This window comes from Archocentrus centrarchus, chromosome 12 (assembly GCF_007364275.1).
Source record: "Archocentrus centrarchus isolate MPI-CPG fArcCen1 chromosome 12, fArcCen1, whole genome shotgun sequence".
Lineage (NCBI taxonomy): Eukaryota > Metazoa > Chordata > Actinopteri > Cichliformes > Cichlidae > Archocentrus > Archocentrus centrarchus.
The window spans coordinates 2,879,294-3,023,472 of NC_044357.1; the positions used below are offsets into that span (position 1 = coordinate 2,879,294).

Sequence of the window (144,179 nt, forward strand, 5' to 3'; positions counted from 1 at the left end):
GGACTGGGATATAATGATCCCGTATGCTGTCATGGCTTATCGGGCAACCAAACACAGTTCCACAGGGCTGACCCCTAACATGATGCTATTCGGACGAGAGGTAACTGAGCCCCTTGACTTGGTTGCTGGTCTGCCACCCGACGATATGCACAACAACACTCTCCCACATTATGTGGTGCAGCTCAGGGAAAGGTTGGAACTTTCTCATCAGCTGGCACGGGAGGCCCTTGGGAAATCTAGTGAGCGTGCTAAGAGACAGTATGACAAGAACATCTGCCAGGTGCAGTACCCAGTTGGTGCTGCAGTGTGGTATCTGGTTAAAGGGACCAAGAGAGTGAGACACAAAGTCCGCAAGTTCCTAGCTTCCTACGAGGGACCTTACTTTGTAATAGGCCGGTTGGATGATCTGGTCTACCGCATTAAAAAGGGACCAAGAACAAAGGCTAAAGTGGTTCATCATGATAGGCTTAAGCCTTATCACTCCAGGACTCTGCTGGACAATGGCTGGGTCTTCCAAGAACCCGATCTGACAGCAGCGGCTGAGGTACCTCCTCCAACGCCCGACGAGGATGACCCCGACACCGACCTCGGCCCCCTCAACCTGTGGGACACTCAGCCAACAGCCGATGGTCCTGATGCAGGAGTTTCCTCGGGAGCTGTTTCCCCACTACCTGCCCTGCAGTCTCCGCATGGATCCCTCCAGCCCGAAGTGGATGTGGCTGGTGGGCTGTGCCCAACTGCGAGACCAGACCGTCACCCCCCTCCAAGCATCACACCCCGTTGCAGGCCGCAGCGGAGACGGAGGGCACCTGACCGGTTTGGTGACTGGTTAATGGACCAAGGCTAATGTAGCCTAAAACTGAGTCAGGGTGTAGGCGGATCGCTGCCCTGCTCAGTCAAAAAAAAAAAAAAAAAAAAAAAAAAAATTTGTAAACTGGTAAGCTTGACTGTTTTGTAAGGACTGTAAGGGTACAATTTCATGATTGCATTGTCCTGCTTAATTTGTTGTTTTGGTCGTGATTCACAGATACTATGTAATGCCTTAGCGGACCAAGGAAAAAAAAGGAGAGAATAATAACAGTAATATTGGTTTAACAATATGTTCATACCCTCAAGGGAGGGACAAGAGTTCAGGTTATGCAGCCCTAGGGCGGTTCCATGCCCAGTGTGAGTCCCATTGTCGTTAGGCTGCCCGGTTGGGTGAATGGGATTGTCTATGTTTAGTTTGTTTTGTGTGTAAAACATGATATGTTATGGACATTTAATTGCATCCCTTTCCAGAGTGGAGGATGTTTACACTCGTGTGGGAAGTTCAGTGCCTTCATCTTCAACCTGGACTATCCTCCACCAAAGAATTACTTGTTTATGGACTGTGGGGAGGAGAGTGTTTTTCTTTTCAGGATCTCTTTTGTTTTACTTATTAATGTTATAACATGCTGGAGTGATGTTAAGGGTTTAATCATCATCCAGAGTGGGGGTAGTGTTACAGGCAGAGCCTTCCCCTTTAGGATTGCAGCCTTGTGGGGGATGTATTCAAAGTGGGAGGTGCCATGTTGTAGGCTTGGAGGGACCGCCCATGTGTTAGTTGTCCTCTGCGCCGCCCTGTGTTGTATGTTGCAGGCTAGCGCAGGAGAGGGAAAGAAAAAGTGTGTTCGGGACAGATGAAAAGAAATAAAGTTTTGTTGCTGAAATCGTGGCAGTTGCTGTCTTTCTACGCCTGGCGGAAGCTGACCCGCTGTGAAGAAGCAGGCTTGTTACCCACTACGAGCCGAGTGAAGAATACGCCAGGGGTCTCCTTACCACGGTTGGGAGCCGCGATCTGGTCAGGTAACACATAGTCAAACATTAGTTTTCGGCACCAGTGGAGCTGTGAAAGGCCTTTAAGGAAAATGACATGCACCTCGAGAAATGTAACTACAGGCCTAAAAATGTGTCCGCATACACCTCAGAAAGTATATAGCTGCGCCCCTGACCACAGCGAGTATAATGTGTTTTTTTTCTGCTCAAAATTCCTGCTGGTCACATCCAGATGTGAACCCCCCGCCCACCAATCAGAGCAGTCTGCTCTCAGAGACACATTCCTGTGGTCTGGTGTGTGGTGGTATGTCAGACTGCAAATTTTGGTATCTATCTGATGGCAAGTGAATACAGGGGCAGTATTGCCAATACCGATACACATACCTTTTACTTATCAAGGTAGCTCACATAGAGGAGAGCTGTGTGTCCTGTTTTATGAGGTGAATGATCAATTTGCCAAATCTGAACACATTTTATTGAACATTAAATCACTTTTCTGATGTTGGGATGTAAACATCCAGCTTCCTGTGTTTGTGGCAGTGAGAAAATGGAAAGGTCTTCAGGATCATTGGTTTTGGAACAGATTCCATTTTCAGATAAAAGCCAGACTGTTTTTGAACCTTTGGGATGAGATCAGATATTATTTCTTGTTTCAGACATATTCAAAAGGTTGCAGGTAAAATAATGAAAGTGTCCTCATGTTCTCAGCTTCTGACAGAAGCTGACTTTATTTTTTTGTCTCCATGTGTTTAAAGTGTTTGTTTAATTGCTTGTGTGAGCTCGTTGTTTAGATTGTAATCATCTGCCTATCCAGGAGATCACATGACCCTGACATTTCCCACTGCTTCTGCTGACAATGATGATAATACAAGTTAAAGTCGTGGGAGATTAATATCCATGTATGTGCTTCTGTATTAGTAAGGTGCTGGAATGAGGACAGAGGACGGCACTTCAAAACAGCAAAGTGAAAGGCAGGTTTGTCCTGTATGAGGAAGGAAGATTTTAGTATGCAGAGAGAAGTAGCTGTATTAATATAACTGAAGTAAAAACAATAATGCTTTCTCTCCAAACTATCCCCACAGGGTCAAACAAAGCATGCTTTTCATTATCTGAAACTAATTTATTCCAAAAGTGATAATCTTGTAGACTTTAAGTCATCATCCAATTATCTGAGTGCCCAAAACAGAGGAAGCATTTATGCAGCTCCAGGGATGAGTTCCTGCACATCGTCACTCCTACACCCTCTGCAATTTGCTGCTGGATGTTTTACAGTTCTTTTCCTCAAACAGTTAATGCCATCCTCACATCAGGAACATTTTAACCACTCTTAATGCAGACCTCAGAACAGTTTCTCATGGCACAGACTCACCTGTGCAAATGACACCAAAACAAACGAAATGTTTTTGTGTCAAAACATGCAAACAAGTAGATTTCAAGTCTGTGACCAGTGAATTAAAAACGTTCACTACTGTTTTTGGAATTTGACACCTGTGTGTGTGTGTGTGTGTGTGTGTGTGTGTGTGAGCCACCACTTCTAGAACAGTTTAAGCATCAGTCACACAGACCTAGAGACCAATCGGTGACCCCCTGGAAGCGTCTGGTTGCTAGGGAAAAATGTGTATTAGCTGACTGGTTGGCAAGTAGTTACTGGAGGCAGCTGGTTGTCACTGGGTGAAATTGCCATAAAGAGGGTGTTGCACCAAAAGTGTTCTGTAATTGCTTTGGTTGGATGCAGATTTCCTTGGTCACCTGTAGTTTGCATGGCAGGTGCTGACTGTCTGAAAACATTCATCAACTATTCATCAACAAGCAGTAGTAAAACCTGAAAAAGAATGGAAACCAGAAACAGAGAGCGTTCAAAGTAAAAGTCACTCCTTACCACTGAAACCAACACGTGTCAAGAGGCTCAACTTTTACTGTGAAACCAAATGGTCCACATTTCTGGTTTGCATTGCTCTTTTTACACTTTCACTACTGCTTAGCAAATAAAGCGAGTGAGTCAGTGGCAAAGTTGACTCCAGCAGCCTGCTAGCAACCTGAGCAATCGCAGGGAGATTTTTCTTCCCTCTTTGCGCCCAATTTCACATGGTGACAGCAAAGAACCACTTGAGTTCATGAGTCATTCACATGGGTCGAGAATTAGTAACAAAGGCCATCAAACGATTTAGTGACTCCGGTGTGTCCTCCTGAAACAGACAACTCACATCAGGATAGAAATGTTTCCTTACAGGAATACTGCATGCTCACTGAGAAGAACTGTTTGCACTGACTTGTCCTTCTAATTGAATAAGTGGACATGAACTGTGCTATGCTGGCAAATGTACAGTATACAGTATAACAGGGCCACCCTCAGTATAGTAGTAAAACATTTAAATTTCCTTTCATTTTTCACCCATCTGTACCACATCCACAGTCCACAGCTACCACCCAGATAGCATACGGAAGTGGCCCACTTCAGGCAATAATCTGGCACTGTAGGCATTCTTCCGGCCCGCACAAAATAGATGTGAGCCTGAAGTGGCCCACATATGAAAAAACGCACATGGCCCACCTTTGCCAAACACATTTGGGCCACTTTTGGCCCAAATGTGTTTACAACAGCCAAAGGTCAACTTGATACAATGGATATGAAATTAGTTGGGAAATTGAAACTTTTTTGGGGGCGATTTACAAAGTCCCAAACGCACTTTTTGGTGACATTGACCCAAGTAACGTGTTGCAGGTAATTTCAAATATCAGCAAACACAAAAACTGTTTGTGTGCAGTTTGTCACACAGTGTGTCTGCTAGCTTAAAGAACAGCTGCTGTGTTTCCAGGAAGAGAAAAGAGAGAGAGAAGTTCACTCAGAGATGGAGAAAGATGGAAGAAGGAGGAGGAGAGAGGCAGAAGAGAGGTTAAAGGTTAAAACATTTGTTAACTGTACTCTCATTCCCTGAAAGGGGTCATTTTAGACTTAATAAAACTGATTGATTGATTGATCTGGATGGCATTACTTTGGCCTCCAGGGACACTGTGAGAAATCTTGGAGTCATTTTTGTCCTTCAATGCACATATTAAACAAATATGTAGGACCGCTTTTTTTGCATTTGTGCAATATTTTCAAAATTAGAAACATCCAAACAGAAGCTTACTCGGTGAGTCAAACACAGTTCTCAGTGGTTCCCGCACATTTGCACTCTTTTTGTGTTTGGAGTTATGAGGATGTTTCATAACTCCAAACTTGAATTTAAGACAGTCTGACTGGTTTCCTTAGTTTGGTTCATGTAAATAATGAGTTTGAGCTTAATTGCCTAAAACTGATGTCTGAATGTCTTCAACTGTTGCTGAAGTTCAAATGCTTAAGGTGAAGCTTTTGCCACAGTTTATGACCATTTCCTTTATGAAGTCATTGTTCAGTGAACATCACACTGATGGGCTGCAACAAGCTCCTTTAAATGTTGTGTGTAGTCAGTGCTGCTGTCAGTAACTCAGCTGTCAGTGAGCCGGTGAGAAGCTTCCAGATGTTACTCTGGAGGAGGCTGGAAAACTTTGGAAAAGGAGTTCAATACAAGTGAGTGAAGCTCTGCTGAGCAGTGCCAGTGATACTGAGGTGAGCTGCTGAGGACATCCTGACCTCTCTGTCAGTGAGCCCTGGTGTTTCTGCTGCTGTTAGCGGTGAAGAAGATCCATCATCACTGACCTGCGACACTTGGAGAATAAACTCATACGAACGTGGCAGTTGGTACTGAAGGAAAAAGGGGGGGTTGTGCCTTTAATTAGTGCTTCCAGGGGTAAATATACAATCAACTGCACGTAGAAACAGTTTTACGAGTGGGATCAGGCCAGTGGCGTGAGGCGGGTGCACACCTCACTCCATGTGAGCGGCATAATCCTGGGCATGAATATTTGAAGGTTTCAAGTTTTATGTCTTACAGATGTTTTTGTGAAATTGTGTATTTATAGATGACCTAATTTCAGATCTGTGTAGAGGCAGTAGTAGAGGAAGCTGGTAGTCAATAGAGGGGCAGATCGAGGTACCAGGTATTTTAGTGTGTATCAGTAAAACTGTTTACAATTGTTTTTAAATGTCTCTTTAATAAAACCTTTAATTTTGTAAATTTGTCCCCCTGCAGCACACCTGTGAGCCTCTAGCTGCTCTTGCCGTGGAGAATTGTTTTTGGAGATTTAGTGTGATGCTAATTAGAGTTAAAGATCATTGAAGGGGTTTATTCACCTCGTATGCTTTGATTGGCTGCAGTGAAATTGTCCCCAGACCTACTCTGTGGAGTGGGGAGTTTTATTCTTACTCCTGAATGAAATGATGTGAAATAAAGATTTCTTTATAAAACAAAAACTTTGAGTGAACACAAATCTGTTGTTTTCCCAACTGACCTGTCGTGTAACACAAAGTGATGATTTAATCAAACTGTATCGGAGACAAAGCGGGTTTTTAGGACACTCGAGCCTAACGTTAGCTGCCATAACGGTAGCTTATAACCAGCTGTGCAGCAAACTACAAGGAGCGATCCTGATCCATAAATCTGGTCCATTCTGGATTCATCCCGCTGTGCGAATGGACTCCGATCCGGACCCAGTTTGCAGATCCATTACAGAGTCTGTGATACATCAGGATGGATCCGGTCCCGAGTCTCTTTACTATCTGAGGTGGTTTATGATGAATGTGTTTGAAAATGAAGCAGAAGAATTAAATGATGTTTGTGTGAAAAAATGCAATTTCAAAAGTTTTTGTGGGGCACTCTACATGTAACTTCTGTGATACACAACTGTGAATAAAATGAGTTGTACACCATTAATGAAGCCATGAGGACATACACACAAAAACATGAGTTAGTGCTTCCTCTCGTCCTGTTGTACATACTGACAGAAACCTCTTTTGTTTACTTTGTATTCATTTATTATATGAAGACATCAAAACACAACACAGTTCAATCACACTTAACAACTAAGAAAGGAAACTTAACCACTAAAAAAGGAAACTTAATAACTAAAAAGGAAACTTAACAACTAAAAAGGAAACTTAACCACTAAAAAAGGAAACTTAACAACTAAAAAAGGAAACTTAACAACTAAAGTTTAGGAAACTCAATCACTAAAAAAGGAAACTAAACAATTAAAATTTAGGAAACTCAATCACTAAAAAAGGAAACTTAATAACTAAAATATGGGAGGAAATATAACTTGAAACAAGTCAAAAAGGAGATGGGAAAGATAGAGGGAATGGGAGGGAGGAAAAATGGAAGGTTAGGGGTGTTAAAGAGAAAGGTGTGGTGGGAGGAGAGGGGGGAGGATGAGGAGACAGAGGGAAGGATGGGGGGGTGAGGGGACAGAGGGAAGGATGAAGAGAGGGGGGAGGATGAGGAGACAGAGGGAAGGATGGGGGGGGGTGAGGAGACAGAGGGAAGGATGAGGAGAGGGGGGAGGATGAGGAGACAGAGGGAAGGATGAGGGGGGGTGAGGAGACAGAGGGAAGGATGAAGGGGGGTTGAGGAGACAGAGGAAAGGATGAGGAGAGGGGGGAGGATGAGGAGACAGAGGGAAGGATGAGGAGAGGGGGTGAGGATGAGGAGACAGAGGGAAGGATGAGGGGGGGGTGAGGAGACAGAGGGAAGGATGAGGAGGGGGGGGGATGAGGAGACAGAGGGAAGGATGAGGGGGGGAGGATGAGGAGACAGAGGGAAGGAGGGGGGGTGAGGATGAGGAGACAGAGGGAAGGATGAGGGGGGGAGGATGAGGAGACAGAGGGAAGGATGAGGAGAGGGGGGGGAGGATGAGGAGACAGAGGGAAGGATGGGGGGGGGAGGATGAGGAGACAGAGGGAAGGATGAGGAGAGGGGGGGAGGATGAGGAGACAGAGGGAAGGATGAGGGGGGGGGGGGGTGAGGAGACAGAGGGAAGGAGGAGAAGGAGGAAGTGGACTTCATGTCTTAGTGGATTTCTTCTGCTTCTTCAGCTCTTTTATTGTGTCAGCAGCTGCTGCTCGGCCTCTTTCACTTTTCCTTTCAGTTTCTTTTTGGCCTCTTTTGCTTTCACTTTCACATTCTTCTTGGCTGCTTTGTGTTCTAGTTTGAGCTGTCTGAGAGCTGTTTTACAGTCTTTTGCTGTCATTTCAGTCTTGGGCATGTTTGTATTTATAGAAACTTCTATTTTTTCCTCCTCTAGTTTTTGTTTTGTGGCCAATAATTCCTTTTTTAGATCTTCTGAGTCTTTTTTGGCCATCAGCTTTTCTTTAATTTCTTCTTGGAGCACACACTGCACTTCCCGCAGTTTCCGCTTCGCAGTTGTGGTTTCGTCCTCTGCCTGCTCCCTTTCCTCCTCTTCAAATGTTTTGAATAATTCGGACAAGTAATCCTTTATGTTCCCATTTTCATTTTCAGCCTCCAGTCTTCCTTTGACTTCCTCTTCTAGGGCTTTTTTGTGCTCTGCCCACTCTCTTTCTCTTCTCTCTTTTTCTAATGTGTTCTTCACCTTTAACTCTTCGTTCTTTGCATTTTCACAGTCATGTTTTGTTTTTTGCACCTCCCTTTCCTCCTCTTCAACTGCTTTGAATAATTCTAACAAGTCCTCCTTTATTTTCCCATTTTCATTTTCAGCCTCCAGTCTTCCTTTGACTTCCTCTTCTAGGGCTTCTTCCACTTCCTGTAGCTTCTTTTTGAGATCATCTGCATCCTTCTCCACATGCTCTTTTCCTTTTCTTTCTTCTTCTAATTCTTTCTTTACTGCTCTCAGTTCCTTCTTCATGTTCTCTACTTCCATCTTTGCCTCCATCTTCCCTTTTTCTTCCTCTTTAAGTTGATGTTGAACTCGTTGCACATCTTCTTTGAGCTTGTAGTTTTCCACCTGCAGGGAATAAAAGGCTTCGCGCAGCACGATAAGCTCTGAGACGGTTGTGAAGGGCGAGGTGCTCACCAGTCCTGCTCTGGAGTTTGGCCTGTTCATTGCGTCTTTTCCACCAAGAAATAAAGCAACAGATCAGGACAGAATTATTAGCCTCCCATGAAAATCTCTTTTTTTTTAAAGTGCTGTTACAGTTTCTTCTCAATCGATTTGGAGCAATTCTCACACTTTTGTCACTCACAACTCTAAAGCTCTCATTTTCCTAAATACTGTCCAGCATTGTGTTAGTGTTTCAATCAAATGACCTCAAACATTTTTTGAGGTCGAGCAACCAACAAGTGTACCTAATAAAGTGGCTGCTGAATGTATGTAGCATGTCTTTATGGACTATATAGTAGTTGACGCCATGTTGCCTTTTGCACAGGTGAGTATAAGTTATGAAAAATGCTTTAACTGTTTGGAGAACTGCATTAAGAGTGGTGAAAATCACTTTTGTGCTGTGAGAATTGGGCCAAATCAACTGAGAAAAGTTTTAATCAAAGGAAGAAATTTGTAAAAGAGGAAATGAAGCTACCTTTCAGGGGTTCACAGTCGAAGCTGTGTTCTTCCAGTATTTTGTTGTTGTGCTTTCACTGTGATAATTTCTGTTTTATTTGAGATGCTGAGATGTCTTTTCTGCTGTGTTGTCTGTTGTCTGCTGTGTTGTCTGTTGGCTGCTGTGTTGTCTTTTGTCTGCTGTGTTGTCTGTTGGCTGCTGGCTGCTGTGTTGTCTGTTGTCTGCTGTGTTGTCTGTTGTCTGTTGTCTGCTGTATTGTCTGTTGGCTGCTGTGTTGTCTGCTGGCTGCTGTGTTGTCTGCTGGCTGCTGTGTTGTCTGTTGGCTGCTGGCTGCTGTGTTGTCTGCTGGCTGCTGTGTTGTCTGCTGGCTGCTGTGTTGTGTTGTCTGTCTTGTTTAAAAATGCTGAAACTAAGCGATGTGATGACATCAGAGTTCTACTGAACATTGTGTTTTGAAATTTGTAACAAGCCCCGCCTACATAGAACAGTATTGTCAGATGCTCATGTTGCCTAGCAACAACAGCTCTTACTGACCAATGGACACTGCCATGCAGGTACTGTTTCTGCAGGTACTGTTTGTGCAGGTACTGTTTGTGCAGGTACTGTTCCTGCAGGTACTGACAGGTAAACTCTTAATGGATGACCATCGACTTCAGTGACCGAGTCAGTCTGAAGGACTGAGTCAGTGAAACACAGCACGTGATGAAAACCAGCACCTGAATATGAAACAGGCCACCTCATTAAATAAATGTGTGTTATCACAGCACTAATGCCTGTTGTAAAGTTAGGAACCAGTGGTTTTTGCTCTTGGCTTATTTTGCTAATGAAACATGTGACTGTGATACATATGATTAAAAAAAAAGAAATCAGGAAGGGGGCAAATACTTTTTCACATCACTGTACATGTTGGATTTGTTGAGAACAATAAAACATGAACAGGCTGCCAAGCACTTCCTGCTTTTAGTGATTTAATGAGTTGCGGTCATACAATTCAATTCAATTCAATTTTATTTATATAGCGCCAAATCACAACAAACAGTTGCCTCAAGGTGCTTTGTATTGTGGGTAAAGACCCTACAATAATACAGAGAAAACCCAACAGTCAAAACGACCCCCTATGAGCAGCACTTGGCGACAGTGGAAAGGAAAAACTCCCTTTTAACAGGAAGAAACCTCCAGCAGAACCAGGCTCAGGGAGGGGGGGTCATCTGCCGCGACTGGTTGGGCTGAGGGGAGAGAAAGACATGCTGTGGAAGAGAGCCAGAGATTAATATCAATTAATGATTAAATGCAGAGTGGAGTATAAACAAAGCAACTAAGGTGAATGAGAAGAAACAGTGCATTATGTGAACCCCCCAGCAGACTAGGCCTATAGCAGCATAACTAAGGGATGGTTCAGGGTCACCTGATCCAGCCCTAACCATAAGCTTGATCATAAAGGAAAGTTTTAAGCCTAATCTTAAAAATAGAGAGGGTGTCTGTCTCCCGAATCCAAGCTGGAAGCTGGTTCCACAGAAGAGGGGCCTGAAAGCTGAAGGCTCTGCCTCCCATTCTACTCTTAAGTATCCGAGGAACCACAAGTAAGCCAGCAGTCTGAGAGCGAAGTGCTCTGTTGGGGTGATATGGTACTATGAGGTCTTTCAGATAAGATGGGGCCTGATTATTCAGGACCTTGTATGTGAGGAGAAGGATTTTAAATTCTATTCTAGATTTAACAGGGAGCCAATGAAGAGAAGCCAGTATGGGAGAAATCTGCTCTCTCTTTCTAGTCCCTGTCAGTACTCTAGCTGCAGCATTTTGGATCAGCTGAAGGCTTTTCAGGGAGCTTTTAGGACAGCCTGATAATAACGAATTACAATAGTCCACCCTAGAAGTAATAAATGCATGAATTAGCTTTTCAGCATCACTCTGAGAAAGGATGTTTCTAATTTTAGAAATATTGCGCAAATGCAAAAAAGCGGTCCTACATATTTGTTTAATATGTGCATTGAAGGACATATCCTAGTCAAAAATGACTCCAAGATTTCTCACAGTGTTACTGCAGGCCAAAGTAATGCCATCCAGAGTAAGTATCTGGTTAGAAACCATGTTTCTAAGATTTGTGGGGCCGAGAACAAGAATTTCAGTTTTATCTGAATTTAGAAGCAGGAAGTTAGAGGTCATCCAGGCCTTAATGTCTTTAAGACATTCCTGCAGTTTAATTAATTGATGTGTGTCATCTGGCTTCACACACCTGTCAGGTCTGATGTGTTTGTGGGGGACCCCGGTAACTGAATCATATGCACATATTTAATGGCATTTATTGCATCTGTTCAGCCCGTGAACCTATGAAACACCATGTGTGACACGTGTCACTGAACATCAGCTCAGCTGTCTTCCTGCAGTCATTTCAGCTCTGGGTCACAGGTCAGTTTCCTCCTGCCAAACTAAACCTTTATTGTTCTCAGCCTGTGGCCTAAAGCTGAAATGATTGGTAAGAAGGGGACTGAGCTCGTGTTCAGGGACATGTTATATATGCTTTTTATATATAAATAAATGTAATTAAATTAAAGTGATATAATTTAGTTACCATGGATCCCACAAACACTATGACCTGATAGGTGTGTGACTGGGCCTCACTAAATCCCTAAAACCAGAATGTCCTTGGCAGCCTATTTATGACATCAGGGTTACACTTATCTAAACAATAACCAAATATTTGCTGTATCTGAGTCATTGTAACAATTACAACTGAGAACAAGTAAAGGTCCAATTTAGCAGGAGGGAATGGACTTGATTACAGCCATGCTACAGCAGACCTCACGTTTATCAGAGATGTTATGTTTAACATGGTAGCATTGCGGTATAACGATTGTCATGCTTTCCATCTTAGGTTAGGGCAGTGTTTCTCAAACTGTGGGGCGCAGGGTCATGTTGAACATGGGATTAGCGAAACAAGGAAACATTAGCAGGCACATTAGCACAGCGACTACAGTAGCAAAACTCTCCACGGTCACCGTCTGCTGTGTACATAGAGCCGTCGTGCATCTACAAAGCCAGGACAGCTGGTGCAAAATATGTATGTGACTATAGAACTACAGAATAATGCTGCACAATTTCTTTTTACTTTGGGGGGCATTTTAGGCATTTACAGCTGGGACACTATGTATAGACAGTGCAGTTCATGTTTGTCATTTAACCTTTGATAGACCCACTGAGGTAACCTCTAGGAAATGACACTAGTGTCATGCTGCTTGGTTCTTAAACTGTTGTTCGAACATCTGTGTGGTCTTTCCACTGGGGTTCTGCTTCTGACAGCAGCCTGTGTGGACTTACCGCAGTCCAGATGCAAAATCTCTTTCACTTACTAGAATCCAACCTACCACAGTCAGCTTCACTCTGCTGAATCTGTTGACCTCGACCTACCACACAGTCCGAGGACACGTCAGGCACATGCGCAAAAATTCAGTCATTCTGAGATCAATAGTTATGTTTCCGCCAAACAATCAGCCATCATACATTGACCATACTGCAGCAAACTGCTGATCCAATGGTAAATGTCTCTATTAAGACAGCTTATATCAGTGTTTGTCTGTTGCAATATGAGGGCTTTACCAAGAAGGATTCGATGCATTGCTGAATTATTATTTGCTTTTTATATGTGTGTGATTATTTGAGAGAAACAGTATGCTCTTTTTGTATCTAAAGTTTGCATAAAGCTAGTAATGTCTCTCATGCAGTATATGTTGGGATTTAAATATCTCCTATAGCGTGCATCTCTCATTTGGGAATACTTTCGCAGGCCCAGGATGTATGTTACGACAAATCTACATAAAGAAAAAGAACAAGGAAAAAAAAAAAGTCCTGAGGCCTAAGTGGTCGAGTCGGGCTTCCAAGCATCATTACCTGCGTGATCAATGGTCTGGTCTCTTCTCCGGGTACTCTGTTCCTGAGAACTTGACGATGAACTGAAAATATACCTTAATAAGGAACTGACGATACCTTAACCCTGATGAGCACATATTTGTACCACTTCAGGTGCCTCTAAGAACTCTTGATTTAATTCAGATGTGGTGCAGAACCAGCAAAACAAGTAGTGACACTGTAGTTTTTTCTACTGAAGACTACATACTCAGACTGAGCTCTGAAGCTAGGTGGGTTTTATTGCCGATTTGAGGTCAATTCAGTTTCAAGTCAAAGTATTATAGCTAAAATAATAACAGCTAGTTTTTTTCCCCAGTTATTTACCTTGCTTTGGGGAAACAAGGATGCGTAATGTCCAGTGACTTATGTTATGATAATAGTTCTGTTAACTCCTGAAATGCACATGTTGCCAAAATACCATCAACGATCATGTGTTACCATGAAAAAAAAATTAAAAAAGAGAAACAATCGGTTTTGGTTTGTATAACAAAAGAATGATATACTGATATTTGTTGAGTATTTCTGAAGAGATCTTTGTTTTATGTGTTAACTACAGACTCTTTCCTTTCTGTTATGCTTTACTTTCAATGTATTTCGGTATGATGTACGACGGTTGTTGTTTGGTCACATCAGGCTTAACATCTCAGACTCAGTTTCGTATCACTAATGGATGACTGCTTGTTGAAATTTCAACACCCAAATATGTACAAAAATCTGTCTCTAAGGTTGCTTGATCGTGGCCAAGCGGACAGACTGTGAAAGAGGCTTGTTGCTTTCTCGGATTATGATGACATGCTGATTTTGATTTTGAAAATTATAATGTTGAATGAATTCCTATTTGTGAATAGTATTCCAACTCACCATGATGACAATTTCTGTTATTGAAACACATTTTGAGAAGGTCAAATAAAAATATTTTACATTCAAAAAAATGCTGTCCTGACTGGATTGGTGGATTATTTTTAGCGTGCAGATGCAGATGCAAAGCAAAGCGGTAAACACTCTTCTTGTGCACACAGCTTCATGCACCTCCCAGACAGAGTCCTGAGGCCCAGATCCATCACTGTGCATAAAGTTGTGGCTGAAACAGGACTATTTATGTAATTAACAGCCACACGCTAGTGCACCCAGTGCTGCTGTTGTGTTCAGGGTGAGTCACACAACCAATAATATCACAAAGAGCCACTGCGCACAGATGCACACTAAGAGGGTGGCATAGCCTGAGACGGCCTGTGACTGGAGAACCCGCAACCTGTCACAGTAAGTACCTGTAATTCATCAGTGGCTTCCTCCTCTGTGTGGTCTGCTGTTAGCAGCTACCACACTGGTCACCCACAGTGTTATGTATTGAATCCTGTGTTGTATGTGTATATACACTTGGATACCACATGGCTGCTTCCAGTATAATACAGAGTTATACTTTTAGAAACCTTAAATGTTTCACTGGCATTTAGGATTGCTTGGCTGATTTTTTTTTTCAGCAAGCTGATTCGTGTGTGTGTGTGTGTGTGTGTGTGTGTGTGTGTATCAATTTTTTTTGTTTTCTGAAAACATATTTGCTTTCAGTTGAAAAGCAATCCTACACCACTGCAGTGACTGGCCTTGGTCTTCCATACATTTTTAAAATAAGTTCAAAGGGATTTGACTGAAAACAATCATGCAACATAAGACATTCTAGTTCTGACAAAGGTAAAAATGTCAGAGTTGTTAGAGTCAGATGAGTGGGACGTGCATCAGATAATGAATGGCTTGAATAAGTGGAAGAAATAGATGCATGGATAATGGTTCAGTGCTGTAACAACAAAGTGCTGTTTCTAAAAGAAAGACCACACTGCTGCAGCGCGGGCCGCCTTTCCTGCACTGACAGGAGAAGTTAGACTCTTTTGAATAACGCTGCAAGTGCTTTAATCTTTAGTTACTTTCCACTTGTAAGGACAATAGAGCAGGTACAGTAGAGCAGGAGCATAAATTGCATTAATGACTACTTAAAATTTTAAAAGGTTAAGTTACATTTCGTGACACAAACATTCGCACTCACACAAACAAACACAAACAGGATTGGCTCCAGCCCCCCGTGACCCTCAACAGGATAAGAATGGATGGATGGGTGGCTGGATGGATGGATGGATGATTTCATTTTTTGTATTTATAGCTTTGTATATTTGAAATGATGACACATTTTCCTTAACTAGTGCTTTGTGGATCTGGGAGCAGCCAATTAAGGTCCTTTGTGACTGAGACTGGCTTTAGGGACATGGTGGGGAAAGTGGCAGCAAAGTGCATATAAGTTAGGGTTTTCCCCAGTGGACGAGAGGGATGCATCTCTGTGATTGTGACAGGGAACATACCCTGACTGTAGTTAGGGAGTAGTGGTCCCGCTCTTTTAAAGAAGATGCACCATAGTGTGTTAAAACTTGAGGTGGATCACACTCCTCAGCCTACCTAGGAAGGTCTTTCTGGAGAGTCTGTCTGTTAATTGAAGGTTGGATTCAGGAGGAACAGTGTGGTTTTCCTTCCTGGTCACGGCACACTGGACCAGCTCTTGATCCTCTCAGGGATATTTGCGGGCACCTAGGAGTTTTTTCACCAGCCTACATGTGTTTTGTGGACTTAGAGAAGACATCCAGCAGTTCCTTAGGCTGTCTGATGAGGGTGCTTTGGGAGTAAAGTATTTCAGCCTTGTCTATATTAGTGCAGATGCTGTTCCAGTCTGCTGTGGTAAAGACCGAGCTGAGCGCCTCGTGGATAAGATTTTACAGATTTTTCTAAAATATGATGGAAACCATGAAGGAAAAAAATACTGCGAAATCCCTTAAAGTTTTTGAAATCATTTTTATGATTTCCTGCTTATTGTTCAATTTCACACAAAAGGAAAACATAGTGTTCAGTGATTCTCCAAACGGGCTCAGAATTGTTCATATTTTCAGATGTGGTTGAAAAGAGATGTACCAGTTCATGGTTGCATACTGCTGAAAAATGACAATCAGGCAGAACAGCATGTCAAAATAACAGTTTTCAACCATTTTAATCATTACTGAGACAGAAAAAAGAAATACAAGTGTAAATAAGCATAAAAACACAAGAGCAGCTTCAGTTTCCTTTTATCTGTATTGTGTTTACTAGTTGGGAATGTTGCAGACAAATAAAATAGATTTGCCCTGCACAGGCTAAATGCCAAATATACAACCTGCATAGTTTATTGTTTATATTTATGTAGATATGGATTTAATATATCAACATGTCCAAAAAAAAAAAAAAACAGTCTTAATTAAGCATAACAGCTGTTATTATTCTGACTCATCTTCCTGTGGATCTGGCCCTTGCTGTGATGAGAAGGGTGAAATGAGCCCATAAGAATGTGCCTCCAAGTGCAAACTGCTCTTGAATGATGTGGGGGTAGGGGGTGGGGTCTTTGACAGGCTGGGAGGAAACAAAAATGCATGATTACATGCGCTGCTGGCTGGACAGTGAGCAGCAGCGGAAACAGGCACTTACTGTAACAGTAGGAATATGCATGGAGATTAACAGCATTTAACACCAGCTTTCTTTTGACCATATTTTTCTGAGAGCTTGTCTGTGTGCTCTGTTATGTGCGTTTCCTTCTTTGGCATCAGTAATGGTAAGAAAACATGACTAAGTTGCTTTTGAAACTGTATCATGCACAGTGAAGCATTAAAAACCCTAAAGCAGCTTTTTGGTTTTTTTTTTTAGACAGAGATGAAAACAGGACGTTTGTTTATTTTATTATTTCTGTGATTTCTATGAAAATTGTTCAGTTCTTGAAGCAAATTCATTCCAGACCATTTTTACATGAGAAATAATGAAACTTTCTCTTTTATGCTGAAAGAGGAGAAATAATAATAAGTGTGGGTTTTGTTTTGTTTTCTTCTTCACAAGCAGCAGTAAGCATGTTGTGTTTGGGCCACTCAGTATACGTTAAGCAGGGTGTTCAGGTAAATTAGATTCAGTTTTAGGTTCCCTGGGGAGCTGCTTACAGTACTTCATGCATTTGCTCCCCATGTGAAATCTTTAAATGGAGTCACCATGATTTAATGCAGTGATCTTAAACAGATTGCACCTTGATGCTTAGTGTGTGTATTTTTTAAATCTTGTTAAATGTATACCTTGTCACTCATTGGCATGATGAGTATCATGTTTAGGGGTTTGTGAGAGCACAGTGTAATAAAGTGATGTTTTGGTGGGGCAGGGTTACGTGAGTATTATCCTTTGTTGTCTTGGTGCTCACCTTGTTGAAATGACCATAATCACCTGCAATGATGTCCAGTCCTCAGAAAAGATCATCTTTCTAAAGAGCTACTTCCTCACCTTCTACTGTGTCCTCTTCCAACACGGTTCTGGAAGCTCACACAAAAGGACAAAACCAACGGTGATGGTTTTGACAGTGCCGGTGATAACTGTGCTGTGTTTCATGCCCGCTACCTGCAATTTAGGAACTCAAAGAGGACCAGGAAGCACCGGATCTGGTGTTACTGTATTTGGAAAGTCTGAGCTGCCTCCTGGATCCTCCTCTCCTCTAGTAATCCTGATCCTCCCAATGCCAGAGACAGCTATACTACTACATGCTAAGGATGTAGTAGATAAGATGACAAAGAGCACTCTTCATCTGATTGACAGCGATCCCGCACCAGACCAGTGCTGAAATCCAGCCACTCAGAAATGTTGGAAATAAACAATTCACTTACCAAAGAGGACTCTGCACCAGTGTCTATGCAACTTTCTTTCCAGCAGGTAGCGCTACAGTACTATTAATAATTGGAGTGTACAATGTGTGACCCAAACCACCTCCATTATCAAGATGCAATTAAGGCACCTGTGTCTGTACTGGGCCACAAGCGACAACCATTTTAATACAGATTTATGAAATATGGGGGAAAAAAAGAGAACTGTTAGTACTTGGAATTTCTCAGTCAGTTCCTGATTAAACTTCAGAGTATGGTGAGGTGTACCAATTTATGGGCTGTATCCATACTCAAAGACGACTCTACTGCTAAGTTAATTTGGAATTGGTACATGCTGTCATATTTGGGTGATATCTCACTGAAATTAGATGAAAATGTTTCAATACCTCAAAACAGTCCCCTCAAGTTCTCATTTTCTCTGTGTTAGTGTCTGCAGTATATCAGAGGAACACAAACAGACATTTTGGTTTAGGCTTAGCTTAGGCACAGGTAGAAAATGGTTACACTTATTACTTACAAAAACAAATAATGTCATGGCTTAGGAATAGAGAGGACCCAAGATGCAGACTCATCTGGATCGCTTACAGTGAGTTTATTTACAGTGCAGAAAGACAACAAAGCATGAAAGCAGGGACTAGCTGGGGACTCTCTGTGGCTGCTCCAAAAAGGGCTCCTGGGACCGATATCCAAAGCGGTATGACGGGCCTTCCTTCTTAGTTGCTCCTTTCTCTCACTTCCTCTCAGGTGCTCACTCAGATGTCTTGGGTTCCTGTGCAGAGAGGAGACAAAGGATTACTAGGGGTCCACACAAAAACAGAAAGAAATGTCCTGAAGAGCAGGTGGCTACTAACTGGGGGGTAAGTAACACTCCAGCGTCGAGTGCACGTTGTCTTCCAACTTAAGTAAGCCGAGGATCACCCAAACCACCACCAGCTGCAAAAATCGGCCCAGGTGCTAAGTGTCTGGAAAGCTGGAGGAAGACCACCTTGAACAAGATTGAACAAGAACAACAGAGTGAGAGAGAGGCCAGCCCAGGCCATGACAAATAATACAAATAAAAATGTTTAAAAGCATATTTTTTTCACTCTCAGTGTAATCCTGTTTACTTTCAATTTGGTCTGCATGTGGTTATTAAACGACATTTAGCCAATGCTGTTACGCTGAGGAGATGAACATTTATAATTTTCTGGAATCTTTGGTCACTTAGCTTACTTGCCCAAAGTCAGTAATTCTTATGATGGGAAAAATGCTGGGAAATGATATTTATTTCTCAGCTAATGGCTCAGATGCTCAGGAGACTTGTCCTCAAGGGGCTAATATCAAAGCTTCCATTAGCGCCGAACCATTTCAGAAATTCAACATTTTGAGTTTTATTACAATATTCAGTATGTTGCCATTAAAGGCAAGAATCTTATCCTGTTCAGGGTTGCAGGGGGGCTGGAGCCTGTCCCAGCTGTCATAGGGCAAAAAGCAGGCTACACCCTATACAGGTCGCCAGCCATTCGCAGAGCTAACACAGAGACACAGACAACCACCTGTGGGCAATTTAGAATCACAGGATAACCTAACCCCACTCAGTGCATGTCTTTGTACTGGGGAGAACATGCAAACCCCACACATCGAACCCAGGACTTTCTTGCTGTCAGGCAACAGAGGCTAATCACCACGCCTCAGTGCTGCCCCCCAGTGGGACAGCCTTGGTGAGAGGACTGTTTGCTACAATGGCGTGAGAGGATTTGTGTGGGACTGAAATACATGCATAATGTGTAGCTGGACTGCAAGGATGCCTCTGTTCTTAGTTTGTGTTGTATTTGCCTTGTATATTATATACTTTTTTTTTTTAAGGTGCTCTTCACCTGATGTAATTGAACCCCCGCTCTTCCACATAACATCTGTGTTTGGTGAAGTCTGAACTGCCTCCTGGACCCCCTGCTCTACTATTTTGGATACTAGAGACACTGTCCAACATGCTGAAGTGTCATTAGGTTACAAAGTCCAGTAAGTCATTCATCACTGAATTCACACAAATCGAACACTTAAAATATTCTGAAATTCAGACCCTCAGAAATAAACACATCTGTTACCAAAGTGGACTCTTTCCATGCAAATTTCAGCAGCCAAAATATGAACCTACTGGTTCAGAAACACTAAACTCACATTTTAATCAACTCTTCAATGTGATTTTACATTTATGAATAAAATGCAGTGTTTTATGTTAGACCATTTGATGGACATAAAAATTTGCAACCTACAGAGGGAGGAATTCAAAGACACCTTGAAAACCAAAGTGAAAAAATTGCAGCAGGCTAATCCATCTTGCAGAAATTTCATTGCAGCAATTCAAAATGGTGTTCAGAAATTTGTATGTCCCCCACATGCTTAATGTATGCCTGACAAAAATGGGGCAAGCTGCTAATGAGATGACACATGGTGTCCTGGGGGATCTCCTCCCAGATCTGGATCAGGGTAGTCAGGGTGCTGTTACCTAGCCTGTAAAGGTCTGTGCGTCCCTCCATGGCAGTGACGTGCGGTGAGGGTCGTGACTGGTGAGGCACTGACGTCATCACATCAGATTTACAAACATATAGCTTATTCACCATTTGATTGGCAACAGTTGTTTTGTTTAACTTTAACATAGTCTGAAGCAAACCTTTTAGCTCCGGTGTTGGTCTTCCTTTAATTATTATCTTCTGCTTCGATTGAAAGTCCAGTTTAGAAAATTCTTTCAGTTGAGTTATGTAATCTTCCATGTTGAACATAAGGCCAAGCAACAGGAAAAACTAACTGGCCTTGCTAACTGTTTATGGTAGCTTGCCGCCGAGGAGTCGTAGAGTCCCTGGGATCACCAGCGCCCCCTACCATGAGGCACGGGAACTGCGTGCCTCACCTAGTGTCTCTTCGCAGCAGTTTCATGATCGCTCAACACAAGAATGCATTACACACACATACAGTTGTTAATGAAAAAAACAACAAAAAAAACTGTGCATTATATACACCAGCTAAAATATGGAAATTTAGTTCATATAGTAAAAGTGTTAGAACATTTTAATAGCCACATGCAAAGGGAAAGTAATCCGGTCTCACTGCATAGCATGCCAGCACAGTTAGTAGTCATTGGCAATGACTATACTGAGCCGCACCACGGATTGCGCAATCCGTGGTGCGGCTCGCCGGGCTGGTGCCTCACCGTTCGTCTCTTAGTATTTGACCGGCAAATGCGAAAATTCAGCGATTTTGAAAAAACTAATCTAAAAATGGTGTAGTTAAATGGAAAAGAACTTTAAAATACAAATCACTGAATGAATATAACCATTTAATTTATTTTTTAATTTTATATTTCCACGATGACAGGTGAGGCCGTGCCTCACCTGCCTCCCCTGACTGCACGTCACTGCTCCATGGATATGCCTCCCCAGACCATCACTGACCCACCACCAAACCGGTCATGCAGAATGATGTTACAGGCAGCATTAACATTCTCCACAGCTTCTTCAGACCCTTTCACATCTGTCACGTGCGCTCACGGTGAACCTGCTCTCATCTGGGGAAAAGCAGAGGGAGCCAGTGGTGGACCTGCCAATTGTGGTATTCTCAGGCAAATGCCAGTTGGGCTCCACGGTCCCAGGCACTGAACACAAGGCCCACTAGACGATGTTGGGCCCTCAGGCCACCCTCCAGGCCTCCTGGAGGTCAGTCTGCATCTCTGGCAGTGCTCATCCTGTTCCTGCTGATAGGTTAAGGACCTTCTACAACACTGTCCAGCTCTCCTAGAGTAACTGTCTGTCTCCTGGAATCTCCTCCATGCTCTCGAGACCATGTGGGGAGACCCAGCACACCTTCTGGCACTGGCATATACATGTATTGATGTGCCATCCTGGAGGTTTGGACTACCAGTGCAACCTCTGGTAAGAAGTGTTCTTTTTTCTTAGCAGAGTACAGTATATGGTTTTAATAAGTTGCGACTGGTAAGAGTAGATGTTGCGATTAGATAGAGAAAATGTGAAGCAAGTATATTAAAAGCACCACCAAACACATAACTATTTATTCAGAAAAATTAGTCTGAAGATAACATGCATGTTTTTGCAGTATTTCAAAAAGCAGCATTAAAATAACTTTATACGAAGTGGGGATGCTATGTTTTTTGTAATTTAGTTACTTCATTAGTTGTGTTTCAGTCCATTTTTTTTTTTTTTGCATGTTCAGTCAGAGAAATCTAGTATCTAAAATGAAATTTTTTGTATAATACTTTTCCAATTTGTGTTAAGACATCGTTGTTTCAAGAGTACTTACTAATCAGTTTGTGCTAATCGTGTCTGCTTTCTTGTGATTTGTGACTTGTGATTTGGTGCCATACAAATAAAGACTGATTGATCTTCCAGACTGTCTGCTTGCCTGCTGTATGCTCATCAGTCTGTTTTTGCATTTGCCCCCTTGTTTTTGTGTAATAATACATTTAATTTATAAAGCATCTTTCAAAAGTTGAAAATAGTTCTTTTCACTTTACCCTTTTAACCATAAAATTTTGTTGTATGTGATAAAAACAGATGTAAAAGAAAATGAAATGGATCAGTGTCTGTCTTATTTTGATTAAAAAAAAAAGAAAGCTTTTTTTTATTCAGAAACCTGCAGATGTTATATCTACATGTCAGGACATTATTATTGTAGATATGTTGTTTTATCACAGTAACAGTCTTACAAACACTGGCAGCTGTAAACACTCAAAAACATTAGAAATTCATACACTAGTTTGATACCTATACCCTAACATCTATGGTGTATTTAACATTTATAATTATCAGAGAAAGTTACATTATTTTTGGTGCCCATCAGTCTCCCAGTACATACGAGTGAATGTGTGAATGAGGCATTAACTCAAAGAACTTTGGAGAAAGGTGTTTTATGAAGTTCAGTCCATTTACTTGTGTTAGTTTGCAGGGCAGCTCTGCCGCATCCAATATAGTGGACGTATCACAGCAACGGGGCAACCCGCTCAATGTGGCGTCTACATATGTGTGTCTGTGTCTGTCGCTGCAGTGCTGAGGGACAACTTTTACTATCAGGGTGAACCTTCTCTATCTTTACGTCCTACTTTTTAAAGTTGTACTACTGCTTGGCCAGTAGTTTGCAAGAGAATACATACTTTTCCTTAGCAGCTGGTGGTTATATCATGTCCAATATGGTGGACAACTCGAGCAATGGTGTCATGTGAGAAACCTCAATATGTGCTTGTTCATAAGCTTATTTTTAAGCACTGTCAAGTTGTACTAAAATTGAGTGAGTGTGTCTAAACTTCTGACTGGTACTGTACACCGTTCATAATAAATTGTTTCAACTTAATTTTTCTATTTATTTAACGACTGTATTGAAGCACACGTAAAGCTTTGTCGGGGAAACATTCATGAAACAACGGAAATTCAATTAACGCTGTAGGTTTGCGCCACTATCCGTGTGTATTTCCCTCTGGTGCTACAGTGCTGATAAGTAACTGAGACTGTGGCCCAAACAGCCTTTATTATCAAGTTGCAGTTAAGGCTCCACGTATATCCTCCTGTGCTGGGCTGTGAATAAAGATAATGTCTACCATTTTTTGCGGAAAGACACGATTCAGTCAGAGGTACAGCTGTACGTCCCTGACCAAAAAACAAAAACAAAAAAATAGTCTGATGGATTCGTTCCTCAATTTGTATTGTCACCATGACATAGTTGCACATGACTTATTAATTTTGTTTGAATTTTGAAGTGATGGCAATGTTCATGCATTGCTCACAAAGCATATGAAACAACGCGTATTTTTCTCTAATTGTTTTCTAGATAAATTATCTTTACACATTTTCACATTTTTGGGATCTGTGGGACCCCAAACAGTGAAGTGCATGGAATTCTATTTTCTTAAAGAAAAAGAAAAACAGAAAGGAAGCTGGCATGAAATGAGAAAACAGAGATCCTACGGAACAACACTTGAATTTCTACTTTGGCGAGATCAAGCCTTTTACACAAATGGTAAATGGTAAATGGACTAGTTCTTATATAGCGCTTTTCTACTCAATCAGAGCACTCAAAGCGCTTATACAACCTGTTTGCATTCACCCATGCACTCCCATTCATACAAGCACTTCCATCATTAATTAAGCTAAGTGCTTTTTTAATTAACTAGCATTCACACGCATTCATACTCCGACAGAACGGTCGGAGAGCAACTTAGGGTTAAGTATCTTGCCCAAGGATACATTGGCATGTAGCCTGGAGTAGCCAGGATTCGAACCGCTGACCTTCCGATCAGTAGGTGACCTGCTCTACCTACTGAGCTATAGCCACAAAGGAATCTGCCATCTCTCAGCATTACAGTGGTTACAACTGTCACCTCACAGGAAGGGTTCTGGGTTCAAATCTCCTGGTCAAACTGGGTCCTCTCCCTATTTTGCTTGGATTTCCTCCAGGTACCCTGGTTTCCTCCCATAGTTTAAGGAAGGCAGAAAGATGGAAATTTCAAAAGATGGAACTGTGATTGTGTTTATGAATACTGGGGTGATGGAGACTTTATTCATTTTCATTAAGATATCATATTTTTTCCACTGTGCTTGGACTGTCTGACTGAGTCTAAGCACAGTGAAAAAATCTTTTTAGAAATAACCTCTCTGGCTTTGATAAAAACCCTTTCACATGGTACTGAGGAGGCCGGGCTGCACAAGTAAAAAAACTAACTTGTAAATATTATAATAGTGACACATCGGGGTGGCTGTGGCTCAGGAGGTAGAGCAGGTCACCCACTAATTGGAAGGTTGATTGTTCGATTCCTGGCTGCATATCAAAGTATCTCTGGTGTTCTAGTATGAATGTGTGTGAATGTTAAACAGTAAAAGTACTTAGCTTAACTATATATGGAAGTGCATGGGTGAATGTAAAGGTGTTGTATAAGTGCTTTGAGTGCTTGGTTAGAGTAGAAAAGTGCTATATAAGAACTATTCCATTCACATTTCATTATTTACAGGAATATTATGTGTAATATCTTACTGGGCAAGATGAGCTCAAAGTGTTGCCATACAGGGAAAACACTCTGTCTCCATATTTGGGCGTTTCTGTCCTTGAGTAAACATGGCAAGAGGTTACTATAAGCACAGTTTGTTATAACACACTGACTCACAAGTGAAAAATACCAGCCACGCTGTTGTAGCTGCCAATAAACTGTGTCCCTGTTTTTTAAATAGCCTCTCGACTGCAAACAGAGGACCAAAGAACAGATATTTTGGCTAATGCCTTCGGGAGACATCAGGACAATGAAGGCCAGAACAAACAGACTGAGGAACAGCTTTTATGCCAGGGCTATCATTGAACTGAACTCTGTGTGGTTTGGACAGTGATGTGGGGTGGTAGTGCTGACTGTGTGCGTGCGTTGGTGTGTGTATTGGGGCTAGATTCATCTTAATTTACTATTGTGCACTGTATTTTAGTAATCATTTTTATCACTCATATTTTTATTATTTTATTATTTATTGTCTGAGGCACCTACAAAGGAATGCATTTTAAATTTCGTTGTGCAACTTCTGTGTACAATGACAATAAAGATTCTGATCTGATCTGAGACATAGGAAGAAAATATTTATATGTATTATTTTTCTGTATTATAAAACACAAACGCTCTGAGTAATCCCATTTACTCCATATTAATATAAACAAAGAATGATGTCACATAATACGATTGATTAGAAATTAGATTGCTTTCCTGTTTCCTGGCATCATATTCTGAGTGCTGTTGTTGGTTTATGAGGTTTCAGTTTGGTACCAAGCTGGTCTGGGTTGAGCTCACTGTGGTAATTAAATTATTCACCATTACAGAGAGGAGATGGCTCTTCACAGTCTTCCATAATGTAGTCAATAATGTAAAACTTTATCAATTAGCTTACTCACCCAGAAATGTCAGCAAGTATGGGTACAAAGTAATTCTCAGCAAATTACCTTAATTTCCCAGTTAATGGTTCAGATGCTCAGGAGATTCCAATCTGTGTAATCATTATGTAATAGAATTTAGACAAATTATGCATCCTCCACAATCAAGAAGAAACACAACATGACTGAAAAATGATCACAACACTACTATATTAAACATCTAAAGTGGACCATTAACAATTCTTTAAGTCATGGTGCTCACGTGGGACATGTATTAGTACTTAAAAAATTATATACGATTTTTAAAAGAAACAAGTCTTTTTTCACCTGCTCGCTTTAGGGGTCACCACAACGGGTCATCTGCCTCCATCTCATCCTATCACTAGGATCCGCCTCATTCACACCGACCCTCTGCAGGACCTCCTTATCTACATCCATGAACCTCTTTTTCACCTGCCCAGCAGCTCCATCTTCAACATCCTTTGTCATCCAAACCACCCTGTCTGCACTCTCTTCTTCACTTCGCTTGTGCACTGTTCATTGTTCTGGATGGTTGACCCCAAGCTCGATTGGCATTTGCCATAGAATTCCCAAATTGGCAAGCCCACCATGGGCACTGCTCCAGTCTGCATGCCAGAATATCCTTGGGCAAGTTACTGATCCCCAAGTTGCTCTCCGATGCAACTGTCAGAGTATGAAGATGTGTGAATATTAGATGGAAAGCACTTAGCTGTAGAAGGAAGTGCTTGTGTGGATGGGTAAATGCAAATGTGTTATATAAAGCCCTCTGAGTGCTCAGTTACAGTTGTACTTTCCCAGTCATCTGACATCCAACTTGTAGGGCATACACACTGAAACACTCAACATCACCAGCCTCAAACTCATGATCCTGCCTGACACTCTGTTCACCTCCACAACAGTATTCACATACTCTTTCTTCAAGATTACACCTGCTCCATTTCACTTCTACACCATGGCAGAGCAATTTTGATTCCACCTCTAATGTTCCTGCATCACTTCCCTTCAGTCCTGGGGACCTGTGGCTAACGGTTCTGTCTCATTTGTTTCATATTGGAGGTGTTACTGTTGTCTTTACTTTAGCAAGGCTAAATTTGTTTTATGCCTCTGTTTACAAGGTGGGACTTTACACTACAGCATAAACATCTGCATTTCACTGACTTCAAACTGCAGATGTTGTCCATGGTACTGATCAAAGGCTGGAATTTTGCTATTGATATTATTGATTATTGCGATGTAAAATGAGATTGTGTTTACAGTGTGTGTTTGTGTTTGTGTTGAGAGAGAAAGAGAGAGAATTTGAGATGTGTGATTTCTTAGTGAGACATGGTGGTGAAGGTCCCCTAAAAATGTCATTTTACTATTGTTCTATACTTCAAAAGCTTGCATATCAAAGTGTTAAAAAAAAGAGAGAAGAAGAAGAAGAAAATAAGAAGCAGAATGTTTTGATTAATATTTTTGTGAGGAAATTGGTTTTAGCCTGGTTCTCTGCTGGTTCAGATACTGTCCAAGTGGATATGAGCTTTGGATGTTTTACACACAGAGAAAACAATCATATTTTTCTTTCCTTCTAAGACAAGCAAGTCTCATGTTGGTTGATGTCTGTTCCCTCGACTTCTGCCTCCTCCTGTCTCTCTGGTAGGAGGGACACAAAGAGAGGAGTCTTAGTGAGGAAGTGAGGATGCACAAATTGCTGCTCTGATTAGTGGAGGAGCACATTTGGAGAAGAACTTTGGGCAAGACAAGTTTGCATCCAGAGGCTGGGTGGTAAGCAGCAGCAGAAGGAAGCTGGAAAACGCACTCTCAGCAGTAGGAACGAGCTCAGAGACTGAAGGCATTTAACAGCTTTATCTTCACGACGATGTTTTCAGTGTATCCGAAACCTTTTCTGTGGGTTCTGTTATGTGTGTGCACCTTTCCTGCAGGCAATAATGGTGAGAAAAAAGTCCTTTTATCTTAAATTAAAACTACATTTAAAAACCTGTTTCTGGACATGTTAGAGATGAAAATTGAGAATGATTTTATGATTGTGTCTTCGTTGAGTCTCAGGAAATGATCCGGATATGATTTTATAACAAATTCATTTCTGATGTTTCTCGAGCAGAAATAATTAAAATGAGACAAATATTCCTGCTTACAAGTCTTGTATCGCTAGTTGGACAAGATGCTTAAAGATTTGGTTTTACTCTCTGGGAATCTGTGATGGACTTTTTTTATCATTTATTTCTATTTATTTTAAATTCTATATAAACTAATGATTATCATTTATTTGTAATTATTGCATGTATACATTGTTAAAAATAACCTGAAAAATTACTTTGCATCTTTCAGGGACTTCTTTTGTTCTCTCAATCTTCAGGTGTCACTAATTTTTAAATAATTATACATTTGCAGCATTAAACTCTTGTTCAGGACGTCTGAAATGGAAAATTTGCCTTGTTATTTATACTTTTAGTTGAAAATGAGCTACAACTAATTTAATTGATGTATAATCTGAAAATTGCAAAGATTAAACATCACAAATATTTATTAAGATAACTGGGTAGTATAGAACATACAAATCAAAAAGGAAAGAACAACAAAAATTTGACCATTAATTTCAGATGTAAAACTTCCATTGTTATGTCTTGGATCACACTGACAAGTTTTTTTTTTTTCTCTCTCTTTTAAGGCACTCCAGACAATAAAACTGAACCAGAAGGAGCGACTGGAGCAGGTTTTATGTATAGGCCAAATGATAATCGAATTGGAACACACAGACCAACGGTCGATACTGATAAAGATCCCAGATTAAATCATTCTTCATTTGCTCAGGCGCCTAACAGAACAATTCCCAGAGGAGGACTTTCAGACCACGCACTGATGTTTCTAACCGGCCCCGTGTCCACCATCCTTTTACCTTCCTTCTACACACTGGTCTGCTCCATCAGCGTGCCCATTAACGTTTATGCTCTGCTGGCCTTTGCTCGGGGGATCCGTCCTAAGAAGCCAGCAGCAATCTATATGGTGAACCTGGCCTTTGCCGATCTGCTCTTTGCACTGATGCTCCCCTTCAAGATCTCCTACCACTTTGAAGGCAACAACTGGAAATTTGGCTGGTTCATGTGCCGTGTGGTCACTGCTGCCTTTTTCTGTAACATGTATTGTTCTGTTCTTCTCATAGCTTGCATCAGTGTGGACCGGCTGCTTGCTATAGTTTATCCCATTGACTCTCTGACTTGGAGGAGTCCAAGGAACACAATCATAGCCTGTGTAACCATGTGGGTATTATCCTTTGCTGGCTCAGTGCCCCTCATCACCTCCAACCATACTTTTCACCTCAGTGAATTGAACATCACCACCTGCCATGATGTCCACTCCTTAGAAAAGATCACCTTTCTAAAGGTCTACTCCCTCACCATCTGCTGCATCCTCTTCTTCCTCCCTCTGCTCATCACAGTGGTGTCCTACACTCGGGTAATCTGGACACTGAGCAGAGTCCAACATGATAGTCCAGGAACATCACGCAGGAGAACAAGAGCAGTGTTGATGGCTTTGATTGTGCTGGTGATATTTGTGCTGTGTTTCATGCCCACAAACTGTCTACTGTTTGCACACTACCTGCAATTAAATGAAGGACTCGAAAAGAACGGCGATGCATCCGATAGCTACTACGCACTCTATCTGGTGTTCCTGTGTTTGGGAAGTCTGAACTGCCTCCTGGACCCCCTGCTCTACTACTTTGGATCCTCTCAGTGCCGGAAACAACTATCCAACGTGCTGAGGTGTAAGGAGGCTACCAAGCTCAGTGACAAAAACGACATCACTCATTCATCTGATTCATGGAGATTCAGCTTAAAACCAATCCTAAAGTCCAGAAAGCTACAAACTACTGAAAGCTCTGAAATGAACTCCTAAGTTACCAAAGTGGTCTCTTTCTAATTTCAATCCCAAAACAAGAAACTACTGGTCTGACTGACTCTCACAATGGGCTGATATTTTAGTTAATTCTTAACTCTAATTTTTTATTTCTCAATGATTTATCATGAAATTGGAGTAGCTGTGAGCACTGATCAGACAGATAACAGGTAGATATTTGAATTCTTTGAAAATCTTTCTTTATGATTAGAATGAATTAAATGCTTCCCATTCTCTTCTTAATGTATCAAGTCAACAGAATGAGCTCAAAGCACTGGCATCATAACACAAATGCACAGAGAGATGCCTTCTGAGTGCTACATGCAGTTTAAAGAAAAGAAAAAAATATATTTAAAGACATTATTAGTAGATGGTCTAGAATATGTCACTCACTCAAGTGTTACACTCAACCAAAGGAAACTGTTTGAAGTTTTCTGTGATTTTGTGTATACATGTTTGAAGATAAATCCATTTCTAAGCAGTTTGTATCTTGACTGAAAAAAAATATATTTTTTTTAACATTTGCCTGTTAAAAACCATGCTTTTACATTTTTATTCTTTAGAGATTTTTTTCTGATTTTTAATTGTGTTTTATACCTGGCAGCATGGTGGCATGGTGGTTAGCACTGTTGCCCCACAGCTAGACAGTCTGGGTTTGAATCCACCTTACTCTGGCCTTTCTGTGTGGAGTTTGCATGTTCTGCCCGTGTTTGTGTGGGTTTTCTCCAGTGTCCTCCCACAGTCCAAAGATATGCAGTCAGTGGGGTTAGGTTAATTGGTGATTCTTCATTGCCCATAGCTGTGAATGGTTGTCTGTCTCTCTGGTGACCTGTACAGGCCTCTTCCCCACTACAGCTGGAATAGACTCCAGCCTCCCCATGACCCTGAGCAGGATAAGTGGAAGTACTGAGATGCACTGAGCTTATTTTCCCTCATAAGTAGATACTGCCCTCTGCTGGCTGAAATTCTGCATTTATTAATATTGTTTAATTGAAGCTTTTGTTCCCTTTTAACGATTTGATGAATTGACACCATGATATTTAGAATAGAATAGAATAGAGGTTTATTGATCCCTTGCAGGAAATTGCTTTGTTACAGCAGCAGCAATTACACTAATGTAAATACACAATATAAATACTAAAAATACTACATACTTTATACAAAATATAAATACTGTGTCACCAAGAATATTATACACACAATATAAGAGCTATATGCACAACATAAATATAAATACTATATACAACTGTGCATTCTGGTTAGTGGTTCACGTTAAAGTGTCTGATTGCTGCCGGCAGGAAGGACTTCCTACTGAGTTCTGTTCTGCACCGAGGTGGTATCAGTCTGTATCGAGGTGGTATCAGTCTGTATCGAGGCGGTATCAGTCTGTATCGAGGCGGTATCAGTCTGTATCGAGGTGGTATCAGTCTGTATCAAGGTGGTATCAGTCTGTATCGAGGTGGTATCAGTCTGTATCGAGGCGGTATCAGTCTGTATCGAGGTGGTATCAGTCTGTATCGAGGTGGTATCAGTCTGTAGTGAGGTGGTATCAGTCTGTATCAAGGTGGTATCAGTCTGTATCGAGGTGGTATCAGTCTGTATCGAGGCGGTATCAGTCTGTATCGAGGTGGTATCAGTCAGGGGCTTTCCTGAAGTGCCTCCAGGTCATGCAGTGGGTGTGAGCTTTCTCCTGCCATGAATGAACAAAGCCTTCAAAGCTGTATCAAGTTGCTTAGCCATCATATTTATTCAAGCACAACATCTATTGGAGATATGTGGGGCAAACCCCAACCCCCAAAACAGCAAATCTTTCATTTTTGTCTTTCACACATTTTATTAAAAATCATTGATGTGACAAGTCAAAGATTTAAAAAGTCAAAAATCTTTTGTACTTTTGCAATTTCTAGTGTGAAAATAGATTCATATAAAAAAGTAATAAATACAAATTACTAATTTTGCAGTCTTTCTAAACCTGTATTGCCACATTTAGCTCCAGGACCTCTCATTTGATATGTGATATGTAATTTACATTTGAGGCTAGAATCAAACAAAGTCTGGCATCTCTCAAAAAAGAAACACTGATAATCAGTTAAGATGTCCTGCTGCATGTACCTCATAAACATTACTGTTTTGTATATTTGTCTTCTGGTGTTTCTTTAACTTTTTGATGTTTCCTACTTCATATTTTACTGTTTCTCTCTTTTGGCATTTCTCACACTGTCCTGTGCTGTGCTTTTCTATTAACTACACAGTTGTAATGCCTCATTTTTATCCTAGACAAACATAAAAATATTCCCTATTGCTTTGTCCTGACTCCATTTTTTCTTTAGTATACAGGCATCTTTCCTTTGTCTCTATATGCCACCTGTGTTGCCACTTCTGTTTTATTTTTATTTTTATTTTGATACAATTAGTGATTTTGCTTCCAAATTACAGAGTGCCTGGGGCCCCACCCAGGCCTTACAGTGCAGGGCCCCCACATGCACCACATTTCATGCCAGTACCGGGGCCCACAGTGGGTTGCTCACCCAGAGCACACATGTGCCCAATGGTTCATTACCACGAATAATTGGTATGAAATGTGGATGAGGAAGTTGCTCAAAAAAAAAAAAAAAAGAGAAAAAATAACAATAAAAGAAAACTGCTTTCAGCTACTCCGTTATTCATAAGGGTTTCAAGAAGTTAGTGAATTTGGCTGATTTTTATACCAGATGCCCTTACTGTCTCTTCCCCAACTCAAACCAACCAAACACTTGAACCACTACACTATGGAGCCACTTGTAATTTCCACTTATACCTATGTGGCTCGACTCGAGGGTTAGGGTTTTCCATTCGGTGGTAGTACCAGGTACAGAACCAGGTACTTTTTTAGTACCTACTCAGTCATGTGGTTTAAGTGAGCTGAGTTGAGCCAAAAATTTAACGGATCGCATGCCACTGATTGGCCAGGGAGTGGCTCATTGGATGAGTCAAAAGAGCAACTCCTTCAAAAGAATCAAACCTGCCATTTTTGAAACCTGGCAATGAGAGAAACTGCCACGCTTTAACCAACACAAACATTTTTGTGCTTGGTGGCTAACAGCAGAATCCAGAAGGAGCTAGATGGAGCGATTGTTTGTGTTTGTGTCTGTGACACAAACACAACTGAGGGTTTTACTCAGTTATAATAGAAAATTATAAACACTCCTCCAATTCAGAGATCATACATCTCTACCCCAAAACCCCCTAATAAGGAGGTTAAGTTAAATTTAGTTACAATAAATTTTATTTATGTAGCACCAAATCACAACAGTTGCCTCAACCCATATAGGGGGTAGTACACCTTAGCTGGTAGGAGTACAACGAAGACCTTCTGGCAAGAGGATGGATTGTGAAGTGTAGATTCCCCTACTACTACTGCACCCATAGTTTGCGTGTGGAAGTAGGAGGAAGTAGATGCTGTATAGACACCTGTCTTCTAAACCAATGCACGTTACCAGTGTTAATTTAATAGTTTTTGTCAACAAACCTTTTTTTTCATGACAATAACGAGACAATAACTAAATAAAAATTACCTAAAATTATAAAAATGATAACGAAACTAACTGACACTTAATTGACAAGTCAAAGAATGAAAACGAGACGAAAATGCTTGGCGGGGACGATATCCAATCAGAACTGATTTAATTTTGTGACAGGGCAGGACAAGTTAGGAAAACAATAATCAAACGCACAGTTGCACAAATTTGCTGTAAACCCGGGAAGACCAAACTAGCCTGTGATTTGTCGTTCCTTCCGATAGAACTAAGTTATGTAAACAATGTCAGCAGGGAGAAAGAGAAGAGCCGATGTATGGACACATTTGTACTTTGACGTTGTGACAAACAAAACGATGTGTAAACCATGTGGGGAGACTATCTCGGGTAAAAACACGTCAAATCTTAAACAACATCTGCAAACCAGTCACCCAGATCTCCATGCAAAGGTAAGCATTTTAATGTCATGCAGGGTAAAGTGTTTTTCCCAGTTTAGCGCTTGCATTTGGAGAAAATCTCCACACCGCGGTGGATTAGACTTGTACCTTTCAGAGCGTGTCCTGCTGTAAAACGCTTGTATTTTCTCAGTAAGGTGGTGTTAATGATCAAGTGTGTGGGAAGCAGGTGAAACGCTAATGTTAATATTATTTATATTGCATAACTTTTAAAAAATTTTTAATTTTGTGTAAGTGTGTATAATGACTAATTCAAGGGAACTGAAGAAAAAGCATTTACATTTTTACACCCTTTATATTTTAGTCAACTAAATCGACTGTAGATTTAGTCGACTATATTCTTATGATAATTTCATCAACTAAAACTAGACTAAAACTAAAACTATTCAGATGACTAAATTATGACTAAAACTAAATTACATTTTCATCAAAAGACTATGACTAAAACTAAATCAAAATTTGCTGTCGAATTAACACTGCGCGTTACCCAACTGTCACCCCTGTCTGGAATCCAGGACCTCACTGATAGTCTAGGGGGGGTTACAACTGGTTTGCTATTTTAGACCAGGGGACAGCGTACCCCCACGGTTTTACAGCAGAGTGGTCACGCCACCTGATTGTGTTTATCACCTCATGGTGACCTCTGGGGTCGTGAAGAATGGGTGTGAATCCCCTTCAGCCTGACCAGCACAACTGCATTTCAGCAAAGTATGGAAGACATGCTTGCTCCCCTTTGAGATCAATGTTGCATCCCATATTTTGATGACATATTTTGCTATGCCGAGACATTTGAGGTCCATGTGGAAGGACTGATAAAAATCCTAAAGAGCCAGGGAGATAAGCGCTCGTGTGACCTGTTTAAGAGAGAAGTGAGATATGCTGGATGCTTGGTTTCAGCTGAAGCAGTATGCACTGATTCAAAAACGGTTAAGGCAGATATAAGGAGGATTGCTGTTTTCCTGAGTTACGACTGCCCATAAAGTACCATTCAACAGTTTGGACACACTGTGTTCAAACTTCCACATGCTGTAGAAGACAGCCAGAGATTAACAATAATTAAGGATTAAATGCAGAGTGGTGCATACATATAGTAAAAAGAGGTGAATGAAAAGAAATACTCAAAGCATGCTTTGTGGATAGCTGCTCTGACTCTAGCACAGGGTGACCGACTTGAACCAAGCAGTGGAGAAGTGAACAGATTGAGCTACAAAGCGCTCAAAGGAGAGACACTGTAATAGATGATATTTTGAAACTAAAGGGTCAAATCAAATACAGATTACCTGAAACAGAAAGTGAGAGGCCCTGCCAAAAATGGGATGCATGAATGGCCAGAGCCGAGCAATGAAGATGGAGTTCTATATCATAAGACTGCAGAAGCAGCAGCAAGTTTTACCAACCAGCTTCAAGTCATTATTTCTTAAGGAGTTGCATGACAACATGGGGCATGTCGGGGTCAAAAAAGTTTTTAGTTTGGTTAAAGATGGGCTGCAGGTCTGTTCTCTCCTCTGAGGTGCAGTTGGAGAACCACACCGTGCATCCATCGTTCAGGACACTTTCTGTGGTGCATTGGTAGAAGTTGGTGAGGAGTTTTGGTGGGAGCCCAGTTTTTTCTGAGGGACTGCAGGAAGAAGAGTCTCTGCTGGGCGTTCTTCACCTCTTCTTTGGTGTTTACTACCCACATCAAGTCCCTTGAGAGGTGAACACCAAGGTACTTGAAGCTCCCCGCCTCTTCCACCTTTTCCCCAGCTATCACCAGACTGGCATGTACTGTACTGTGTCCTTGTGTTTCCTGAAGTCAGTGACAAGCTCCTTTGTCTTGTTGATGCTGAGGAGTAGGTCATTATTCTGGCAGCAGGATGTGAGGGCCTGGACCTCCTGTCTGTAAGCTGCCTCATCTACCTTTTTGTTATCAATCCCACCACAGCTGTGTCATGTGCAAACTTGAATGTATAGGTACTGTCATAAATGGGGGTGCAGTCATGTGTAAAAAGTGCAAATGGGAGTGGATTGAGAACACAGCCTTGGGGGTGCCAGTGTTGATGAGTATGTTAGATGAGCGCTATATAAGAACTAGTCCATTTACCACGGTCCCTCTCTTGATGCTTGAATAAGACTGAGCAAAATCTCAACTGTGTCCATGTAAGACATCTAAGAGGCTGAGAGGGGACCATTGTCTTCTTTGAGGTAGTTGAGGAACTCAAAATGAGCTGGCATCTTGCCTGAGAGTTTCCTCAAATCTGGGCTGTGATACTTTATCACACAGCTTGCAGACTGCTTGCAGAATTTCCTTCAAAGTAAATGAGGTCCTAAAGGTGATTTCTTTCTAACCAGGGATCAAAGTCTTTCCAGGCTAGTGTCAGGAGAGCCTCATAGAGCAGTTTGTGGAACCTTATTGCTCAGTTATACCTGTGACCATCATAAACCCTTGTGATTGAGCCGTCAGCTAACACTCCTGCTTCTATGTAAAGGTCTCAGACCAGCATCTGCAAAGCATTTTCCATGAAAATGCAGGTGGTCTGAAACTCTCCCATTCTTAAAATGATGTCCTCAGAGGTCTCTGGTTGTTTCCAGGTGAATTCTGCAGCTTCGGGCCTACAATACCTGGTCAAAAACAAAAACATTGTTGTTGAGCTGCAGAGACAGAGCAAAGAAACTTCACCGTTGATCGTTGTGTGGCCAGAGTGTTATTTCTTGGAAAACAGCCATTTGCCGCATCCTGTAGAACAACAGCGTGATCAGCATCAACTGCCTGTACAACTGGGGGAATGGCATGCTTTCCTGCACTGTAAAAAGGAAGCACCACATCCACTGCTCCAATGCTTCTCTTCTTGTGTTTGGGATGCAAGGCAAAGGTCTGGTTTCAGCAGGATGATCAGCAATACTCTAGATTTTGCTTGAACTGCATTGTCAGTTCTACATTTGTAGTGAGTGTTTTAACAGCAAAAGGAACACAGTGGCCCTTTTTCCACCGACGAGGTTCGGTCCGGTGCCGGAGCCAGCATTTGAACTTTTCGGCATTTTTTTTTCCCACCGCGAACGCACTCGGTGCTCGGCCGAAAAATGTGTTAAACTCAGGCCCGGCAAGCTGGTCTTGAACCAAAGACATGTGACACAAGCGGCAGAAGGGCGTGACTCTGCCATCTCGACATAAAGTTTTCTACTGCTATTTCACTGCATGGTGTGTATTACATGAGAAAAGACTTTCATGGCTATGAATTAGGTTAGGCCCTAAGGCTGAACTTGCTGCTTTGTATCAGTTCTTATGACAAATAATGCAAATTCATACATGCTGAAAAGCTAATTCATGCATTTATTACTATTGTAATTCATTATTATCACCAGCAGTGTTGAATGTAATGTGTTCCAAAGGAATTCAGTTCAGTTCAGTTCATTTTTATTTATATAGCACCAAATCACAAAAACCAGTTGCCTCAAGGCGCTTTGTATTGTGGGTAAAGACCCTACAATAATACAGAGAAAACCCAACAGTCAAAACGATCCCCTATGAACAAGCACTTGGTGACTGTGGGAAGGAAAAAACTCCCTTTAAACAAGAAGAAACCTCCAGCAGAACCAGGCTCAGGGAGGGGCAGTCATCTGCCGCGACCGGTTGGGCTGAGGGGAGAGAGACAGGACAAAAGACATACTGTGGAAGACAGCCAGAGATTAATAATAATTAATGATTAAATACAGAGCGTAGTATAAACAAAGTAAATAAGGTGAATGAAAAGAAACAGTGCATTGTTGGAACTTCCCAGCAGCCTAGGCCTGTAGCAGGGTTCAGGGTCACCTGATCCAGCCCTAACCATAAGCTTGATCATAAAGGAAAGTTTTAAGCCTAATCTTAAAAACAGAGAGGGTGTCTGTCTCCCTAATCCAAGCTGGGAGCTGGTTCCACAGAAGAGGGGCCTGAAAGCTGAAGGCTCTGCCTCCCATTCTACTCTTAAGTGTCCGAGGAACCACAAGTAAGCCAGCAGTCTGAGAGCAAAGTGCTCTATTTGGGTGATATGGGACTATAAGGTATTTCAGATAAGATGGGGCCTGATTATTCAAGACCTTGTAGGTGAGAAGAAGGATTTTAAATTCTATTGTAGATTTAACAGGGAGCCAGTGAAGAGAAGCCAATATGGGAGAAATCTGCTCTCTCTTTCTAGTCCCTGTCAGTACTCTAGCTGCAGCATTTTGGATCAGCTGAACACTTTTCAGGGAGCTTTTAGGACAGCCTGATAATAATGAATTAAAATAATCCAGCATGAAGTAATAAATGCATGAATTAGCTTGTCAGCATCAGTCTGAGAGAGGATGTTTCTAATTTTAGAAATATTGTGCAAATCAAAAAAGCGGTCCTGTTACTGGAGGCCAGAGTAATGCCATCCAGAGTAAGTATCTGGTTTGACATCATGTTTCTAAGATTTGTGGGGCCGAGGACAAGAATTTCAGTTTTATCTGAATTTAGAAGCAGGAAATTAGAGGTCATCCAGGCCTTAATGTCTTTAAGACATTCCTGCAGTTTAACTGATTGATGTGTGTCATTAATTAATGTCGTGTTTTTATACATATCCTGAAAGTCTGGCAAAAAGAAAGGCTAACACAGAGAGAGAGAGAGAGAGAAAGAGAGAGAGAACCATTTACACTCACATTCACACCTATGGGCAATTTAGAATCACCAATACCTAAATACTGCTTGAATATATTTATTCTTTTGCTGAATTTATTTGTATTGTGGCAACATTTTTTGTAGTAGGAAAAAGCCCTGGAATTGTCCCTTTCAGTCTTGGTGCTACAAGTTTAATACAATACTCGAGTATGTTGCTAAACAAAAGAAATCAAAAGAAAAAAAATATGTGTTTCATTTTGACCTCATAAATCTGCATGCTGAGAGTTCCATAGAATGATAATTATGAAAGGAAAGAACATTCTAAAGATCACAGGACTTTTCTCACTATAAAGCTGACACTTCCAAAGCAGAAGTCATTTCACTGTCTTCTGTTCATGAGCGCACAACAAAAGTCAGAGCTTGGAGTTTGAGTTTCAAAACGTCTTTTATTGCCATAAACCTATGAGAAACATCCCTGAAAATATGAACAAGATGAGTTTCTCAGAGGAAATGGAGACCCTGGTGGTAAAGCTGCAGGCTTTAGATCTCAACGAAGATCCCACCCAGGAGTCAGTCTCCACTAACCAAGAATCCACTCGTCTCCAGAGAAGAAAAGTTCGATTCGGGGTTAGTGTTGAGAATAGTGGCAATAGAAAGGCGATAAAAATGAATACACGTGACTCAGCAGGGACACTGAGGCCCCCTAAAGCCGGCTCCTCCACTGCGATGCGGCTGCAGATGTGGAAAAATGCCAGAAGCTCCAAAACCAGCCAAAAGAAGAAGCAGAGGAAGCCAAAGCAGGGAGTAGCTAACGTTTGGATCATTGGATCCAGCTACATCAAACGAGGAGAGGAGGCAGCACGCCAGCAGTTTGGGCAGAATTTTGGACTCGGTGCCAAAGTTAAGTGGTGTGGAAAAGGTGGGATGCGCTGGGACGGCGTCCTTCCGCGTTTCTATGCCGAGCTCTCCTCACAGAGGCCCCCTGACGTTTTGGTGATCCATGCCGGAGGCAACGATTTGGGACTCACATCCGCCCAGAAACTTGCGTCTGTAATGACAAACCAACTGAGGCAGCTGCATGCAGACTTCCCGGCCATGAAAATCGCCTTTTCCTGCATCAATGAGCGCCAAGCATGGCGTTACGGAAGTCCACGGTGGATTGACAGCAACAGGAAGCTCGTCAATTCAAGTGTGAGAAAGGCTGTCGACTCCTTTGGAGGTGTCGTCATTGAACATCCTCAGCTGAAATATTACAACAATCAGATATTTCAGGGGGATGGAGTCCACTTCACCCAGAGAGGCAATGAACTGTTCCTGAAGAGCATTCACTCTGCCATCAAGAAGCTTCTTCAGGACCCATTGCAGAGAACATAAACCAACAACCCCAACCGGTCACGGCAGATGACCGCCCCTCCCTGAGCCTGGATCTGCCGGAGGTTTCTTCCCACTAAAAGGGAGTTTTTCCTCCCCGCTGTCGCCACGAGCTTGCTCATAGGGGGTCGTTTTGACTGTTGGGTCTATTGTAGGGGCTTCCCTTACAATATAAAGTGCACTGTTTACTGTATATACTGTTTGTCTTGTAAATAAATCAAACTGAATGTAATTGCACTGGACTCTAATTAAAAATGTACATATAAAATAAATTGTCAAAAACAAAAACAAAGTGTCCAAAGACTTTCCCTTTATTTACAGATTCTACAGCATGTTTTAAACTCAGAGTTTGTTGAGCATGCTTCCTGGAATTGGCCCCAGCTCACAAATACATTTGAAGTGAATGTGAAATAAATGTGAAGTGAATCTGAAGTTCATTTTAAGTAAATAGGAATGTGAGGTAAACTGTTAATGAATATCAAGTCAGCGCTGCCTGATTATGGAAAAAAATCATAATCATGATTATTTAACACGATTACTCATCGACTTTGTAAACAACTGCATTTATTGCACTAGATGAACAGTCAACACCATGAAATCTCATGCACTTCTACAATCTCTTGAAAATAAATGCTAAATTGAAAATAAAATACAGAATATATAAATAAAATAAAAAATATATAATTACATTGCAATCTGAACAAATACATTATAAATGAAATACAAATAATAAATAATTAAATAGAAAGGTAATGTCAAATATCATGACTAATAATATCATACATTCTGTACTTAATTAGAAGTACAAATACTTTAAAAAAGTACTCTGGTAAAAGTTGAAGTACTGGTTCAACTTCTTTACTCAAGTAAAAGTGAAAAAGTACAGGCTCTGAATTGTACTCAAAGTAAGAAAGTAAAAGGAGCTATTTGTACCAGCTTTTTTCTGTGTAAAGCTATCTGAACCTGCTATATTGATATAATAAGATTAAATAATATTACATGAGAATTGAATGTGTCATGTAGGACACAAGCTGTGAAAGGGAATTTAAAAACTCTATTTTCTGTTGCCTACATAGCAGAGGGTCACTGCGCCTCCACAGCGAAACACAAAAATGAGGATGCTCAGGGGTTACAGTGGGATTCAGAAGGTGGGGGAACCCTAAGATCAGTTGTTGTGGCTCCACTTGGGGAGAAAAATCACAACTTTGTCTTGTGAGCGCCAGTAAATTTTCTTGGTGTGCAGGCTGTGATCAGCTGAGCTGTGTTGCTGCCTGAAGTTTACACTCCTCTGTGCACAGCATACACTATGTTGCTTAGCCTGTGTTTGGGGGTTTTGTCCTTGGGGCCAGTTAGTGGGTGTCTGACTTTCTTTCGTGTGCATCTCCTCTGATTTGATGAAGGCCCAATTGGAATAACCACATGTGTTTTGAGGACGCCACTGTTCACATTTTGTACTGAGAACAAAGATGTTTTGAAAGAGGAGTGAAGGAGGCCATCTATGTCCACTGTGAACGGCCAGCAATGAACAGAGGTGGTGGCTCATGATAGCAGCTGTCAGCTTCCTAAAATACAGCCTAGAGATCCCTTCCAGGTGCCTCAAACCCCACTCACACTTATTGAGGTCACCTGAAGTGACAAGGTCTCACAAATCTCACAGTGGTTTCACAGGAAACCCTTTGGCCCACAAAGCTCCAGAAAGTACTATGACCTGGATGACTGAGTAGCTACACAGACAATGGGTCAACAACCCCCCACTAGGGTTTAAATAAAGTCCAGTCACCTTTTATGAAGTTCTTGAGAATAGCAGGAACGACACTTTGCCCATCAACAGTGGGCAGCAGGTGGTAGCTATCAGGGATCAAAAAGCATCCAATTTCACCAAATTATGCTGTATATGCACGTGGTCAATACGAGCCGTATTGCACAGGTCGCCAGCCTGTCGTAGGGCAAACACAGAGAGACAGACAACACTCACATTCATACCTATGGGCAATTTAGAGTGACCAATTAACCTAACCCCAGTAACTGCATGTCTTTGGGCTGTGGCAGGAAACCAGAGTACCCGGAGGAAACTCACTCAGACACGGGGAGAACATGCAAACTCCACACAGAGAGAGGCCTGGGCAAAGGTGGTGGCAGCGGCAGCAGTGGCTGGGCATGCGTCTGGAAAGGGGCATCAAGCCGGCCAGCACCAATGACTTATTTCCTGAAATAAGACAAAATATCTACTCATTCTAAAGACTAGATATTTTGTCTTATTTCAGTGATCTTACCAAGTGGAATTATCTTACTGCACTGGCAGATTATTTCACTCACTTTGTGAAGATTCAGACTATAATCAAGTGTAAATATCTAGTTTTTAGACAAAACACGTTTAAGCAACAGTTTCACCGTACAGGACCTCTCCTACAGCTGACACTTTTAAAACCCATTTTAAAACCCTTTTTTTTTCTTTGGCTTTTAAATCAGAATGAGTCTTGAGACCTGGATACATTAGTGATGCTGTTGTCTTTTACTTATGATTCATTATTTTTTGTTTCCTGTTTTAACTGTCTTCTTATCTTGTGTTTTATGTTATTTTATTTATTCTAATTTTACAGCACTTTGCTCAACTGCTGTTGTTTTTAATTGTGCTTTAGAAATAAACTTGACTTGACCACACAAGGTAAGAAAGACAACGAAGTATGTCACCCAACAGTGCCTCAGCAGTGACACACATCTGAGCCCGTACATCCAGCATAACCACACACTCACCAGTGGAGTTGGTTTCAATCAATTACCTACACTTAGAGCTAAGTAGAGGTGATACCATTACACCCTTCCTGTGGTAAACTACTTTATATGCATAGGCCTAACCAACTTGTAATAAGAATGGCAAGACTGCAGAAAATAGGCTTTTTATTGATTATATGTCCCAAAGCCTGGGATAAGATGAGGTATAATGGGAGTGTAATTGCGTGACTTTGCAACAAGGCGGAAGTGTGGTAGACTGTGTGTGGTAGACTGCTGCGAGGCTCCCAGATGAGAAAGAGCCTACAGGACAAACACTGCTCATTAGTTGGGTGTGGTACTGCAAATTTGGGTATTGATCCAACACCAAGTAAATACAGGGCCTGTACTATTGCTGATATCAAGTACTGATACTTTTAACTTATAAAGGCAGCAAAATCATGTGATTTTTACTTTACACAATAATTAGTTAACACAATAAAACACACCTTTTAGCATTTGTTGTATTTTAAATCTGGGTATTTTGGAGACCTGGAATGTGAATGTGCCTGGGTCAGCTTCTGTTGTTTAAATGTATTATATAAATGTGTTTTTCAGTTCCAATAAAAAATTAAAAGAGCCCACACACATTTCTCATTGGAGAAAATCTTTAAACTACAAACTTATTTAAGGAAATTTCCTTGACATGCAAAAGATTTCAATGGGCTGAACATATAGTCTATATAATATAGACTATATGTTCAGCCCATTGAAATGTGTTAACCCATAAGAACCCATCCATCCATCCATCCATCCATCCATCCATCCATCTTCTTCCGCTTTTCTGGGTCTGGTCGCAGGAGCAGCAGCCCAAGCAGAGAATTCCCTCACCCCAGCACCTCCACAGGCCCAGTGTATCCTGCAATTTTACAGGGACTGAATGGACTAAATGGCCCGCAACAACAGGCCAGACACCCCATACTCCTACAGGACCTCCCATATATGCAGTCGAATGCCTTCTCCAAGTCCATGAAGCACATATAGACTGGGTGGGCAAAGGCCCACGCACAGTCAAACAACCTTGAGAGGGTAAAGAGCTGGTCCAGTGGTCTACGACCAGTAAGACCCCATCTATAGCCAGTATCTTTCAACCTCACACACTAGCTCAGGTTCCTTCCCCACCAGAGAGATGACATTCCATGTACCAATAGCCAGTCTCAATAGCTGGGAATCGGTTCGCCAGGGCCACCGCCCTTGGCCACCGCCCAACACACACTGCACCAGATCCCTACGATGCCTCCTGCAGGTGGTGGGCCTATCAGTCTGTTAAATTAACAGATATGATGACCAATAATACTTTACTATTGATTAATGCTGAAGATCTGACATCAGTCATGAATGAAACATCACTTTAATAAAAATAACTGATGATCAGTTGATCAATGTCTGGTACATGTCACCTTAGAGGTCTGTTATTATTTCACTACTAAAACACAATGCAACACATAACATTCCCAATGTTGGGAGTAAGTCCAGAAATTGCTAAAAAAAAAAAAAAAAGAAACACCTGTTAAGTTCTTTTAAGCCAGATCAAGAAGATCCCACTTAATTTCTATTTTACTGAGATTTCGAATCAGTCATGTTCTCTCAGCCTCATATTTCTGAAAAAGAATAAAACATGTTTCATAACTGCATTTTTCCACAACAGTCAGATTTCCCTGTATGGTGTTTCCCTATTATAAATAGCATACCAACAAACATGCCTGTGCAGGACAGCAGTGGGTAGGTGTGGGTGAACTGTGGGGCTTTGTGGCATGGCAAACCTGCACCTACACAAGGCTGACAGCAGATTTGCCCTTTGGGTCCCAGTATCAGTTTTCTATGGACAAGACCACCGTGGACAGAAAACTGTGATGGAGGGCCCCTTGGGGTAAAACTACTGTGGGGCCTGAATACAAGGGGGGCAATGAGTGTTTATTTTGTGGAATTGTTATTTGTGAAAATGAGATTAAACAATCAGAGAGGTTCGTGTCTCCTTGCTTTCATGACTTCAGTGTGCCAAAAAGCTTTAGTGTTTACTTGGGGTCTCGTGGTTTTTCCTAAATACACTCTTAAATATGCAGTTTAAGCTTTTGCCTCTAATAAGAGTCAGTTTTGATGATGTAGCATAAAATCTGCCTAACAAAATGAAACACAAGTTCATAGTAAAATCATTTGTTTCCTGCTACAACTGTCAGTTTGTACAGATTACATCACAAATACACAGAAGCTGCAGTTATACTTGTTTTTTTCTAAGGTTTACCTGATCATTTTCCACGACACGGGCAGATACCAAGAAGAAGAGCGATCACACGATATCAAATATAAGCAGTGTGAATTCACTGGAACATAATTTCCAGAATCATAAAAACAATCTTAAGGGAAAATTCAGAGCTTGTTTTTTACATAGCCCTATCATGTTGTTTGGGTTCTTTGACAGTAGAGCTAAATGAGCTAATGCTTCAATCAAGAGAATATTGTGGTGGGCATTTTCTCTTTTTCTAGTATTTCAATATAGCTAACATATTTCTAATATATTAAAGGATAACAGTGAAGAAAGCGATGCCAAATTAATTTAGATTGAAAATAAGAGTTTCACTTTACTATTAATAAAATTCAGCCGCTCTTTGTCTCCCACTGATAACAGAATAAGACAAATATCAGGGTGACCTGTTTATCTACTGAAAGTTTTGTTTTACTAAAATTCACAGAGTTCCAAAGAAACCTGGGACAAGACCAGGCAGGCAGATATGCCAAACACAACAAGTAAAAACAGTTTTAGGGTGTGTTCTTCAAGACTGAAGATTTTAACATTTAAGACCCTGCAGGCTTTAAGGAAGCTAAAAACAAAAAGAGAGAGAGCTGCAGACGAGGCTTCAACGCTGTTATTGTCACTTCTTGTTATTCTCTGCTGTGTTTCTGCTTCAATAAACACCTCAGGTAAGCACTCTGTTATCTGCGTATGAAATATTCTTATACAGAAAATTAATAAGCTTATATTCCCTGTTGTTTGTTTGGTGTCTGCTGCTTTGTATTTTAAAGTCAGTGGTTTCCTTTTTTACAACCCCATTTCCAAAAATTTAATGCTGTGTAAAATGTGAAAAACACCTTAATTTTATTTAATTTCGTACTTATTTGGGTCCATAATAGCCACAATCAATTGTTTTTATTAACCAACTCCATAGTTTTTAAAATATAGCCCTCTACCAAATGGTCGAGGTGTCCTTTCATAGTTAAAGTACTGAAATTCATAAAAATGGCAAAAACAGGAAAAACACTTTTTGGAGCATTGGGTTGTCTTTATTTATGGCAGTATGCTAGAAAATATCACCTTTTTTCACTTCAGCCAAAACTGCAAAAACAAGAAACATTTCATTTTTTTTTAAATCTTGACCTCATCCATGCTGAGGTGCAACAGCATAATATATCTTCTTCTATTTCTACATGCTGCACTCTAGAACATTATCAGAAACTGAAAAATTGTGCAGTGTACAGGGAAGAAAATGCACTTCTGACTTTTTTTTTATCTCAATATACCTCATCTATGTGATCTATGTGGTGGTGGTACATCAGTACAAATGCTTTTGGAACATTAAGTCCACTGCATTTTTGGTGGTATGCAACAAAGCATTCCTGGTTTCCATTCAGGGGATGTACACTTGGGAATGCTTGGGATATAGTGTTTCTTTTGAGGCAGAGGAAAGGATAATGATGGTCAGCCAACTTTGCCTGCTGGTGTGTTGATTTGGTTCAAACTGAGGGCCACTGCTAAGCGGAACCTTTTGAGAGATACTTGTTTCTGTCACGGATGATGCCAGATGAGCTGGCTCAGCAGGATTTAAAGCCCCTTGTCTTGTTCACTTGTCTGGCTTGTTGGCAATATACTGATGAAGAGTTCCAGCCCTTGTGCCTTTATATTCCATTATGATCCCATCCACACTGTGCTTATAAGTGGATGGTATTAGGAGACACTGCTGATGAAGCATCTGAAAGAGGGGAGGGATTTTATAAAATTTGTCTGTACTCTCACTGAAATCAATAAACTGATGTAACTGCTGGAATTTCTTCTTTGGCAAGATTAAAAAAAAAATGCAATGAAAAAAAACTGATATGTGTTTATTAAGTATTTTAGGATATTTTACATTTTTACTCTCAGGTCCCCTCAAATACTGACTGTAAGATCACTGTTTACCTCATGAAGCGTCCACACCTATTTACTCTGGAGGAAGCTGTAAAACTTTGTGAGGAGTCCAAAACATGTTTAGGAGGTTCAGCACAGGGAGAGGTCATTGTGGATCACGGGGCATGGAGCAGTGTGGATTTTTCAATTTAAGGAAGAGAAGATTAAGACTTTTCTCAAAGTGCCAGCAGCAAGGGAAAATCTGGGGGGACGAAGACCTTTTATAGAAGTAGTGATGGTGAGATGTCGCTTCATGAAATATTGAAGCTTTCCATGCACTCATGGACTGAAGCTTTACAGTGTTTCATTTGCTCTACTCTGCCATCAAGTGGACAATAAAAGTAAAACAGGCAGTGATTACAATGACAGCATGGCTTTGGCATGTAAAGCACTGAACAGAATAAATACATGAATGTTTGTATTTCCAGTACATCAATTCTGAACTTATTACTTATTACTGTTCCAACATGTATTCACATCTTAGATCAGCTTCAATGATGGCTGGCCTGTTTGTGTCAGCCTCTCCTATAAAATTAGTGTCACTGGATGAGCAACTTAAGCAAAACGACAGAGGTGCTAGCATCCATAAAATGACATGTCACAGCTAGATATGCATCAGTGCTGAAACAGGTCCACATATCTAATGTTAAACTAACTGCAGACACAATGACTTTGGCCTTTCCCCTTGGATTCTTTATATCTGTCCTTCACCACAGCTGTCAAAGCTTAAGGAAAGAAGAGAACACTCTTGGAATGGCAAATATGGGGAAATGGGGGAAAATGATTCATGTGGTCACATGTGCACCTGCCTTGTGGGTAGAACATCAGTAGGGTTCAAAGCTTTAAGAAGCTTTCTGAACCTTGCACAATAGTGAAGGGTTGGGTCTCCTCAGTCACCACATTGACCACGGCCGCATCCTTCTCCCCGATGACCAAAAAAGGCAGTATTCAACTGCAGATGTCATGAGTCCCATTTAAAATATAAATGGATGTGCCATGTAATTCTATGTTAGTGCTGTATTGTTGTGCCGTAACGTAGATTACCTGAGCTTGGTCCACCTTGGTTGGTGTCCTTTTTTTTCATCCAGGGCTCCATAATGCCTCAGCATAGATGAGGTGTTATTGTTGAATCCAAGATCTTATGAACACAACAGACACTTCACCGTGTAGAAAAACTGAAATTTGAAGAAAGAAATTAGAATCTCAACTGGCACCAGGGAAACTTACCATGCTCAGTGTGACTCTAAATTGAGGGCACCCTTAGTTTAACTGGTAGATGTTTTTCATTTTAATTCTGTTTTGTTTGTTTGGCTCAATAAAAGCCATTTAGAACCGTTAGAAGGTTTCTGTTGTGATCTATTTGTTAACAATTAAATGTTGACAGGTAGTACTGTAAGTGTGTCCTAATTATTTAAGAGTTGTTATTGTAAAATAAAATGCCATTCTCTGATGCATGTCATCAGAGAATGTATAATAAAGGCCAACTAACAGTACTTTTCTGCAATTGTAAAGCCTGATTCATTGTATTAGAATAGTGTTTGACTATATTATTAGATAATATCACTGTTATTGCACATGTAAATACCATTTAAGATTTAAAAAAAAAATCTATGAAGATAAACAATATTTTGTGAAAATTTAAAAATAAAACAGCTTTTAAAAATACAGAAATTTTCCATAATTTTATGGTGAATGATACATTTCTGGTATGTTTTGTTGTATATTTCTCTCCAAAATTTTTTTTTACATTTTTTACAGGGGATAAGAGAAAAGAGAAATGTCAGAAAATGTAGGCTGATTTTTTAAAAAATATATAAATAGTTATGCACTCTATACTAAGATTAGCACCAAACCCAGTGATACTAATGTTTCAGGGAAACGCAGCAAACTCTCATATTTGAGAAGCTCAGAGAACGTTTAAATTTTTTCTCTGAAAAAGTTTAAACGATTGTTGAGTTGATGTTCTGTCTGATGGCTAATCAGAAATTCAAACCGAAATATGCATTTTCTTTTAAAATATATTTGAGATGAAGTTCCAGGGTCCATCACATTTGTGGACCCTGAAAAGTCGGACGGAGTTGTGGATAGCGCAGCATCAGAAACACTGGAGACGAACCAAACTCAATAACAATCTCAGTTATTGAGTTTTGTGTGATTGATTAGACAAAAGAAGAAGATGAAACTTCAGTTTACACCTTTCCGTGTCTTGTTTTGCTCTCCTGAAATCCAGATTTTCACCAGTTTTTCCATTTCCACAAAGATGGAAACTGGGAATATTTGATATGTTTTTAGGACTTTTTGAGTCAAACTGATTTAGAGCTTTCACTGTTTTTGATCTGTAAACTTTCAGAAAATGATACAAAATTACCATAGTAGTTTTATATCCTCATTGATATTAAGATAACTGAATAATAATCAAGGCACAAAAACCAATATTCACACTGGAAACCTGACAGCCATAAATTGCCTGCATTTATTTTCATTTATTAGATCTGTTGATTCATAACTGATGCTTTCCTTTCTGTTAATTGCGAATTTGACCATTAATTTCAGCTGTAAAGCTTCTGTTGCTGTATCTTGGTTCAAACTGACAATTTTTTTTTCTCTTTTCAGGCACTCCAGATAACTATGGCAGATGGAGCATCTGGGGCAGCTTTGTCTTATAATGAAGGACTTTCGGAGCAGGCACTGATGTTTCTAAACGGCCCCGTGTCCACCATCCTTTTACCTTCCTTCTACACACTGGTCTGCTCCATCAGCGTGCCCATTAACATTTATGCTCTGCTGGTCTTTGCTCGGAGGATCCGTCCTAAGAAGCCAGCAGCAATCTATATGGTGAACCTGGCCTTTGCCGATCTGCTCTTTGCACTGATGCTCCCCTTCAAGATCTCCTACCACTTTGAAGGCAACAACTGGAAATTTGGCTGGTTCATGTGCCGTGTGGTCACTGCTGCCTTTTACTGGAACATGTATTGTTCTGTTCTTCTCATAGCTTGCATCAGTGTGGACCGGCTCCTTGCTATAGTTTATCCCATTAACTCTCTGGCTTGGAGGAGTCCAAGGAACACAATCATAGCCTGTGTAACCATGTGGGTATTATCCTTTGCTGGCTCAGTGCCCCTCATCACCTTTGACCAGACTTTTCACCTCAGTGAGCTGAACATCACCACCTGTCATGATGTTCACTTCTTAGAAAAGATGACTTTTCTAAAGGTCTACTTCCTCACCCTCTGCTGCGTCCTCTTCTTCCTGCCTCTGCTCATCACAGTCGTGTCCTACATTCAAATCATCTGGACACTGAGCAGAGTCCAACATGACACTCCAGCAACATCACGCAGGAGAACAAGAGCAGTGTTGATGGCTTTGATTGTGCTGGTGATATTTGTGCTGTGCTTCATGCCCACAAACTGTCTACTGTTTGCACACTACCTGCAATTTAACGAGGGACTCAAAAAGAGCCGGGAGGCACCTGATGGCTCCTACACACTCTATCTGGTGTTCCTGTGTTTGGGAAGTCTGAACTGCCTCCTGGATCCCCTGCTCTACTACTTTGGATCATCTCAATGCCAGAAATGACTGTCCAATATGCTGAAGTGTCATAAGGCTACAAAGAGCAATAAAATCAGTCGTTTACTATCTGATTCATGGAGATTTAGCAAAAATTCAACGTTGAAATCCAGTCGTACACAAACATCCAGAGTGGATTCTTTCCAAGCAAAGCTCAGCAGCCAAAGTAAGTAACTACTGTTCTTACTGAGTGTCACACTGAGCATTTTAACATTTTAACCGATTCTTAACTGTTATTTTAAAGTTCTCCCTGAGCCTGGTTCTGCTGAAGGTTTCTTCCTGTTAAAAGGGAGTTTTTCCTTCCTTGTCAACCAGAAAAGGGTTCAAACAGACATGAAAACATCTAATTCATTATTTATTTTCAAAAAGCAAATCCTAAATTTTACATAGTTATGTGATTGAATGAATGTATTTTTTGTGTGTGTGTGTGTGTGTATTTTCTTTTATATATAAAAAGTAACTTGTAAATGGATGTAAAATTTGATTTAGGCAAATAAACTTTTGCTTCTGTCTGTTTTGATCTCACTTACTAATTGTTAGATGTGCATTTATGGTGGAACATTTGTTTTTGTGTGACCGAAACCAAAATAAAGTGAACTGAACTGAGCCAAGTACTTGCTCATAGAGGGTTGTCTAATTGTACTGTCTTTACCTCACAGTATAAAGCACCTTGAGGCAATTATTGTTGTGATTTGGTGAAATATAAATAAAACTGAATTAAAAACTGCCTAATCAGATTCACAAGAGGTCGTCACACATGTGTAGTGAAGGGAGAAGTGTAAATAAGCTGCACACTAGACATACCATAAATATAACAATTTAAATAGATATATAGCATCAAGTTGCATATTGCAGCAATAGTCTTCATAACAAGGTGAAAGTGTTGAAATAACTCTGTACAGGAGACAGAAATAAGACTGCATAGTAGAGAGACAATAAAATCACATGCTGATGATTTACTGGAAAAGAATGTGTGTTTTGGTCTGATGTTTTGTGTCTACAGGACCCGGATGAGGCCGTTAACAGGCGACAGTGAAGGGCACAGAAGAAGGAACTGATAAGCTGCTACATGCTTGCATATTTCAATAACTGTGTAACTGTGTCAAGTCTGTGTATAAAAGTTGAACTAAGATAGAGAGCGGTGTCAGACTTGTGTGAAGCTGCACTGACTGCATCAGACAGCTCCGACAATTCTGAACCAGATTAATCTGTAAACTGTTTGAAATGGCTTTATTGGACTCCTTATTCTGATTGTCTTATGTCATTCCTGTTCGATGAAACGAACACGCAGAAACCTAAAGGCTTAAGCAGCAGCACACACACACACTTGTTTAAATTCCTTCAGTAGCTATCTGCTGCGGTGAACCCTTGTAACAAGGGAGCAGCTGAAAGTCCCTTTGTGTGTGAAACAGAGCAAAAAAAAATAGAGAATTATTGCCCTTGCAATTGCTCATTTGTCTTATTTGTACAATTAGCAATCCGAAACCTGAAGACATTAGAGACTACGATAATATAAAGCATAGATGCCAAACTGAAAGCACCACACTGTGAAGAACCAGACATGTATAGTTTATTGACATGCCAAAAGTTCAGAACATAAAGGATAACTCTGGATTACAAAACAGCAACAATGTAATAATTTGTCTAGACATCATACTTAGTAAAGTGCAACAGATTTTGGTGGTGGCAGGGGGCGGGGGGATGGTAATAATTTTAATTGTTCTTATCCTTGAAAAATATACATATATTCCTTTTGTTGCTTTGTTCTGACTCTATTTTTTTTTCTTTTTTTTTTTTTGCCTTTTTATTTGTAATTAATGTAGGGTCTTTACCTTACAATATAAAGTACCTTGAGGCGACTGCTTGTTGAGATTTGGCTCGATATAAATAAAACTGAATTTGTCTTTATGGACACCCGTGTTGCTGCCTATATATGTCAGGTGGAATAGCTGACTTTGATTGCCATGTCCACAGGGAGTGCACATAGAATTTAGTAAATTTGAAATTTTATATATATATATAAAAAATGTGAAATGTTTATATTTACCATGGTAAAACAAATGGTAAAACCATGGTTACTGCAGAAAAACCATAGTTAACCATAGTGGATTTTCGTAAGGGAGTGTGTATCTGTATTGTCTATATTGCATTTGTGTTCTACATATTCCATGAAAATGTTTTTTCACCAAATACTGAATGACTCTGGAAAGCAACATGAAAACACCCCTTTAAAAGTTGAGACATCCTTCTGCAGTGTGTGTACTGAGATTCATTTTCGGATCAATCAAGAGGACGGAAGAGACAATGAAAAAGAAAAGCGTGAAATGCGACCCCGTTTATATGAGAACGTTTTCAGGTGAAAACGATAAACCTCTGTTGCGTTTGGGCTGCGACAAAATGGCTCAATTTTTTTGAAATGCTCCGATCTCCGGCTAATCAGGCAAAACAAAGTTTCTATAGCGGGAGCTACTGGCACATGTGCACCATGGTTGGGACTCCCGGGTTTTTTCAGCAAATGCGCAAGCAGGTTGACGACAATAACTACGGCGCATGCGCATGTTGTTGGATTACAAAACACTCACCTGAACTTGCAGCCTGGCATGGAAACGACTGCACTTTCAGCGTCTCCTCCGGTTCTGAAAACATAAAACACTTTAGGCAGCTGCAATGTCTGCGTTGTGTTGTGTGAGTAACAGCTGCGCTACACAACAAATCTCAGTAAGCTTCTAAAACGCTTAGAAATACATATAAACATAAATAATAAAGAGCACAGTATTGTGATCATATAGTAACAATTTCCTTATTAACAAAATTCTGCTAAAGGAGAGCCTCTCTCCCACCCACCAGTGGCAATTTTAGATTTTCTTCCCCTTATAACAGCAATGATTAAACAGTGTACATGAACATAAACAACTACATTACTGTAAGTGCGAAAAGAATTATTGATTAGCAGAATAAATACACATGACAAAGCAGGGCGCCCACCTGTTTAAACAAAAATCAGTTCAGTACAGCAGCTTCATTCCACGGAGCTCCTACATGCGCACTTTTGAGAGGAGAAGAGAGGGAACAGCAGACCTCATGAGAAACTACCCGCAGCCCACCTTAAGATCAGGAAATCATCATGTTATAATAAAGGGCCGTGCTCGAGAGAAAAACAACAGTTCACGCTAAATGAACGACATTATAAGACCATCTCTGTGAGTGTAACAAGTAAAGCTTGAAATATTTATTATCACTTTTACTGCGTGTTTGTGTAGCATTACCTCTACCTCCTCAGCCGACTGAGGCGAGTAGAGCCAAACCGCAGGAAGTCACACACAGAAAATAAATCTATCCATTTCCTTCAGCTTTTCTTATGCATGAAAAATGATGACAAAAACAAATAACATCAGAGGATGGATTTTTGGTGAAATTTAAATAAATATATATTTTTAATTCACCTGTCGCACAAACACAAGACTACCACGGGCTGCGGGTGAGTCTCCGCAGATTACGCACGGTCACCTGACTGCGTGACATCAGGCAGGTATGAGAACCTGTGGGAGGGAACAGCGCTCGCAGTTAAAACACCAAGCACAAGGCGGAAGGATCGCGCCCACTCTTCTCTTCTTTTCTAAACTTTGTTTTGGCAGTCATGACTCGGACTATGGGATGGATTCGTCTGTGTCTGATTTTGTGTTTTGCACATACTTGCCTGACAATGCACCCAGGTAAGCCTGTTGATTCAGCTGTTTTTGTTTGAACTGTCACAATTGGCAACATATTCACTTTGGACAATATAAGATATTTATTTTATTTTATTTTTTTAAGTACTTGAGGCTTAAGCCAGTAGGCGGGGTGTTTGATATTCTAGTCTGTGATATATATATATATGAAAAGGAACGGCTAATGTTTAAGGGCTGTTGTAATGAAGGCAGATGACTCATAAACCTGTCCGGTACAAACAGGTCAAAGTGCCCACACCTGATTGAATTGAGAGTGACATTTGTTCCTGTGTGGGCTGTGAACCTGTTGTACTTCTGCTTTTCATATATTTTCATACTGTGACTTCACAGAAACCAGAGGCTTCACTGGTAATGAGACCAGCGAAGGGGTTTATATCAACCCCAGAGATCAAGAAATCCTGAGCAGCCGTCTCACAACCGTCTTTCTCCCAGTCATCTACATCATTGTGTTTTTGGTGGGTCTCCCCACCAATGCCTTGGCAATCTGGGTCTTCCTCTTCAGGACCAAGAAAAAACACCCGTCTTCTATCTACATGGCCAACCTGGCTCTGGCTGACCTGCTGTTTGTCATCTGGCTCCCCTTAAAAATAGCCTACCACTTCAACGGCAACAACTGGATCTATGGAGATGGATTATGCAAAGTGCTTGTAGCATTTTTCTATGGCAACATGTATTGCTCAGTTGCCTTTATTGCTTGTATAAGTGTTCAGCGTTATTGGGCAGTGGTTCATCCACTGTCTCAGCAGCAGAGGAGCAACTGTGTAGCTGTTTCTGTCTCAATCACTGTCTGGGTGGTGGTCTGGCTCACCAGCATCCCTCTGTATCTGTATGATCAAGAAGTTCGTGTAGCAGGCCTCAAAATCCTGACCTGCCATGACGTCACCAGGCCCTCTCAGAAGCAGATTGCAGCAGGCTACTTCCTTACAATGGGAACGCTGGGATTTATCGTCCCCACAGTTGTGTGCATCATATCATATGTTCTCATGCTGAAGGCTCTCAAGAACAGCATGACGGATCCTACCATTGCCAAGAGGCGCAAAAAGGCTGTGGTCCTGATCGTCACAGTGCTGATCATGTTTTTACTGTGCTTCGCCCCCAGTAATATCATGCTGCTGGTGCACTACAGCCTCCTGCTGAAAGGGGCTAACAACAACTTGTACGGGTTTTACATCACAACCCTGTGCTTGTCCAGTCTCAACAGCTGTTTTGACCCTTTTGTTTACTACTTCATCTCTGAAGACTTCAGGGGGCACGTGAAGAACACGTTCCTCTGCAGGAGCGAGAGGACAGTGGAGAGGATGAGGGTCTCCTTCAGCGCTTTGAAGTTCTCCAAAAAGAGCAACACGTATACGTCTGAGTCGGGGAACACGCGGAGCACTGACTGTTAGCGGAGCGAGAACTTCCTGGTTTGTTACATCTGAAGAAGTCAGCCTGACCTCCTGAAAGTTTTGTGTTGCTCAAGTTACTGATTTTGGACATTTTTAAGTACATTTTGTTTTAATATATATAAAATATATTTAATGCTGTCTTTATTTGATTTATCTGGGATGTGAACAGTTTTTTTGAAATGTGTTTAAATGTGTGCTGTAATTTTATTGACAGGAACTCTCTGAGACTTTGCTTATAAATGAGCCATATTAAGCATATATTGCACAATATGATGTCATGTTTTTTTTAAAACCCACAAAAAAACTTTTTTTACTTAATTTTCAAGGTTTTCAATAAAAGCAACATCTCAGTTAACTGTGCTGTCCTGCATTAACTTCCTAGGTTTTACCCATCAGCTCACTATTGCAAACCAAAGTGACTTTGTAGATTTGGGCAAAATTGTAATCATTTCAATTGGTTGATGTATTCAGATTTAAGTCACACTAATTCAAATAATAATTTGATAATTATGAATTATATTACTACCACTGGTTTCCCAGTAATGTTTGTGACTGCTTGTGAAACAAGTACCTGGGTGCATAAATGCCACTGCATGTCTTTAAGTGTTAGTCACTGAGCTCTGATGAAACCCTTTTGTTTGGTATTTCCTCTGACTGTATCATGTGGTACACCGATGGAAATGTCAAGCTTCGTGTTCCTTATTTTCAAACTCGATTGGTTTGGTGTCTTCCGCTGTTCTGTGCATCCTCATTTATTTTGAACATGAAACGTTGGGTCTCCTTGTTTTAATGACCTAGAGCTTATCAAATTATGATTATGTTTTGCCTTTAATAAGAGTCAGTTTTCCTGAAGTAGCCCAAAAGCTGCCTTACAAAAGGAACCACAAGATTATACTAAAATTTTTTTTTTCCCCTTCCGATTCCTGTCACAAATGTCTACGACCTCAGACTGTACAGAATGTCACAAAGCATTCCTGCCACGCCCTGAATCTTCTCACTTAAATGTGAAACTGTTACTGAACTCTGACTATCAACAGAAACTCTGTAAAAACATTTCCGCTGTGGCTGTAAGAGAGTCATCATCCATCAGTGAAGCTGAGGCTGGATCAGATAAGAAATGGTTGAAGTCCAGTTGAGTCTCATGAAGCATTTTTACCCAGTAATGACAGAAATAATGAATAATAATGAAATTCTCTCCCTGTGTGTCTGTGTATGTGTGTGACTGCTGACTTGAGGGTGGATCCAGTCAGTGAGCTGTGTCAGATCTGTTCCTCCAGTTTCTCTCTCCTACATTTTGTTCCTGTCAAGTTCCAGCTGAATGACTGGATTTAAAAATCATCTTATGAAAATTCAGTCTAAATGAGCGGTCTAAATAATGACAGCGGACATTATAAAATAAAATTTGATATTCAAACTTTTCTTCTGATTATGATGCTAGAGTGGCCCAAACTGACTGAAATGACTCTTCCCTCCTGATTGTTAAGATAAACATCACGCTCAGCATTTGCTCGTGGTCGTGGGTTCGGTTCCTTGTTTATCCGTTGTTGTCACGGTGCTCTCGGTGACGGCTTTCCTACTCCGGGTAAAACACGAAGTGCAGATTGAGGCTTGATAACATTGTGGGCGTGTCCTCTCGTTACTGACGCTGAAATAAGAGTTTCTACTTCACTATAAATAAAATCCAGCAGCCGCGTGTTTACCACTGACAACAGAATAAGATGGATATCAAGGTGCTTCAGAAATAATTCATAATGTGTCTTAATTTATGAGACACATTAATTTATGAGGCCCGTTTATTTATTGCGAGTTTTGTTCTCACGGAGTTCCGTAGAAACCTGAAACTGGAAATGTACCTGAGAGTCATGACGCAGCGTACGAACAGGTAATCTCGGGGTGTGGCTTTCAAGGTTGGAGAAGTTACTGGGCTGTTAGAACGCTGAGAAAGAGACATTATATCGAGAGAAGTCGGACGCTGAGAAGGAGAGAAGCAACACAGACATGGCTTTAACACGGACATTGTTGTTTCTGGCTATTTTCTGCTGCGCTTCTGCCTCAACAGGCATTAAAGGTAAGCTCAAAAACACTGTTTTCTCAACCTGCTGGATCGTTTTTATACCGAGCTCGGCTCCCGAAACATTATTTAGAGAGTTTATCGTATAGTTAAACGGTTGTTTGTGTTTTTCGTATCTTAAACTCGCTGTTTTACACATGCCAGCGTTATAGAGCAGATTATTTTAAGGGCGGTGTTTTTAACCTTGGATTGAGATCAGTTCACAAAAGAGTGGAATGTCAGGAAACACACGAAGAAACTGGGACCGGCTCATTTTCACGGTATTATTAAGAGGTTGTTGTAAGTTTTCCCTGTAGATAAGTTTTTATATTTATCATGTATACTTTAGGCTATAAAGTGTCAGAGTAATCGCTCATGTACATAACAGTACCAAACCCAAAGCGAGATCGTTTTTAGGGAAAAGCAGCAAACTCTCATATTTGAGAATATTTTTTCTGATAAAAAGATTAAACCATTGTTGAGTTGATGTTCTGCCTGTTGCCTAATCAGTCATTCAAACTGTAACCTGCATTTCCTTTTTAAATATCTTTTACGTACAGGACGGGGGTTCTTCGGATCTCTAGATGTTGAAAATCCAGACCAATTTGTTGTGGACAAAGCAGCATCAGATACACTTAAGAGCAGCCTCACCACCGTCTTCTTTCCGATCGTCTACATCATTGTACTTGTGGTTGGACTTCCCGCCAATGCCATGGCAATCTGGGTCTTTCTCTTCAGGACCAAGAAGAAGCACCCTTCATCGATATACATGGGCAACCTGGCTCTGGCTGACCTGCTCTTTGTCATTTGGATGCCATTAAAAATACACTACCACATCAACGGCAACGACTGGATCTACGGAGAGCCTCTCTGCAAAGTCCTTGTGAGCTTCTTCTACGGGAACATGTATTGCTCTGTCCTGTTTATCGCCTGCCTGAGCATGCAGAGGTACTGGGCCGTGGCTCACCCTCTCTCTCAGCAGAGGAAGAACAACAAAATTGCCATTGGTGTCTGTGTAGCCATCTGGGCTTTCATCTGGCTCAGCAGCACTCCTCTGTACCTGTATGACCACACAGCCAAGCTAAAAGACCCCAACATAACCACCTGTCATGATGTGAACTTCAAAAACAAAGACAGTCCATTCCAATCTCTCAACGTCCCGTTCTTCTACTTCATCTACATGGCGACGGTTGCGTTCCTTGTCCCGTGCATAGTGATCGTTGTGGCCTATGCTATGTTGCTCAGAGCTCTGGGGAAAAGCATGGAGGACAGTACAGCAGCGAAGAACCGCCAGAAAGCTGTGGTGCTGATCGTGATCGTCCTGGTGACATTCCTCGTGTGCTTCATTCCCAGCAACATCATGCTGGTGGTGCATTACTCTTTACTGAAGGACGAAAAGGAAAATAATGGTTACAGCTTCTACATCTCTACTTTGTGTCTGGCAAGTCTCAACAGCTGCTTGGACCCATTCATCTACTACTTTGTGTCTGAGGATTTCAGGAACCACGTAAAGAACACTCTGCTGTGTAGGAGCAGCAGGACTGTGGAGCAAATGAGAGTTTCCTTCAGTTCCATGAAGTATTCCAAGAAGAGCAAGGCGTACGTGTCGGAAGCTGGAACCACACAGAGCAGTACCTGTTAGCCAGAAAAGGAGAGGAGAAAGTCTGATTCCTGGTCTGGGTGCATTTTGGCACTGCAGGTCTTTAATAAAAGCCTGAATGCACATAACAGGTAAACTGATAAGCAAAGATGAACTTTTTATTTGAAGATTCCTGTGCTGGAAAAGAAAAGCACACAATTGGTGCCGCGTACATATGTAAATTTGAGCTGCTTGGCATTAAAATGTGAAACCTGAATGCATGTTTTTATTTTACATATACGGTACATATATGTATATAAAAGAGGAGAAAGCCTGCTCAAGATTGACCTGCAGAGCTTTCTGTGGACTACTGTGCTTCTTCCCATGGTTCTGACTGAATGGAGCACCTTTGTGAATATCATGACAGAAATGTATTTTTGATCTAATTATTATTATATTATTATATAATTATTACATTAATCTGTTCAGATAGCTTGTAACTACAGTGGGATTTATGAAAGAAACTGTGCTTTTTTTCTTCTTGTCCTTATTTGCTGAATTCTTGCAGCCCTTGTGATTTTAAACCGCTTGTGTTCACACATTTGCTTTTCTTTTAAACCAAAGCGGGAGCATGTGATATTGTTACAAACTTTCTTAAATAAATGGTCAAACAACAGGTTGTTGTATCTGTGAAACTCCTTGTACACTATTGTGCAACTCATTAACATTCCTGTGAGGTAACTAGTCTTATTTTTCTTCCTACAACTGACGCAGTGTCACTGATGAGTTGTGGAAATGTTAGGAATGTAATTGTGTTGAAATTCGGTGTGACCTCACACAGTGTAAAGGTCGACGTTTTATGCTGGCACTTGTAATGTTAGCAAAGGTTAGAGTGGAGGATGTTAATGATTCCCAGCTCAGTGAGCGCGCTCTAACAGGGCTGTCTCAGTGGTTTTAGTTTAACCTCTGTCTGAAACATAAATACCTCAGTTTCATTCTTATTTTCATTTATGACTTAACCCAGTTATAGTAGAGTCTTTTTTTTTTGTATTATTTATTTATTGTGGCATTAGTTTGACATAGTAGAGCTCAATCAGTAAGTGTTACACATTTTGTTTTCAGTAGAGATTGGCAGCTTCTGAATGACAATATGTTCGACAAAGGGTTAAAGAGAAAACTCCAGCAGTCTTTTCTCTCTATGTAAGGAGTCTGTGAACTGTTGCGTTTCAAGCAATGACCCCACCCAGTGCCACCATCCCCCAGATACACACACACACACACACACACACACACACAGATAGAAAGCTGCTTCCTGTTTAATGACCAGTTATGGCAGAGCTCTGAGGTAAATGATTGTTGTGGAGTGTCGCCTTTCCTTTTGTCAGTGCTCTGTGTAAAATGCATTCTTTGCGCAAGTTGGGGGCAAGGACACACCCCTCCCTGGTTACCTTTACTTGGCTCCACTCAAACAGTAGTGGCCATACTGTTGATCATGACACAAAAATGAACGCATGCTTGAATTTTCTCTGAGGTAATTTATTTTTATTAAAATGTGGTGTGACTAGAAAGGATAGCTGCTAATAAAATAGCACCCAAGGAAGAATATTATGGGTATGGCTTCAGCTGATTATTAGCTGAAGAGCTTTTATATTGCTGCAGAATGAATCTGCAAGGGAGAATGACAGATAAGCGGTGAGATTTAAAGTATGCAGAGTGGAGACTGATTGGCTTGAAGAAGGCGGGCAGAAAGGTGATTGGACTAGAGCAATGAGGTCAGCTTTGAGTTTGACGGCATGGAAACTTTGGACTGCATATGGTCATTTTTGTTGTGTACATGCTTGGCTGTTCCATGGCATCTTTTTGCATAACATAATAAATATTTATTTGCATGGATTTTCATATGACAGCCATGAAGGAATTCTGAAAAGGTTCCATTATGATGGGCTGTGATAGTGCTACGTGCACATTTATAATGGCTGCTCTACAAATACCTCAGCACACAGGTTCAGTCTCAATGCAAATGACTACTTTTTTTTTTAAGTGGTCTTGAGCAATATTTCTCCAGAATTTCAAAGTTTTTCTTTGGGCATCTTTTTCATTCATTTTTAGTCTGAGATCTGACCTTTTTTTTTTTAACACTGACCTGTGAATCATTCACAGGTCAAGCATAAATAATGGAATGAACCAGCATTATCTACACATAACAGACAACTTAGCAAAAAAACAATTTTATATTGTGCTCTTATACAACATCACAAAAGCAAAACATAAGAATTTTTGTTCTCATTTATTTTATTTTTCTATGAACAGTTGGCATAAAACAATATATTTGCATGAACACTTGATTCCCAAGAAGCTATTAGATGAAAAGCTAATGAAAAACAAAAGATTTTGACTCAAATCAACATCAGTATGTATGGCGGAGGTACAACAGTGTGGAGACTCTGCCATGGTGGATGGACTGATGCTTTTGTACTCTGAGCACTCAAAGAGTTTTTTTAGACTATAGGCCTCATTCACCCAAGCACACTCACACTTTCATACAAGTATTTTTTTCCTATACCTGAGCGCCATGTCGAACATTTAGGCACTCACACTCTGATGGATGCATCGCAGGAAACTTGTATCTTGGCCAATGACACTTCAGCATGCACACTGGAGTGGGTGGGTATCAAACCAACTTTCAAATCAGTAGATGACCTGTCAGGTAACCAGGTTATTTAAATAAAGGTTATAAAAATAATCCCTAATAGACCTGAACTATATTCTGAGCCACAGCCACAACATGATGGACATGCTGAATGTCCTTCAAGAGGTCTGCAGGACTTGTTGCTACTTTAAGAAATTACAAGAAAGCTTGGCTCAGAGAGTTCAGTGTTTAAGAATAAACCATACAAAACACTGACTTTCAAGCTTATCGCAATAGTTTTTGCTTTATGTACTGTATTCCTGTGTAAGTAGTAATATACACATTTGTTGAGTGCACACTAATTTTTGTGGCTCTAAAAATATCTTGATCACAGCATCAGCTCAGTTGTGAAGCCTTGTGTTTTAAATTGTTGCTAAACCACAGGCTGCATTTTCTCTGTTCTAGGTGGCCCAGTTAAAAACCACGAGGCCTTTCAGTAGATTAACATAGACCCGTGAGAACATAGACAGTCACCAAGATAGACAATAACCAATAACAGTCTTTTGCACATATGTAGTTATTGTGGGCTGCTCAGAACAACATAGAAATCATTGTTGTTGTTTTTTTAACTAAACTGTTAACCACTGCTCATGTGTAAATCAGGCCTTGACCTGTTTTATAAAATGAAGTTTGTGCTTCTGCTAAGAAATCTCTCAGTGAACATGACAATCCGGTGATTTAAAGAAAAAAAAAAAAGGCTTAAATGCATGAATCAAAAGACAAAATAAAAACAGTGTTCAAAGTGAAATCAGAGCTCTCACTGCGACCTCACTGCTGTTTAACAGCTGGTACCACAAAACACAGTTACAATGGGAAACAGAGTATTAGATATCCTCAGCCCAAAGCATTAGAGCCAAAAAATAACACTGTATTTTCATCTGAAATATGATAACCCCTGCTCATGTCCATGGAGGCTGCTGTTTAAAGCTTAAAATGTTAAATTTTAATTAAAAAAAAAACAAAAAAAAAACAAGCACAACCTTAGCGTACCAAATGGGTTACTGTCAGTACAGACACCGTGGATATTTAAAGCTGTACTCATTTCCCTTAAACCCAGCTGTTGTATACCATTTCCATTTGAAATGCAAACGTCTTCTCATGATTTGAAAATTTACTTTAGAATCTGATCAAAACTTGCTATTTTGAGAGCAGATAAATTTAAACAATGATGTTGTTGAACCGCATCTAAATTTGAACTTATTAAAGACGTGACAAGAGTAGAATGGGAGGCAGAGCCTTCAGCTTTCAGGCCCCTCTTCTGTGGAACCAGCTCCCTGTTTCGATTAGGAAGACAGCCGTCCTCTCTTCTTTTAAGATTAGACTTAAAACGTTCCTTTATGATAAAGCTTATAGTTAGAGCTGGATCAGGTGACCCTGAACCATCCCTTAGTTATGGTGCAATAGCCCAAGGCTGATGGGGGGGGTTCCCATAATGCACTGACTCTCTCTTTTCATTCACCTCTATTTATACACCACTCTGCATTCAATCAGTTGTTTTTATTCATCTCTGGCTCTCTTCTTCCACAGTGTGTCTTTTGTCCTGTCTCCCTCGCCTCAGCTCCAACTGGTCACAGCAGATGGCTGCCCCTCCCTGAGCCTGGTTCTCCCAGAGGTTTCTTCCTGTTAAAAGAGAGTTTTTCCTTCCCACTGTTGCCAAGTGCTTGCTCATAAGGGGGGTTGTTTTGACTGTTGGGTTTTCTCTGTATTATTGTATGGTCTTTACCTTACAATGTAAAGCACCTGAATTGAATAAATAAGGCTACTTAATATCCCATTATCTGAATAGTATTAACAGAAACACACAGTTGTGCCTGAGGCACCTGTCTGCAGTGTTTCTAAAATAAGAACATGTCTCAACGGTCATTTCTCTTGTAAAACATGCTAAACCAGTTCAGACGGCAGACAGTACTGCACAAAAAAAATTCTAAGAACCACTGCAGTACTAGGAATTATTGCAGTTCCTGGATTATGTAAGTGTAGGTATAATGGGAAAGATGTTTTTTTTTTAATTCTCCAAAGGGAGTTTATAAACTTTGCTCTATATGTATTTGTACTTGCTCCTCTTTTTGGGTTTGGAGAAAGAGTGACCTCTGCTGGTTTTTTAGTAATATTATATACAATATAAATATCTTCAGAATTTTATTTAAACAACCAGGTATTTGAGAAAAATTGCACCCAGTGCAATATTTTGTTTTTAAATGCTCATTAAAATGAAATGAGAGAAAAATAATTTGCTTGTCATAAGAGCGAACAATATTCTATACTAGTCAATCAAAATTTTTATAGAACACCAGCTACATCCCAAAAATGCAAAATTTTTATTTTGAATTTACAGCTGAACACTTTGGATTGAAGTGATATTCTCTTTTTTGGGGGGGTTTAATTAAGAACTCTTCCTGCAAGACCATTTTGTCTCAAAGACAAGAGAGAATGATGGATTAGTATTGCGCCCACGCATCATACTGGGATGCAGCTAAAAGGCAGCCATTCATGCGTGGAAGCGAGAGGGTCATTGCTGAGGAGGGAGAGAGGGAGAATGTACGTGCAAACTTGTGTGTAATCACTCTGACAGATCACACCATCCACCGTCAGCAAATACTCAGAGCTGCTCAGTGACGTTCAACAAAACAAGAAAGAGATGTTCAGATTTTCTCTTCTTTTATTTTTCAGGTAGCTCAAAAGTTACACATGTAAGGTACCTGACCTGAGAATGCCATGGAGACAATTAACAACACGGCAATACACGGACATAAGTGGAAAATCTCTATGAATAAGAGATAAATGCACATTGCACAACAGTACAAGGTAATCTAAACCATCAGTGTACAAAATACAGACATAAAAAATATCTTCTGACAACTTACCACACAGTCAAACAATGTTAGATTGATTATCAGCTCCTAAAATGTGAGAAATATCCAGGTTCTGTTAGAGAGCAGAAAAAGATCGCAAAATAGGGGGAGTCACTATAATCAAACAAAGTTAAAGAGAGAAATTAGTCTGCAGGAGAGCAGAGAGGACAAATGAGTGTGCTGGAATGAGAGCAGCTACAAAAGAGGCAGTTTAGGTGAAGTAGAGATGGAGTCAATGAAAGATTCATTCAAGCTCTTCAGTCTTTTCTGCCTTTCATCTCATCTGACTCTCCTGTGGCAGAGTGGCTGGAGGCGGCTAGCACAGTGTGGGTGCCCCCTAGCAAGTCCCAGTGAGAGAAGAATGGGGCGAAGTTGGTGCCAGGTCGCTGGTGGTGAGCGTCATGCTTCGGTGCACCACCCCAGAGGCCAAAGGGCACCAGGTTATGTGTGGCCCAAGGGAAGTCATAGCCACAGTGATCCTCAGTGGAAACGTAGACATTGAATACCATGAAGCTCCATGCCGTGAGGCAGTGGCACTGCAGCAGGATGGGGTCTACTGTGGCCCAGAACCCCACACTAAATAACTCCCATCCAGACAAGTACTGGGTGACAAGGCTGAAAGGCTGGTTGTACTGGTGGTGGATGGCGTGGAAGGTGCGGTACAACCAAGGAACCCGGTGATGCAGCAGGTGCCATAAGTAGTACTGGAAGTCAAAGACCACCATACAGCCCAGAATGCCCAGAAAGAAACTGAAGAGAGTGGGGGCAGAGGGGGGCAGAGGCGTCGGTGGCCTCCATAGCCACTGTGCAACTGCAGCAGGGAAAATGTAAAGCAGGTGGTTGTAAATGGTGACACCCAGGGTGGTCCAGATGTTAGGCCAGGTGATGGGTCTGTCAGGATGCAGCCTGTAGCGGTTGATGCAAGGCCAGGTGGGAGCCAGCAGGTCCAACGCAGTGTAAAGAACAACCAGAAGGAAATAGGCAGTGACTGAGAGGACCACAGGGAAGAGAGGGCTTCTTATGAGGTCGTGGTGGTTCTGACGGAGGTAGTCCCAAATAGGCTGCAGGACTAAATCCTGGGAATGGGCCCCAGTCACATTGTCTACATTTGACATCCAAGATAAAGCCTCAGTTCTGAGTAACCTGCCCACACTCATCATTAATATGGCGTTTCTCTTCCAAAGATGCCTGATCCAATAGGATTGTTTTTAACAGGCACCCAAAGAGGATAAAGAGGGTCTGAATGAATAGAGGGATCCAAGCTTCCTCGTATAAGTTAAGCAACAGCAATTTGCCTGGTGATAGTGTGCCAAATTGGACTGGTGGACTGTCTTAGCCTCTTATGTATGTTCAAGCCCCACCTCCACCATCCCCTCCACCCCCCTGCATTTTAAAAGAAGGCGCTCTGTAAAGGCCCTTTTTCATGGGCACAAGGACTGCAGCCAGGACTCAGGAGCCGGGCCACAACAGCTCTCATTTTTGACCGAAATCATGGAGAGAGAGCTTCCGTCTTAGAGAATTCAACTCAGGCACAGTGTCATTTAGCGGCTAATATTCTCAGAAAAAAACATGGCAAGTTATTTTTTCACTGCTGCGTGGTAATAATCAGTCTTTTCATTTTTCTGTCTCTCACTCTCCAATCATAAAACAGAGCACCCACACACACCCACAACATGAGCCCAAAACAGCAATTAATCACTGAAAAGTTGTCATATGAGACATGCATTCAAAAACACTTCCTTTCTGTTGCTGCATAGTAGTTGGCTCTTTGCTCAGATTGAGTTTGTGTACAGAAAAAGACCACAGATCTTGTTTCTATGGTATGATACGACAATTTTGAACAAGTTTAATATATTTGGTCATTTTTCAGCTTTCAGGTATGTTTAATTACACTGCATCAAAACACATGAAGGGATTCAGGAAAAAAAGGCTAAAATGCAACATTTTATTTTTTGCAATTTGATACTGTGCAGCTCAAAAAGTGATTCTTAGTTCAAAACCTGTTGAAGATGAGTGCATATTTTCACTCCAGTGTAAATAACGCAAGGTGAACAAACTTTTTTAACATCTTTCAAATCTTACAAAGGATTAAAAAAAAAAAAAAAAAGAAAAACTTGTTTGTAAGAGATAACAAAACATAAAAAATATGTGACACTGGAAAAGCAGTTGCGATGTAGAATAAAAAAAATATCTTTTTTGGTTGTACATATTTGATTTATCTCATCTTTTACTTTGCTGCTTTTCAAGTTGCAGCACACAGTAAAGCTAAAAATCACCTGAAAAATGATTGAACTGAGTGATTCAGCTGCTTGTCTGCCTGCAGGCCCACGCGGACAGAGCTGCACTCTGTAACAACTACGTGAGTTAAATGTAAATGTTGTCAAAATCCAGTCTATTTACAGCTTTCTGACGTGTTGTAATGTGGTGTAACTTCCAATAACACATTTTGATCAAATAAGCTTGGGTACAAATGTTCCTCATAGACGTGTAACATCTGTGAAGTCCTTTGCAGGACTTTATGAGGCTTTACAAAACCCTTTAGAAATGCTCAGAACACTGCGTTAGAACAAGCTTTCTAATTTATTAATAAAGCTTGAAAAGATATACAGTAAAGTTCTAGTAAAGATTATGAATTCTACATTTCTGAAATGGAATAATGTCTTATAAGCACCAATAATACAAGCTGCATTTGTTGACTGAAAGTAACGTGTAACATGACTCTTTTCTTTTTTTCTCCGTTGCTGCTCTGCTTGGGTTCACTGTCCTGCTGTGTTTATTCAGTGACCGCAAGGTGCCCGGGTCCTGTTTGCTGCAAAACAAGCCCAAATCATCACCTCTCCTCCACCGTGCTTCACAGTTGGTATAAGCTATTTGTGCTGATATGCTGTGTTTGCTTTCACCAAACACGGTGCTGTTCATTATGACCGTCTCCAATTTGGCCTTGTCGGTCCAGAAGCATTTTCCCTGTCCAACACCTCCATCTTCTTGTGTTCAACAGTTCAGGGTCACTGTCATCCCAGCTGTCATAGGCCATGAGGCAGGGTACACCCTGGACAGGTCAGCAGTCTATCACAGGGTTAACACAGAGATACATTTATCTATGGCAAATTTAGAATCACCACTTAACCCAAAAGGTGCATGTCTTTGGACTGTGAGAGGAAGATGCAATACCCAGAGAGAAACCATGCAGAAACAGGGAGAAGTCTGCACAGTGTATTTGAACCCAATGGGCAATGGTGCTAACCACCACACCACTGTTGCATGAACCATGCTGCCAAAACGTCTGCTTTTGTAGAGAATTATTATAAACAATAGTGGCTCACTGAACGCAATACAAATTTCAAAGTATTACATAGACTATACATCCTGTCTAAGCCAGGACAGCTTAGTGTGCACAGGATGTTCATTTGTCATATGACCGGCACACTTTCTGATATCAGCCACCAGAGGGCAGTAAAAACCAAAACTTGAGCAGAGAAGCAGTCACCGATTCTAGTGCAATGGAACAACTAATAAAAGAAAATGCACTTCAAAATTGATGAGTAATTGTACCAGCATGTGTGACAGTGTTTAGCATAAAGATGATCAGATTTACAGAAGGATTTAAATGTGAGGGCACAGCAGAGAAGATGGAAGAACGATGCAGTGTGCTGAACGAGTGCCGCCTGTTTTATGTATTAAATCTATCTAATGCCTTTGTGATTCCACAGCTCAGATATTCAGTGGTAACATACAGTAAAGATGTGTAAAAAGTTTTAACTTTGAAGAACCATAGTTGCTTCAGTGAGATTGCAATCAACAGTTTGATCAGGCATGAAGAATCACAAATTATTTTTGGAGCTGTGTTAAATGACAAGTTTGTATGTAAATACAATATTGTATGTAAACAGTTTATGACTATAGTAGTCATAGTAGTAGATATAAGCCACTGATCCTAATGTAACACAAGTGAAACAGCAACAACTAGAGCAGTACCAGCATTGCTTTGGGCTAACATTTGCACTAAAGACTGAAATGCACTCGTGGCTAAATGGCTCAATTTCAGATGGTAACAAGGTGTTTAAAATGGATTCACTAGACATTTTATAGTGATTCTTTTAGGTTTACTGAATTATGTATTAATTATTTACAACATGGATGGAGTTTGTTCAGTTGTCATGCAGATCTGTAATAAATGCACTGGAAATGATTCAAATAAAAAGTACAAATTTTGAATAGAATAGAATAGAATGCCTTTTTTGTCATTATACAGAATGTACAATGAGATTGGAGGGCCACTCGTGTTCAGTGCCATGCTATAGAAAGTCACACTTCCTAAAATATAAAATAGAACTTCTAAAAATATACATGAAATAAAATAATGTATAAAAATATATAAATTGTAAAATAAAATAAAATAATAATAAAGATGGTGAGTATTGCACTAGTGAATGAATATTGGATATTACACATTATTGGGGTGATAGATATTGTTCAGTATGAATAATATAATATATTATAGTGAAGTCGCTGCTGAGCCTTCTTGATAACAGCTGTGATGTTATCTGACCAAGAGAGATCAGCAGAGATGAGGACACCATGAAACCTGAAGGTGTGGACCCTCTCCACACGCTCGCCGTTGATGTAGAGGGGAGCTGGGTCAGTCCTGTGCTTCCTGAAGTCAATGATGATTTCTTAGGTTTTCATGGTGTTCAGTGCAGGTTGTTCTCTGAACACCAGGCTGTCAGATTCAGGACCTCCTCTCTGTAGGCTGCCTCATCTGCCCTTGAGATGAGCCCGACCACTGTGGTGTTGTCAGCAAATTTGACAATAAGGTTCTTACTGTGGGCCGGACTGCAGTCATGGGTGTAGAGGCAGTGCAGGAGGGGGCTCAGCACACAGCCCTGTGGGGAGCCAGTGCTCAGTGTGCGGGTGGACCAGAGATGGGGGCCAAGTCTCACAGTCCGGGTTGGTTAATAGAAAAATACACATTTATGGAAACAAATACAAAAATTTAGGGCAACATCAAACAAAGTTTTTCTTTTGATGTCTTCATATTGATGTTTTGCACGGCAAGACTCAAGAGAGTTTCGATGAACCAGGTATTGGCCTGAATCTGACAGGCTGAATAGAAATTTCACCACCTCTCGACAACATCTGAGGGCTAAGCAGTGTGAAGGGCTATCTTTGCCTTGTCTTCTTCCTCCTTTCTCTGTGTAACTGCTCTTGAAGGCTGCGTGATAGTATGTGTTGACACTAGTGAAAACATGGATCACACCTACAGCCACAGATTTATGTTGGGGCTCATGCTCAGGTGGAGGTTAACATCCACTCAAACAGCTTTTGCTGGATACGAAGGCAAAGCCTCCAGTCAGGTTGTTGCCAAACAAAGCAGAGGAATAGCTGAATATCAATGTGGGATATCAAACAAGTTTATTTAGATGCTAATGCCGTGTGTCAAAGAGTAAAACAGAGACGAGAGTTGTTTATAGCAATGACAGCATCACTTTGAGATACGCGTCATTCTATAGAAATGTCCACATCAGCATTTAAACTAAGACCACATTATTAAATAACTTGTTGACATCTTGTATACACAAAAAACATATCTTAAAGATTTTCTTTTTTATCTTTCTTGTGCGTTTACTTAAAGACTGGATGTGCCGTATTTTTGTCACTGGTGCTACGTTACTCAATTGGCAATTTTAAAGACATTCATTGAATAATACATTTTAATCTCTTCAGCATATGTAGTCAAAATCACAGAAGAAGTATGATAAGGCAATCATGGGCATACTTAATGACTGGTACATTTAACATTGTCTTTGCTGATGGGCCATCCATGCCTTACATTCAGCTCTCTTTCCCTTTTCACTTAAATTGCATGTTTTTTTTTCTCTTTTTTGTTTCAATATATATCTGCCCTACTTCCTTTTCTGCAAATATTCTGCTCTGCATTTAGGATCAGCATCTATACACTGTAAAGTCTCTGCTGCACTGAAGTGTTTGGAAGGGTGCTAAAGTTTTTTTTTATCAAGGCACTTTCTTACCACAATGTATTCTTTGTTTGCCCAAGTGTAGCTTCCTCGAGCTCTTTCTTCTCCTCCTCAGTGACGACCAGTGAACCCAGTACAAGAGCCTTGTTCTCTTTACCAATCCATCAAATGTCTTGATTGGCAAAGTCTAGATTTAAAACAAAAGGAAAAAATGCAGCGTGAGTCAGCAAAGCTTTTAGTGGGACCAAGCAGTGTTGGTCACATAGAGTAGACAAAGTAGAATATAGAGCATACAAAATACATTTAAATAAAAGTGGAGAAGGCCAAGATTTTACATACACATCTAATTTATCCCATGTGTCAGAGTGAATCTCAAAACTTAAGTATTAGGTGAGGCCTTGCTGGATTCAAATCCCACATCATCCCAGTAAAGCATCAAGTTTTGACAGCAATGCCAGAGTCCAGTGTCCTGTGACCAGTCTTTTGATTCCAGCTGAAGAGAAGATACTTTGAGTAATCAAATACGTAATCATTTCAATCATTTCAGTAGAGGATACTGTCTCTAAATTAACAGCATTTTATTAGGACTTTTCACTTAAAGCACATTTAAAAAATTTTGATACACATGGAATGTTTTTGTCTTTTTAAAACACCCTGTTTTTAAATAAAGTTAAGAGAATAATTAGAAGAAAGATCATTTTAAATGAATGACTCACCTTGTGTTGTTGATGATGTCATCTCAGAGGATGTCATCTCTTGGCAACAATTTCCTCTGCTTTGGATGCCTTCACCCTCTTCCACACACATTCTCCACCAAAATCAATAATGTTGTCATATGATGACACTTGACTTTGCCAATCGGAAACTCACAGGCGCTGAACCTTCCTGACTGACCCTCAACATGCGCTTCTATTGAAAGCAAGTTCATCCTTACCCTAAACATCCTACCAAACATTGGCAGTGCTGCTGCGTGTGCCGGTACCTCTGTAGCTAACACAATTAATTCTCCAAAACCTCCCTGTTATTTAGATTTTCATCTTCGTTTACATCCATTGTTATAGTAGTGCTGCACATGTGTGTGTTTTAAGAAATACATCAGTCCCTACAGGGCATCTTTAAATGTCAGCTAGCTGTTTTTTTTAGGAGCGTTTGGATCCAGAAATGGCAGCAACATCACCTGTAATGTCGGACTTAACAACCAAATAAAAGTTTTTTTGACTGAAAAAAAATTGTAAAGAGCTAAAGAGTTAAATATTAGAATTAGACCGTACAGCTTCATAATAAATTGAGGTGGGATTGTTGCTACTGCAGTTGGCTGCATTTTGATTTGGTAGTTTGCACCCCTGATTGCTTCTGGACTGCAGTGCATCAGACTTTAATGCACATGATTTTTCAGGAAGCTGCTCAGATTTGTACTTCATTGTCAAGGCTTCTGTCAAATCTTCTTCATTCTCTCATTCAGGCACAGTTTTTATGGTTTCCACCTTTTCTCACTTTGCACTCTACGGCTCTTTTTTTTTTTTTTGTTCATCTGGATATTTTTATTCTGCTCTCTGATAATCCACTGGCTGGATCTCCTCTAATCTCTCTGGAGGCACCAGCCATGCTGTACTTTGCTTCAGCTCTTCATACTTCTTCTCTTTTGCACAAATAATGCAATTTTTCCTCTGCACTTGTGTTTCATTCCTTCTCAGTTTTTCCTCTTTGTCTAGCAGCAAACTCGCTTCACACTTGTTGAGTCCCTCACAGTTTGCCTGCACAGTGAGAACTATATGTTTGTGAGTGATGATGGGCCTTTCTTTCTGTTTTATTGTTTTATTGTTTTTTCCAACTTTTGCTCAAGGTCCACACATCTTTTCTCTGAGCAGTGCCTCATATTTTTGGGCAAGTTTACCCATGCTTTTTTGCATTTGTTTCCAGAATCTCCTTTTCCTCTACCTCAAGCTCCAGTTCACAGACTTTATCTTGTAGTTCTCGGCTGCTCAGCTTCAATTCCAGGTTGTGATACTCGTTCTCAAGACATTCAAGACATGTTTATAGTGAGGCAACTGCTTTTTGAGTGACAAATTTCCTCGCTTCCATGGCTACAGCGTGTTTGGCAGGGCCGACTTGACGTGTGTCATGTCACAGGCTGTGCACACAGTGTACATTTGTGAAGCTTTGTGAAATCCAACATGTCCTCCAATCCAAATGACAATATGACTGATGGGACCATTTCCAAAGTGAAGGCTCATACATGTGACTTTGTGTCATGTTGGTCATGTTGGTGCGTAATGTGGCTGTAGCTCAGGAGTTAGAAAAGGTCATCTAATCAGAAAGTTTTTGCTCTGACTGCTCAAGTCGAAAAGAGCCATGTGAGAACCAGTCTGCTTATTTAATGTTTAAGCTTTCCCTGTGAAATCTAATGCCATTCAGTTCCCAAAGACTTTTCAGAAATCTGAGAAAATCCATATTTAGGTATTTCTTTGGAATTTGGAAAAACATTTTTGTTTCACTCCACCTGAGCTCACGGTCTCAGTAACGTAATTTTGTTTGCCTCGGTCATTTAGATACTCAGATATTTACATCTCAAATTATGTCAATTTTTGTGACATTTTGTGACATCATCTAGTCTTAGTGTGTGTAAATGTGTGTCTGTGTGTGTGCTCACCAGCCATTACAGTTGGAAAAATGAAATCTTTAAACAGACAATGCAAGTTCTGGAGAAAGGTGTTGAGTTTCCCTGCTGAATGGCATTGTCTCAAGAAGAGATGAATGACGTTGGAATGAAAAGTAGGACAAATGCATGAAATATTAAAAAAACGTTAAATGCTTTTTTTTTAGTATCAGAGTTAGAATAAATTTGAAAGTAGATACAAAGAGCTAAACTGCAAACAAAATCAAATTTTGTAAGCAGCTAAAAAGTTTAAGATTAGTCTGCAGTTTCTCAGTAAATTGTGGTGGGGTTGTTGTTACTGTCTTTCTGGTGTGGTGGCGACAGGCGTAGCTAATGCGGAGGTCTTCTGGGCTTCTCTGCTTGGGCTGCTGCCCCCACGATCCGGCTCCAGATAAGCGTAAGAAGATGGATGGATGGATGGATGGATGGATGGATACCCCAATAGAATTCTATTCCTGCCATTCATCTATAGTGAGTGTAGACTTTCAGTCCACTTTCAGTCCATGTCTATTTATTCTGGAGGAGGCTGCAAAACTTTGTGAGAGGAGGCGATGAGTCAGTGAAGCTCACTTCTGTTCGATGACAGTTGTTGAGGATATCCTGAATCTTTCTGTTGGTAAGCGCTGTTGTTTTTGATGCTTTTAGCTGCCATGAAGCAGACCAAACACTGTTGGACACTTAGCGAATTAACTCTGATATGATGTGAGTCTGAGACTGAGAACCTCCCATGCCTATGTGGCATATTGGGCGGCAAACGATCGCCACTGGGCTCAGTCTTGTGCCCGTGTTTCAGCTTCTTCCAATGGAATATTCGATGTTCTGAGGTCTTAGTGGAATGACCTTCGCCAGGTATTGCGGGGGCGTCCTCGGGGTCTTTTGGCACCTGGGGGCTGCCAGCGCATCTCCATCTTCGGGATCCTTGAGTCATCCATGCGAAGGACATGGCCGGCCAGTCGGAGTCTTCGACGTGCGACGATGTTTTGGAGTTTGACCGAGCCACTCCTTCGCAGGACCTCTTCGTTGGTGATGTGTTCGGTGTAGTGGATCTTCAGATGATGTGAGTATGTAATCAAATTGTTTGCCACAGGGGAAGTGTGATTTTTAGGAAACTTGAGCTAACATTAGCTGGCATGATGTCAGTTTACAACTAGCTGTTTTTGTTGTAGTTTAGCCGGCTTGCTGTTAGCTGTCCAGAGACATGAGTCGCATGTCTAATCTGCTGACATGAAAAAGAGGAAGAGAAACACCTTCTATAATGACTGTAGCAGCTTTTCTTCTGTGGAACCAGCTCCCAGTTTGGATTAGGGAGACAGACACCCTCTCTACCTTTAAGAGTAGGCTTAAAACTTTCCTTTTTGATCAAGCTAGGGCTGGATCAGGTGACCCTGCCTGGCATTTTGACAGGAGAGATAAATAGTAGACAGCCTACACTTAATACAGATGAACGCTGGCCAAACCTGGCATTTGAGGTGACTCAGGGGTGAAAATGTAAAATACTGCAAAAATCATTGTTAAATTTTGATATTGTTCAAATACATTAAAACATAGTGTGCACAAAAGTGTTTTTAGACACAGAGAGTAGTAGAAACTTGCCAGCCGGCAGCAGCTGTTAGGGGTAACAGAGAGTGGCCGGCCGCATGTGGAGTAAAGAGGGTTAATTCCCAAAGGTCTTGCTTTGGGATGCTTGTCCCAGGATAACTGTAGCTCTATCCCATCTTCTTTCTCTTGCTTCCCTTTCTTTGCTTTCCGCTGATAAAGATCTCCAGAGTTAGCCAACCACTGAGTGCTTCCCGGCTTGTTTGTGTAGTTGGTGACATACTTCCTCTTTGTCATAAAGGAAATCTGATTTAGCACAAGAAAATTCCTTTCTGGAGGCATACCAATGATGGTATCCTTTTTTCATAATAAAAAGTTAAAGCAAAAATATCTAATGTCTTTTTAAGTACAGGACTAACTGAATAAGTTCCCCTACCTTTGAGATATAATCGGTTTATGGGAAGTTAGAAGCTGCCCTATAAGAAAACAGGCTTTTACAACCTTGCTGCCAGTATTTACAATAAAATCTAACGACCTTACTGTAATTTATTCAGTTATTTATTGTCTTTAATAAGATAATACTGCATTTTTACAGGATGTTGTAAAAGTCTAGTGACGCTGCAATTTTTATAGTTTCGACGGTAAATTACTAGTTAGTGAAACTGTTATATTTGAAAGAAAAATACTAGCTATACATCAGATCTTTGCTGTTAACTGCAGGAAACATTTTTAAAGTTTAGAACATAACTTTTAAATGACTTATTCCTAAAAACAATCACAGTTACACTGTATTTGTGACAGTAGGGAGAAAACTCCACTGTTTTGAAGGCCTTGTTGTGCTCTGCAGCTTTGGTGAGCTTGGCATAGCAACAGATGAACCTGCTCTTCCGATGCTGAAGAACAGAGCAAAGCTTGCCGCTGCTGGCTGCAGTCCTGCCAGTAGGGAGATATAACATGGGACAGTCTTTACTTTGTTATTGTGATACAAAAGACAAATATCTGCAATATATTTCTGAGAGTAAGTACTAAGTGCATTAAACCAACCTTCTTTTTAACGGCCACCAGGGGGTGATAAGATACTGAACCCCAAATCAAACCTCATTATGAATGTTTGTATGATACTGTTATAAAGTGTGACATAAATACAGCCTTTTATTTATACGCATGATTTCTGGTATTATGTTATAATTTGGCAGAACTGGGTGGGTTTGGATTTTTTTTCTTTGCCTCTTTTCCCTCTCTTTCTCTGCTTCACTCTTTCAGAGACTGTCAGGCAGAATTCTCAGACTGGGCTTGTTTCTGGTCTTGGTGTGGGTCAGTCCTCTCACACCTCTGGGCAGTTGAATCACTCAGCTCCAAGTATATGAAGAACAGGTTCTATTATCCTTAATTGAGAGATTCTCCAAATTATTTACCCAAACTCCCTACTGCCTTGAAAAAGCACAGCTCCTAGTAAAAAGTGTTTTCCATAAACGGACATTGTTTCCAACAGGAGCCCCCAGTTCATTTCTCAAGTTTGGAGACAGTTTTCCAAAGCTCTCAGGGCCACAGTTAGCTTGTCATGAGGGTTTCACCCATAATCTAATGGTCAAACTGAGCATTTAAACAATTAGTTTAGAGGCAGCTCTCCACTGCCTTGCATCCACAAACCCTGCCACTTGGAGTATACACCTCACATGGATCAAATGCAGTAATTCAATTCAATTCAATTTTGTTTATATAGCACCAAATCACAACAAACAGTCGCCTCAAGGTGCTTTATATTGTAAAGTAAAGACCCTACAATAATTACAGAGAAAACCCAACAGTCAAAACGACCCTCTATGAGCAGCATTTGGTGACAGTGGGAAGGAAAAACTCTCTTTTAACAGGAAGAAACCTCCAGCAGAACCAGGCTCAGGGAGGGGCAGTCATCTGCTGCGAGGGGAGAGAGACAGGACAAAAGACATGCTGTGGAAGAGAACCAGAGATTAATAATAATTAATGATTAAATGCAGAGTGGAGTATAAACAGAGGTAAAAGAGTATGCACATAACACTCACACATCATCTGCTGCTAACCTTTCTCCATTTGAAGCCTCTTTAGGATATCAGCTTCCTCTTTTCTGTTCCCAAGAGAGTAAAATTAAAATAATATTTAATGACCTATGGTGGTGAGGATTATGATCATATGCATCATTTAATCAAAGTGGCTATTGCATTATAGTGCATCTCTTTAGTTGTAGTTGCACCATCTTGTGGAAAATACACAAATGTTATATTTATTGAAAGATAACTGTGCTTAGTGCAGTGTCAGGTTATGTGAAGGGTTTTATAGGGCACCTTCAGCATGGCATTACTAACAGCAGCTGTGAAGGAAACAATTTCATCACTTTAACAAATGGACAGTCATTTTCTTTGTGACAGTGGCTGCTTGTGGAAAAGAAGTTGCAGGCACACCTGACAACTAATATCTCACAGGTGTTGTCTTTGAGGGCCGGGAGCTGAATAGAGTGTTATTCTCCGCTCTCAGTTATGACACAGTGACAGAGGAGGGGCAATCGTGTATGAGAGGGACACCAGAATGACAAAGGATGAAAGCTGCAGTTGCTAAAAATAAACCCACGAATGAGAACATAAAAATATTTGAATCGCAAGGTCAAACTGAGAGAACAAGAAGAAAAACAGCAACGTCACTCAGTGCAACTCTCACTTTATACACTTAGGAAGGAAAACGCATGTTTACTTGAATTTAACGTGATAATACTGCACACTCTGAAATGAAGGTTGGCACCACTGTTAATTGGCAGTAAATAAATAAAACATACATATACAGTATTGTGCAAAAGTCTTCATTCCTATATATTTTGCTACAATTCTAACAAGCTTTAAATTCAATATTTGGTATGACCGCCTTTATTGTTCAGCATAACCTGAACCTCTCTTTAAGTAGTCTTCAGGAATTTTGCTGAATATTTTTCTTTGGGATGAAGGACATTTCACGGCTCTTCTTTTTGAATGTTGGCTGCCTTTTGTTTCTTTCTCTGTCAAGATGATCCCACACTGCTATCAGTCCATCACTGATTGTGTTCCACTGTGTGTTTTTCTATCCAGGTATGTTTTCACTGGATTGGCAGTGTGTTTGGGATCATTGTCATGCTGAAAAATAAAGCCATTACCAATCAGATGTTTCCCAGATGGTATTGCATGGTGGACCAAAATCTGGCTGTACTTTTCTGTGTTCATAATTCCATCAATTTTGACAAAATCTCCAACACATGGGGTTGAAATGCAGTGGCACTCATGGTTGTACCTCTCTCCTGACCTCCTTCATGTAAACTGATGACATCCATCCATCCATTCTCTTCTGCTTGTCCTTTTCAGGGTCGCGGGGGTGCTGGAGACTTTCCCAGCTGTCATAGGGCGAGAGGCGGGTTACACCCTGTACAGGTCGCCAGCCTGTCGCAGGGCTAACGCAGAGACACAGAGACACACTCACATTCACAACTATGGGCAATTTAGAATCCCCAATTAACCTAACCTTTAAACTAATATACAGTATATAAATATTTTTTTTGTAAAGTCCAGAAAAGAAATGGGAAAAATGATGTGCTTTGTGACAGGCCTTTTGTGGCCTTTGCTAAGTTTTCTGTTATGTGTAGACACAACACTGGTTTATCCTCTGACATGCCTTTTTCACACGTGCTTGATTCATAGATCAGTATTAAGTGGTTTATTAGTCAGGTATCAAGCCCACTGCTCCAGCCTCTCCCCCCTCCCCTGCTTTCTTCTTGTCTCGTGTCAGGAATGGTTTCAGGTGTGCCAGTGAGTCAGGCACAGCAATCATCCAATCACCTTCAGCTGCTGCAATTTTATATGCTGGGCCTCAACTCCACCACAGTACCATTGTAGACTCAGTGACTTTAGTCTGCCATTCAGTTAGTCTAACTCCCAGCCTTTTGAATTTACCTGCATATTTGCAGTTCTTGTCTAACCCTGCCCCTCCTCCCTCCTGTTCCACCTGGCCCCTGAGTTTCTGAAGACTCTTAGGAATTACTTGTTCTGGACCCTGAACCACCTGTTGCTCTGGTTCCCTATTATCCCTGGTGTCCAACCTGCTAATTAAAAGGACTTTTGGACACTGCCTTGCAACCACTCTAGCCTATAAAACTGTGTATTACAGCTGTAATCATGTCTTGGTCTTTGTTCTGCAACTGCATTGTTAGTTTGATCCTGAAAGTCAGGTACACGGACTGAACTGAAAATGAGTGAAAAATAAAATGTCCAAAGATAAACTTTGAGCTTATGCCTTGGCGAGGCATCTGCCATTGCCTTCACCCAAATTGTGCTCAAGGTCATATTTGTCATTTTATGGGCTCTATTCCATTTTCACAGTAACTGTATAGAAAAGTAATAAAGATGAGGGTGATAAACACACCTAACAATAAGTAGCTTGAATCTGATTACAAATGCTTCACATATATAAACAGCACCACAATGTTTTAATGGAAAATACACATGCATAAAGCAATAAGACGTAACATGTTCATTTAATATGGTTACATACAGGAAGAGCTTGCTCTAATGAACATCTCCTCACTGCCCTTTTTTGAGTAACACCATCTAAGCTGGTAGGCAAGTCTTAACCCATTCTGCCTCTAATGAAGTATATTGCACAGTGCTAGCATCACTTAAGGGATGTGTTAAGTGACACATGTGTGAAGGCTCACGTATGGCTCAGGATTTGATGAATACCTGTGGGGTGTTTGATGAATACCCGTGGTACATGTTTTGTTTTTCACTTAGCTACACTGATTAAAACCTGGAAAAAGTACAGTTACCATGGGCGTCTCACCTGTGGAATTAATTATCCCACGCAGCTTCTCCTGACTTCCTGATAAACAATCCATGCAGAACAGTCGGTGATCACATTTTTGCAGGACTCTAACCAGGTAGGAACACCGCTGTTATGGACAAACATTTGTTGTACTTCTTTGTCATATGTGTGTGTGTGTATATGTGTAATTTGTTTTGTTTTTTTACATTATTTTTCAGAAAAGTGAAAGACCTTTTTTTAAGTCGCTCCAGCAAAATGCCGAGCCAGCTCGAGAATGCAATGGACGCGCTGATGAAGGTTTTCTACAACTACTCTGGGAACGATGGAGATAAATACAAGCTCAACAAGGGCGAGCTGAAGGAACTCTTGAACAGCGAGCTCACTGACTTCCTCATGGTAAAGTTGACACTTCAGCACAGTGATTATTTTGCTGTTTGATTTATTTGTTGGGCATTTAGACAAAGTTTTCATGTCGCTCAGATCGCCCGAAAGGAAACAGCATCCCTGTGTGGATTTTAAGTCATGGAAATGTGTTGGTGCACAGAAGTATGAATCTGTGCATGTCATTAATTGATCCATAATGACCAGTAGTAACTGCATTAATTTGCTCACAGATCTTGAACACTTTTAAGGATGATTTGCTGTTGTCTGATTCACTCAAAAGTCAATCTGGATTGTGCCGTTCTCAAATGATGCAACATCCTGACCTTGTTGGAGGAAATTGTTTTTTCATTGATTGCTTTCTTGCTGTCAAAGTGTAACTGCTTGTGGCTTCTCACATGAAGCCACCATGGCAAATAAATGATGCGGAGCGACAGATAGATAAGGTCATTTGAGATAAGTCTCTGCCCCTGAGTCTGTGTGATAGCAGTGTGCACAAGCCTGCAATTTCAAATGATTGAGACCACAGCATCAACAAAACAGCCAAGGTCTAAAACCTGATGCTTTCAGATATCTTTCTTGTTACTGCCTGTCCTCCTTCATGCGGGTGGGAGGCCTCAGGTGCTCACACATCATCCTCATCATCAGTGACCCATATCACCTCCAAATATAGACACCCTCGTGATGTCATCACATCCCTGTGGGCTATAGTCACCTCTGAGAATAGACACAGCGGCGTTCGAGTTTCTGCCAACAGAAAACTTTGACACTTGACAACCAAGGCTTGATACAGTACAGGCCACTATATATTCTGTTAGCTGTGATTAGAATACAAATTTTAAAACCAAATAAGGTATGATGTTGGTTGAGAATGATAGATTTATTTACTGATAAAACACTCAGCTGTACGTCTATAATTTCTCTGTCAACTTTCACACTAAGTGAAGCTGTCTCTTTGCTTTAAAGTAACTTTGAGCTATTCAAACCAAATATGAATTGAAACCACATTAGAAAATGCATAACTGCTCTGCTGATATTTTTCTCTAATTTAAATAAACCCCCGGTGTGCATTTTAATTTTAACCTTTGGAGAAATGCTGACTTTAGTGAGTGCCGCGGCAGAAAGATCGCTGCTGCCTCGGAGGTTAGAGGACGAATTAGAAAAGCCTCGTTTCTCAGTCACGGAGGAAATGAGCAAAGCAATAAATGTTGCGTTTGATTAGCTGCAGCTCACGCATCATTTAGTGGCGACATCACTCTGCTCTCCTCTGGACACGGAGCTTTGCCTTGAGTCAATAACAAGTTCAGTCCCATTTTCTGTATTATCCCCAGAAATTTAGAACATGTTAAAGGGATTTGGCTAAGGAGTCAAGAATATTAGTTACAAGTTTGTGTTATAGGAAAATCTTTACAGGGCACAAAGATATCATCAGCCAGACTGCAGATCTGTTGAAGCGCTTTTTGTTTCTGTTTTGGTTTCAGTCTCAGAAAGATCCGATGCTGGTGGAGAAAATCATGAATGACCTGGACTCTAACAAAGACAACGAGGTGGATTTCAACGAGTTTGTTGTGCTGGTGGCCGCGCTGACTGTTGCCTGCAATGACTTCTTCCAGGAGCAGCAGAAGAAAAAGAATTAGGTGTCTGAAGAAGAGCAACCTTAAAGCAGATGTACATCCACATTTTAAGCAGAAGCGTGTCAGTGAGTCTGATGTTCCATCAGGTGAATAATTTGTGTAGTAGTTTTCCCACAGTATAGGACGGTCATTAATGGATGATAGCACTCACTGTGCAGTACCAATTTACAGCCTGGATCTGTTACACAATCACTTGATCACACACCAGTCTTGTCTTAAACAAATTATTGTATTTTTTGAGTTATAAATGTAACTATGCAACTATGTAGAGCCCTTTACATAAGCCCCCATGGTGTTGTTGTTGTGGGTGTTGTTCGTGTGTGATACTGTGTTTTCATCCAAACTTAGATGCATAACTGTGTGCCGTAAGTGCTTTTCTTTTAGTTTAGTCTGCTAAAGAAAGAATAGAATAATTGTTTCTCTTGATTAAGTCAGAGGCGTTTCCCTTAAAAAGACACCTTTGTCATCTAAAATTGTTTCCGAAGTCCACTCAAGTTTTCGCTCCAAGAGATGTCCCACGTGACTCTCCCACTTGCTCGGTTTTAAAGGTCACATGTTTAATTAATACCCTGATGATGCTTTGAATGGTCTCAGATTTACTGTTACTCTCTATTCCTGAAGGAGAAATACATTTTGCTGGTGCAAAGTTAGAGACATGGAAAAACACACAGGAACACAGTGATTAAGCCAAGTGTTCCCCTGTGACTGCAGCAAAGGTCTTACTCCAAACCATTTGTGGTATTTTTTTTTTTTTTTTAACTTCAGCATTGTCTAATTGCACGTGCTAAAAAATCCTGAGGACATCATGTTAAAAGTAAATGCATTTAATAAATCTAACTGTATCCCCCGGTACGTGTGACTTTTTTCTGATTTTGTGCAGAAACACTGACACAAAAAAGTCCTGCATTCAAAGCATTACTAAAGTAAAAGTACAGCACAGGGATGGAGGCATTATTTTATGTGACCTTTTATTTATTTGACCATTATTCCTTAAGAGTATAAAGCAAACTTCTGCAGATGGAGTGCAGGAAAAAAAATGCATTTTAATGTTTCCAAACTGAAATCGGATAAGTAAATTGTTTACAGGTGCTGGTCATAAAATTAGAATATCATGAAAAAGTTGATTTATTTCAGTAATTCCTTTCAAAAAGTGAAACTTGTATATTATATTCATTCATTACACACAGACTGATATATTTCAAATGTTTATTTCTTTTAATTTTGGCGATTATAACTGACAACTAAAGAAAACCCCAAATTCAGTATCTCAGAAAATTAGAATATTGTGAAAAGGTTCAATATTGAAGACACCTGGTGCCACACTCTAATCAGCTAATTAACTCAAAACACCTGCAAAGGCCTTTAAATGGTCTCTCAGTCCAGTTCTGTAGGCTACACAATCATGGGGAAGACTGCTGACTTGACAGTCGTCCAAAAGATGACCTTTGACACTTTGTAAAAGGAGGGCATGACACAAAAGGTCATCGTTAAAGAGGCTGGCTGTTCACAGAGCTCTGTGTCCAAGCACATTAATAGAGAGGCAAAGGGAAGGAAAAGATGTGGTAGAAAAAAGTGTACAAACAATTGAGATAACCGCACCCAGGAGAGGATTGTGAAACAAAACCCATTCAAAAATGTGGGGGAGAGTCACAAAGCTTGGACTGCAGCTGGAGCCAGTGCTTCAAGAACCACCACGCACAGACGTATGCAGACATGGGTTTCAGCTGTCGCAGTCCTCGTGTCAAACCACTCTTGAACAAGAGACGGCGTCAGAAGTGTCTAAAGACAAAAAGGACTGGACTGCTGCTGAGTGCTCCAAAGTTATGTTCTCTGATCAAAGTACATTTTGCATTTCCTTTGGAAATCAAGGTCCCAGAGTCTGGAGGGAGAGAGGAGCGGCACAGAATCCACGTTGCTTGAGGTCCAGTGTAAAGTTTCCACAGTCACTGATGGTTTGGGGTGCCATGTCATTTGCTGGTGTTGGTCCACTGTGTTTTCTGAGGTCCAAGGTCAACGCAGCCGTCTACCAGGAAGTTTTAGAGCACTTCATGCTTCCTGCTGCTGACTAACTTTATGGAGATGTAGATTTCATTTTCCAACAGGACTTGGAACCTGCACACAGTGCAAACGCTACCAGTACCTGCTTTAAGGACCATGGTATCAATGTTCTTAATGGGCCAGCAAAGTCACCTGACCTTAACCCCATAGAAAATCTATGGGCTATTGTGAAGAGGAAGATGTGATACACCAGACCCAACAATTCAGAAGAGCTGAAGGCCACTATCAGAGCAACCTGGGCTCTCATAACACCTGAGCAGTGCCACAGACTGATCGACTCCGTGCCACACCGCATTGCTGCAGTAATCCAGGCAAAAGGAGCCCCAACTAAGTACTGAGTGCTGTACATGTTCATACTTTTCAGTTGGCCAACATTTCTAAAGGTTTCTAAACATTTCAGTCTATATATATCAGTCTGTGTGTAATGGATGAATATAATATACAAGTTTCACTTTTTGAAAGGAATTACTGAAATAAATCAATTTTTTCATGGTATCCTAATTTTATGACCAGCACCTGTAAATCTGCATAAAACTGAAATACTCAAGAAAAGCACAAGTCCTTAAAAGTTCTTAGTTTCCACACCTATAAAAGCTTTCTGTATCAGTACTGCTGTACTTTTGGGAAATGACTGAACTATCTCTTGATGACGCACGGTGATCCCAACCTGGGTCCAGCTGCATCAGCCGAACACGCAGACACATCCTCCCCTCAAGCAGAAATGCTGATTTTTCTCAACTCGGGGAGGACAAAAGTGTACACTGAAGCTGCATTTTCTAAGGGTCTTCCTCCCTTTCTCTCTTCCTCTCTGAACGTTTCCCAAAATATCCAACTAGACAGTTAATTTGAAATGATATTCTCAGCTGTGACGTGGACAAAATTGCTGAAACAAAATCCAGAGGCAAGTCTGGTGCTTTTATGTGAGCAGATGGTGCTTGCACGAACCCTCGCCTCTACAATGCAATTTGTCTGTGATTGGCTGCAATCGAGCAGGATAATCACCCCATGGGAAGATGCCATGCAGTAATTATGCGCTTTGTTCAATTTTTAAAAGGTTGCAATCAATTCTAAGTGTCGTTTGCTAATTTTTAAATGTGGATATTTATATTCTCACTCCTATGATTGCTCTCCACTTTCACAAAGCTCTTCAGAATGGTCATGTGATCGTGTCTTTATTGCTTGTGAACGTCATGTTCAGGAACTGAGGGGGAAAAACTAAGTGCACCCTACACATCATAAAGTTTGAGTCATCAGGCACGATCAGCTCATCGTGTCCTGTGTCACAATATTCATTCAGCTATTGTGGGAGGAAATATATATTTAGATTATATGGGGCAACTAAGAAATTGCTAAAATAAAAGTGCCCCATCAAAAGAACAATGAAAAAACTGGTTTAACAAAAAAAGAAGATAATAGTTCTGGTATTGTTGACACTTCTGAGAGAAGGGCTAAGATATCATAAATGAAACGTGTATTGGAAACACAGGAAACGACTGAAATATTGATCTCTACCACAGGAGTCATTCCCTGAACACATTTTGTAGTTGATAAAACTGCGCGGGGAAGTCAACTGGGGGAGAGTGAAGAAGGTAGGGGCGAGGCCAGGAAACGTGCCTCAGGTTAGTATTTTCTGTTTTAACGAACATATGGGTGTAGTGCATAAATCAAGCTTTCTATTGGCTGAGTGTGGCACATTTATAGCTTTCCAGGACAGTTTCTCCTCACTTCAACTGTCACCCATCCAAATGTAGCCGCTACCTGTGACGTCTTTAAAACACGCCTGGAGCCCTTATCTCCCACATGCTGTCCGCTCCCGCTTTTCGTCACTCTGTGCGTCATCGTTTGTGTCACAACTCCTCATTAGAAGTGACCTGTGTTTGTAACTATGTGTGTAACGGTTTCAGTTTCTTAATTTTCTCATTGACACTTTAAGAATGCTGATGAGAAATTTGAATGCATTTGTTGTATATTTGCAAAGACATGCAATGATAGTGATAGAGAAGATGAATTAAATATCATATGTAATACCTTCCTGGAGTTTTCTTTTGATTTGTAAATGCTGAGCATGTGTTATTAACAGCAGGATTTTATTTATATATCACATACGCTGTTAATAAAAATGCTGAAACCACTCAAAACATCAAGGCAGCATAATTCAATAGATTTTTTAGTCAATTTGTGACTACTGTTGTTGACTGTACATGAGTTCTGGCAACTTGTATTTTCTTGTTCTTAATTATGATATTTCTGTGAGCTTAACATAGAAATTTTTGGTTTGGCTGAGATTTTTAATCCAGACACCCTTCCTGAGGCAACCGTTCCATTGGGATGGTAGTGGGAATACACTAGCTTGTGGCTTTATCCAGTTTTACTATACTACAAACTTCTTAAAGTATGTTTAAAAAGAACAAAGAAAGCAAAATGAATATATACAAAATACAACTATTCCAGTAAATGTAAATGCCGCCCAGAGAGTGAGCTATAAACATGACTAGATGTTTCTTTTGTGTATTTGGTTTCCTGGTGCTTGTATATCTATTGGCAAATCAAGAAAATGAGACGTCAGCTGTGGAAAAGGACACCATACATGAGGGGTAAGTAGCCTAGTGTGTAAAAGGCAAGCAAAGACAGAAATAACTGCATAGAAAATGGAAAGCATTTTCTGGATATAGAGGGTTATAGATCATCATTAAACAAAGCAAACAGTGTAGAGAAGAGAAAAGAATAAAACAGGGGGAAAAAATAACTTCAGGAATGAAAAAAAATCAACAATCAAGATTTGCTTCATAGACGCAGTTTAATATGGTATTTGCTGTATGGTGAATTTAAATGTTATGAAATGCAAGAATATGGATCAAAACAGAACGCAAACAAATACTAAGCTAAGTTGTACAGTCATGATGATGGGAAGGAGTTCAGTTTAATTCAGGAGGACAGGAGTCTGAACCTCCTGAAATATCTGCGATAGCATGTAGGCGGTTCCCCGCAGGCTGGCGCTTTGCATTGAAATGCTGATTTCCCATACCTGTCAACTCAGAAAGTGGCAACAAAATAACCCTGTAAAAACAGCTTATTAGATTATACTAAAGGGTAATATTTTTGTGGACTAAGCTTGTACTTAATGTATTGTCATAATATATTTATGATTTAAATTGTTTTCTTTTAATATATTTACCCACTTTCTTTATGAGCCGTTCCAGTTCCTCTTGTCAAACTCTGCGCAGTATGTGAATGATCAGTTACTACTTACTAGTTACTCAGTAGTTCATTGTTACTTCAGTATGACTTAATCATTACCTGCTGTTTCTGTGTCCCCCTCAAGCAAACTGAAGCACTGTAATGAATAGCTAATCAGTAGTTTGTTAATTGTTTCTGTTTCCTTAACAGTAAATCAGAGACACTGGGATTCCATCAACTATTTAAATTTTATTGCATATTTGTGCTACTGTCTGTAACATTAGAGATATGGACGCCTTCTTGCTCCATTGCTTCTCGCTGCCTCGTTATGCTACAATGTGTTTGAAAATCCAACCTGAGGGGAACTTTAATATTTGCATTAAACAGTCATCTGGCTGTTAAGACAAGTCACAGTGAACCACACAACCCACACAGGGGAGCAAGAATGTTAACACGTGTGGCCTGCACGAATACTGAGATACTGAAAGCGTGATGGGCAGACGGACAGACGGCAGGAAACAACTGTGGTTTTATTAAGTGTTCATTAATGGGTAAGTTCATGTTGAAAGTTTGAAGAGGATGGTTAAATACTGATATGAAAATATTTTTTATACTAAGGTCATAAAATGATTATTAAGAATGTCTTAATAATTAATGCAACACAATATATTTATTAAAGCAGAAAATATTGCTGAAAATTTGCTTCATGATTATGCAGCTGTGATATTTTGAGATGCACTGCACTCAAAATATTGAGTGCCTGTATCTGCTCTAATCTCCCGTTGAGTGATTGACAGATAATTAATAATCGTCGTTGAGAAAGGCCAGATTCAAATGTCAAGCTTAATTTTCTGTAGACTAACAGAGGAGTTCAGGATAACTAGCAGCATCAGAAGCAACCTGTGAGTCCAAAACATACTCATGTGAGCAACATTTGAACTAAAGCTTTATATGAAGAATGTGCTGCAAAGCTTTGGCTGACAATCTACTGTCTAATATACTGTACACACCAGACAGGAAATAGCAAATACAACATGTTGCCTTGGACTCTCCGTGTCATGGAGTGAATGCGTCATCAAGCTTGTTCATTAACCACATCACTGAGCACAGAGGGAATACATGGGAAGGTGCTTGATTTAGTAACGCAGCTCAGTAGAGCACATTTGCAAACATATGAATAGAACAGAACCAGAGGGCACAGTCGGTGTAGTGCACATTCATGTGATCAAAAAAAAAAGTGTAACATATAGGTTGTAACAGAGTTTTTTCCACAAAGATTTTCCGTGTAAATCTTATTTGTCTGCGTCACTGCTTTTGTTGTCCACAAACTATTAAGAACATCTCCTCTGTGAGCCTTCATTGATATGCACGTGGATACTGCAGGATTTTTTTTTCCCATTATTATTGTTTTTTCATTTTTGTTGTTGTTGTTAACACATACAGCTCCCTGCGGGAATTCTCACTCACATCACTGCAATGCAAAATGTCCCCCTTTCTGCTAAATACAAGGGCATTATTTGGCTTTTTTTTTTAATTATTTATTTATTTTTCTGACCATTTTTGACGCTTTTTTTTAGCACTAATAATAATAATGACAATAATTTTGTTCAAATTTTAAATTTGAACTAAGTTTCTAGAAAATCAAGCAAAATAAACTCAAACCTGCAACAGCAGCTGCACATCTGTTTTACATCCACACCTTCAAGTAAGATTAATAAAAGATCATCAGTGGCTTATTAATACAATACCCTCTGTCATACACACACTTACACACATACAGTTTTCTGCTATAAAGTCTTAAGACAGTCATTCATCACGAGCTGTGGCTGCAGATGTTTCTCAATGATAACTCACCCCTTTGGTTTGTACCATTCAGGCCATTATTTTCAGAGATACTGCCTGTTGTTCTCTCTGTAGTGACAGTGAGGGTCCGTTATGAACCCAAGACGGTGATCAAAGGCAGTGGATGATGAAGAAGTGCATGCTCCACCGAAGACACGACTGTTTTGCAGAGGTTTGCTAAGACAGGAGCTTGCAATGTCTGAATTCACCTGCTTCACCCTACAGTACACATCTCCTGCATTAAACAGGTGAAATGTAGTTACATTCAACAGCAAATGAATGTTTGTTGTATATTATTGCAAATAACTGGTTGGTATCTGTAGTGACAGGGATAACAGGCACATTTTATATTTATTTTCAATAGTTTAGCTGAACTTACAAAGAGGGCACTGTTGCAGTATCCAGTTACAACTGAGGCATACTACTTTTTCCAAACATTGAAACTTGTACTTTAACCCTCTTGCTGTACGTGCAGCTTGTGCAGTAGGTTGTGAGATAGAATGGCTGATAATCACAAATCAAGCTCAATTTTTTTTTGTCACAATACTTTTGTGATGAGTATTTCCCTGATTATGATTATGTTTCTCTCAAGCAGGTGAACAAAAGTTGAGGAAATGACTCGACTCCTATAAAAACCTGCTTATATCTGCCAATAATTTCAAACTCCCCATGTATAAAGTCACAGCTAAAACAAGTAAGAGTCTAACACCATTAAATGTTAGCATATTGTCAAAGCTCCGAATGACAATGATGTAGATATTATTTATGCATGCTAGAGGATGTTTGCAATAAAGAGGCATTATAAACACAGCGTTTCTGTCACTTCCACATTATTAAGAAAATAACTGCCTGTTCCTCTGAGTGATGCAAACTCACTACTGAAAACACAGAAACAGTGTTGTTTGAGAAAGTTGAGAAATAAAAATCTCCCTAATGTGTTCCTCCAGTGAAACGAATGACTGGAGAGTAATTTATTGGAACTGTGTGCAAAAAAATATAAAAAACAGTTATAAGATGTGCCTCTGAACAGAGTGAGTACGATTTCTGAGCATCTTCATATATAAATATAATCAATATATGATGGATGTATCTAGACGACAGAGCAGATCATCCATACAAAATTAAATATAACATAAACATGGTTTTGTTTAAATCTGCCAGAAATCTGCAGTGTTTCATTTTTCATTCTGATGTAACACAACAGCTCAGTTACAGGAACAGGAAGCTTTTGTGGAGGAATACACTGCACGGCGTTTTTCTAGAAGTTGTCTGCTTCTGAGATATTTTACATCTTCCATAAGGGTCATTCGAATTGCTCTTTGTTGATCCCCTCACCTGTGACCAATTTGCCTTGGTAGACCGTATAAAAGCCCCTGGAAAACATAGCCCCTGGGAATACTGAGACACACAAATCCCTCCACTTTGTTGTTATGGTCCATGCAGTCCCTGTACAACTGCAGCGAGAGCTTGGTCTGCATTGCCAGCAGGAAGTCGGACTCATTTCTGGTGGGTGTTGGACTCCACAAGGGCTGTCTGCCCTTTGTCACCAGTTCTGTTCATAATTTTTATGGACAGAATTTGTAGGCATAACCAAGTGGTGGAAGGCTTCTGCCTTGGTGGAATCAGAATCTCATCTCTGCATTTTGCTGATGTAGTCCTGTTGGCTTCATCAGGAGCTGGCCTCTAGCTTATCATCACCCATCTTATCTTAAAGACCTCATAGTACCGTATCACCCCAACAGAGCACTTCCTCTCAGACTGCTGGCTTACTTGTGGTTCCTTGGATACTTAAGAGTAGAATGGGAGGCAGAGCCTTCAGCTTTCAGGCCCCTCTTCTGTGGAACCAGCTCCCAGTTTAGTTTCAGGAGAAAGACACCCTCTCTGTTTTTAAGATTAGGCTTAAAAGTTTCCTTTATGATCAAGATTATAGTATCAGGTGACCATGAACCCTCCCTTTTTTTTTGCTGCAGTATGCTGTGGGGTTCCCACGATGCAGTATTTATTTTTCATTCACCTCTTTTTACTCTGTGTTTTTACAGCACTGCATTTAATCATTAGTCATTATTGAGTGAGTTTTGAGTTTTTCCTTCCCACTGTTGCCAAGTGTTGCTCAAAAGGGTCGTTTTTATTGTTGGGTTTTCCTCTTTACCTTACAATATTATGCACCTTGAGGCAACTGTTTGTTGTGATTTGGCACTATATAAATAAAAAAAATGTATTAGTCCAGTTGAATTGAATTGAATTGAATTGAATTGAATTGAATTGAATTGAATTGAATTGAATTGAATTGAATTGAATTGAATTGAATTGGGGTTGTGGCTGCAGTGATGTGGATGCTGCACCAGTCCATCGTGGTAAAGAGAGAGCTGAGTGCAAAAGAAATGCTGTTAATTTACTAGTCAATCTACATCCCCACTCTCACCTATGGTCATGAGCTTTGGGCAGTGACCAAAATAATGAGATTGCAGAGACAAGCGACGGAAATGAGCTTCCTTTGAAGGGTAGCTGGCCTCTCCCTTGTAGACAGGGTGAAGAGTGCAGTCATTCAGGAGGGACTCAGAGTAAAGACTCATTAAAAGGATCCAGTTGAGGTGGTTCAGGCATCTGACTGGGATGCCTCCTGGACGCCTCTTGGATGAGGTGTTCCAGACATCTCCTACCGGGAGAAAGGCCCGGGACAGACCCATGACAGGCTGGAGAGATTATATTGCTCAGCTGGCCTGGAAAGACCGAAGTGTTCCCCCAGATAAGCTAGAGGAGGTGGCTGGAGAGAGGGAGGTCTCAGTTTCCCTGCTTAGGCTGCTGCCCCCGTGACCCGACCACGGATAAGTGGAAGAAACTGGATGGATGGATGGATGGATGGATGGATGGATGGATGGATGGATGGATGGATGGATGGATGGATGGATGGATGGACATTTTACACCTATGTACAATGTTTAGACAAATTTTAATCATAGATTGCAAGTTTTTGCCTATTCACCCGCTTACGGCCGCTTCAGGTTAAATTCATTTCAATGGTGCAGGTTCTATGACTCAGCATTTTAATAAACTTAAAAAGAAAAGTCACTTTACTTTCCAGCACTACAAATTTCCTGCTACTAGAAAGGTCGCAACCAAGGTCAGAGTAGAGGTCAAAAGGTCAAATAGAGATAATATCATAAGATCTGACAACTGACAGTTGTATTTCATACTTGATACAGTTCCAATTCATACAAGCCCAATTTGATCAACGTGGGTTTTTCTGACCTCCATTTTCAACATTTGTGCTTTAAATTAAGAACTTTTGTTCTTAGAGCGGACCTCTAGCGCCAACCAATAATTTTAAGCATAGTGATCAAAAATTTGTGAAGTTTGGCTACATTTATTTTGGAAGGATTTTAATACATATCCTGATGGGGTTTTTTTGTTCTTGTGTTGCAGACAGCAGCATGCAGTACTTTTTTGTAAAGTCTTGGATGTTTTTGCTGTAACTGAAATAAGAAGAAAAGCCCAGTTTGGTGCTTTGTCATGCAATATAATTTTATTACAAAAAACGTTTTGGGTTTTTGTTTTTTTGGGGTTTTTTTATCAAATGTGCCTTCATAATGGCAACGGAATACTTCCTCCTTTTACGTTCACTCTCCATGTTACATGTGGCAGGAAATGACTCTGCGCATCACGCAGGACTCAGAAACAGAAGGTGACATTCATTTTAGCACCATTCCTTATCGAGAATGTTGATGACAACCCCCCCCCCCCAAAAAAATAAAAAATAACACTATAACTCTAATCCTGATAAATGCACATGGTGTGCACAAAGCATATAAAACAATAGCGGTTCCACCAAACACAAAAGGACACTTAATTAAGATTTATTTACAACATGAATGAGATTTAGAAAAAAAATATAAAAGGACAGTAAAGTGGAGTCTGTAATATAATAGTCCTATGACAGTTATATATTATTTTTCATACACTTTTATTTCAGTGTCCTTTATCTAATCAGAGGGACTGACTTACTTTCACTTAAAGCAATTTAAAAAATGTCTGCAGTCAAATGCTACATTTGTCACATAAGATCCTGTTAGGATCAGTTGTTGAAACAGAAATCTTCCACATTGTTGAGTTTGATCGTCTGTAGCTCCTGGCTGTCTAGTAGCCTGTAGCTGAAAGACAGTCGGTTGACAAACTTCCCGCTGGACACCATCCTCACCACTGTGTTATCACAGCCAATCTTCATGTGGGCTGCAGGTGGAGGGAAAAGAAATCTTAAGTCTTGACTGGGATTTTGTTTAAGGGGAACAGGAGGCAGAGAGATCGGTGTGCACTTACTGGGTCCAGTGAAGGCGATGCAGAGGTCCGTAATGGAAAGAAGCTTCGATGTATCGATGCCATTTCCTCCCAGCAGCTGTACAAAGTCCCCCGATTCTGCACATCCAGGCATGGACCTCTATGGAAATCAACATACAGTGTGATACAAATACGACCCAACAGCAGAACAGTCATTCACTTTATCACAGTACGTACTGATGGCACACTGATTCTGTGTTATGGGGAAAAAAGAGGTGACTATTAATTCATCTTTGTTTATAAAATCTTTGTGCACAGTGACGGTACATGTAGTGCATTGTTTTTATATAGAATGTGATTTTTGTTTTTTATATCAGCTGGTTGCCTCTGGTGTACCTAACACAGTCATTCAAATCAGAATCTACTGGTCACATGTTCGGGTTTTCCTTTTGCCTCAACATTGCAATTTGTTTTGCAACATTAAACATGAATTAACTGTTCTTAAAGCTAAATACTGACTTCATGGATGCTGAAATCCTCTTCAGAGCTGAGGGAAACTGCAGAGTCTGGTGCCAATTCAGCTCATGGACCTACACCTTGTTGCGACCCACCTTTGAATCACTCCATAACTGATTCGGATCTAAATCACTTGCATGTAATGTAGCATGAGATCTGAATCCCAAATATTCCCAATGCAAAAATCCCTTTTTACTGAAGGTGGGAGCTAGTATATAAACTGATAAGAAAATGTATTTTTTTCTTTACTTTGAGAAACCCTGAACAGATTTCTATTTATCGACACTGTATTTAAATAGTGGAAAAACCTTGAGGAAAACTTGGTGTGGGGAAGATTCAAAAGCACTGAGGCAATACTCAAGGGTGTTTAGTGACTTTCTTCACCTTGGGGAGGTGGTTGTAGTGTCCCAGGCTAAACTCTGAGATGCTGATCTCTACTGGATATATGATGGAGAAGCTGCAGTTTCTGTGCTGCTGCGGGATCACCATTGTGTAACTGCCCTCTGGTGACTGTGACATGACATTGCAGGCTGCAAGAAACAGATAAGCAGGGATGTTGCAAACATCACTTTGATGGATGGTCAAACAGAAGCAGAGGAATTTACACATAATCTTATGGGTGGGTGTACACACATGATTTATGTATAAATGGTGGTAAAGAACATGTACTGGTGTGCAACCAAGACTTCCAAAACCCTTCAGAAACCACTTCTCCAATCTGGTGCATCTGATGACAAATGTCAGAAGGTGAAAATAATTCTATGGTCAACATCATTGCATCTAATTTGTAAAGCTCAGATGAGCAAAATTAAGGCAACTTTAAAGTCTTCAATTATGTTAATCTTGGAAACACTTGGTTTAAAAGCAAGATCAAATAATTTGGGGTTCAATATGTTACTTTTACTGTGGGATAGCATTTGCAGCCTGTCCTTGGTCCTCATCCAGGAACACACTGGTGGCAAACTCTCTGCTAATGGTGCAAGTGATGACTAAAGCACCATGCCAGGCTGCCATTATCACCACTGAATTACTCATTAATTGCAGCGCAAATGGGCTGAAAGCTCAAACAGTCATGTTTGTGTGCATGCAGGGATTTTGGAGTTTATTTTTGAAAATGATTATCTACATACGAAAGGGGTTGGTGTGTTTCCTGACTGTCAGGGTGAAGCTGCTGCCGGCATTGTGAATGCGGAAGAAGACCATGGCCACGTTCTGAGAAGAGCGCACGCTTTTCCTCAGCGATCCAGAGTCGCAGTAATCCACATAGCGCTCGAACAAAGGCAGTGGGTGATCCTGGGTGCTGGGGAACTTTTCCCCTTTCATCACCCAGCCGTCAAACACCTCAATGGAACATGTGAACAGAGAGAAGCTTTAAGTATGATTTCATATTCAGTCACAGGTTGAGGCCATCAGGATCTCTTTAGAATGGAGAGAGCATCTGTATGCAACCACTGAGGTGTGCATTTAAGATAGGTGACCTAAAGTAAGAAGGTTACGCACAATTATGTTATGTTCAAGGAGCTTTTTTTGTCTAATCAGGAAACATGTTAACAGACCCCAGTGCTTAGTGGCATGAAAACACACAGCATTCATCACAAAAACACACAAAAAAAAAAAAAATACCACCTCATATTAGATTTAACAGATTTGTGTTATACACACGAAGCTGTTTGTGTGGAACTGGAGTTTCAAAGCAGTTAAAGATGAGTGGAACAAGATGCATCACCCCATCATTGTTAGAGGAGGAAAAGGGTGTTTCATGAGAAATGATGCTAGCTTACAGTGATAAAGTCTCCTCCCATGCAGTCAATGTCAACACTGTCATAATCCACACTGATCACTTCATTGGGCTCTGCCATGAAGAAAGCGGCACAGCTGAGCTGAGGGCGCTCTGCTGTGAAGGTGAACTGACCCTCCAATGCAACCATGTCCAGACAACCTGAGAGGCATTCCAGGGAGGAATGTGAAAATTAGCCTACCTCTTATGGATAAAAGTAAATAAATAAAGACCATCCATTTGTGATAGCATCTATTCTTTACATTTCAGCTCTATTAACATACTTATTACAATTAGCTGTTTAATAAAACTCAAATTAAGAGACAGAAAACAAGTCAAATTTACAGTATATACACAAATGATGTTTTCTCCTTTTATCTGTTTCTAAACCATCAAAACTTATATATATATATATATATATATATATATATATATATATATATATATATATGGTTTTCACGTGACTTACGTAAAGGTCGGCGATACATTAAGTCTTCGGGTATTTCTCTCTTGAGTTCCGAGTTGAAAAATGAATATAATTCATCTTTTGAGATTTCGTTGTTCTACAAAGACAACAAGCGAGACAGAGACAGAGAGAGAAGTTTTTCATTTATACCTGTCAGTCTTCTCAGAAGTTTCAGAATCTGTCCCGACACTTACCTCAATATATCTGGAGTCTCCCTTGAGGACGGACAGACACAACACCAGAAAGAAGAGCTGCTCCCGGAAAGTGCGCTCCATAACGCGCATCGCTGTCTGCGAGGCTCACCTGAGCGGAGAAAGTCTGAGCTCCTCCGCGACAACAGCTGCTTTTTATAGGACCGACTACTCTAAGGACGAAGTGACATGTTCGCCCACCGTGGACGCCCTTCCCTCCCTTACAGTCCATCCCTTAACCAGCCAATTGCGTAGCTGTGACGAGAGCAAGGGGCGAGCTGGATAGAAAGAGAAAGCTGAGCCTCCCTTCCCACTCGTCTTCCCCCAAAGACCTCGGGTACCTGCTGCAGCCCCCCAGTGTCATACAGTACATACATTAATCAACTCACATCAACTCAGATTTTTACCTTCCACTTTTCTACTTATTATAAATAAAAAGTGAACAGAAAAGTGCAGTCATTCATAAGGGCCTATTACACTGTGTAACAAAAAGGAGAACTGTCTTGAGCTACCCCTCATTTTTTATTTTACCTGCAGTGATTTATTGAAACATGTGCAAACATACATGAAAATACAGTATATGAAGCAAAAACAGAGTTTGTGGCATTCTAATAAACTTGAAAGTCAATACACCCTTCAAACCTTCCTCTTTGGATGTTGGCTGCGTTTTGTTCCATTCTCAATCATGTTGAGGTCCAGGCTCTCAGGTGGCCAGTCACTGACTGATGGTGCGCCATTGTGTTTTTTGTTTTTTCTATCCAGGTATGCTTTTCCTGCATTGTTAGTGTTTTGGGATCATTGTCATGCTGAAAAATCGACTGTTGCCAGTCAGATTGAGTTGTGACAAAAACGGCAAAAAATAACTCCAAAAAAGAGACAAGCAAAGTAGCAGAAACACAATAAACAATCCTCTGGAATTATTGAGGGAAGACACTTAATATGGATCCAAGATTATATCTAGTAAAACAATCAACAAAAAAACACTTGTAAATATAAAGTCAATACAATCCCATCTCTGTTTCATCTTATTTTTTATGTTTATGTTATAATCTTTATCATGTTTTTTTTTTTTCTCAATTCCTTACATGGTTCATTTTATACAGTTGTGGTTTACATATACACTCATCATGGGCATGGATGTCATGGTAATTTGGGGCTTTTAATGGTTTCTTTGAACTGCTCTTTTTTCAGGCAAGAATGATTATACAGCATACATCTTTAATGACTTTAAAAAACAAGAATTTGGTGAAAAAGTTTGATTTTTTCTCTATTCCAAATAGGATCAGATCAGGATTATACATACAGACTCAAATATATACATGCACTCCTACTAATATTTGGTTAAATGTACTTTAGCAAGTTGCACCTCTACCATATGGTTTTGGTAGTCATCAGAAAGCTTCTGGCATAATTCTGGCTGGATATTTGACTACTCTTCTTGGCAGAATTGGTAGAAATCACGTATATTGGATGGTTTCTCGGCACAGACCACGCTTTTAAGAATAGTCCATATATTTTCAGTAAGGTTGAGGTTGAAGCTTTGAGAAGGCCATTCCAGAAGTTAAATGTTAGCCTGTGTTGTTCATTCCAAAACCAGTTTTGATGTGTTTGTGATCATAGTCCTGTTGTAAAACTCAGTTGTGTCCAAGTTTCAACCATCTAGCAGATGATTTGAGGTGAAGTTGAAGAATTCGGAGGTAGTCCTACTTCTTCATTATTCCATCCACTTTGTGAAATGTACCAGTACCACTGACAACAAAATAGCCCAAGACCATGGCGCTACCACCACCATGTACCAGTTTGTACAATGATTTGGGGTTTTACTCCTCCAAACACACCTTATACCACTGTGGCCAGATAGCTCAATCTTTGACTCATCTGACCACAAATCATTTCTTTTCAGAAGTAGGATTGTTCTGGCTCGTCCATGTGGGTAGCTGCAAATTTCAGTTGCACTTAAAGTGTTTTTGGAGCAGGGGCTTCTTTCTTGATCGGCACCCTCACAGCCCATGGCAATATAAAACTCACTTCACTGTGGACAGGGACTCTGGTGTTCCAGCAATTCCCAGTTTGTGGCAGGCTTGAGCCTTGGTGGTTCCTGGGTTGTTCCTGAAGATTCAAATGAGAGTGACAGTTTGGGCCTTCTTCCAGACCAAAGTTGTGACACAACAAAATAACTTGTGTTTATGGGCAATTATTTGAATTAATGATCTTGGAATCTGCAGCTGTTTAGAAATGGCTCCAAGAGGCCTTCCCAACTTATGTAAAGCTTCTCTTTCTGAGAGCTTCACTGAGTTCCTTGGATTTTTGTATTGGTCGGTCCAATGAGTGCTGTCAAACAAATCCTTTTTATGCTGGTAAAGACAAACTACCAGTTGTAGTCAATCCTGATCACTAATGAGAAGTTAGCAGGCCAAGTTCAAAAATATTGTAGGACCTTTAGCACCAATTATTGAAAAATTTAAGTAAGTGTATGTACTGTGTGTATTTGAATCTACATGTGTAATTTTAACCCTGTTTAGATTAGAGAAAACCCAAAATAAATTCAAACTTGTGCACCAAAGTCATTAAAGATTTATGCTGCACAATCTTTTCACCCTGGAAAATGGACAGTTCAAAGAAATCATTAAAAGCTCCAAATTACCATCCATGCCCATGATGAATGTATGTAAACCCCTGAGCACAACTGTACATTTTTACTGTTACTGCTGTAAAGCACTTTGAATGACATTAATCTATAAAAGGTGTTATACAGTCACTGGCTGCCACTTTATTAGGTGCACCTGTTTTCACTGCTCATTAACGCAAATATCTAATCAGCCAATTACATGGCAGCAACTCAATGCATTCGATCAAGGCAACCTGAATGAGTTCAAATTGAGCATATGAAAAGCGGGGAAGAAAAGTGATGGAATGAACTTGGAAAATGGCAGGGTTGTTTGGTACCAGACAGGATGATCTGAGTATTTCAGAAACTGCTGATCTGCTGGCATTTTTCACATAACCATGGCCAGACTTTTTTGAGCTGACAGGAAGGTAACAGTAAAGCCTTGATTATACATCCATGAGTCTGCTAGGACCCGTTTGGGTCAGAGTGATGTAAATTTTGTTAACAGACAGTGAGTGTGATGGTCCGTGCAGACATCCATGTGCCTGCCTTTTTATTGTAACCATGCAGACTAATCTGAGAAAAATTTACATTACAATGCACCAAGTACTCCTGCATTCCAGGCAGCTGAATTCAAACAAGTATAATAGTAATGACTACTTTCTGGCCTCTAGCTGTCTGTGTCCATGCAATGGAGTATGATCAAGGCATAACTCAAATAAATACTCATTACAACCAAGGTATGCACAAGAGCACCTCTTAAAACACAACACAACTTTGACACAGATGGGTTACAGCCGTAGAAGACCACATCAGTTGCCACTTCTGTCAGCTAAAACCAGGAAAATGAGGCTACAATTTGGACAGGCTCACCAGATTTAGACAATAGAAGACTGGAAAAGATTGGATTTTGTGGTCTGCCAAGTGCTTGCTCATAGGGGGTCGTTTAATTGTTGGGGTTTTCTCTGTATTATTTTAGGGTCTTTATGTCACAATTCAGTGAGGAGAGATCATTAGGAAGAGTTGAACAATTAAGCTATTTGGTGAGTAGCAGGGTTATTATAGTTAACGAAAACGAACGAAATAACGAAAACTGAAATTGAAAAAACATTGTCGTTAACTGAAATAAATAAAAACTATAATTAAAAGGAAAAAACGATAACTAATTAAAACTGAATTGTGAGTTTACAAAACTAACTAAAACTAACTGAAATTATCGATAAACTGACTTTCATTTTAAGCCTTGTGGATTGATATGAAATCATTGTTTCCGCTCTCCGAGTTTAAGCTGGGAGCGCCACAGGACAACTGTGTGAGTGCCTGCGCATGTGCGTGCGCTCACCGCGCTGGTCCGCAAAGTAATGGCTGCGGTCTGCCGAGTCCCGTATGGAGGTTCTTTGAGTACAAACACCTGCACACGACCACAAGGTAATTAACACACACAATCCAGCTACACAAGCATAAATGCGGACATGAGGTCGGCAACTTCTGTAGGTTGTGTACAGAGGCCGCAAAGACCCTGCAGGTTTAATTAGCGAGCATCTAACCAAGCTAGCTCCAAAACAGAAGCAGCTTCAGGTGGTGAGAACATCAGGATGCAGCTGGATTTGACCTTTGACTCCTTCAAAGAGTTTGTTTTTGTTTAACACCACATGTAGGCGTTATTAATCTGCTGCACTGATGCTGAAGTTTATTGTGGAGTTTATTGTAGAATTTATTGAGTTTGGGAGTTCATGTTTTTCTTTGTTTCTCCCTGTTGATGTTCATGTGTGTCCTTAATATTACACACATTTAGCATTGTGAACAGCTGGTTGTTGAATATATTTCTTTAAACGGTATCTTTTGTCAAGTTTTCATTACACAATAGTCACTTTTGCGCCTTGAATCTTGCACCTGATTAGGTATGAAAATACTAAAACTAATACTGAAACTAACTGAAACTAACTAAAACTAAGCATGAAACCAAAAATAAAAACTAATAAAAACGAGCAAAACCTCTCTGAAAACTAATTAAAACTAACTGAATTAGAGAAATAAAAGTAAAAACTAACTAAAACTAAACTATAATGTAAAATCCAAAACTATTATAACCCTGGTGAGTAGACTCCAATGGACCATCAAAGCATAAGGGAATCCCAGCGATGATAAGAATTAGAGTAGGACCCCCCGGAGTCTAGATGCTGGTGGGGTTGAAGATAAAGATGGAGACTTGGAAGGCACACTGAGTGACTTGGGTGGGGAACAGGTGGGTTGCACAAATGAATCTGCAAGGGAGAAAGACAGGTAAGCACTGAGATGTATGCAGAGTGGAGACTGTCTTGAAGGAGGGCAGAAAGATGATTAGACTAGAGCAATGAGGTCAGCTTTGAGTTTCACCGCATGGAAAAGCAGAAGTGATGTGACAAATAAACTAGCAGCCAAATACCCAGAAAAGCAGACAGTGAATCTAGAACTTACACATAAGCGTCACTATAAAGTGTCTTGACTGTTTTTGTATTTTGTCTATATAAATTGAATCGAATCGAATCGAATCGAATCGAATCGAATTGAATTGAATTGAATTGTGTAGTGGATATTTTCTTGGCACACTTTGAGCCCCTTCATACCAACTGAGCATCGTTTAAACACCAGAGCCTACCTGAGTATTGTTCCTGACCATGTCCATCCCTTTATGACCACAGAGTCTGAAGCTGTTTAAATCTCAGTGTTAGTCCTGTGATGGACTTGTGACCTGTCCAGGGTGTACCCTGCGTCTTGCCAATGTCAGCTGAGGATAAGGCCCCAGCCCTCTGTGACCCTAAGTTGGACACGGCCTAAAGAAAATGAACGGAAAATTAAAAAAATACATTGTCATAATTTTAGACAATTCTTCTCTAATGAGAGCAAAGACATAGTAACTTACTCTAAGCTCAAATAATAATGCAGAGAATGCCAAGCACAGCATAAAATACATAAATATGGGTAGAGATAGAGGGTGATTGTCTGTTTCTCACTCACAGAATTGACTGATGGGAAGTTTATACCAAAGCAACAGTGAAGTCTAACTCATGTAACAACCTGCTATATTTTCTACAGCATTCACATCTCACCCAGAGTTCATTCACAAAGCTGCTTTCACGCCTGCCTCGTGTTATATGGTCATAACAAACCCCGGGGGGGCCTTCAGCGCTGTAGTCTGGCTCATTGTCTGAGAGTGAGAAAACTCCAGCCAGTTTCTTCAAGATATCATCCTAAAATGTTGCATCCAAGAGAATTTCATACCATAGTTGAATAATATGCGGTAACAACAACCCAAACGACACCTCAATACTAAAGAAGCTGGGCGCAGAATCAGCTGATTACAATTTCTCTCATCATGCAAAAACGGGCTTCATGTTCTTTCAAGGCTCCACTGCAACATCTGTAAATGATAGTTTGCTTATTTTCCAGGTCTGAAAAAACAAATTCGCTGTCTATAAAATCCATGACTGCAGAGAAAAGTTTCAGGTTGCATTCTCATTAAGAGTCAAGGACACAGAATACTTGTCTTCCACCTGTCTGGGCTCAGTCCCTGAGGTCTGCAGGTGCCTCCGGCTGTTGAAAAGGTCAATCCATTCTAATGCCGGTGTAATCCACACTCAGAACAACATGTTTGCTTCTCCAAGATAAGAGTATGTTTAAAGAAACTGGAAAATGCATTAGCATATTTTCATACAGCCTGAAGGCAAATCAAATTTGTATGTATATGTTTTTGGAATATATCACTTGTAAAAGTAATTACATACTTTTTTCTATTTATGGCACTCTGTTAAAAAGCAAATCTAGGAGTATATTGATATAAACATGCCTTTCATAATAATGAGAAAAAATGTTTTGTTTAACCGGTAGTTATAAAAGCTGTTGTTGTTGGACCGTGATGAACAGTATACATGCAACAAACTCTGGGTTGGACCCCCTTTCACCTTCAGAACTGCCTTAATTATTAATGGCATCGACTGAACAAAGTGCTGGAGACATTTCTCAGCAATTCTGGCCCATATTCACATGAAAGCATCACACAGTTGCTGCAGATTTGTCAGCTCTGCATCCACGATGCGACTCTCTCATTATAAATGCATTATATTGGATTGAGATCTTGTGACTGTGGAGGCTGTTTAAATACAGTGAACTCAATGTCATTTTCAAGAAAGCAGTTTGAGATGAAGTAAACTTTGTGACATGGTGTGGTATCCTGCTGGAAGCAGCCATCAGTCACTGTGGTTATAAAGGCGTGGACAGTATCAATACTCAGGTAGACTGCAGCATTTAACCAATGCCCAGTTGGTACTACAGAGCCAAGTAAATATTCTCCACACCATTACACCACCACTAGCAGCCTGAACTGTTGATACAAGACATGATGGATCCATGCTTTCATGTTGTTTATGTGAAATTCTGAACATTGAATCTGAATGAAGCTGAATGTTTTTCCAATATTCTATTGTCCAATCCTGGTGAGGCTCTGGGAATTGTAGCCTCAGTTTCCCGTTCTTAGCTTAGTGGCAAACAGTGTGGTCTTCTGCGGCTGTAGCCAATCTGGTTTCAGTGTACACCCTGAACAGGTCACCAGCCTGTCGCAGGTCATCGAAGGACTATTAGCCAAAATTTGGCAAATATTAAAGCTTTTTACTGCCACCCAAAGACTCATGGACAAACCAACAAAATCTTGTCTTTTTACAAGAGCATCATCCAATAGCAAAGTTAGAAATTAGGTTTTGTGCAGTGAGAGTTTGCAGATGAAGTTCATTACCTGATGTCTATCATCATGTTGCCCGAATAAATGTTGAATCTAAGATTCTTTCAAATATTAAAGGCACTTAGTTCACTGTGCCCTTTACTCTCTCAGAATTGTGGTCAAACTGTTTGTAGTTGGCTGTATTACACTTAAGTGAAAATGTGTTGCATACTGAATATCTAAAATGCAACCAAATTCATCTTGCTATGCATATTGAACAGACACACCATTTATTTTAAATGGAGCATAATAGACTAGCTTTTATCCTTTGTTTATTTCTGTAAATAGTAATAAATGTCAAATATCACATGCACCACACCTGGCACCTGGGGCCAAAGTGTTTTCCATTATAGCAAAAAAAATACTGTAGCTGTTTCTGTGCTAGAAAACAGAAAGAATATATGTTTTCAATCACAAACACACTTTACATTAAGCACACAAATTTGTACTGTCCTGGCATTTGCATACAGATATTTCTATTTGAAAACTCATTAAACATATTTTGCCAGGTTCTCTGCAGAACTAATTCATCAGAAAAGCTTCTGGCCAGCTCAGGCTTTCTGTCGGTTTTCATTTGGCTGCGAGACCTCTGGCTGAGCATCAGGGGCCACTAAGCATAGGCCACAGAATTCATATAAAAGATGACTTAAAATTAGTTACATCCATCTTTTATTGGTTCCATTGGTTCGTAAAAAACAAGTGTCATTGACATTGGCTTTTTGGCTGTTGTTGTTTTTATTATTTCATTTTGAGCTAGAACTGACCATATTTGGATGAGATGCAAGCATAAGACTATGTGGCCATATCAATAGATACACTGTACATGCTGATGGGTGCTGAGTAACATACAAATAAAATACTATGATTTCACTCATCAAAAGTGGAGCGCAGAGTGTTTGGACAGAGCAGCACACAGTGAGCTGTGTTATTTGTCAAAGGGCAGCAACACTGCAGTGACTTAAGGTTGGGGGAAAATCACCCCTAGGTCTGTAGTCCTGTGTTGATTGGGTGTTTATTTCAAAACTAAACACAGCTCAAAATAACACAATTCATGCTGTGGGGAACATCTAAGTCAAAAATTCAATTTTCTCACAGTTTATTTACTACATGTTGGTGCATTTCACTAAAAATCACCACCCTTATGTGGGGGGAAATTCAGGGCATTGTGAAAGTCATTAGGATTAATTATCTGAGAACTGTTCAAGTGTGCAAAAAAAATGTGTTAATCCATTGTGCAGATAATTTGCAGGTCTGTGAAAATCACAATCTGCTGGTAGAGCTAAAGGACAAATCATTATGACACGGTCTCTTGGGAAGATGCATGTACCAAAACAGATAACACCAAAGTAGAGATAGCAGCACTCAATGTGCCAATACAAATTCTGAACGTGTTGCCTCACAGGCGCCAAGCACTGCGACTGATATGCTGCGGCTCGACTCTGAGGCTGCCCTGTATCTGCTCCTCTCTGACACTGATGAATAGTCCTCGCAGTCAGTGGAAAATCTGTTAATGAAATCCTAAATCATTTGCAAAATTTCACTTTTTCTGGTGTTAACATATTTCCATTAATAAGAAAATTGCATTTCTCATCATAGCATAAGCTGTCACACTGTCACACCTTACCGATGGTCCCCTGATTCCACGTTTTGATGATCACACCAATATAAATGCCTGAACAGGTCCAGGTTTGATCATATCGTTCTGAGCTTACTGTTAGGCTACAGTGCCAGCTCCATCCATCAGTGCCAGTTGAGAGGGCATGCAGAGGCACGTCTACCAAACCTTGTCTTGACATCCAAGTTATTGGTTCAGAATCTTAAAAAAAAAAATCATGCATCACATATCACATGCAGGTAGCAAGACTCTGATAACACCAGAACAAATTGAAACTCCAAGGAGTATTTTAACAACAGGTCGTGGCAGTGTTGAGGAAGAGACTAAAAGGACCTTGGTAGGAATCTCCTCGTAGCCTTGAGTGTTTGTCTCTCTTAAAATTGCTAACAAGCCAATAGAGTGCTATAGTTGTTATCATCAAACAATCTGATCAGTGTTGAATGCCAAACAGCTGCTTACTTGAGTTAAATTAATTGGTTAGGACTTAATTGACAGTGATCAAGATCAAGATATTTTTGTAACTTTGGGGTGTTGTCTGCCACAATAAGCACTAACCTAACTGAATATTCAACCGGAGATGATAAACCAATGGCTACCTTTACAGTGAACTGGATTAACACATGAAAAAATTGCTGACTTGCAGTTGTTAGTTATCCTACACGGTATCCATAAATGAATCAAAGACAATTAAAAAAAATTATAGTAATTTCATCATCAACATTATAACAAAGTCGTTCTAGAAGCAAGTCATGGTGGATGGCTACCCCCCCCCCCCCCCCCCCCCCCCCCCCCCCGAGCCTGGTTCTGCTGGAGGTTTCTTCCTGTTAAAATTAAGTTTTTCCTTCCCACTGTCACCAAGTGCTTGCTCCCAGGGGGTCGTGCGATTGTTTGGGTTTCTTTCTAATATTCTAGGATCTTTACCTTAATATAAAGCACCTTGAGGCGACTGTTGTGGTGAACTGGTGCTATATAAATAAAATTGACTTGAATTGAATTATCAGAATAAATCATAACAAATAAGAGTGAAATTTATTTATCCATCCTGTTACCCATCGTGGATAATCCTGACCACCCACTTACTGCACAGGCAGTGGAGCACGTTCTCTAACAGACTGATTGAGACCACTGCCACAAAGACAGCTACAGGAAATCTTGATCTCACCATCTCTATTACAATATTTCTGGTATTACTATCATAATTATTATTATTAATAGTAGTAGCAGAAGTACTTTTGTTGTTGTTGTTCATCATTTCAGCCACTGTAACAAAAGAGTTTTGTACATACGAGATAAATAAAGTATTTCTCATCTCTTCTCATCATCATTTTTAATGTTTTTTTTCTCCACAAAATGCTGTAACACTTCTCTAATGACAAAAACACAACAGAAAAAAGCAAAGAGAGAACAGAAAAGAAATGAGGCTAAAGTACATCTCACTTTTTTGAGAGACAGCAAAAGGTCATTCACATCGTCTCTAATGTGGTCTCAGGTCAGTGTTGAAAGTACCATCTGTTTTGAATGTTCAAACTGTGTAAAGTACAAAGTTTGATTCCATGTCTGAATGTAATAATAATAATATAATTGGTCTTCATATACCAGCAGTCTATGAGATTACAGGTACTATACACCATGTAACATGACATAATCTATTATAACACATCTGCATGATAAAGACAATAAAAGCTTTTTAAAAAAAACATGTTGGGTATATTATACCTTGGGGGTCTTTTTCTCAAATATATTAGCTCAATAATTACACACTCATAACAAAACAATGAACTTTTGAGCTTTGGGACAGTTGTTGATGTCATCCCATTGGTAGAAAATGAGACTAAAGGCTGATTATTTTTGGAGAGATTATAATGACACATATATTATTGCATCAGCAATGCTAAATAATAATAATCTTCTGACATGTAACAGCATCGGTACATTCACGGAGAAAAATGATGATTGAACTGAAAGGTTTGTGAAATACAACAGATATTTATATATGTATGTATGTATGCATATTTGGATAAACATGCAGACAAACACAGTCTCACACACTTACACACACACACACACAGGCTTATGTTTTGTACACTTTGATGGATGAAGTAGGCTTTTGTGTGTGTGTGTGCATGCATGTGCGTGTGTGTGTGTGTGTGTGTGTGTGTGTGTGTGTGTGTGTGAGAGAGAGAGAAGGATTCAGTTCAGCCATGAATAATTCAGATTTGGAAAAACAAAGGCCTGCTTATGTCATAACAGTTTAAGCTACACATTCTTGCACATTAGGCAGAGGAGACGAAAATCCGGCTTCCTGGTAAACAGGATGAGAGCATATTCAGCATCTTTAGCTTTCATGTGTCTTCCTAGAAAGGTCTTTCCTCATCGTACTCGTTTCTGAGCAAACAGCAATTGATACAATTCATTCACTATTTTTTTTTTTTTTTTTTTTGCTTTATAGCAATTAACATGTATAGTTATTATAATTTGCTGTGCGTGTTGTTTTCTGCACAATTCTTCATAATTTCTAATCATGTTACAGCAGAAGAAAAACTACTCAATGCTCAGGCGATATTGCAGTAATAGGAACTCATCTGCTGTGCTTCTCATGCCCCCTGCTGGCTGGATGACGGGTGTGCAAAGAAATCACATCCCCGTTTGGCACCCTGTGTACCAGAGCTGTAACAGGTTTTACTGATCATCAACATTGAAAGCTTCCTGTGAATTTGCAGTGCAAATAAAATCTCAGAGTTGGGACCTTTAGTTGAAACACTGTTTGCATGGATTTTCAAATTTGATTTTTGATGCGCATGCTGGTCACAAAGCTCCAACTTCAACTTTTGAACACACACAGTGTTGCTGAATTACAAAATGAGGCAAAGTCAGGAGACGGGCAATAACTGACCTCTGATATCCAGCCTAAAAAACAAGTGAAAAAGGCTTTCTCTCAGCGTGGTGGTGCAGCAGTTAGCACTGTTGCCTCACAGCAAGAAGGTTCTGGGTTCCCACCTCTTGGTGAGCGGGGACCTTTCTGTGTGATGTTTGGATGTTCTCCTTGTGCCTGTGTGGGTTTCCTCTGGGAAACAGGCCAAAGGCATGTTATTGCTGACTCGTCTCACTACCATCCCAACAAAGCTGGATAAGTAGTCGAGACTTTCATTATATTAAATACATGGACAATACATAGACTTTAATGTCTGCCTGACTGTGAGTATATGGCTTTCTAAGATCTTTCTCCTGGAAAACATCCCTGTTATTACTATAAAATGAGCAGAGTCACTCTAGAAATGAACTAAAACTAAACTGGTGAAAGAAGTACATAAATCAATAAAATAAATAATAAATAAATAAAAATAAAAACTACAAAAAAATATAAAGCTATAATACTTTGCTTACTGTGCAAACTTTGACATCAAATACTGCATAACCTAATAGCACTGTTAGCACTGTTGTAGATGCTAAAGGTGGAGTTAAAGCTACTTTGTATCATGTTTGGTAGTTTAAAAGCAGAACACTTTAAAGCTGTAAAACAAATGAATGGAGCTACAGCCATAGACTCTATATGAATAAAACATACAGCTGGTGAAGTAAATGTATTCAAATGTATTGTACATCTCAGTATCGACGCCTCAAGGTTAGATGTTGCAGGCGTACAAAAAAGTACATGAATACTAACAGAAACTTCTATTCAAAATAAAAGTCAGAAGTATTTTCATGTCACATCATCTGCTTTTATTATCATCTGTCATTCATGTTCTGCTTATCCAGCTGGGTGCTTGCTCCAGGTGGAGGAAGGGGGGGGGGGGGGGGGGGTGTACTTACACTTACAGATAACTTTCCAGATTCAAATTTTATAACCATAATATCTGATCATCTCGTATATTACAACATTATGGCAAAATAAAAAACTAAACTAAAGCATTGCTATAGAATAAACTAAACAGCACTATAAAGTATAAATTATCTCCAGCTTGAGCTACAACACTAAAATGCTTCTTAGATTTCAATTTTAAATAATAATACAGTCATATAATATAATATGCAGTACACTGTATAAGGCATACAGCTACATACGGCGGGCACAAAGTAGGCTACATTTTGCTGGTAAGTGCGAATTATGAAAGTAGAAGAATGCACAGGTAGTATTAGTAACGTGAATTTGTATTTAAAATTGCAGTGAGCTAAAGCAACACAATGCTATACTTTTGTATCATAACTGTCAGATGTACTGAGTTTTTAAGTACCCTGATAGTGGAGTAGTTTTGCATAATTGCGTAACCTACACAAAATATCACTTTATAGCACTGCAAGGGCACTAGGGCCACACGGACACCGGGCCTGCCCGGTGCAATCTGAACCCAGGTTATGAAGTTCACAGGCCGGCGTCTAACTCACCATCCCGCGCTCACTACCTGTGGAGCTCCACGTAACGCGACGGCTCTTCGTGCGGATATCACATGTGGAAACAGTGCTTACTTAAGTCCCCCATTGTTTGCATTTTATACTGAAGGACAAAACATTTGGCTTTAAAACATGAGCGGGCTGTCACCAGAGGCATTCCCCCACAATGGACCACGAAAGGTAGGAGCTCACCGAAGTAAATGCAAGTCCCGTGCACGGTTATCTGGTACTAACTGGCAAACAGACATTATTTTATGTCAGCATTCTGAAATTCCTGGGGGAAAAAAAGCGAAAAATCTTTGTGTTATTTTTTATTTAAATAATCAAATTGATATTCTTGCTCTGTGCACTTAATGTGTACAACTCTGAGCAGGCAAAGTCAGAAAGGCTTATTAATATCACTCATATAGTCACTGACAGTTTGTAGTTGTTGTCAGGCAGACTGGCAGATGAAAAGCAGGTGTTGCACTCTAACATATATAGCCGAGAAAATATCCTCTCATCGTGTGTGAGGATATTTTATCCAGTACACTCACCTGAATGTTGTTTTCTGTTGATCTACAATTTGAACCACCAGTTGAACGTGGATGAGGTCGGCCACCAGAGGGCGTTCTCTCGGCTATTTCATAGTGCTGAGCAGGTAAAATAAGGTTTCACTGCAGGTACGGCGCTCTTAGATGCAAGTAACTGACAGCTTGTGCTGAAAAACAATGGTGGAGGAAATATATTGGTTTATGTATCCACATATTTATTATTTATTTAGATCCTCAAAGCAGAGGCCCTCTTTTGATGGCAGCAGTGACATCAGTGAGTTCTTGGGCTACATGCATGTATGAAAATGAACTTTAGACACGACACACTATTAAAACGACAAACTGTAGCACAATGTTTGCTGTTTTAATCTTAGACTCCACTTCTGGCACCCTTCACTTAGTGCTCCTGGGCCAGATCGCACACACCTTTAAACTGAACTTTTTATTCTCAAGTACTTACTTGAGGTGTTTTGACGCTATTGCACCGACAAATCCACAGACACGCATATAAACACGTGCCAAAGTCCTCAAAATTGCCTCTGTCATGATCACACACACAGACTCACATGGTGAAGTAGCATTACACCTTTGCAGCTGATAACAAAATATACCTGAACGTAACATTGTATAGTTAGTGGCGTATAGTGTGTGTATGTGGCTTTTGAATGTTGCAGGGAGCTCATTGTATTTTTTACATATTGCTGAGGGGTTTCACAGAGCAATAACTCATCCTATAAGCAAGTTGCATGTTTAGTGTGGTTACATAATTTAAAAAAAAGTATAATTGTGTAAAATTGTTACTGTGTATGTTTGCAGAGATGCATTATTTTAATGACAGAAAACCTGCGACTATATCAAGAGTCACAGTGATGTGAATTCCTGTACTATCGGTTTGCATACTTTCAAAAGGTTTTAACACTAACCCATGAAATATGCCAGCAATTAATCTTTTAAAATTATATGATAGAATTTAGATTTTATTTCTTTGTAGCTATTTTGGAACTCATATGTAGACTATTTAGTCAATATTTAATCACCTTAAAGAAAAAAGGGTTGGTGATTGAAAATCTGGGCAAAATAAGCAAAATAGGATTATTTTTATTACACTGAGAAATAATATGTTTAAACAGCAGATATTTACTGTATGTTCCAAGATTATGACTCATTATACTGGCAAAATTTGACAGATGATCATGTAGGATTAATCAAAATAAGGCCACCACTAATAATTATTTGATTTACCTTTTAACTTAATCAAAGTTGTTTTGTTTTCTTTTGTTTTTTTTGTTTTGTTTTCTTTTGTTTTTTTTATTCATTCATTCATTATTTACTTAATAAATTAAAAAAAAAAGTGCATCACAGTTTCACAGACCCCAGGGGGACGTCTTCAGTTTGCTTGTTTTGTCACCCTGGAATTTATCAATTTGTCAGCGAGATTACACAATAATATGTTCCCGTTGTGCCTTTATGAATTTTATTATGCTTATTTATGCTGTTTATCTATTCTATATAGCCAACATATTAATATGCTTGACCACAAGCATACTGTTTTAGTTAGTAGAAGGTATCTACTAGTATCTACTAGCTAAAACAATTATTGGATTAATAGATCGGTCAAAATGTGTAACACAGTGCTCTCAGACTCTAACTGCTAATGTGAAAAAAAACAAGAAAAAGTAACACATCAAATCAATGACATCCAGGTGACTGTATATGTTAATCACATGTTGAGTGAGTGTACATCTCTCATATAATGTCACAGTGAGGTTGAGGAACTGTGCATGAACTATATATCACGCACTTATAATATTTATTAAATGATGTAGACAACATCACAGTATATTTCCTGAAATATTGTTATACTGCATCCTGTAATAATAACAGAAAAGGCAGCCTACCCAGGAGTGTTACCATAGCCAGGATAAAAGACGGACACGCCCACCATGACATCACCCACTGGTTGGTGAGGTCTGGTTTTGCAGCCTCAGGTTGAGTGTTTTTGCTGTTGCCGTCTTGGTATTTTGAAAGCATATATGACAGGCGATGGGTGGCTCTGACTGTGAAACCACATGCTCATTGGCTAACAACTTGTTAGTCACAAGTTAGCACATCTCGGGTAATCCTCTTTTCTGGCAGTCAGAGTGATCAAAATTTACAACATGGACTAAATGTGACTCAAAACAAATGACTGAGACTATAACCTCATCAGGAAAGTGCTGCAAGTGTGTATATAACTGCAAATGAAATGGCCCCCAGTGACCCACGTGATTGACATGAACTCACTGATGGAATACCAGCAATATGGGATCAGGAAAACTCCTTAAAGATCAATATAAACAAGACCCAGGAGCTGTGTTGTGGGGGCAGGGGGCAGGCTGCTTGAGCCCAACCTCTCCTTGATCCCCTCAGAGGGGAAGAGAAGCTGATAGAGCAGGTTGAGTCATTTAATGGAAATGGAGATAGAAATCTCTCCATCCTTCTTAAAACTTTCTGGCTCAGTATATAAAAGAAAACTCATGACTGGAGCCAGTGAGCAAGCTCAGGAGTTTTAGTGTCAGTTAAGCCTGGTTTGCAAATATCTCACTGAATCCATTTGGACCTCACTGTTATACACAAGCTCAAATTCTCTCAGAGTATTAGAGAGGCCACTAAGATAACAGGTTTAGTTCAAACACCACTGACTGAGTTATGCATTGGGTAGGAAGGCCAGTGTGATCACACAGGGCCCCTCTCACCCCCTCCATCAGTCCGTTCAGCTGTTACCATCAGACCAGTGTTATCAAGACCTTTTGGTTAGGAACAGGGTATACAAAACATCTTCCTTCAACTGTGAATATTTTTAAAAAAGATGTCATGGCATAAGCTTATTTTAATTTAGAATAATGCTTATTTGTCCTCGTCCTTCTGGACTGTGAGTTTTGTGACTTTTGACTGATGCTGAATATTATTTTTGGCTGTTATTTGTTATTTTTCAGTCAAACTCTGCCAGAGATGAATTTATGTCGCGTTGTGACTGTTATGATATTTTATTCTATTCTTCACTTCCTGTTCCCTATTGCCTACATGTGCATGTATGTCTAAATATATGTAGAACTATATGTAAAATTGAAGCAAAGCGTAAATAGCCCGTGTTTTCTAAATGAACCATAAGCCTAAAGGTAAGTTTGGAGGTGGTTTGGACAGTAAATTGTGTTTCACGAAGTCCCCATTACTGTGATGGCATTATGCAAGGTGAGGTTTAAAAGGACCCCTGGAGTCACAGCATGGCCTCTTGGGAGTTATAATTCTGGAGATTCAAAAATTATACAGTGTTGGTGTGATGGAGATAGAGGGAGGAGAGAGAGAGAGACTAGGAAGCAGAAAGAAGGAGAGGGAGATGGACCGTAGCCAATGATCAGCAAGCAGAATAACTAAAGTAGAGAGATAGAAGAGATTTCATATAGCCTGCTCATCACAGGCCGAAAATGCGACCATGTCACTGAGGATGAGCGGAGAAACAAAGCCGGATATGAAGCAAGAGATGATGAGGAGCCGCCAGGTGGTTTAGACCATCTATTAATTTTATTCATTAGTCCGGGTCATTTGATGGAAGCACCGGCGGGGAGAACGGGTCATCGGGAAGGTTTAGATTATAGCCTGAAACACATTTTGTCTTCAATATGAAATCGAAATCCAAAATCCGTCAATAGCGGAGGTTGGAAACAAGCCGAATTCATAGGTCGCATGCATTAAATAATTATCTACACCTCACGTTTTCCCTCCCTTGATGTTCTCGAACGGAGGTGTGCGGAGGAGAGAGCGATTCGATCCCGCAACCGATGCCCGGAGAAAACAGCAGCCTGTGTGCAGGCAGCTGTGGACGACAGGAAGGTGGTACCCAAGAGTCGGTGTTTATTATCTGGGATCTGACTCCGGAGGCGCGTCGCTGAGGTATGGGCTGCGCTCCCAGTATCCACGTCTCTCAGAGCGGGGTGATCTACTGCCGAGACTCAGACGAATCCAACTCCCCCCACCAGACCACCACCATCTCTCAGGGCACCGCAGCCACGCTACACGGGCTCTTCATCAAGACCGATGCGGCCGAGACCATCCCTTCCGTCATCACCTACCAGAGTCGGCACTCGCGCAACAACTCGTGCCGGGATCGCAAGGAGAACAGCGGAGGACACATCCGCATCGAGGCCGAGACGCAGACAAGCCACACCAGCGTCAAGGTACGGTAGCACTACACAGTGGGACGCGTTGAATGAACCAAACGTGGTGTGCTGGCAAATGTTCATCACATCTCAGGGTCGTGAGTGAAAACCGCACTTGAGAAGGCCTTTGCTGTTGCTTGTTAGTACATGAGGCCCAAACCTGTAGGTCCGGGATTATAAATCCTGCTGCAGTTCATTCAGTGCCTTTCCCATTAACTCAGCTTTGCCTGCAGCCAGCCATGTGTCTAACAATGATGATCATTTAATGTATGAGGGTATGGAGGGTGTTACATTGCATGATGCTTCTTCCAGAAATGTATTACAGCTTTAGAATCAGCTGATGTATCAGACTGCATGGGTAGTCTGTAGTGGTTTATAAGACAATATGGAGTTGTGAGGAGAAAGTTTGCTTGCAGCAAATAGGCCATATTTATACTATATTTTTATTCAGTATTTCCTTATCATGTGCTTACATCACACTCCACTTCAGTGTGTCCACAGGAGGAGTTATAATTGCTCACAAATGCATTACTAAGCACTTATACATGCTTACATATGAACTCTGCAGTGTGTTATGAAACCATGTTCTATATAAATACTACAGCATTTTAAAGTCAAGGGTTACTAGAAGTTTTTACTTGAAAAAAACTGAAATCCCCACTTAGCGTGTTTCTCACCATCAGCTCTCTGATAGTCAGAATCTGTGCTATAAGAAAACCCTGTTAGCAGACTTTTGTTTATTATCTCCAAGTACAGCCCCGAAGCTCCAGGCAAACGTTCCCGGAAACAGACAAAGCTGTGAAATAAGCAATAGTACGTCCACTTGGTCAGTATTTAGGCAGAAAAACACAGAGTGTGTTTCAGATCCCCTAAAGCCAGAGGATCAGCTCAGATTTGACAACTTGTGCTCTTTAAATTAACCCCAGATGATCATTTCTGGACTGTCCTCTTAAATTTAAAAACATTTAGCATGCTTTTGGCTTCCTGAAGTTTGCTTTCAGGTGTGTAACAGCCTGTTAATCTAAAAAATTAAATCAATATGAAGAGAATTAAAAATAAGTTTATCACTAAGCTGGCATCATTAAGTGAGCCATCATGGACAATGGGATTAATTACTATTAATCTAATTTAATAATCAATAATGCAGAAGTCAACAAACATTCCATTCTATTAGATGCATTTCAGTTTTCAGAAAACAGCACTTCATAAACATGTTACAGATATTTAAAAAGGTGGTTAGGACATGAAAATAGAGTGAGAACAGCACTGCTCTGCTTTGTTTAGCAGCTTTCAAACCTTCTCATGTAGTTTGTGTGCTTTTTACTCGATAAAGCATTTCTCTCATGAGGAAGCATGTGAACAGATACTTTTTCATATTTATGATCGAACCCTAGAGGATATAACTGTGTTTTGCTAAGAAGTAGTCTAGCAGATGATCGTGTCATCAGACTTTCAGAATGCATTAACCCATTCAGGCCCACATGAGATTCAGGTAGTTATAAATAATAAAATCAACTTGGTCTAAAGTGGTTTCAGTAGTTTTTGATCATGATTGAACTTACTGAAGCCCTTGGTTTAATCCAAGCTGCCGTAGTTTTATATTAGTGGATCTTACTAGAATCTCTACACGTCATTTGCTCTTTAACACTTTTCATTCATTTTTCCTGATATTTGTCTTGGCTGGTCCTAATATACAAGAAATTTGGCCCATGTGAAATGACACGACATGAGTCATTTCAATGAATGAAAACATTTAGTCACCTTAATACGAGGCTTCTTACCAGCAGCTGAAATTATAGAACACATTGCAAACAGTTTGATAACATTTAGGTTCAGCAGCTGAGCACTTTTTATAGATTTGTGTCATGAGTTAAGTGTAGCTCAGACAGTGTGTGTGTGTGTGTGTGGGTTTGTCAGCAGTTCCTTAGTCCTCTCTCTTAGTACCCCCCCCCCCCCCCCCCCCCCCCCCCCCCCCACTACAACTGAAACAGGATCAATAATACCATTTATTATTAAAACCATCTGCCTTACCCTGCAGGATCTTGATGATCTGCCATGGTGTTGATCACACTCCTGTGTGTGTGTGTGCATGTTTATGTACACCAGTCATTTGTTTACCCCTCTGGTCAGTACAGCAGGGGTGTGAACAGTCACATGTAAAGGAGCTGATGCTGGTGACCTGTACAGATATCCCCACAGGGCTTTATACCAAGGCACTGATTTGGAACAAGAATACACCAATGAAAGCATGAACTGGCAGATTCTCACAATCAACCAACCTCTTGTTCAGGGCATAGACTGTATTTAAAAGATATCAGCACTGTGATGTGAAACCAATGCTCTCTGGAGTCTGCACTTCCTCAGTGTTGGTGTTGATGGCTTCCTGAAGACCACAGGGTGAAGTGCAAAGTTGTCAGCTCATAGCCGATGTCACAGCTGCCAACATGTGCTGCGCTTTGGTGTTGTTTGAGCACGTCGTGGAACTCTCCGGTTTTGTAACCTTGTGCATGTGTTGAGGCCAGGTCAGACACACGAGTGAACAAACAGGTTGGTCTTTGCAAGCATTTTAATGATATTTCAGTGCAGGAGCATAGAGATTGTCAGATGACAGAGAGGGAGTGTAGAAAACTGCAGCAAATCCAGCGTAACTCAAACACAAGGATAAATGCTTAAAAGCTGACATCACAGCTGGCATCAGCAATGACCAACACAACAACCATAACCACAGCTTTAGTGACTTAAATCAGAGGACATGAGCCCTAGGAGATACTAGCTGCCCATGTCAGCACTCCTGTCAATAAAAGAGGCCTCTAATTTTAGATTAGCCTTAATAATTTTTAAAATTATGAATTATAGAAAAGAAATCACCCCGTATAGTTGTTATGATAAGGCGAATTAGCTTTAGAGGCCAAAAACATGTTTTGCACCAGGCTGTAAATGTTATTTACATGACTGAATTTGGGCGTTTATAACTTGGTGGTCTATGGGGATTGACTCACTTTTAAAGACAGCCCAAGACGCCATTACAAGAACTGCAGCTTTTGGCACCAGCTTTCTAAGCCTTAGAGGTTGCCACTTGGATTAAATATGCCAAAGTTCAGCAATCACAAGGTTCTGTATTCTTAAAAAAAAGCCATAAACCCGACCGAGCCCAATTAACACTCTTATAACCTCATGGCAGCTTTGTAGAAGGTGTCTTTAAAGTCTTTTCTTTGGCAAACAAAATTGAGATTAGGATTAGATTATGGTGATGCTGCTTGTGATATAATTAATAATATTGTGGTGAAAATGTGAAATTTTTGGTCAGCGATAAAAAGACCAGTGTTACGGTGAGAAGATAGACCGTATATTTTTAATAATTTTCATTCCATTCACAAGTCAGCAGAGAGACAAAACACATTCAAAAGTAACGAAGAAGAAAATGTCCATTATAGGGCATTATTGTCCCTTCTCTTCTCTGATTTCTCTCAGATTATTGATTTCATTTACGCACATCAGCGGTGCCTTGCGTAAACATTAAAAAGTACATGATGTAACAATTTATTTTGCTATTTGGGAGAACCCATACAGTCACAGTAAGCCGGTTTCAGAAGAGACAATAACAATTTATCATTGTTTATATCCGTTATCAGCTCGTTTTTCAAAGTACAATATTTCGTCATCAATATTCCCCAGAATGAAGTTGAGTTTCTGTGTGGAGGGGGGGGCTTTTAAGTAAACACTGACAGTGATTTTTTTTTAGCTGGCAGTACTGAACAACTGAAATGTCAAGTCACAGGCAGATGACAGAGAGGGAGGACCCAACATCAGCCTAACTTTAGCATCACTGAGCTTATATTCTCTCCCTGTTGACTATAAGCTAATGCATTTTTTGTAAGTCATCTTGAGTTCTCTTTATTGTTGATATCATCTCTTATTGAATTGCCATTTCAAACTTTTGTATTAACAGCATCAGTGTCACAAAATAGCATTTGGACATGCAGAAATGCACAAAACTACTGCCTGTTGGCCAGTCAGTGCTCTGGCCATATCAGTTCCTGACGATCCCTCGGACCTCAGCGCGCAGGTGCTAAGAGGTTCTGTATCCAGTTCCTGTCCTTCCATCACTGGGAGATACAGTGAGGGGACCTAATTATTTGATCCCCTGCTTAATTAGTGAGTTTTCTGACTTAGTTCTTTCTTTTTCTGGGAGATCAAATAATTATTTACACACACACCTCAGTCTGCTGCAAGCAAGTTTAAAGCAATGTTACTGTTGCATAAGCCTTAAAAGATTCATATTCTCTAAAACAGTGAAGCAAAACTTTGCTACTTATTGACCTTATGTAAACCTTTGCGAGTCAGCCTTCTTACCAGTTTAAATTCTCTTTTTGTATTTGCTTTTTTACTTCTTTACACTGTCACGGTTGTGTCTGAAAAAAAAATAGGTAAAGTTCTCTTACATGTCACAGGAGTACCTTAATCTCAGCAAGACATTAGAATATTGTTTAATGTGTGAGTTTAAACAGAATATTCAGTTGGTTTTCCTATGCTTTAATGATGGGATCATGATACTGAACAACCCCGTTATGGTTGTAGCAAATGCCTTTCTGTGGGCCTGTATTCTGACCAACCTCTTCATATTTTTCTAATATAGTTCTTCTCATACTGCTCTGCTGCATTTTGACTTATCCATGTTTGTCGGTGGTTATGTGCTGCTAGCACTGCCTCTTTCATGTGCACACTCTCATAGCTGGATTAGGAAACCTTAGGTTCACAACCACTTTAGTTGAAAACCACTTCAGCCCAGTCGCTGATGTTACGGTAGGCCAAACCTAATAAGGAGACAATATCATGCACATGTTGAACTTGCTTCATATTACAGTCTCGAGGTCTTTAACTAGCATTCACATTATTATTAGTATTTGCTAAATTTCCCAGTGTTTCTCAACATGATTTTTAACAAAGCAACACTAATGTAAAAATGTAGGGTGTCATCCTGGCGTTGAAGTGGAAAATAGTTTCAGTGCTGGGATGACTGTTTACATAAAGGCAAGTTTTGTCAGTTTGCTTGTCTGGAGCTTTCAGATGTGTATACCTGAATGCTTTTATAGAGGTGCTCACACTTACTGATGATCTCTTAATCAAATGCATTTAATTAGCAATACCTGGCTACTACTTACCCACTTAATTCCTATGGAAACAGTTTTTCACACACTGCTTCTGCATTTTGGATGATTTTTTGTTAAATAGATAATTACACAGTGTAATATGCCATGTGTTCATTTGAAGTTGTATTTACTTCATTTGAAGACCTGCTAATGACTAGATGACTTTTTATTATGCAGTGATACATAAACACTTACAGAGGGTTTACTTTATTTTTACCATGACTGTAGGGGTGAATGTAAGTGTGAATGGTCGACACTTAAATACTGAAACTGAGTTTCACTTGTCCAGTGGTAAAAAAGTGTATATTATACTCCATAAAGTTGACTGAAATCTCTTCTTGCTTGAGGCTTACAGGATGTTGCAGGATTTAGGAAGGATTCCAAATCCACTCATGCATGTTGGGAAGTAACAGCACCATAACAAATTTCTTAAATATCCCAACATAAATAAGAACAGAATAAACTAAACAGGTCACCATTCCATTGCAGCTGAAACATGCTGACTGTAGATATTGTTAATATTTACAGGTCTGGTCACATTTGAACTCTTCAATCAACATGGTGTGCAAGGCTTTGGACTTAATGTGACTCAAGCCTGAGGCAAATACCTAGATCATTACATAGAGGCACAGCATATTGAGAAGTTTTGATTTTGACTGATACACTTAAATGTTTTGTGTGGCTCTGTGAGTGCCAGCATGCTTCTTAGCAGTGACAAGATTAACATGCTGTTTAACAGGTGAAATATTTAACTTGTTCACCAGCATTTATTAATAATATTGGCAATTTTTAAAATTTATTTCTTTTTATTTTATTTAAAAATGTTAAACTATGCAAAGAAAAATGTGATAAACCCAGAAATGTAATCCAGAACTGTTACTGTCTCCAGTTCAACAGTACACTATTATTACTTGTAGCTTGAACATCTGAAGGTAGCAGTCAAGAAGCTTGTTCACATGAGAGATGTTAGCCACGTCAAAATATCAGACTATCACTGTAAGCTTATCATTGACTTCATACTGTGGACAGAAGTCTAACAGATAAGCCAGAGGCCGACCTCAAGTCCATCTAGACACTCTAAGAAGGCCACTTGCAGCACAGATAAGCTGAGGCCTTGTTGCAAGGACTGTGATTCATGCAGACACCAAGGCCTGGTGTTAACAATGATGAGGAACCTAATATGATAAAAGCCAAGTGCTTGGTATTTATCTGGCAATATACAAAAAAAAACCTTTTCTTTTCTGGTTTTGATAAACATGAAAATGACCAGAAAAAGATTTTGCCCTGCTCTGAAGGACACAGTAACGTCATTCTGTATCACTTCTGATTTCTAAACAGTCTGACTTTCAACAAAAGAGTCACTCGTAAGGTCGACTCACGATGAGAAATTCACCCCCTTTGTCATTACTCAAAACAATTAAACTCCGGTCTGTAAGTGTTTCTGTTCTCCAGCCATACTGTAAACTAGCTAGTCATCTTTATAATCTAACATCAGCAGAGAAAACACCTTCAAAGGACCACATTAAATATACGCTAACTTTGTTAAGTTTATTGCATTCAGAGGAATAAACTGTTCAATTAAATGTGCACCGAAATGTCGGATGGGTTTTAGAAATGAAAGCAATGTTTGATCTGTATCATAACAATGTGTTTGCAGTATATGCAATGACATTAAATATCTAGCCTCAGGAAGCAATTAAGAGTTTATTTATACAGCACATTACAAAGTGCTTCACAAAAACAAAGGCAATAGAAATGGATGAAATTACTCCAAGATGAAGGCAGCGCCAGCATCTAGAAGTTTGTAATTAGTTGAAGATCTAAGTCATGGGATTAAAAGGGAATGAAGAGATGTATGGCAAGTTCTGTGATGTGAAAGGAACATTGTTAGGTGTGTGTGTTATTTTTTTATTTTTTGAGATAATTAGTTTGCCAAAACGTGTGGAAAAAAATCAGTAAATGCTCCCTTTTGAAACACTCGTTTTCCATTTTTACTTTTATTTCTATTTAGTTTTAAAAAGATTTAAAAAGAAATGATATATTACCTATCTATATACTTATAGATTGGTAATATATCATTTGGGTAGCTTTGTGTAACATATGTGGGCCACACCTCTTAATCTTGTCACCGGTGTTTACAGTCAAGCACCTAGTCATGCAGTCTGCCTTTCCACACATTTATGAAAGAATGGGTCATTCTAAGGAGCTCAGTGAATCGAGTAGGGTACTAAAATTTCTTCCCTCTTATCCCACGATCAACTGTAAGTGGTACTTTTGCAAAGTAGAAGGGTTTAGGAACCACATAAAGTTACAGAGGGGGTTGCTGAGTGACAGTTTAATACTGCTAACTGTTGCCATTACACTCTTGATGTTTCTACTGTTACCTCCGTAACACGTTTTTACTATTAAAATGTGTTTCTATACAGTATATCGACAAACCCTTAAATCCCCACGATTCTTTTCCATAATCTGAGCAAACACCTCCTCAAGTAACTACAGTACTAAAGCCAACATTACAAAGTTAATTAATTTACATTATATGCTAAATGAAGTAGTGTGACATGATGCAACATAGTTTTGCAAATAATTATGGCCAGAATCAATCAATGGAAATGACTGAGAATTAAAAAACACTGTATTGTACCGTAAGTTGTACGGTAGCTTGCTGGTAATATTTTTTGAAGCATCAACCTTTATAATACTCCACTTTGTGTTTACAAAGAAGGATACATTACTGCAATTTGTTTTTCTATTTTTACACAATTTTGTTACAGTTTATCTTTGCGGTATATTTTGTGACTTGTTACTGGAACAGTGTAGTGTTAATATTGTTTTCCCTCAACTTTCTCCCATCTCTAGCATCTTATGTCCATCCACTTACACCATCAATCCATCCAACCATCTGTTTTCTACCACTTAACCGGAGCTGGGTTGCAGGGGCAGCAGCCTAAGCAGATAAGCCCAGACCTCCCTCTCCCCAGCCACTTCCTCCAGCTCATCCGGGGGAACTCCAAGGTCGACAAACCCTTAAATCCCCATGTTTCAGGCCAGCCAAGAGGCATCAGTGTGTCCTGGGTCTACCTTAAGGGTCTCCTCCCAGTAGGACATGTCCGGAATACCTTGCCCAAGAGGCACCAGGAGGCATCCTAATCAGATGCCTGAATCACCTCAGTTGGCTCCTTTTGATGTGGAGGAGTTGCTCTATTCTTAGCCCCTCCTGAATGACCAAATTTCTCATCTGAGGCCAGCCACTGTTTGGAGAAAACTCATTTCTGCTGCTTGTATCTCATTCTTTCTGTCATTACCCAAAGCTTGTGATCATAGGTGAGGGTAGGGACATAGATCACCACTTCAGTGTGAGCTGGAGGTCACCACCTGATGAAGCCAAGAGAAGATTTGCAGATGATGTCATCTGCAAAAAGCAATAATGAGATCCTGAGGCCACCAAGGTGGAAGCCCTCCATCATTTGGCTCCACCTATAAATTCTGTGCATAAAAATTATGAACAGAATCGATAACAAAGGGTAGCCCTGGTGAAGTCCAGTACCCACCAGGGATGAGTTCAACTTATTGCCAGCAAAGCAGAACAAGCTCTTGCTGCAGTTGTACAGGGACTGAGTGGTTCATAGCAATGGGCCAGACACCCCATCACCCCAAAGCACCTTCCACTGGATACCCCAAGGGATTCAGCCAAATGCCATTGATGGGCTCTCCTTTCTAGTATCCTGGTGTAGACCTTCCCCGGGAGGCTGAGAAGTGCGATCTGCTTATAATTGGAGCACACCCTCTGGTCCCCCTTCTTAAAGATGGGAACCACCACCCCAGTCTGTGCAGGAAAGCAAGTCTTTTGTCCACCAAGAGAAATCCCAACATACAAGAAAACCCACCCCTGTCCACTGCCTCTCACCGAGGGCACCTCTCACCGAGAGTCCAGCCCCTCTCCGGGAGACTGATTCCAGAGTTCAGGCCATGCACTGAGGTGAGCCCGACTAGATCTAGTTGGTATTTCTCAACCTCACACACAAAATTAGGCCCTTTTGCTGTCATAGAGGACCTCCACACTGCAGGTGAGGAGCTCACAGGAGGGTGGGCCCATGCCACCTCTTTGAGCTGTGCCACCAGGTGCTCTTAACACTCCATATAGCCTTAAGTTAGTCTTCCACCTAAGTTTACTTTATAAGCCATCAGCATCAGCTTTCTTTTTTTTTCCATTCTGTGTTAGCTAGCTTGTTAGCTTGCAGCTGCTATGGACATACAAGTCAGCTTTCAGAGTCTAGCTTATCGATATCTACATCTCACTTCTATCACTCCTTTTAATTACTAAGAAGCAGTCTGTGTACTCAGTCCAAAATCCTCTTTCATTTACGTCCCCTCCATGTCTGTCCACAAGGATTCTGTCAGCTGCTCCTAAGAAGAGACAACTTTCCTTAGCACTTCTTCCATAATCTTCTAACTCATCTGACTGATCCCTCTCCAAATTGTTCTCTCAGCAGTGATTACTGAACACTCCCATTTCTACAGCCTTGCAGTCCTGTTGGCTCTATTGTCCTCAAATAAAACACAATTGCTCATTTTCTCAAGAAACTAACACTCAACCCCAATGATATATTTTGAGTTTGGGATTCTTGTTGTCACTGAAGCACTAAACAGTGATTCATTCCCCTCAGTCTTCTTATAACCAGGTTTATGCTTTTAAGACTGAGTCACCAGATGCTCTGGGTCTTTCCTACCAACTCCCTTGGGTCAATTCTTACTTGGTTGACCTTATTTCTTTGTCCTCTCCATGATTGTTGACAGTGATTCTTGCTCAGCTTTTCAGGAATGTCTTTGTGCTTAGACACAAACAATTCTGATGTAAGGACCACAAATCAGTGACAACACAGTCCTGTATCTCTGCTATCACCAACAAACTGTCTTCAGTATCAGTGTAGTTTATTTTTTAGCTTCTTGCACACTCTTTGTAGGCAGCTTAACATATCCAGCCAAGCTGGAATATGCCTCGATTGTTTTTTACTAGAACAAATTAAATGACTGTACTTATTCAAAATACAGACATCTTCACACCTGCACTGCAGGCCTGAACTTTTGTAGACATTACAGTACATGATCAAACTGCATGTGAAACATTAAACAGTCTCTAACCTGCCAGCTCCTTAGTGCAAAGTCTGTGTGATGTGTACATGAGAGAAAAGTGCATCTAAAACCAAACGGAGCAGTTTGAGATGGGAAAAGATCTGAAGCAGTCCTTCTGTTGCTATTGTTGTCTACATGTGAGAAAGCGCAACCTTGGATTGTATCCTAGCTTGAGTCTCCCAACAGGTGATTATATGTGAAAACAACTAAAGTTGGAGGTTTTTCTGGTCTTACACGTCTGTCGCTCTGCTTAGGCATAAGATTGGCTCAGTTTGTGCTCAGATGTTCAGTTAAGCATAAGCAAAGCAGCTCAGTTGCTAAATGACTGTAGCAGTCCACAGGTTGAGGAACTACAGTTCATGTTTTGCTCTTTCACCTTATGACCTTTTTCTTTGCATTGCATGCCTTGTATCTTTGTATCTATAGCACTTTTAAATTGAGTTCAATGCAGTTCAGTTTTGATTATATAGCACCAAATTAAATCATAATCTGGTAACTATTTTGTTTGTTTGCTTTTGGAGTGGGGGGGTTATACAGTCAATAAATCATATGTAAGACTGTGTGTTTACATCTGAAATGTGACACCAAACAAAGCTCACTTTATACAGTAACTGAACTGTCATTTGCAAGATAGCCAGGAATCGAACCGCCAACCTTCCAATCAGTAGGTGACCTGCTGCTGCAGCCACCACAGTGTGTGTGTGTGTGTGTGTGTGTGCGTATGTGCGTGCGTGTGTGTGTGTGCTTGTGCGTGTGTGTGTGTGTGTCCTCCCTTTTCATTTGTATTTTTCTGAGCTTGGTGGTGAAACTGCACTTTATGGTACACATGCGGCCGACAAAGTTCGGAGCACTAAATGGAAAACAAACTATCTCCAATAGACTGCACTGCATGCAAAAGAAAAGACAAAGAAGAGCATAAAAGATGGATGTAGCATCTGGATCTGAAAAGTGAAACCCGTGTGGAAGTGCCCTGAAGTTTCATTCTCTCTAATGAGCAATTAGGGACCACTCCTCTAGTCATTATGCCATCATGTTCATTTTTGGAGCATGAAAGGGAACATTTGACAGTGGGGTGGGGGCAGTGAGTTAATAGCTAATGGTTGCAAGCTAAGTTAGTAAGCCAAATCAATAAACTGTACACATGTAATGCATAGACACATATCTGTTGATTAGTGCTGAGCAACAGACTAGAAAAACTGAAGCATGAACTTCATACTGCAGGCTATAATATTAGTCAGATAGCAGATCACTGGGCAATTTAATGGATGTTAAAGCCTCAAGTGGCTATTGGAAGAATTGCAATTATTTTCAGTCCTGGAGTTTGCCGTTTGGTTTGGTAAAATGAAGTTTCTGATGTTTCTTCAAATGTTGCACCACAAAGTCTTGATGTTTGTGATGGTGGTTTTTTTTGAGATGTGGGCAGAAATATGTTCATCTTTAAGCCTAAGTACCACTGACAAATAATACTGTAATGACGGGTAGTTAAGTCATCAGCTCCCGCCTGCCTCACTGCTTTAGTCATGCAATTTGTCTGACTGTGAGTAGAGTTTGTGCATGGCATGCATTATTATGGCACTTGTACCTCTGGTGGAATTAACAGAAATCCTCCTCCCCCTTCTTTCTCCATCCCCCCCTCGCTGTTTCCACTCAGAAAGTATACATGTTTCTCTTCATGGGGAGGGGAGTTTGAATGCTGAACATTTCCCTGGGTGTTCAAAAGTCTGTGTTTGTGGTCACATTAAGAGCAAAAAAAAACCCATTCGGACTAAAAAACAAAAAAAACAGGGTGTTGCACACATGTTGACCACGATACCATATGATATGGTACACTGCTGACTCAGTGTGTATTTTGAAGTGTGGTGTAAGCTTGTGTGTGCATGCATATGCTCAAGAGACGCACATGTAGCTGAGTTGCTTATTCACATCAGAATGACGCATGTGGTTAAGAGCCCTGCTGAAGCTGTCCAGACAAGCTGCAAAAACACACACACATATAGAGCACAGAATGTGATGCTCCTGCAGTGGGATTATCAGGTAAACCTGTGAGTTCAATCTGCGGCTGGTGGTTAATACCTTCTAAAGACGGTTGTAGCGGACAGCTCCGCTCTGGATTGGCAAGGCAGCATGAAAATATGCGTGTCTGCGGTGCAGAAGAGTCATCACAGAATCTGTAGTTAAGGCTCCAGATGTACAGATATTTGTTGCAGCGTTAAAAAAGCTATTGCTATCCTGTTTGGCTCCACGCATCTGGCTTGTAAGAGGAAATACTTGGCTTGTTGCACTGAGGAGTGAAAGTAGGTGGCAAGAAAGAAGATTAAAGGTTGTGAAGTGCAACAGGAGCAGGCAGGTTGTGGGAAAACAATATGATAATATGCTGCTGGATATTAATGGTAAAATGGTAAGAAATGTTCAGCTTTTTGCTTTGGTTGTATTTTTTGTAAGTGAGTGATTTTATGCATTCTCAGCTGCTGTCACTGTTTCTTCAACAGGTTTCAGCTACAGAAGAATGTGTAGGACCCATGAGACTGACTCAAGAGCCAATTCAGGTAAGAGTAAAAGAGCCGTTAGAGTCATGATCATATCTGAATGTTCATATTCCAGCTTCCCTCCAAATTATATATTTTATTTTTCAATTATTATTCAGTATATGTTGCTTTACACAATTATAGGAGATAAGCATAAAATTTTAATTCTTAAAACTCCCCTTTTTATCTCCGGTTGTTTATACAGTAGGTATTTATATTCATGATTTTATTTAAACCAGGAAAACATTACAAACTGCTTATGTTGATTATAATATTTATACTATATTATATTTTATTATATATATATTTATAATATTTATACTTTGAGTCACGTTGGGACTTCTGTTCAACTTTTACCCCACAAAACACCCTTTCATCTACGTCCATTTAGCTACAAAAGAATGAGAATCCTTTTGCAGATGAATTGATTTTTATTCATCAAGTGACTTCATACAAAGTGCAGTTAACAGTATTTGCTGAGATAATGATTTACCTGACTGAATGTAATTCCAGAGTAATTGCGGATAAATATCAAAGTCCTTTTTGATCTAAGGTAAAGGAACAGGAACAGTGTTACCCTTTATAGATCAAAGTCTTCTGTTTAATGTTGTTGAAAGATTATCTTCCATCCTTTGTGTTGCAGTGGTTCTTGAATCAATCATCTATTTACTGTGATGTTTTCTGAATATACTTTAATGAATGTAGTTGTGAATCCTGTAGACACAGTCTATGTAGTCTAGTTAAGATTTCATCTCGCCCGTCAAGGACTCGGGTAATATTGCAGGGTTAGGTAGGGTTGAGTCAGGAATTCTATGTGCTCATCCTCTGGTTAGAGATTAAGACATGTGCTAACAAGATTTATCCTTATGTAACTGAGAAAGTAAGAGCTCTGGGAGGTGACTAGCTGGTTAGGATGCAGGTACTACAAAGCATTCCTTATACTAGCATTTCAGCTACTTTATTAGCTGCTCGTTTATTGCTTTGATTTAATTGGCTTTGGTTTGAGCTGCACTGCTTTGACCCATCTCCAGGGGTTTCTGAGTTCAGCTCAGCTCCCACTCCAGTGTAGTGATGTGAGAGGCCTGGCATGCCACTCGTGTTCATGCTGAGCTACAGAATCCCACTCTATCCCTTCACTCTCCTCCTTATTTATCAAACCCAAAAGCACTACAGCAGAAATCTCTGGCAACATGCGAGCAGGTGGAGGGACCGAGGGCTTTAAAGCCTTTTAAGACTTCATCTGATGCCTCATAAAAACCTAAAACTGGTCTTTTAGTTGTACGTCCAACCTTCTGCTGGATCCATGACCTGAGCCGCCCCTCTTCTGCTTCACTCCTTCCACAGGAACAGAGAGATGAAAAGAGAGATAAAATGTTCTGCAGGAGAGAGTTATATATTGTGGGTTTTCCTTGACATTTACTGTTACTGCCTGATGGCCCTGGAAAGTTTCACATTTGCTACATGCCTCCTCCTTCAGCTTATCTAATGGGTCATGTGGTTTCACTTATTACACACATAAGTGAATGTAAAGCAGCGCATGATAATTAAATCGCTCATCCATGAGCACGAAGTGCATTTTTATTGTTGAAAAGTTTGAAAAGTTTTGCTCCTTTGAACTTTTAATGCCTTTTCTTTTTGTGTGCAAGTACGACTTTCATCTACTGTCAGCAGATGTTACAGTAATATAAACATGCATTTACAGCTGAAGCTGTTACTCAATTAACTCATGTGTACATCAACACAATCTTTACTGGAAGGAAGCTGCACCACTGATTTAGTAAAAATAACAGCTTGTTAAATGTAAAAGCAGCACAGCTGTGTAATAAATCCTTGACAACTTTATTTCTAAATTAATGGCAAGAATAAGAAATACTCTGTTTGCTTTAATTTAGGTGGCCAACCCATAAAATTGGAATGTAAGTTAGAGGTGCAACACCTCTGATGTAAACTTAAAAGGCTAAGGGTTTAATATCCAGTATATCAGGATAAATATGGGAAAACCTATTTACTCACACAGTCTTTGTGTCCACTTACTAACTTTTACATCGATTTACTTAGTGATCTTCCTGATTAATCATATGGAGCTCAATATATATAATAAAATGTCATTAGTAAAAGAAGGTGCAAATCACATTTTATTTAATCCCAAGTCAAATATTCAAACACCCTGTTTTATGTAACAAAACCCAAGTGGTTAATAATTTACAGTAACTGATAACCATAATGATCAGTGATTAATTTCATATACTAATCAGTGCATTGACAGATTATTTCAGCACTACTTCAAAAGAAGTTGTTATTGGGATTATTTTTATGTCTTTATTAATTTCTTAACGAGGTCACCAGCGACCGATATCGGGTTAGTTTTATGGTGTTTGGCCATGCTACTGCTAACACGCGCTATTGCTGTTAGCAAATTTTTGGAAATTAAAAGAAGTCACCTTTTAAATAAAGTGTCAGACGTTTTTAGAATTGCAGTTTTTGCCTTTTAAAAGATTTTCCATTTGGGTGTTCCCAAAACACTAAAATCCTGTGAAAAAATTCTGGACAACCGCTACACCCGTTAGCTCAGCAGTGTTAGGACTGTTTGTTTGTTTGTTTTATATTTTTGTAAAATGCCATGAGTTGGATTTGCTTTAAAAACTTGTGGAACATCATTAAGTAAACTAAAAATGGGACTTAAAATAGAATTATAAGCACTACAACTAACATCTGCCAAAGTCAACAAATTCATTAAGGCTGTTCTGTCTGTAATTACCTTGGATTTCAGTAGTGATGCACACATGAAGCTTCTTTTGAGCCACACTTGGCAATTCTAATTTTGATCCAGCTTCAAAATGCTGTATCACTGCACACTGTATTTCCCTTCTCTGTATTTTTGTCACTTTGTTTTCTTTTCTTTGGCACCGTTTATATCATATTCGGCCAAATTCTGCAGAACTTGTAACCTTGTTGTGACTTGCAGCTTCCCTCCCCCCCGTTGGGCAACGCATTGCCAGGAAAAAGACAGCTTAACCTGCATTTGAACAAGATTTTTAAAAAAGCTTCTGCTTTTTTCATATCCACAGGCTAAAAGGCTAAAAATGCACACCCTGCAGTGCAGACTTTTGCATACTAGAGCCGATCAAAATGTGGGACATCATCTCAGTATGTGGGATGGGGGAGCAAGGGATGAAAATGCAGTGCGATTACTAAAATAAAATGCTGGAAAGCCGAAACAAAGGATTTCATTGGCCAGCATTTAACCTCGTATATGGTTAAATGGCTCAAAGCTGGTTATCCCAAATATCCCAGCATTAAATGGCATCTGACTTGCGTGTGCAAACATGGCAGATTAACCTCTGAACTCTGAAAATGTGAGTCAGACTGCAGCAGCGGCAGTCCAGGAGGACGAGCCTCTGTGTCAGCTGAACAGCTTTCATGCAAACCATGAAGCCTGTGATTGACTGCGTCATTTGGGTGGCTCGATATGTTTGAAATTTCAAATGTATTTTAAGGGTGCTGGAACCGCGTAATTATGTAAACACACATTCATTTGTGTACCATTAACAGTGAGTTGCATTTAGGGAAGTGTGTGGTTGTGACAGATCTGATGTAGGTGTGATGGAGCGCAGCCACGTGTTTAAATGCGTTTGACTGTGTGTATATTAGATGGGGTATTAAGACCAACGGCGCCTCCTACCAGGCTTGTCATTGGTGACATATTTGGGTGGCAGGTCAGAGATGTGTGCGGTCTGTGTTGTCCCAGGGTACGTTAGGTACTGTGTGTGTGGAATTTCACATGCTAGCACGATGGTTACACAAGCCAGCACAGGATCAAAGACTGTAGACCTTTCACAGGCACTCACAAATAGGAGCCCATTTTCCACTTCTGTCCTCTCCTTCTTACGTCGTCTTTTGGCGCTCTCACCTCTTCTTTTTCATTTTCTATTGTTTCTATCACCACCTGTGAAGGGCGGCATATGAACGCTCACTGCCTGACTTGGACTCTCTTCTGCTTATTTCACCAACTCACTCATTATCCCCCACCCCACCCCTCTGCTGTACCTCAATGCACTCCGTCTGTCACTCTATCCTTTGTTGTCCTTAGAGGGAGTCAGGAGGTGATGCTGCTGCGAGGCAGAGCTGAGTACAGTTGATTCTGGCTGCGGGCCAGCTGCCTGCGTGTATATGTTGTATTTCCTCACCACTGTACCAGAGGTGGTGGTCGGTGTTTTCATGGTCAAAGCACAGTGTGGGATCAAAAACATGTCCTCACTCTGCAGGTTTCATGTCTGTCATGAGTCTGTGCTGCTCAGTTTCAGCTAAAGGAGTAATTCACTTCTTAGAGAAGGCACTGCTGTGACGTTTACATGATTGGGGTTATTCAGCTGTTCCTTTCTTCCATTTTAAATTTCCCCATTCAGAACTGGGGGCTTGGGGGGCTTGGGGGGGGCTTTCCTAGCATGCTCTTAGCAAAAGACAGAGAGGCACCAGTTTGCCAGCTTATCTAAGGAAAGACAAGCACACAGATGAGCACACTCACAATTTTCAATATTTCTCCCAAGCTGTGTGCATGCCTTGGGACTGTGGGAGGAAATCCACAAATCACCAGAGAGAAAATTAAAATTTCACCCAGGAAAAAAACCAACAAGCAGAACTGAGATTTAAAACCAGGACAGATGACAGAGATGACCATTTCCCTGCTGTTTATTTTTCTCTGTTTTTGATTTTACTCACATCACTAGACTGGCTAAATAAATGAAAATGTGTGTTTTAGCTAGCCGTCACATCCAGATCAACTTTACAAGTTCCTGTTTTGTCAATCCTACACTAACACTAAGGGAACTTTCAGTCTTTTAGGATTCAACATTATCTGCTCGTGTAAAAATGAATTCATCACTACAGACCAATGACCTACAAATTCCTTTATATTATATTTTCTCAGAAATGGCAGAAGTCCATTTCTGTCCCTACAGGTCCCATCTAGGAATTACACATCCATCCATGAAACTATGTGTACTATTTCAAGGGCCAAAAAGAAACATATATGCTCCCAAGCAGAGTCTTCCTAGGATCTGTGTTCTTTCTGTGTCTACAGGCTTTTTTTCTGATTTCCTCTCACAGTCCAAAAAATCCATGTCAGGCTAACTGGTGATTCTGAAGTAGGATGTAGGTGTGGATGTGAGAGTGTGGGCTGGCTGTCTGTGCGTGTTAGTCCTGTGACCTCTCTAGTGTGTACCCTACCGTTTACACTGTCACCTGTAAGAGGCTCCTGAAATAGACCCTAACTTGGATAAGTGGTTAAAAAATGGAAGTTATGCAGGTGTGACAAACAGCTTTGAGTAGTCAGAATTCGCAGATAAAAAAAACTAAAATGAGTATCAAGTTTTTGTTTTTCAAACTGCCCTTTTTGTACTATTAGATTAAGATACAAAATTGTCACCGCACTAAGGTGCAAACCACAAGAATACAAATACCCCGCCAAAAGGTACGGTGACAGTACATTAGCGTTTACTGCCCTACTGACAAGCCTCTGTATCCTTATAGGTAAAATATGGTACTTATTTTATAAGAGTGTGTAATGTATACTAAAGGTATGAAATTGCTTCTATTCATAATAATGAATATTTTACACTTTTGTTGAAGAAAAAACTTATTAGAGTTCAGCGTAGTGTTTCTCTATATACTATTATATTTGCTAGGCTAATATTGTAATGAATCTTTTTTTTTTTAAATAAATCAAAGCTTATTGCGAGTCAGAGAGTAAATAACATCCTTCCTCTGAAAAGGTAGGAATGTCTTAAAGAACTGATTACAGTAGCAGTCAGAGGTTTTGACTGATACATTCACATGAATGGGAAAGTGTGTCCAAACCTTTGACTGATACTGTACTTGTGGAGGTTGTAGCATTTTGATCTCTTCTGTGGTCTTTTTTGAAATTATACTCAGAGTCATAGAAGAAAAATGTATTGTGGTCAGCAAGAATCAAAAAGCAACCAAGTAAACTTTTACAAAATTTGTGGAAAATGTGGGAAAAAAAAAAAAAAAGAAACCTGTTGAATTTTGGTTCCATTTTTGTCTTCTTCATACTTTTCAGTACTTTTCTGTTTGTCGTCTGCATGTTCTCCTCATTTCTCCCTCAAAGTCCAAAGATATGCACGTCAGATAAAGCAGTGAGTTGGATTTAAAACTGTGGATGTGAGCATAATAGTTTTGCATTACGTCAACCGAATATTGTTTCATTTGTTTTCATGCAGCCAGTTACTTCTCACATAAACATGACATTATTTTAATCTGCAAAAAGGGATGAGTGGATAAGGATGAATTTAAAGAAAAAGGTACCTCATTTGTAACTGTTGCTATTCAGTCTATACATGTAAGCGGCCTCCTTTGTGTTGTTCTGGATCGTGTCCTGTCTGAGTAGTAAATGTAGTGTAGACCTAATAACATTTATTCTATATTTATCCCGGCACCAGAAGCACCATCTTACCCTGGTGTCCATTTCTTCATGTCCCCTCAGGTCCTGCTGGTGTTTGCAAAGGAGGACAGCCAAAGTGATGCCTTCTGGTGGGCCTGTGACCGTGCTGGTTTCAGGTGCAACATTGCACGGACGCCCGAGTCTGCCGTAGAATGTTTCCTAGACAAGCACCATGAGATAATAGTCGTTGATGGACGTCACTCGCGCTACTTTGAGCCTGAAGCTGTTTGCCGGTGAGGCGAGTTTTGTGACCACAGTCACTAGCTATATTTCATATATTTTCTCTATTTTCACTTCAGTGGATGCTTGGAGAATGTTTCCTCCTAGTGACCGGCTTAAAAGTAAAGTTAGGAAATAACTTGCCTGCTTGCTTGGAATGACAAGAGAATACTGATACCTTTCAAAACTCTTTAAATGTCATTATTACTACAATCCTGGCAAATAAATAGTGTAGCAAATCCACATATTGTTATTTTTAGATGGCTTTTTGTACATAATCATAAATATATAGAGATCAGGCTACATCAGCCTAAAGCCAGTGAGTCTGGAAGCTGCTGCTCTGTAAATAGCTTTGGGACACAGCAGTGAAGAGCTGGTTGGTGCCATCTGGTGTTCACTGAAAGCAGCACAGAAGTCTGCAACTTGAAGTCTGTTGCTCTAAGTTACCTTTACAGAGTTCTCAAGTCAGTATTTCTCCAAAAGGAAGAAGTAGATCTTTGACATCCCGAAAGTAAAAACTGCTGGCAACGTTTAAGAGAGTTACATGAGTGCAGAATGACTCCATTCACTCCCAGTTCTGTGCCAGCTGTTAAATTCATACTAGTCACACTGCCCTGTGCATTTTTCTCATTATTCTGGCCTGCAGCAGCATTTATTTATTCATTTCTTGAATAAGTCCTGTAGTCCTGTATTTTGCATAAATCTGCGTAAATTTTCATCTTTTAAATAATATTTTCAAGTCCACCTATATTATTTGATTCAATGTTGTCAAATATAACAAGGACCCTAAAAAAAAATGAATTCAAATAACCAATGAAAGCTGGATGTTCTTCAGATTTCTGGCATCTGTTTAAAGAACAACTTCATTTTTAGCCAAGACTGCTAGTTATGTGTTTGATTTAGTTTTTCTGCAGACCTTTCAGTTATTGGGATATAGTTAAAAGCCATACCCATATAGTTTCTTGTGATTTATTTTAAGGGCTTCATTATTTCCCCAAGCAAAGGAACAGATCCATTTGTCTCTCCTGTCTCCAGATCACCGCAGTTTGGCAACTGCTCCCTGTTCACTCCTTTCCTCAACATTTTTTTTCCTTTCCTTTTCCACCTCCCATCCTTATCCCCAACGAGGATCTCTGCCATCATCTGTTCCCTCTGTTCCTGCTTTCATTCTCCAACACTGTGTGCTCACTCCTCCTGCACCTCCAGTGCCCTTTCCCGTATGTTGTGCCAGTGGCCCGGCTTTGTGGCCGATCCTCTGAGGCACATGTTTGGTTTGGTGTTTCTGTGCAAAGCGCAGAAATGTTCTGCCCTTCTTTCGAGGCAATGACATCAACCCCCAAATCTTCCCACATGTTTGTCTTGTGCACGAGTCCAAGCCACTTCTCCTGAGGTCAAAGTGTGGATGAAGTGAACTCCTCCTGACTTTTTATCTGCATTTGTGTTATTTCCAGGATGATCCGCGCCACAAAGCCCTCTGAAAACACAGTTATTCTAGCTGTTGTGCCACAAAAGTAAGTCTGAGTTAAACTTTTGAATTTTTGCTGTGTTATAATTAATTAGATAATTAGTCACATAAGACTTTATGGTTGTGGCAAAGAAAATTTTATTATTCTCCCATTTTAGAAACTAGCTTTATTTTGCTGTTCATGTCAGACACCATCATTCATGTTAAAAAAGCTGACAGACTTTTGAGGGCCTTTTAAACCGCACCGTTTTCCATTTACTGTAGAAGCGGACCACTCCGAGTACGAGTTTGAAAAATGATTGTGGTTGCAGATGGTAATAACTCTTTTCTGTCATTGTATAGACCGCCGGACCAAGAAGAACCATCTGTTCTTCCTCTCCTCTGTGCTGGATTTAGCAGAGTACGTCCAACAACTTTGCCCGTGCTTGTGACTTTGTTTATGCCAGATGCAGGCCTCATTGTGTTACGCTTGTTTCCACTTGAGGCGTTTCATTGATCATCTAAAGATCTGAAACACGGCAGCATGTTGCCAGATTTGAAAGAAGCACTTATTGTCTGTGTTTTTTAATGGTGTGAAAATGATGTGGGAGGTTTCAATGTGATTTGCTACTGATTCATTCAATTTTTTTCACCCCACCCCCACCCCCGTCTTTTTCTCCTTCAAATGTTACTCAACCTCGTTTGGCCTCCAGAGGTTTGTGGAGAATAACAGTGTATCAGCATGCTATAATGAACTCATACAGATGGAGCACGGAGAGGTGCGCTGCCAGTTCAAACTCAGGTACAAGTAGAAGAAAAGACACCTAAATCACATCATGCAATTATGTATGGATGCATAGACATATACTGTGTACAGGTTGTTGGTGCTGAGGTTCCTAATCCTTAGTGTGGTGGCTTTATTCATCCACAGGGCTTGTAATTCTATCTTCACTGCCTTGGAGCACTGTCAAGAGGCTGTGGAGATCACCAGTGAAGACCACATAATACAGGTAGACATATTACACACACAGCCAAAGCTCAAACATTTCTACTTTTACTAACAGCTTTCCGGTTATTTCCCAGTACGTGAACCCAGCATTTGAACGGATGATGGGCTACCACAAAGGGGAACTGATCGGGAAGGAACTGACTGAACTTCCCAAGAGTGACAAGAACAGAGCTGACCTGCTGGATACCATCAACAACTGTATCAAAAAAGGAAAGGTCAGCCCTACATCCATCCATCTCCATCCAGCCTATCAGTGAGATTTGACAGTGTTTTATAGCCTGCCTGCTCTGTTGTCTCTGAAGGAGTGGCAGGGCATTTACTATGCCAGGAAGAAGTCAGGGGACAGTATACAACAGCATGTGAGGATAACACCAGTCACCGGCCAAGGAGGGTAAGCCGAGTTAAACGAGCAGAAGTTGTTACTTTACAGCTTCTAGAGTGAAATCCCTGATGGAGTCTTGTTTTGTTCCCCACAGAAAAATTCGACATTTTGTAGCCATCAAGAGACCTCATATCGACAACAATAATCAGGTGAGTGAACTCATCATCTGATCGCGTACTCTGAAAAGTTTCCTGCCAGTCAAAGTGAGACCCAAGGCAGGGCCCATCATTTCCACTAAGACTGTGCAAAAAAAATCCCAAACTGAATTTCATGACACTTGTTGTGGAAGATGCTGAGGCAAATTCTTCAATAATACTGTACTTACTCAGGAATAGTGTAGAAGCTATTTCATCAGGACCCTTAGCACAGTAAAAACTTAAAAACTGCTTAAAAACTTAAATGTAGAACTCTTTCTTTGCCTCCACTATACTACTTGTAATTTCACATCCACCGGCTCACTGGTGACTGATCCTAACCCCAGCCCTAGATGAGTTGCCAGAGTTGTGGTGGATGTCAAGAGGTTAAACCACTTTTTTTTAAATGGGTCCAAAATGCTCATTTTCAGACCTACAAGTTACTTTAATCTAAAAAAAAAAAAAAGCTTCGAAATGTTATTTTCAAAAGACTTAGACCTTATACCTTAATGGTTGGCTGATCTTCTGTTTGGAGCTTAAACAAATGTCAAGCTATCAGCAGCCCTAATGCTGCAGTGCATTTTGGCCCAATCAAGTCGGGTGATGAAATACACCACGGAGTCCAAACTACACTTAGTCACTGATTGCAAACTCTGCTGGCAGTTACGTCTGTATAAATGCTTCAAATGAACTGTAGGCTAAAGTGTCAGATTTACTTCAACACTTCAACAGAACATGTGGGCTCACAGGGTTCCAGCGCTTTGAGCACCGTGCACAGCCACTCTGAAGCAGGTGTGTCGCTGCTCTCAGCTGGGTTCCCGGCCAATAACGTCATACTATGCTAAGCTACAACTAAGCACCAGGATCTCCCACTAAGGCCTAAGGAAGGCGAGCAGCCAGACGCCAAGGCTATTTATACCTTGGGCAAAGCTGCGCAGGCACTAGGTTTAGCTCATTGCTCTCTTTCATCGTGTGTATATAAGGTGAGTCAGCCACTGACATCTGCCTGCCAAAGCCAAATGGCACTCATTCCTGCTTGTTGGGGCTGGGAATCCTAAGACATGGCAGCGACTGATCCCATACTAGTCATCCCACACAATCTGAATTGTGCAGTGTCAAACTGAATGGGATTATGACTATCACTTTTGATTTTTACCACAAATTATTGCAGGGAAAGGATGCAAAGAAAGAAATTAAGTTTAGTATCGGATGGCATTTTAGAACTAAATCTAGCCCAAGGCATGTAGTACATCATCACTGAGATTGTCTATTTGACACCCCAAGGCCACAAAGGCCATATTTCAGGATACCACTGATGTGATACTGTATCCTCCTTTCCTCTAAGCACTTAAAACCCCACATTCCTCCTCATCTTTTCCCACCCAGATGTTTGGCTGTAGCCCATGGTTTCTGTTTCATTGTGTTGTTAGCACTGCAGACTTCCAGCAGGTTTAGGGTCAGTTTTGTTTGTCTTTCCCCTCATTATAATCTCAACTGTTGCAAACTTTAGCCAAGATAATTCAAAAGATGTTTAGATGTCTGTTTGTGCTTTGCGGCCCAAGAAGCACATTGAAGAAAGTTGTAGCCAACTAAATCTGGAAACTTTGTGTGTCATTAGACATGTTTACACTGTCTTAATCCTATTTACTCAGCATGGGACACACTAGATGCCTAATAGCAACTTTTAAGCAAAAGGAGCATATAAGAAAGACCAAATGACCAATTCTATGAGAGTGAAATGGGCTCTAAAAATGAAATATGATTGAAGTGTTTAAGGGATCGCTTTCATTGCGCTGTAACAAAATTACATTTTCCTAATTTTATACATAAAAATGAATCAGAGCATAGACAGTGTCTGTATACATGCATGAATGATTACATAAATATGCAGGTTGCATTGTCAGCAAGTTGTAAAGGTGCAGTGAGTCACTGGGTAAGGAAAATCTTCTTTAACCTGATTAGAGGCTGTAGACATCCACATAACCTGAGTGTGACTAACAGGATGTACTGTGCTTATTGTCACCTGCATGAATGTTCCTTATGAAATGTAAATGGAAGGTTGACTTTAGTCATAACCAGCAATTCAATGCAGCAAACTAACTTATTTGTCCATTTTGATCATAGATATTAACATAAACTGTATGGCTGCATGCTTTGTGGCTGTACTCAGCCACAAAGTAGCAGGTCTCTTAAAGTTAGCGGGGTCGCCGAGTGCTGAGAGGCGCATAGTGCAGAAAGTGTTGCAAATGCTCTGCTGACTCAATAACTGCAGACTTCAGAATCCATTAACATCAGCACCAAAACTACGTACCACGAGCTTCAGGGAGTGGGTTTCCATGTAGGAGCTGTGTGCACCAGTTATGCTTTGTCTCTCACAGCATTTATTTTAAATCAGTATATAAACTAGAGGGACCCTCAGTGGAGCGCATACCTCCCCCACCCCAAATTTTCTATGTGCCGACACCACACTGCAATAGACACAACCCAATGTTGTCATACTCCATCAGGTTCAGCTATATTTTGGTGTTAGTTGCATGTCACTAACTTTATTTCTTACTCTAATACAAACGGGCATGTTCTGAGCACTGTAATTGCACAAATCAAGCATTTTGATAGACAGCTATATCTTTGCAATGATACAGATGGTTGAGATAAAAAAAAAGTTTTTAAATCTGATTTTAATGATCTACTATTTTCTGTCTGCCAGCTCCACAAGTTCAACAAGGAGGAGAGATATGGTGGGGAACATTCGCACTCAGGTAACTTACAGCAATATTTTTTTCCTTTGTTCCCATATCTGTTTATTGTGTGTGTGTGTGTGTGTGGGGGGGGGGGGGGGTGTCTGTTTTTCAGGCTCATGTACAGCCTTGCACTAATACAGATAGTATGACATTGTACTGAATATATACATGAATACTGAATACTATTTTGCCAAGTATTGAAACAAGTATTTAATGACATAATCCTACATAAGCAGATTAATAGTACTCAATGTTTTAACATAAAAAAAATACTGACAATTCTAAAAGTATTAACTATGCAGAACATATACATTATATTTTGGTTCATAATTATTGATTCATTAATATCTATGTATAAATTACTTATTTACTGCTGAGTAACCTTATCTCGAATAATACAGAATAAACAAGTTACAAGTATATTGAAACTGTGTTTGAGTGAATGTACTTTTTAACATCCAGTGTCCTACATGCTCTCACTGAATATAAGAGGGTTACCAAAATAAATAAAGTCCATGTTTGTTACTTTCCAAGATGATATTATTTGGCAGTATTAACAATCATTACTTCTACCCTCAGAGTGTTATTCTCTGCGGCATAGAGACAGAAGAAAAGATTCAATGGACGACAGATCAGTGAGCTCCCGCAGTAGTGACGGTAAGGCTGTTTAAAATGCATTATATGTTTCTGAGCCTCTGTTTGAAATGCTACAACTGCAGTTTGTGCCATTCTAACGCTGAAAACAACAGAAAGAGATGGAATTTTAAAAAGATGCAATGTGAATAAGGTAAAGACCGAAATGAGGCAAGAATGAGGGAATGATTGGAGATGGCAGATGAGAGAGTGAGTCAGACTATGTTATGGTAGGTACTCGAACTAAAGAGATACTACAGAGAGAGGTGGTGGGCTGATGACATGCATACCTCCCTCCTCAACTCACTTTGACGCAGCTGCTGCTATTTTAAGGCATCTCAGCTGCGAGCTGCTTCTCCTCTGCTCTCCCTCAAAACTGTTTCTGTTGCTCTTTCATTCATGAGTGTTTTGATGGAAGCTAACAACTTATTATTATTGAGCCACCAGCACTGATGATGTTAAGAGGTTGATGATCAAAAAGCCATTATATAATTTAGTTATCACAAAACCAATATCATAATCTTGTCTAAATTGCAGCTCCCAGTTTACAGAATCGCAGATATTCCTCTGTGGCCAGGATTCATTCTATGACTATCGAGGCTCCAATAACCAAGGTATGCTGCTTTTAGCGTTCAATCATTTTCCAAATCCAATGTCCCATCCATCAAAAAAGCAATGATTTTGGGGGGGGTGGGGGTGATTTTCAACAAACAGTAGAATACACCTTGAACGTACCACGAATGTCATATAAAAATGGCAAGAAGTAATAAGATGCGGTGCGTTCTTATGCCTCTGTGCCAGAGATAATATGTTTATGGATTGTCTGTCCACCCCTCAGCATGTGCATCCATCTGTCTGCTCCATTCTCTTGAAAACATTATGTCAATAATGCATTTATGGAATCTCTAGTTAAAGCTGCCCCCTCAGACTCAACACTGAAGAATTAACCTGTCAAAGGTCACTGCAACACAAAAAAAACTATAACTCCAGAATTCATACTCTTATTGTGACGACATTTTACACAAATCAAACATTTTTCAGAGCATAAAAAAGGGGAAATAATCACATTTTTATATCCAAAGTCAGCTTTTGGTTCTGGAAGTGTGTGAACTTTTAGCAGCAGTAACATGACATGATCACTTTAACAGTCTATCATATGATTGTGAGGGAATTTTGGCCCACTCTTCTTCACAGCGTTGCTTCAGTTCATTGAGGTTTGCGGGAATTCATTTATGCACTTCTCTCTTAAGGTCCCACCACAGCATTTCAATCACACTGAGGTCCAGACTTTGATTAGGACACTGCAATACTTGATTAATTTCTTATTCAGCCGTTCTGTTGCAGGGATCATTGTCTTACTGTGTGACCCTATTTTGGCTGTTGGACTGATAGCCTCCCATTTGACTCCAGAATACTTTGGTATACAGAGGAGTTCGTGGTCGGCTCAATGACTGCAAGGTGCCCAGGTCCTGTGGCTGCAGAATAAGCCCAAATCATCCCCACAGTTGGCATGAGGTGTTTGTGCTGATATGCTGTGTTTGGTTTTCTCCAAACATGATGCATCATGGCCAGATATCTTCACTTTGATCTTATCTGTTCAAAGGACTGCTGTGTTCTTTTAAGAGAAAAGAGGCTTTCTCTTGGAAACCCTCCCAAACAAGTCATACTTGTTCAGTCTTTTTCTAATTGTACTGTCATGAACTTTAACTTTTAATATGCTGACTAAGGCCTGTTGAGTCTGAGATGAGATGGGGATTTTTTGCAGTTTCTCTGAGCATGGCACAGTCTAACCTTGGGGGCAATTTGCTGGCACATCCTCTCCTGTGGCATTGTGTTAACACACCCTGAATGCGCCAGACTAGCAAACTGCCAAAACATCTGCTTTTATAGCAGTGGTCACATTTTCTGATGGCCAATTAAGTAAGTGCATTTGATTACTGGCAGCTGCACTTTAATTCCCATGCAAACAGTAAATGTACTTAGTTTCTAGCTCCTGCCCTGCTCCTGCCCAGTATAATATAAATATAATGAATAAAGCTCATTAATTCAGCTCTCTAAAAGTCCCTTCAGCATTTGCTTGCTGTGTGGCAGCTAAGTGTTCATCACAATATAAAACACTCAGCAATTAAAGGTGAGCTGTATTCAAAACCACCTCCCTGTTGGGTGCATATTTAGCTCTATTTTAAATTTGTGAACAGGGCATTTAAATTAAAGCATTCAGACTTAAGAGCTGATTTTGGTTCTCTGGATTGTCCGTGATCTCCACGATGCAGCAACAATTTTAACCCTGAGAAAGCTGCAGGCTGGATCATCATTTTGGCAGGAAGTCACAGTGTCTCACTTTGCTTCCTGCTGCAGGTCCTGTGAGATTCTTGTCTATTTGAGAAGTACTGTAGCTTTATTTGGCTGTGAAGGCCCATAGAAGATTTCCACAGTATTACTGTACATGCAGTTCTCAGTGACACACCCTTATGAAATGTATTACAGAAGTCTCTGTCATTTTTTGTTTTGTTTTGTTCTATATTGGCTACTCTTTTTCCTCGTCCCCAGGTAATAAACATCATCAACGCAGCTCAGGAGAGCAGTCCAGTAACAGTAGCCGAGGCTCTGGACCGTGTGTTGGAGATCCTGAGGACCACTGAGCTCTACTCCCCTCAGCTTGCCTCCAAAGAAGATGACCCACACACGAGCGACCTGGTTGGCGGCCTCATGAGTGTAAGAACGAGTTACTATACGTACCCTGTGCTTAAGTGTTCATTCATAAGCTTAGATGTGTGAAACACTTTATAAGGAGAGATAAGAAATGGGCTCTTTTGAATCACAATGTTAAACTATTCTCACCTTATGCATATAAAATATAAAAAGGCACTTTCATCCAGCCAAGAAATGTTTGGCTTTAACTATCACATTTGTATTTTTGTGCTGCCAGCAGTCTTTATTTGATTTGATTTGAATTTGTTCAATAAGCCAAACTATGAGGTGAGTCACTGTATGCAAGCTTTAGGTTCCAGCAGCTGCAATATTATAGAGTGCTGATATTGGCTTTGCCTTATTTACAAATCCTGTGAAAGCCAAATGTATCAATGAATCAATCCAAAGCCTAATAAACATTATTTCTCTGCAGCATAGATTTACTATGTTTTCCAAAAACTACCAAAAATGCATCAATTAGCCACCTGCTTCAGCGACAATGTTTTGCAATAATTCTTTTAAAAATGTATTACATTGTTAGTTTGGCCACTCTGAAAGTTTTTAGTACCTCTCTGATAAGTTTATTTGGTTTTACTGCCCAGTAATGGCCTCCTTCACTTAGATCAACATCTCTGTTGAGCTCATATTTAGAGTCCCGGGGAAAAGATACCAAACGCAAGTTTAACACTGAAAATCAACTCCAGAAAACGAGGGAAAGGGTCTCACCTGAACCACCTGGACATGTTACTGGTTGTCTGTCAATTGTCACATTATTTTTGACCCTCTGGAGATGGGGGACTGTGTATAAAACCCCTTGAATTAAAGCTCATGAAGCAGGCTCATGAGGCCATTTGAAGAATAGCAGTTTTTTAGACCTGCACATTGGATTTATTTTGGTGCTGGATTAATCCACCGCTGTTTAAAAATGACTGTGCCCAGCTGCTTTGAGAACTTGTTATGTCTTCAGTAGGAACCACTGTGCTTGGAGCTGAAAGTCAAAATATTGCGTGGGACTATCACAGTATTTGTTTTCTTCCAGGAACAGTCAGATATTGAGACAGTTGGCTCATTGTCTGTCTTTAGAAGCTGAATCATTTTCAAAAAATCATTTTCTTCCCTTTTTTTTCCATCTCCAGGATGGGCTGCGCAGACTCTCTGGGAATGAATATGTTTTCTGCAAAAGTAAGTTTTAATGCATTGTAATGCTGATGCAAGTTAATAAAAAGAACCAGAGAGGAATACAATGGATACTCATGAGTGAATATCCACAACTAGATAACGCACAACTAAATCTATGAAAATAAGCATTATGGGTTTATCAAATTGGAAGTCTGTATGTTTTTAACAGTATAAACATATTGGCAGCACACTGACAATAATATGATTTACTTCATTGAAGTTAAATATTAATGAAGAAAATGTGGGACTATTTTCAGGTGTGATATGATAGTCACAGTGTTCTTGTAGCGTTTTACAGTGTGCATTTTTCCATCTCAGTTTATTACATAACTCCATCATAATGACTACAGTCACAAGAGCACTTAACTGAGAGCTGATCCAAAGCGAGGGTCAATTTTCTAAGAAACCGCCTCATTTTTCATTAAGCTGAAAGCGGCATCCTTAACTGCAACACCTTCAGTTCATTAAATAATTTTATTGCACACCATCTTTCTACCACAGATTTACAAACCAGTTATCCAGTTTGTTTGCACATGGGTATAAATGCTACAGAGCCAACACTGATACCATTTTATATCTAGAAAGCCCTACACAGAGTTTTGTTTGTTTGGTCTTTTTGTGGTCACGTTTTCATGTGTGTGTGTGTTTGTTCGCTTGCTTCTGTCTGTCTGCTAGACATGAGTCAGAGCCAGCTGGCCATCCCAGTCACTTTGAATGATGTCCCTCCAAACATCGCTGAGATGCTGAATGATGAGGAGTGCTGGGAGTTCAACATTTTGGA

General features: G+C 40.2%; 9 protein-coding genes and 1 long non-coding RNA gene across 12 annotated transcripts in view; 6 read left to right on the top strand and 4 right to left on the bottom strand.

Moving 5' to 3' along the window:
• Positions 1-1,711: 1,711 nt before the first annotated feature.
• LOC115789703 (trichohyalin-like) lies at positions 1,712-9,285 on the bottom strand. The gene is made up of 3 exons (XM_030743219.1): positions 9,206-9,285; positions 7,780-8,738; positions 1,712-1,819 (listed from the first exon to the last, which is right to left on the bottom strand). Exons 2-3 carry the CDS (start codon positions 8,731-8,733, stop codon positions 1,712-1,714), a joined length of 1,062 nt encoding a protein of 353 aa, XP_030599079.1. The 5' UTR covers positions 8,734-8,738; positions 9,206-9,285.
• Positions 9,286-28,413: 19,128 nt separating this feature from the next.
• Positions 28,414-29,589, top strand: LOC115789705 (proteinase-activated receptor 1-like). Its single transcript, XM_030743221.1, has one exon. It carries the CDS (start codon positions 28,414-28,416, stop codon positions 29,587-29,589), a length of 1,176 nt encoding a protein of 391 aa, XP_030599081.1.
• Positions 29,590-45,092: 15,503 nt separating this feature from the next.
• On the top strand, positions 45,093-51,008 carry LOC115788955 (proteinase-activated receptor 1-like). The gene is made up of 2 exons (XM_030742081.1): positions 45,093-45,215; positions 49,069-51,008. The coding sequence occupies exon 2, from the start codon at positions 49,084-49,086 to the stop codon at positions 50,029-50,031; it is 948 nt and encodes a 315-aa protein (XP_030597941.1). The 5' UTR covers positions 45,093-45,215; positions 49,069-49,083; the 3' UTR covers positions 50,032-51,008.
• LOC115788956 (uncharacterized) lies at positions 45,818-53,062 on the bottom strand. The gene is made up of 4 exons (XR_004020654.1): positions 53,008-53,062; positions 52,605-52,658; positions 47,500-47,630; positions 45,818-46,261 (listed from the first exon to the last, which is right to left on the bottom strand). It is a non-coding gene; the product is annotated as an uncharacterized LOC115788956 (long non-coding RNA).
• A 272-nt stretch (positions 53,063-53,334) lies between these two features.
• f2rl1.1 (coagulation factor II (thrombin) receptor-like 1, tandem duplicate 1) lies at positions 53,335-55,432 on the top strand. The gene is made up of 2 exons (XM_030742080.1): positions 53,335-53,735; positions 54,081-55,432. Exons 1-2 carry the CDS (start codon positions 53,660-53,662, stop codon positions 55,136-55,138), a joined length of 1,134 nt encoding a protein of 377 aa, XP_030597940.1. The 5' UTR covers positions 53,335-53,659; the 3' UTR covers positions 55,139-55,432.
• A 1,400-nt stretch (positions 55,433-56,832) lies between these two features.
• On the top strand, positions 56,833-59,434 carry LOC115789406 (proteinase-activated receptor 2-like). The gene is made up of 2 exons (XM_030742807.1): positions 56,833-57,206; positions 57,749-59,434. Exons 1-2 carry the CDS (start codon positions 57,137-57,139, stop codon positions 58,828-58,830), a joined length of 1,152 nt encoding a protein of 383 aa, XP_030598667.1. The 5' UTR covers positions 56,833-57,136; the 3' UTR covers positions 58,831-59,434.
• Positions 59,435-64,565: 5,131 nt separating this feature from the next.
• ch25hl2 (cholesterol 25-hydroxylase like 2) lies at positions 64,566-65,472 on the bottom strand. The gene has a single exon (XM_030743188.1). It carries the CDS (start codon positions 65,466-65,468, stop codon positions 64,566-64,568), a length of 903 nt encoding a protein of 300 aa, XP_030599048.1. The 5' UTR covers positions 65,469-65,472.
• A 13,926-nt stretch (positions 65,473-79,398) lies between these two features.
• Positions 79,399-81,653, top strand: s100z (S100 calcium binding protein Z). Its single transcript, XM_030742790.1, has 3 exons — positions 79,399-79,405; positions 79,509-79,686; positions 81,153-81,653. Exons 2-3 carry the CDS (start codon positions 79,546-79,548, stop codon positions 81,306-81,308), a joined length of 297 nt encoding a protein of 98 aa, XP_030598650.1. The 5' UTR covers positions 79,399-79,405; positions 79,509-79,545; the 3' UTR covers positions 81,309-81,653.
• A 10,278-nt stretch (positions 81,654-91,931) lies between these two features.
• crhbp (corticotropin releasing hormone binding protein) lies at positions 91,932-95,759 on the bottom strand. The gene is made up of 7 exons (XM_030742843.1): positions 95,608-95,759; positions 95,417-95,510; positions 94,952-95,109; positions 94,301-94,511; positions 93,555-93,700; positions 92,697-92,814; positions 91,932-92,609 (listed from the first exon to the last, which is right to left on the bottom strand). Exons 1-7 carry the CDS (start codon positions 95,695-95,697, stop codon positions 92,455-92,457), a joined length of 972 nt encoding a protein of 323 aa, XP_030598703.1. The 5' UTR covers positions 95,698-95,759; the 3' UTR covers positions 91,932-92,454.
• A 17,201-nt stretch (positions 95,760-112,960) lies between these two features.
• pde8b (phosphodiesterase 8B) overlaps positions 112,961-144,179 on the top strand; it is a 43,103-nt gene continuing 11,884 nt past the window's right edge. For 2 of the 3 annotated variants that reach the window (XM_030742298.1, XM_030742299.1), the window contains exons 1-16: positions 112,961-113,716; positions 126,471-126,527; positions 133,009-133,199; positions 134,637-134,696; positions 134,993-135,050; positions 135,343-135,431; positions 135,561-135,639; positions 135,713-135,853; positions 135,941-136,029; positions 136,115-136,169; positions 138,862-138,913; positions 139,475-139,552; positions 140,066-140,142; positions 142,079-142,243; positions 143,356-143,401; positions 144,074-144,179. The exon at positions 144,074-144,179 is cut by the window's right edge and continues 24 nt beyond it. In XM_030742298.1, coding sequence (XP_030598158.1) covers positions 113,435-113,716; positions 126,471-126,527; positions 133,009-133,199; positions 134,637-134,696; positions 134,993-135,050; positions 135,343-135,431; positions 135,561-135,639; positions 135,713-135,853; positions 135,941-136,029; positions 136,115-136,169; positions 138,862-138,913; positions 139,475-139,552; positions 140,066-140,142; positions 142,079-142,243; positions 143,356-143,401; positions 144,074-144,179 — 1,625 coding nt within the window. In that variant the 5' untranslated portion in view covers positions 112,961-113,434. Of the gene's footprint in view, positions 113,717-126,012; positions 126,380-126,470; positions 126,528-133,008; positions 133,200-134,636; positions 134,697-134,992; positions 135,051-135,342; positions 135,432-135,560; positions 135,640-135,712; positions 135,854-135,940; positions 136,030-136,114; positions 136,170-138,861; positions 138,914-139,474; positions 139,553-140,065; positions 140,143-142,078; positions 142,244-143,355; positions 143,402-144,073 lie in introns of those variants that run through there. The other variant, XM_030742300.1, reaches the window with a different exon arrangement.

Excerpts from the sequence above, each read along its gene's own strand:
- LOC115789703 (XM_030743219.1), bottom strand. The coding sequence starts at position 8,733 with ATGAACAGGCCAAACTCCAGAGCAGGACTGGTGAGCACCTCGCCCTTC. Across the intron at positions 1,820-7,779 it reads TGAAAGGAAAAGTGAAAGAG|ATCGCGGCTCCCAACCGTGG; the intron begins GCCGAGCAGCAG and ends TTACCTGACCAG.
- LOC115789705 (XM_030743221.1), top strand. The coding sequence starts at position 28,414 with ATGTATAGGCCAAATGATAATCGAATTGGAACACACAGACCAACGGTC.
- LOC115788955 (XM_030742081.1), top strand. The coding sequence starts at position 49,084 with ATGGCAGATGGAGCATCTGGGGCAGCTTTGTCTTATAATGAAGGACTT.
- f2rl1.1 (XM_030742080.1), top strand. The coding sequence starts at position 53,660 with ATGACTCGGACTATGGGATGGATTCGTCTGTGTCTGATTTTGTGTTTT. Across the intron at positions 53,736-54,080 it reads TTGCCTGACAATGCACCCAG|AAACCAGAGGCTTCACTGGT; the intron begins GTAAGCCTGTTG and ends GTGACTTCACAG.
- LOC115789406 (XM_030742807.1), top strand. The coding sequence starts at position 57,137 with ATGGCTTTAACACGGACATTGTTGTTTCTGGCTATTTTCTGCTGCGCT. Across the intron at positions 57,207-57,748 it reads TGCCTCAACAGGCATTAAAG|GACGGGGGTTCTTCGGATCT; the intron begins GTAAGCTCAAAA and ends TTTTACGTACAG.
- ch25hl2 (XM_030743188.1), bottom strand. The coding sequence starts at position 65,468 with ATGATGAGTGTGGGCAGGTTACTCAGAACTGAGGCTTTATCTTGGATG.
- s100z (XM_030742790.1), top strand. The coding sequence starts at position 79,546 with ATGCCGAGCCAGCTCGAGAATGCAATGGACGCGCTGATGAAGGTTTTC. Across the intron at positions 79,687-81,152 it reads AGCTCACTGACTTCCTCATG|TCTCAGAAAGATCCGATGCT; the intron begins GTAAAGTTGACA and ends TTTTGGTTTCAG.
- crhbp (XM_030742843.1), bottom strand. The coding sequence starts at position 95,697 with ATGCGCGTTATGGAGCGCACTTTCCGGGAGCAGCTCTTCTTTCTGGTG. Across the intron at positions 95,110-95,416 it reads AATGTATCGCCGACCTTTAC|GTTGTCTGGACATGGTTGCA; the intron begins GTAAGTCACGTG and ends AATGCCTCTCAG. Across the intron at positions 93,701-94,300 it reads GAAACACACCAACCCCTTTC|CCTGCAATGTCATGTCACAG; the intron begins GTATGTAGATAA and ends TGTTTCTTGCAG.